At 44.6% G+C, this 144,179-nt stretch overlaps 1 protein-coding gene across 4 annotated transcripts; it reads left to right on the top strand.

The window, feature by feature from the left end:
* The first annotated feature begins 78,328 nt into the window (after window positions 1–78,328).
* Window positions 78,329–119,479, top strand: LOC124039482. Of its 4 annotated transcripts, none has more exons than XM_046355493.1 (5): window positions 78,329–78,408; window positions 116,957–117,023; window positions 117,125–117,202; window positions 117,305–117,424; window positions 117,658–119,435. In XM_046355493.1, the coding sequence occupies exons 2-5, from the start codon at window positions 116,967–116,969 to the stop codon at window positions 117,943–117,945; spliced, it is 543 nt and encodes a 180-aa protein (XP_046211449.1). In that variant the 5' UTR covers window positions 78,329–78,408; window positions 116,957–116,966; the 3' UTR covers window positions 117,946–119,435. The 4 variants fall into 4 exon arrangements, 3 of the variants coding, with proteins under 3 accessions (XP_046211449.1, XP_046211448.1, XP_046211447.1); XM_046355492.1 differs by having other exon boundaries at window positions 78,347–78,408; window positions 116,895–117,023; XR_006839578.1 differs by lacking the exon at window positions 78,329–78,408 and having other exon boundaries at window positions 116,469–117,023; window positions 117,658–118,002; window positions 118,186–119,479.
* The last annotated feature ends 24,700 nt before the right edge of the window (window positions 119,480–144,179 follow it).

Here is a 144,179-nt window from a genome sequence, read left to right as displayed (position 1 = left end):
AACGAGCGAGCAGCGCAAGTGACTTTAACAAGGAAGTGAGTCCTAAAAATCTGATAATATGCATTTTAGGAATAGTTTTCACATGCTTTATAAACTTTATATGCTGGAACTCAGACTCAAATTGGGCTTCCCAAAAGTAATATGGTGAATGTGATTTCACATTTATTTTCATAGCAGAGTCCCATTTTATACAGCTGTAGCAGGCTCGCTCCCTCTCCCACATCGAGCCTGGGGACAAGGTTACTATCCAGGGGACTGAATCTCTAGCTGGTCGCTATCCACCCGCGAACAGGATCATGTTTGTCAGGCCGCGCTCTAAAGCGGACAGCGGACCATGTCTGATAATCATCCGCCCGCAGCTCCCTCCGGTTGGATATGCACGGCAAACAGCGGACCATGTCTGATAATCATCCGCCCGCAGCTCCCCCCGGTTGGATATGCACGGCAAACAGCGGACCATGTCTTATAATCATCCACCCGCAGCTCCCTCCGGTTGGATATGCACGGCAAACAGCGGACCATGTCTGATAATCATCCGCCCGCAGCTCCCTCCGGTTGGATATGCACGGCAAACAGCGGTTTTGACAGTTCGTCAGGAAGCGTGACAAGAGTCATATAACGGAGCCATTACAGTTTTTCTCAATTGCTAAAACACCATTTCTGAAACCTTGCTCCATATCCTGAAAACATTCAACACAAAACCTCATCTTGAAGCACTATTTACATAACCTCTGACTCCTCTCGCAAAATGAAACATTCGCCTCAAAACAGTTTTACCTGTGTTCAAAATCAAACACTGCTCTCAAATCATAAACAAAGTGATCAAAATCATATACACTCTCAAGCACTCAGTAAACAATACACCAAAAAAATAGAAAACACATTGTTCAAAACATACAATTCTCAGGGAGAAGTACATTTTTAATCTAAAAAAATATTCATATTTTTCAGTCATTGTCTTTTGATGAACGAGAACATGTTCTATCATAGTAGCTCAAAATTGATCAGAAATTACTACTCTGCTTTGCTCTTTGCAATTTTGTTTTCTGTTCTTCCTCCTCCTTGTACCCCTATTTTTACAGTACTGTACCCTGCATCTCACAAACTTGTCCTTTGACTCTGTAATTCTTGTTCTTTGTTGATATGAACCTGCAACCAGTCAAAATCTATTGAGCAGTCAGTACTGTTAATAAATGGAAAGCACAATGTTCAGAGCCATACAATTCATCCATTGTACAGTATACATCCTACAATGCACTGTACTACAGTATCCATTCTCAGACTTTCTCCTTCCCACCTTCAACAACCTGTTTGCTCTCTGAACTGGCTTATATTGGTTGTGTCGCATCATTTGAAACAGTTTAAATCAATTTTGAGTGGTTGTGTTCAATCAATGACATATGTTCTCTATTTGTATTTGATTGTTGATACTTGTGTTTACCAGTATGGATGACATGTGCATTAGAGTGCAGAATGTGTTTTGAGAATGAGAATGTGTTTAGAGTTTTGCTGAAAAGTCTAAGTGAGATCTGCAAATTGTGTTTTATCATGTGAAATGGTTCAAGGTATTGACAACAGACTGTATAATTAGCTAAATGAGTCCAGGCAACTGAGAACTTTGTACAGCCAATGGGTTTTAGTCTTTTAGCAATTGAGAAAAACTGTAACAGACATGAGAGGGGTGAACGAACATGACCCGATATATCGGACCTCTCTTACAAGCTAATCCATTTAGAAAAGATCAGCAGGAGAGATAGAAACAGACAAGAGGGAGATCCCAGCTCTGGACAGGACTAATAACCTGTGTGTGTGTGTGTGTGTGTGTGTGTGTGTGTGTGTGTGTGTGTGTGTGTGTGTGTGTGTGTGTGTGTGTGTGTGTGTGTGTGTGTGTGTGTGTGTGTGTGTGTGTGTGTGTGTGTGTGTGTGTGTGTGTGTGTGTGTGATCCAGACACTGGCGTGATGGAAGCTGACAGGTCATCTGATGCTCAGAGTGACAACAGCCAGAAGAGACGAGAGAGAAGAGGCAAGAAAAACAGGGGGAAAGAGAAACAGGGGGAAAGAGAAACAGGGGGAAAGAGAAACAGGGGGAAAGAAAGGGGGAGAAAGAGAAAAACAGGGGAAAGAGAAACAGGGGGAAAGAGAAACAGGGGAAAGAGAAACAGGGGGAAAGAGAAACAGGGGAAAGAGAAACAGGGGGAAAGAGAAACAGGGGGAAAGAGAAACAGGGGGAAAGAGAAAAAGGGGAAAGAGAAACAGGGGGAAAGAGAAACAGGGGGAAAGAGAAACAGGGGGGAAAGAGAAACAGGGGGAAAGAGAAACAGGGGGAAAGAGAAACAGGGGGAAAGAGAAAAGGGGGAAAGAGAAACAGGGGGAAAGAGAAACAGGGGGAAAGAGAAACAGGGGGAAAGAGAAACGGGGAAAAAGGGGGAAAGAAACAGGGGGAAAGAGAAACAGGGGGAAAGAGAAACAGGGGGAAAGAGAAAAGGGGGAAAGAAAAGGGGAAAAGAAAACAGGGGGAAAGAGAAACAGGGGGAAAGAGAAAAGGGGGAAAGAGAAAAGGGGGAAAGAGAAACAGGGGGAAAGAGAAAAGGGGGAAAGAGAAACAGGGGGAAAGAGAAAAGGGGGAAGAGAAAAGGGGGAAAGAGAAACAGGGGGAAAGAGAAACAGGGGGAAAGAGAAAAGGGGGAAAGAGAAAAGGGGGAAAAAGAGAAAAGGGGGAAAGAGAAACAGGGGGAAAGAGAAAAGGGGGAAAGAGAAACAGGGGGAAAGAGAAAAGGGGGAAAGAGAAAAGGGGGAAAGAGAAAAGGGGGAAAGAGAAAAGGGGGAAAGAGAAACAGGGGGAAAGAGAAAAGGGGGAAAGAGAAACAGGGGAAAGAGAAAAGGGGGAAAGAGAAACAGGGGAAAAGAGAAAAGGGGGAAAGAGAAACAGGGGGAAGAGAAACGGGGGGAAAGAGAAACGAGGGGAAAGAGAAACAGGGTGAAAGAGAAAAGGGGAAAGGAACAAGGAAGAGAAACAGGGGGAAGTGGCAGATAGAAAGAGAGAAAAGGAGGAAAAGAAACAGGGGGAAAGAGAAACAGGGGGTAAAGAGTTCTGTTGTTAATCAAAGGGGGAAAGAGAAACCCCAAAAACGAGAACACATCCATATTAAACAAAGAGAACAGGGGGAAAGAGAAACAGGGGGAAAGACAAACAGGGGGAAAGAGAAACAGGGGGAAAGAGAAACAGGGGGAAAGAAACAGGGGGAAGAGAAAAGGGGGAAAGAAACAGGGGGCAAGAGAAACAGGGGGAAAGAGAAACAGGGGGAAAGAGAAACAGGGGGAAAGAGAAACAGCAAAGAGAACACAGGGGGAAAGAGAAACAGGGGGAAAGAGAAACAGGGGGAAAGAGAAACAGGGGGAAAGACAACACAGGGGGAAAGAGAAACACTGCAAAGAGAAACAGGGGGAAAGAGAAACAGGGGGAAAGAGAACAGGGGGAAGACAAACAGGGGGAAAGAGACAACACTGCAAAGAGAAACAGCACCGCAGAGAAACAGGGGGGGAAAGCAGGGGGAAACAGAAACAGCACCGCAGCACAGCAAAAGGGGGACAGAGAAAGGGGGCAAGAGCACCGCCACAAGAAGCACCGGGAAAACAAAGCAAAGACAAACAGCACAGACAACACAGCACAGCCACAACACAGTTCTCTAGACAACACAACACTAGAGACACTGTGTCTCACTCAACTCAGCTTTGTTCTCTACCACAACACAACACTAGAGACACTGTGTCTCACTCAGCTCAAAGCTTTGTTCTCTACCACAACACTAGAGAAACTGTGGGAAAGAGAAGCTTTGTTCTCTAAACAACACAACACTAGAGACACTGTGTCTCACTCAGCTCAGGGGGTTCTCTAAACAACACAACACTAGAGACAGTGTCTCGCTCAGCTCAACTTTGTTCTCTACCACAACACAACACTAGAGACACTGTGTCTCACTCAGCTCAGCTTTGTTCTCTACCACAACACTAGAGAAACTGTGTCTCGCTCAGCTTTGTTCTCTACCACAACACAACACTAGAGACACTGTGTCTCACTCAGCTCAGCTATGTTCTCTACCACAACACAACACTAGAGACACCGTGTCTCACTCAGCTCAGCTTTGTTCTCTACCACAACACTAGAGAAACTGTGTCTCGCTCAGCTTTGTTCTCTACCACAACACTACAGACACTGTGTCTCGCAAAGATTTGTTCAGCTACCACAACACAACACCCACAGTACCCAATCTCTCTACACAACACTCCACAGTACTGTATATACTGAATTAGCCAGCCCAGTGCTGCAAACACAGACTTTTATTCCAGAGGACTCTACTGTACTGCATGTTGGTGCACAGAGCAGAAACAGCAAGACAACACTGCATTACAATCTGCACATGGATTCCCTTCACATGATGTGATTAATGGATAAAACCTGCAAGCAGTGTGTGTGTGTGTGTGTGTGTGTGTGGGGAAAGACCCACACAGGTCGGCATAATGAATGGATTATATGTTGTCATACAGCATGAAGTGAAGCTGCTATCCCCACACACATGATTCCAAGGAGCTATCTCCAGCCTAGAGAAGACATATCTTAACACAAGATAGAACAGGGGATAATCTGCTGTAGTTTGTAGAGTTATTTAGCATGGCAACACACACAGCGACAGTGTTTCCGCTCAGCAGCTTGGTTTAATCTCACAACACTGTGATGCTGTTTGTCCACTCTGAAGGGAATCCCACTGGCACCATTTCATCACTGGAATTTTCTCTCTTTATCTTTTTATCGCAAGATGACTAACCATAACAAATACTTTTTTTAAAAATCTATCATATTTTTGTTCTGAGTCACTCTGGAGATGAATGTCTCTGACTTTTTCAACATGAATGAGCTGCTTCTAGGCCTGGTTGTTTCTGGTCATCTGTAACTACTAGAGACACCGTGTCTACATTCAATACCTCATCACCCACAGAACACATTCCACAAAAGCGGGGAGAGGGAACACTATCTATCTATCTATCTATCTATCTATCTATCTATCTATCTATCTATCTATCTATCTATCTATCTATCTATCTATCTATCTATCTATCTATCTATCTATCTATCTATCTGAAACAACAGTACTGTATACATGATGAGACAGCCTATGGAAGGAGGTTCAGAGGACCTGGCAGTGAGGTGCCAGGCAACAGACCTCTCCCAAATGTGAGCAAGACAAAGGAGCTGATCTGGACTATAGGAAAAGGAAGGCTGATTACAGGACCCAAAACATCAACGGGGCTGAAGTGGAGCGTGTGTGTGTTTCAAGTTCCTTGGTGTCCTCCTGAATGGATTATCATGGCCTAAACAGCACCAGAGTTGAAGAATGCATCCCAAAACCTTTTCCCCCTCAGGAGACTGAACAGATTTGGCATGGGTCCCACAAGATCCTCCAAAATCCTACAGCTGCACCATCGTAGAGCATCCTAACTGGTTGCAAAACCAGCCTGGTATGGCAACTGCTTAATCTCATCTGACCGTTTGGCGCTACAGAAGGTAGTGCATATGGCACATTTCATCACTAGGGCCAATTTTCTGACATCCAGGACCTATATTAGGCAGTGTCAGATGAAACCCAAACAAATACTTTTAAAAAAAGTCACCCAAGTCATCAGATTTTCTTTCTACCACATGGCAGATGAACCGTCTGACTTCAAGTCTATGAAAAAGGAGCTTTGTTTTTACACTGCTGCTCCTCGCTGTTCATCTCTATGCTAGTCACTTTCAAATGACCTTGATTAATCTCATCACCCCAGAACACATTGACATGGTACCCCCTGAGGGAACATATCTTTTCTATCTATCTATCTATCTATCTATCTATCTATCTATCTATCTATCTTTCTCTCTCCCTTTCCCCCTTCCTCTATCTATCTATCTTTCTCTCTCCCTTTCCCCCTTCCTCTATCTATCTATCTTTCTCTCTCCCTTTCCCCCTTCCTCTATCTATCTATCTTTCTCTCTCCTTTCCCCCTTCCTCTATCTATCTATCTTTCTCTCTCCCTTTCCCCCTTCCTCTATCCCTTTCCCCCTTCCTCTATCTCTCCCTTTCCCCCTTCCTCTATCTCTCCCTTTCCCCCTTCCTCTATCTCTCCCTTTCCCCCTTCCTCTATCTCTCCCTTTCCCCTTCCTCTATCTCTCCCTTTCCCCCTTCCTCTATCTCTCCCTTTCCCCCTTCCTCTATCTCTCCCTCCCTCTCTCTCTCTCTCTCTCTCTCTCTCTCTCTCTCTCTCTCTCTCTCTCTCTCTCTCTCTCTCTCTCTCTCTCTCTCTCTCTCTCTCTCTCTCTCTCTCTCTCTCTCTCTCTCTCTCTCTCTGAGTGTGTGTGTGTGTGTGTGTGTGTGTGTGTGTGTGTGTGTGTGTGTGTGTGTGTGTGTGTGTGTGTGTGTGTGTGTGTGTGTGTGTGTGTGTGTGTGTGTGTGTGTGTGTGTGTGTGTGTGTGTGTGTGTGTGTGTGTGTGTGTGTGTGTGTGTGTGTGAGATATGTTTAGTAGTAATTGCACTGTAATGGCTAAATCACCCCGGTAACAATGAAGCTTTATTTTCCTTTCAGAAGCAGACTGAAGCCTGTTTCTATCAGAGTAGAAAATGGTTTATTCTCCCTATCCGAAACCATAATCCTGCCTTTTAATAAGATGTACAAACGCTTACAGAAATGGAAGATAACGCATCCAATTAACTCAATGACTGGTGCATTAGCATCAGATTATAAATGCTAATCACTATACAATGATGCTTTCAGAAAGAAGCAGCATCAAATGTACTCTCTAGGGTTGTGTTTTGTCACAGCTACGCAAACAACCATGACTCCTTAAAAAAGCATCTAGACTGAATCACCCCTCTTTCCACTCCTCTCTTTCCACTCTGTCACCCTTTCCTTGGAACCTGATCAGTCGTCATCCCATGACTATAGATCAGAAGCCTGCGTGTTCGATCACAGTGGTGGACACAGTTTTTTAAAAGTTTTTTGTTATTAATTAAACCTTTATTTAACCTGGTAGGCTAGTTGAGAACAAGTTCTCATGTATAATTATAACCTGGCCAAGATAAAGCAAAGCAGTTCGACACACATGGAATAAACAAACATACAAACATACAGAAAAAGTCTATATACAGTGTGTGCAAATGAGGTAGGATAAGGGAGGTAAGGCAATAAACAGGCCATGGTGGCGAAGTAATTACAATATAGCAATTAAACACTGGAATGGTAGGATGTGCAGAAGATGAATGTGCAAGTAGAGATACTGGGGTGCAAAGGAGCAAGATAAATAAATAAATACAGTATGGGGATGAGGTAGTTGGATGGGCTATTTACAGATAGGCTATGTACAGGTGCAGTAATCTGTGAGCTGCTCTGACAGCTGGTGCTTAAAGCTAGTGAGGGAGGTAAGAGTCTCCAGCTTCAGTCATTTTTGCAGTTCGTTCCAGTCATGGGCAGCAGACAACTGTTTTAACTATATTCAAAACCTTAACCATTCAGAATGAGTGTCTAAACTTAATGTTTTAAACCTAAAAAAACCCATTCAAATTCAAAAAACTTAAAAACTTAACAATCAGAATGAGTGTCTGAACTTAATGTTTTAAACCTAATTCAAAAACTTAACCATTCAGAATGAGTGTCTGAACTTAACCTGTAACTTCGAAATGTGACTTTTGGAGAAATGGAACGATACAGAGCAGTAGGAGCAACCCAGGGTGGATAAACGTTGAATTCTGCAATGAGACTGTGAGAGAAATGGAACGATACAGAGCAGTAGGAGCAACCCAGGGTGGATAAACGTTGAATTCTGCAATGAGACTGTGAGAGCTTGTTGCTCGCTCACCTTACTGGGGCCTCGGTGAGTACTTAACCTCCTGCCCTGACTCTGCGCCTCACCAGTGTGTGTGTGTGTGTGTGTGTGTGTGTGTGTGTGTGTGTGTGTGTGTGTGTGTGTGTGTGTGTGTGTGTGTGTGTGTGTGTGTGTGTGTGTGTGTGTGTGTGTGTGTGTGTGTGTGTGTGTGTGTGTGTGTGTGTGTGTGTGTGTGTGGATGCCTTTAATTGTTGCCCCACAAGACAGACTCCAGGAAAGATCATCTCACTAAGAGTAAGCAAAGGATTACATCATCATATATAAGGTTGGTATGCTTTGCCCGTTCCATCGACTGTCAAAAACCAATACAGGCCGAGTCGCTCTCTCATATATTCACAGTGTTCTGTGGTAGACAGCCTCTCATATATTCACAGTGTTCTGTGGTAGACAGCCTCTCATATATTCACAGTGTTCTGTGGTAGACAGCCTCTCACATATTCACAGTGTTCTGTGGTAGACAGCCTCTCACATATTCACAGTGTTCTGTGGTAGACAGCCTCTCACATATTCACAGTGTTCTGTGGTAGACATCCTCTCATATATTCACAGTGTTCTGTGGTAGACAACCTCTCATATATTCACAGTGTTCTGTGGTAGACAGTCCTCTCATATATTCACAGTGTTCTGTGGTAGACATCCTCTCACATATTCACAGTGTTCTGTGGTAGACATCCTCTCATATATTCACAGTGTTCTGTGGTAGACAGCCTCTCATATATTCACAGTGTTCTGTGGTAGACAGCCTCTCATATATTCACAGTGTTCTGTGGTAGACAGCCTCTCACATATTCACAGTGTTCTGTGGTAGACAGCCTCCTCTCATATATTCACAGTGTTCTGTGGTAGACAGCCTCTCATATATTCACAGTGTTCTGTGGTAGACATCCTCTCATATATTCACAGTGTTCTGTGGTAGACAGCCTCTCATATATTCACAGTGTTCTGTGGTAGACAGCCTCTCATATATTCACAGTGTTCTGTGGTAGACAGCCTCTCATATATTCACAGTGTTCTGTGGTAGACATCCTCTCACATATTCACAGTGTTCTGTGGTAGACAGCCTCTCATATATTCACAGTGTTCTGTGGTAGACAGCCTCTCATATATTCACAGTGTTCTGTGGTAGACAGCCTCTCATATATTCACAGTGTTCTGTGGTAGACAGCCTCTCATATATTCACAGTGTTCTGTGGTAGACAGCCTCTCATATATTCACAGTGTTCTGTGGTAGACAGCCTCTCATATATTCACAGTGTTCTGTGGTAGACAGCCTCTCATATATTCACAGTGTTCTGTGGTAGACAGCCTCTCATATATTCACAGTGTTCTGTGGTAGACAGCCTCTCATATATTCACAGTGTTCTGTGGTAGACAGCCTCTCATATATTCACAGTGTTCTGTGGTAGACAGCCTCTCATATATTCACAGTGTTCTGTGGTAGACAGCCTCTCATATATTCACAGTGTTCTGTGGTAGACAGCCTCTCATATATTCACAGTGTTCTGTGGTAGACAGCCTCTCATATATTCACAGTGTTCTGTGGTAGACAGCCTCTCATATATTCACAGTGTTCTGTGGTAGACAGCCTCTCATATATTCACAGTGTTCTGTGGTAGACAGCCTCTCATATATTCACAGTGTTCTGTGGTAGACAACCTCTCATATATTCACAGTGTTCTGTGGTAGACAGCCTCATATATTCACAGTGTTCTGTATTGGTAGACATCCTCTCATATATTCAAACCATATACAGTGTTCTGCCTTGATGGTAAACATGACAGACCTCTCACATATTCACAGTGTTCTGTGGTAGACATCACCACTCACATATTCACAGTGTTCTGGGTTTGAGGCTAAGGGGGCATCCTCTCATATATTCACAGTGTTCTGTGGTCCTGACAATGGATGAAGCCTCTCATATATTCATCACTGTGTTCTGTGTTTGTCTGTGTTGAGACAGCCTCTCATATATTCACAGTGTTCTGTGGTAGACAGCCTCTCATATATTCACAGTGTTCTGTTATAGACAGCCTCTCAAAGACTATTCACAGTGTTCTGTGGTAGACATCCTCTCATATTCACAGTGTTCTGTGGTAGACAACCAAACTAGTGATCAAAAGGCTTTTTTCAGATATTGGGTTAAATAGGCGTACATGTATTGGAGCTTGAGTTGCCAACCATTCCAGCCACCATTGAAATATCAAACCATTCATACAAAGCTTGCTGAGTTCTATACTTCTATGCCTTGATGGTAATTCCACATGATGTTCAGACCTGCCAGGTTGCCATGGTTTCTGGATGACTGGTCCTTATACTGGTGCCCTGGATGTGGGTGTTCCAGCCATTATTCCCCAGCCAGTGGAACCACCACCCAGCCATTATACTGATTCCAGCCATTATACTCCATTCCAGCCATTCACTATTCCAGCTTATACCCATTCCAGCTGGGTTTGAGGCTATACTCCATTCCAGCCAGGAGAGCCATTCACCTTGGAGCCATTATCTCCATTCAGTCTACAGTCTCCTGTTGGGGTCCTGAATCCTGTAATGGATGAAGCCTGTTGCATTCAAAAAGCCCTATTTCAGTATACAAACTGTATTCCAGCCAGTATCTCACTGTGTGTGTCTGACTGTTTGTCTGTTTGCCAGTCTCCATTCCAGCCATGACTCTATCTTAACCTCCCATTCTTCCATTCCTAGATATCAAATTATAATTCCAGTTACTGTAGTCAAGCCAGTTAGGTTATCCATTTATGCAGAGGATTACGATTAGCCATTAATACACTACGGACTTATGGCAATACACACACTCACTACAAAGACTACTGCTTCAGCGTTGTTCTGGGGGTACCATTCCAGATATACACTGACATATTCATATCAGTGGAAGCTGCTGAGAGGAGGACGGCTCATAATCCAGCCATTATAATGGAGTAAATGGATTGGTATCCATTCACTCCATTCCAGCCATTATACTCCATTCCAGCCATTCCATTCACTCCATTCCAGCCATTATACTCCATTCCAGCCATTATACTCCATTCCAGCCATTATACTCCATTCCAGCCATTCACTCCATTCCAGCCATTATACTCCATTCCAGCCATTATACTCCATTCCAGCCATTATACTCCATTCCAGCCATTATACTCCATTCCAGCCATTATACTCCATTCCAGCCATTCACTCCATTTCAGCCATTATACATTCCAGCCATTATACTCCATTCCAGCCATTATACTCCATTCCAGCCATTCACTCCATTCCAGCAATTCATTCCAGCCATTATACTCCATTCCAGCCATTATACTCCATTCCAGCCATTCACTCCATTCCAGCCATTATACTCCATTCCAGCCATTATACTCCATTCCAGCCATTATACTCCATTCCAGCCATTATACTCCATTCCAGCCATTATACTTCCATTCCAGCCATTATACTCCATTCCAGCCATTATACTCCATTCCAGCCATTATACTCCATTCCAGCCATTATACTCCATTCCAGCCATTATACTCCATTCCAGCCATTATACTCCATTCCAGCCATTATACTCCATTCCAGCCATTATACTCCATTCCAGCCATTATACTCCATTCCAGCCATTATACTCCATTCCAGCCATTATACTCCATTCCAGCCATTATACTCCATTCCAGCCATTATAGTCCATTCCAGCCATTATACCAGCCATTATACTCATTCCAGCCATTATACTCCATTCCAGCCATTATACTCCATTCCAGCCATTATACTCCATTCCAGCCATTATACTCCATTCCAGCCATTATACTCCATTCCAGCCATTATATCCATTCCAGCATTCCACTCCATTCCAGCAATTCACTCCATTCCAGCCATTATACTCCATTCCCATTATACTCCATTCCAGCCATACTCCATTCCAGCCATTATACTCCATTCCAGCCATTACTCCATTCCAGCCATTATACTCCATTCCAGCCATTATACTCCATTCCAGCCATTATACTCCATTCCAGCCATTATACTCCATTCCAGCCATTCCAGCCATTCACTTCCAGCCATTATACTCCATTCCAGCCATTATACATTCCAGCCATTATACTCCATTCCAGCCATTATACTCCATTCCAGCCATTATACTCCATTCCAGCCATTCACTCCATTTCAGCCATTACTCCATTCCAGCCATTATACTCCATTCCAGCCATTATACTCCATTCCAGCCATTATACTCCATTCCAGCCATTATACTCCATTCCAGCCATTATACTCCATTCCAGCCATTATACTCCATTCCAGCCATTATACTCCATTCCAGCCATTATACTCCATTCCAGCCATTATACTCCATTCCAGCCATTCCTCCATTCCAGCCATTATTCCAGCCATTATACTCATTCCAGCCATTATACTCCATTCCAGCCATTATACTCCATTCCAGCCATTATACTCCATTCCAGCCATTATACTCCATTCCAGCCATTATACATTCCAGCCATTATACTCCATTCCAGCCATTATACTCCATTCCAGCCATTATCCATTCCAGCCATTATACCATTCCAGCCATATACTTCCATTCTCCATTCCAGCCATTATACTCCATTCCAGCCATTATTCCACCATTATACCATTCCAGCCAGTATACTCCATTCCAGCCATTATACTTCCATTCCAGCCATTATACTCCATTCCAGCCATTATACTCCATTCCATCCATTCAGCCATCCATTCCAGCCATTATACTCCATTCCAGCCATTATACTCCATTCCAGCCAGTATACTCCATTCCAGCCATTATACTCCATTCCAGCCATTATACTCCATTCCAGCCATTATACATTCCAGCCATCCATTCCAGCCATTATACTCCATTCCAGCCATTATACTCCATTCCAGCCAGTATACTCCATTCCAGCCATTATACTCCATTCCAGCCATTATACTCCATTCCAGCCATTATACTCCCATTCCAGCCATTATACTCCATTCCAGCCATTATACCATTTTATACAGCCATTATACTCCATTCCAGCCATTCACTCCATTCCAGCCATTATACTCCATTCCAGCCATTATACTCCATTCCAGCCATTATACTCCATTCCAGCCATTATACTCCATTCCAGCCATTATACTCCATTCCAGCCATTATACTCCATTCCAGCCATTCACTCCATTTCAGCCATTATACTCCATTCCAGCCATTATACTCCATTCCATCCATTATACTCCATTCCAGCCATTATACTCCATTCCAAGTCATCTGGATACTCCATTCCAGCCATTATACTCCATTCCAGTCTGCCAGTAAATTCCAGCCATTAAATGTAAATGCCATTAAATGTAAATTCCAGTAAATTCCAGCCATTAAATTCCAGCCATTATACTCCAATGTAATTCCAGCCATTCACTCCATTTCAGCCAATCACTCCATTCCAGCCATTATACTCCATTCCAGCCATTATACTCCATTCCATCCATTATACTCCATTCCCATTATACCATTCACTCCATTCCAGCCATTATGACTTAATTAAATGTAAATGTAGCCATTATCCATTCTCCATTCCAGCCATTAGCCATACTCCATTATACTCCATTCCAGCCATTCATTCCAGCCATTATCCATTCCAGCCATTATACTCCATTCCAGCCATTATATTCCAGCCATTATACATTCCAGCCATTATACTCCATTCCAGCCAATATTATGAGCCGTCCTCCCCTCAGCAGCTTTCACTGGTTAACACATTACCCTTCAGTTTGCTTCCATCCAAATTATTGAAAATATCACACGACATACCCCAAGGGTTTTTAGGCTGAGCAGAACTGTCTGTCCATTCCAAAGCCATTATTCCATTCCAAATATCACCACGACATGTCTGTCTGTCTGTCTGTCTGTCTGTCTGTCTGTCTGTCTGTCTGTCTGTCTGTCTGTCTGTCTGTCTGTCTGTCTGTCTGTCTGTCTGTCTGTCTGTCTGTCTGTCTGTCTGTCTGTCTGTCTGTCTGTCTGTCTGTCTGTCTGTCTGTCTGTCTGTCTGTAAAGTCAGATGAAATGTGGGGGCGAGAGTCCGAGTTTCGAGCAGATCCAGTCCCTTCAGAAAGTATTCACACACCTTGACGTTTTACCCATTTTGTTGTTACAAAGTTTGATTAAAACGGATTAAATTGTCATTTTTTGTCAAAGATCTAAAAAAATAAAACAATCCAACATTTGTAAAACAATGTATTAAAAATACAACTAATATATATACATATAGTACCAGTCAAAAGTTTAGACAACTACTCATTCAAGGGTTTGTCATCATTTTAACTATTTTCTAAATTGTAAAATAACAGTGAAAACATCAAAACTATGAAATAACACATATGGAATAATGTAGTAACCAAAAAAGTGTTCAAAAAATCCAAATATATTTAATATTTGTGATTCTTCAAATTAGCCACCCTTTGCCTTGATGACAGCTTTGCAGAGGGATTGAATACTTATTCACTCAAGACATTATAGCTTTTCAATTTTCAATAATATGGGATTATATGGGATATTGTGTGTAGGCCAGTGACCAAAAATGTCAATTCAAATCATTTTAAATTCAGGTTGTAACACAATAAAAGTCCAGGGTTGTGAATACTTTCTGAAAGGTCTGTATAATCAATTGTATCTGTCTGAGTATTAAAATGCTTTGGACTCATCTCTCTCCAGACTAAAGTGTGTGTAGATGTGTGTGTGTGTGTGTGTGTTGTGTGTGTGTTGTGTGTGTGTTGTGTGTGTGTGTGATCTGTTACAGCTCTGAGTATTAAAATGCTTTGGACTCATCTCTCTCCAGACTAAAGTGTTTGTAGATGTGTTGTAGATGTGTGTGTTGTGTGTGTGTGATCTGTTACAGCTCTGAGTATTACAATGTTTCTGGTCTCATCTCCTTTCTGCCCATAGTTTTTAGGGTTGTGATAAATGGACAATTGTGCTTAACGTTTAAACGGTTTTCCGTAGTGTAGCCTACCCTAACAAACAAACATACCGTAGCGATGTCTAGGGGCCACATTCCATTATATCTGAAAAAGGTCATCGATACAGGCTACCAGAAGCCTACTGTCATTTCATATTATGAGACAAAAACAACCCAACCCACTCAGCAACGAAGAGCAACCCGTGATCGTAAGACTGGCCCGAAGATAGACCTACCTCTGTATCCAGGCAACATCGGTCCTAAGAATAAACTACGACAGGCAACAGACTGACGACTGAGCACACACTGGCATCATTAGCCAAAAGACAGAGCAGACAGGCCAACGTGAGAGAGAGAGGAGGAGCAGACAGGCCAACGTGAGAGAGAGAGGAGGAGCAGACAGGCCAGCGTGAGGGAGTGAGAGGAGGAGCAGGCATGCCAGCGTGAGGGAGAGAGAGGAGGAGCAGGCATGCCAGCGTGAGGGAGAGAGAGGAGGAGCAGGTATGCCAGCGTGAGGGAGAGAGAGGAGGAGCAGACAGGCCAGCGTGAGAGAGAGAAAGGAGGAGCAGGCATGCCAGCGTGAGGGAGAGAGAAGAGGAGCAGACAGGCCAGCGTGAGAGAGAGAGGAGGAGCAGGCAGGCCAGCGTGAGGGAGAGAGAGGAGGAGCAGACAGGCCAGCGTGAGAGAGAGAGGAGGAGCAGACAGGCCAGCGAGAGAGAGAGGAGGAGCAGACAGGCCAGCGTGAGAGAGAGAGGAGGAGCAGACAGGCCAGCGTGAGAGAGAGAGGAGGAGCATGCAGGCCAGTGTGAGAGAGAGAGGAGGAGCAGACAGACCAGCGTGAGAGAGTGAGAGCAGAGCAGGCAGGCCAGCGTGAGAGAGAGGCCAGCGTGAGAGGAGCAGACAGGCCAGCGTGAGAGAGAGGAGGAGCAGGCAGGCCAGCGTGAGTGGGAGAGAGAAGAGTAAGGCAGGCCAGCGTGAGGGAGAGAGAAGGGGCAGGCAGGCCAGGGTGAGGGAGAGAGAAGGGGCAGGCAGGCCAGCGTGAGGGAGAGAGAAGGGTTAGGCAGGCCAGCGTGAGGGAGATAGAAGGGGCAGGCAGGCCAGCGTGAGGGAGATAGAAGGGGCAGGCAGGCCAGCGTGAGGGAGATAGAAGGGGCAGGCAGGCCAGCGTGAGGGAGAGAGAGGAGGGGCAGGCAGGCCAGCTTGAGGGAGAGAGAAGGGGCAGGCAGGCCAGCGTGAGGGAGAGAGGCAGGGTTAGGCAGGCCAGCATGAGGGAGAGAGAAGGGGCAGGCAGGCCCGCATGAGGGAGAGAGAAGGGTTAGGCAGGCCAGCGTGAGGGAGAGAGAGGGGCAGGCAGGCCCGCGTGAGGGAGAGAAAGGCAGGGTTAGGCAGGCCAGCGTGAGGGAGAGAAGAGGGGCCAGAAGGGTTGAGGCAGGCCAGCATGAGGGAGAGAGAAGGGGCAGGCAGGCCAGCGTGAGGGAGAGAGAAGGGGCAGACAGGCCCGCATGAGGGAGAGAGAAGGGTTAGGCAGGCCAGCGTGAGGGAGAGAGAAGGGGGCAGGCCAGGCCAGGCCAGCGTGAGGGAGAGAAAAGGGTTAGGCATGCCAGCGTGAGGGAGAGAGAAACTTTCCCCAGGGTTAGGCAGGCCAGCGTGAGGGGGAGAGAGAAGGGGCAGGCAGGCCAGCGTGAGGGAGAGAGAAGGGTTAGAGATAAGGCCAGTGGTGAGGGAGAGAGACAGGGGCAGGCAGGCCAGCGTGAGGGAGAGAGAAGGGGCAGGCAGGCCTGACGTTGAGGGATACAGGGCTGTAGAAAACAGGGGCAGGCAGGCCAGCATGAGGTTGGAGAGATACAGGGCTGTAACTATATACTGGGCAGGCAGGCCAGCAGGTGAGGAGAGAGAGACAGGGGCAGGCAGGCCAGCGTGAGGGAGACAGAGAGATAGGGTTAGGCAGGCCAGCGTGCCTCTCAAATTCACCACAGTAGCCTAAAGTTCACCTGTTGCTATGGTTTTATTTACAGAGAATGTAGCAGAGATACAACTTTCCCCAGGCCTTCATCTATCATCTAGTTAGGCTATAACACAGAAAACAATGTGTTTTGTGATCAAGGCAATGTGATTTTAATTGTGGGGAAACATCTTGTGGGGAAACATCACATTTTGGTTAGGGATTTTTTCTAAACTGACAGGTTGGACAGAGATACAGGGCTGTAGCTACTATATACTGACAGGTTGGACAGAGATACAGGGCTGTAGCTACTATATACTGACAGGTTGGACAGAGATACAGGGCTGTAGCTACTATATACTTGCTGGTTGGACAGAGATAGCTACTATATATACTGACAGGTTGGACAGAGATACAGGGCTGTAGCTACTATATACTGACAGGTTGGACAGAGATACAGGGCTGTAGCCACTATATACTGACAGGTTGGACAGAGATACAGGGCTGTAGCCACTATATACTGACACGTTGGACAGAGATACAGGGCTGTAGCCACTATATACTGACAGGTTGGACAGAGATACAGGGCTGTAGCCACTATATACTGACACATTGACAGAGTTGGACAGAGATACAGGGCTGTAGCTATACAGGGCTGTAGCCACTATATACTGACAGGTTGGACAGAGATACAGGGCTGTAGCCACTATATACTGACAGGTTGGACAGAGATACAGGGCTGGGCTGTAGCCACTATATACTGACAGGTTGGACAGAGATACAGGGCTGTAGCTACTATATACTGACAGGTTGGACAGAGATACAGGGCTGTAGCTACTATATACTGACAGGTTGGACAGAGATACAGGGCTGTAGCTACTATATACTGACAGGTTGGACAGAGATACAGGGCTGTAGCTACTATATACTGACAGGTTGCACAGAGAATCAGCACACACTAGGCCTAATAAACATCAGTGAGGAATTCCCCACAAAGCAGAGGTCTGCAACACAGCCTAGTAGAGAGAGGAGAGGAGAGTGCTTCCAATCAATGAGATGGCTGCTGATTGACAGGCAGGGTTCGGGAGTAACGGATAACTTGTATCTTTCAAAAAACAAACTATTATCCATTACTTTACCAGTAAAAAATTATGTAATCAGATTTCAGATGTAATTTGTTGTAAAGACGATTACTTCCAGGATTACTTTTCAATTCTGAAATAATTTTTGCAACAAAAATATTTATGACAACTTTCTGTTATCTCAATTACATTTTAAGTTCAAGTTAGTTCCATCTGAGCGAGTCCAACCACAAGTCAGAGACCACTATGATGACACACCAAATATGTGTTTGATGCATTGTGGGAAAAGAGCAGGAATAGGCTTTTGTGGGCTACATTCCAAGCTGTGTCTTCCAATGGTGTGACTGCTGTCGGCATCCAAAGATTATCCAACTTGAATAAACACTTAAGGATGACAGCAGTGGTGGAGTCTCTCTCTCTTAATTAACTATTTTCACATTACGGATTGTGGTTGTTGTGGATGGCTGTGCACAGTTGAAGTCGGAAGTTAACATACACATTAAGAAAAATACAGTCTTGGCCAAAAGTTTTGAGAATTACAAAAATATGAATTTTCACAAAGTCTGCTGTCTCAGTTTGATGGCAATTTGCATATACTCAAGAATGTTATGAAGAGTGATCAGATGAATTGCAAAGTCCCTATTTGCCATACAAATGAACTGAATCCCCCAAAAACATTTCCACTGCATTTCAGCCCTGCCACAAAAGGACCAGCTGACATCATGTCAGTAGTTAACACAGGTGTGAGTGTTGACAAGGACAAGGCTGGAGCCCACTCTGTCATGCTGATTGAGTTCGAATAGCAGACTGGAAGCTTCAATAGGGGGATGGTGCTTGGAATCATTGTTCTTCCTCTGTCAGCCATGCATTACCTGCAAGGAAACACGTGCTGTCATCATTGCTTTGCACAAAATGGGCTTCACATGCAAGGATATTGCTGCCGGGAAGATTGCACCAAAATCTACCATTTATCGGATCATCAAGAACTTCAAGGAGAGCGGTTCAATTGTTGTAAAGAAGGCTTCAGGGCGCTCAAGAAAGTCCAGCAAGCCCCAGGACCGTGTCCTAAAGTTGATTCAGTTGCGGGATCGGGGCACCAACAGTACAGAGCTTGCTCAGGAATGGCAGCAGGCAGGTGTGAGTGCATCTGGCCTGGTGTCAAGAAGCGCAGCAAAGAAGCCACTTCTCTCCAGGAAAAACATCAGGGACAGACTGATATTCTGCAAAGGGTACAGGGATTGGACTGCTGAGGACTGGGGTAAAGTCATTTTCTGTGATGAATCCACTTTCCAGATTGTTTGGGGCATCCGGAAAAAAGCTTGTCCGGAGAAGACAAGGTGAGCACTACCATCAGTCCTGTGTCATGCCAACAGTAAAGCATCCTGAGACCATTCATGTGTGGGGTTTCACCATTCCTGACATTTAATCAGAGTAAAAAAATCCTGTCTTAGGTCCGTTAGGATCCCCACTTTATTTTAAGAATAATAGTAGAGAGAATGATTTACTTCAGCTTTAATTTCTTTCATCTCATTCCCAGTGGATCAGAAGTTTACATACCCTCAATTGGTATTTCGTAGCATAGCCTTTAAATTGTTTAACTTGGGTCAAATGTTTAGCCTTCCACAAGCTTCCCACAATAAGTTGGGTGAATTCTGGCCCATTCCTCCTGACAGAGCTGGTGTAACTGAGTCAGGTTTGTAGGCCTCCTTGCTCACACACACTTTTTCAGTTCTGCCAACAAAGTTTCTAAAGGATTGATGTCAGAGCTTTGTGATGGCCACTCCAATACCTTGACTTTTGTTGTCCTTAAGCCATTTTGTCACTACTTTGGAAGTATGCTTGGGGTCATTGTCCATTTGGAAGACCTATTTACGACCAAGCTTTAACTTCCTGACTGATGTCTTTAGATGTTGCGTCAATATATCCACATAATTTTCCTTTCTCATGATGTCATCTATTTTTTGAAGAGCACCAGTCCCTCCTGCAGCAAAGCACCCCCACAACATGATGCTCCCATCCCCCTGCTTCACGGTTGGGATGGTGTTCTTCGGCTTGCAAGCCTGCCCCTTTTTTCCTCCAAACGTAACAATAGTCATTATGGCCAAACAATTCCATTTTTGTTTCATCAGACCAGAGGACATTTCTCCGAAAAGTACAATCTTTTGTCCCCATGTGCAGTTGCAAACCGTAGTCTGGCTTTTTTTAATGGCGGTTTTGGAGCAGTGTGTAACGGTTTTCTTGAGTTGAAGGAGAGGCGGACCAAAATGCAGCGTGGTTACTTGTATACATCTTTAATAAAGATGAAAACACAAACAGTATACAAACACAATAAACGTGAAAAAACCTAAACAGCCTATCTGGTGCAAACACAGAGACAGGAATAATCACCCACAAAACCCAACACCAAACAGGCTACCTAAATATGGTTCCCCAATCAGAGACAATGACTAACACCTGCCTCTGATTTGAGAACCATATCAGGAAAAACATAGAAATAGACAAACTAGACATGTAACATAGAATGCCCACTCAGATCACACCCTGACCAAACAAAACATAGAAACATACAAAGCAAACTATGGTCAGGGTGTGACACAGAGGCTTCTTCCTTACTGAGTGGCCTTTCAGGTTATGTCGATATAGGACTCGTTTTACTGTGGATATAGATACTTTTGGACCTGTTTCCTCCAGCATCTTCACAAGGTCCTTTGCTGTTGTTCTGGGATTGATTTGCACTTTTCGCACCAAAGTACATTCATCTCTCGGAGGCAGAACGCGTCTCCTTCCTGAGCGGTATGACGGCTGCGTGGTTCCATGGTGTTTACACTTGCGTACTATTGTTTGTACAGATGAACATGGTACCTACAGGTGTTTGGAAATTGCTCCCAAGGATGAACCAGACTTGTGGAGGTCTACAATTGTTGGGGGGAGGTCTTGGCTGATTTCTTTTGATTTTCCCATGATGTCAAGCAAAGAGGCACTGAGTTTGAAGGTAGGCCTTGAAATACATCCACAGCTACACCTCCAATTGACTCAAATAATGTCAATTAGCCTATCAGAAACTTCTAAAACCATGACATAATTTTCTGGAATTTTCCAAGCTGTTTAAAGGCACAATCAACTTAGTGTATGTAAACTTCTGACCCTCTGGAATTGTGAAAGAGTGAAAAAGCCAAGAAGAAAAATACATTACAAGGATATATCTTACTTTATAAGGACTGAATGCTAAGTTAAGGCTACCAAGCTTGCTAGGACAGAACAGATACAACTTCAATTACCACTGAGGTGTGAAGTGAGAGGTGTCAAAGCCTTTGAGCCGAACAATGGCAGGAGAGTCTCAGCCTACCTCACCCAAATTCAGAGGCCATTGAATCCACCCCCCGCTGTTCGGAGACCATCCCCTGGCATTTTCTACAAGGGATCTGCCTCCAGAAAAAAAGTTTCTCCCAAGTGGGTGTGACACCTAGTTCTGTTACCTGCTGCACTGCTACTTGGATTCCACCTAGTGATCTTTTCACCGTCTGTCTTGGCCTGTCTCCCATGTCTGGTACAGGTAACCCCACCACACTGCCCCCTCTCTGTTCACCGTCTGTCCTGGCCTGTCTCTTCCTGTCTGGTACAGGTACCCCCACCACACCCCACACCCTCATTCTCCTCCAGCACACGTGCACTGTTGGAGAGAGTGACTCTGAACTTACAATGGCTAGCCCCAAGTCAATATATTGTTTTCTTGTGCTTTATACTATTTGCCTCATGACTCCTGTATGCTTTGTTGACTATGAACATGCTTGTTCACCCAACCGTGGGACAGACTATGTTTGTTCCCACACTCGGGACTCTGACTCTCTGGGAGTCTCGTGAGTGAAAACATCCGAAGCTCATCAAAGGTAAACAATTTAATTTGATTGCTCTTCTGATTTTCGTGACCAAGCTTCCTGCTGCTTGCTGGACATAATGCTATGCTAGGCTATCGACAAACTTACAAAAACGCTTGTCTTGCTTTGTCTGTAAAGCATCATTTCAACATCTGAGATGACAGGGTGATTAACAAAAGGCTAAGCTGTGTTTCACTATATTTCACTTGTGATTTCATGAATATTAATATTTTCTAGTAATATTTTTTGACCGTTGTGCTATGCTAATTAGTGTAGTTGATGACAATTCTCCCGGATCAGGGATGGGTAGTTCTAAGATTAAGGAAGAGTGTTTTGAACACTGATGTTAACCTTTCTGGTAATAACCTTTTTCGGCAAGACAGATCTTCCAAAGGTGGTGGAGTGGCAATCTTTACCAAGGAAAACCTTCAGTGCTCGGTTATCTCCACAAAGTCTGTCCCCAAACATTTGGATTATCTGGTTTTAAGCATTCAAGAGCTTTCAAATAGCTCTTTGTTTACTGTTTCTGGGTGTTATCGTCCTTCACCTACCTGCCCTAAGCTCTCTCCTGGTCCCTTACACTAAGTCTGAATTTGTCCTGCTAGGTGACCTAAATAGGAACATGCTTAAACCACCTGACCAAGTCCATAAAGCAATGGGACTCCCTAAATCTTTCTCAGATTATTACCAATCCCACAAGGTATGACTCCAAACACCCAGAAAAGGCTACTCTTCTTGATGTTATCATCACACATAATCCTGATAAGTATCAGTCTGGTTTTGTCTGTAATGACCTTAGTGATCACTGTTTTACAGCCTGTGTTCAGAATGGCTGCTCAGTGAAATGACCAGTCCTGATTTGTCCTAGATGCTTGCTAAAAAACTTTCATGAGCAAGCCTTCCTTCATGACCTGGCCTCTGTAAAATGGTATAGAATCAGCTTGATCCCCTCAGTTGAAGATGCTTGAACCTTCTTTTTTGATATTTTCTGCGGTATTGTTATCAAACACACCCCCATAAAGAAAATGAGAATTAAAAAGAGCTTCAGCTCCTGGTTTGACCATGATCTTGCAGTTACTCCACCTCAAGTATTGCATTTGGTGCAAGGCTCGGCACATGCACACTCAGGCTGACTGACTCTCGTCAAAGTTAGTTACATTAAGGAGAATAAACCCTCCTCCTCACAGCTGCCAATGTCCCTTAATGTTGATGATGTGGTTGTTACTGACCAGGAGCACATGGCTGAGCTCTTTAATCACCACTTCATTAAGTCCGGATTCCTATTTTGACTCAGCCATGCCTCCTTGCCCGTCCAACATTTCCAACATCTCCCACTCCTTCTAATGCGACTCGCCCCAATGATCCTCCCTCCTTTTCCCCTGCTACAAAGTTTCTCCCTGCATGCGATCGCCTGAGTCCGAGGTGCTAAAGGAGCTCTTTAAACTTTCCCCCTCAAAAAACATCTGGGTCAGATGGTTTAGACCCTTTCTTCTTTAAAGTTGCTGCCCCTGTCATCACCAAGCCCATCTCTGACCTTTTCAACCTGTCTCTCCTTTCTGGTGAGGTTCCCAGTGCTTGAAATGCAGCCACAGTGCACCCTTTAATTTAAAGGGAGAGATCAAGCTGATCCTAATGGTTATATGCCAATTCATATTTTTCCGTGTTTATCAAAAGTGTTGGAAAAACATGCCAATAATCAACTTTCTTGATGTCTATAGTATTCTCTCTGGTATGCAATCTGGTTTCTGCTCAGGTTATGGATGTGTCACTGCAACCTTAAAGGACTTCAATGATGTCACCATTGCCCTTGATTCTAACACAATATTGTGCTGCTGTTTTTATTGACTTTGCCAAAGCTTTTAATACGGTAGACCATTCCATTCTTGTGGGCCGACTAAGAAGTATTGGTGTCTTTGGCCTGGTTTGCTAACTAAATCAAATCAAATCAAATGTATTTATATAGCCCTTCGTACATCAGCTGATATCTCAACGTGCTGTACAGAAACCCAGCCTAAAACCCCAAACAGCAAACAATGCAGGTGTAAAAGCACTACCTCTCTCAAAGAGTGCAGTGTATGAAGTCAGAACATCTGCTCCTGTCAGCAAGGGAGTACCCCAAGGCTCCTAGGCCCCACACTCTTACCAACTTATATCAACAACATAGCTCAGGCAGTAGGAAGCTCTCTCACCCATTTATATGCAGATGATACAGTCCTATACTCAACTGGGCCCTCCCCGAAGTTTGTGTTAAATGCTCTATGACAAAGATTTCTTAGTATCCAACAAGCTCTGTCCTTAACCTTGTTCTGAACACCTCCAAAACATAGATCATGTGGTTTGGTAAGATGAATGCCCCTCTCCACACAGGTGTGATTACTACCTCTGGGGGTTTAGAGGCTTGAGATAGTCACCTCATACAAGTACTTGGGAGTATGGTTAGACAGTACACTGTCCTTCTCTCAGCACATATCCAAGCTGCAGGCTAAATCTAGATGTTGTTTCCTCTATCGTAATCGCTCCTCTTTCACCCCAGCTGCCAAACTAACCCTGATTCAGATGACCATCTTACCCATGCTAGATTACAGACACGTCATTTATAGTTTGGCAGGTAAGGGTGCTCTCGAGCTGCTAGATGTTCTTTACCATTCGGCTATCAGATGTTACACCAATGCTCCTTATAGAACACATCACTGCACTCTATACTTCTCTGTAAACTGGACATCTCTGTATACCTGTCGCAAGACCCACTGGTTGATGCTTATTTATAAAACTCTCTTAGACCTCACTCCCCCCTATCTGAGATACCTACTGCAGCCCTCATCCTCTACATACAACACCCGGTCTGCCAGTCACATTCTGTTAAAGGTCCCCAAAGCACACACATCCCTGGGTCGCTCCTCTTTTCAATTTGCTGCAGCTAGCGAATGGAATGAGCTGCAGCAAACACTCAAACTGGACAGTTTTATCTCCATCTCTTCATTCAAAGACTCAATCACGGACAATCTTACTGACAGTTGTGGCTGCTTCGCGTGATGCATTGTTATCTCTTCGTTCTTGCCCTTTCAAATCAAATGTAACTTTATTTGTCACACACGCCGAATACAACAAGTGTAGACCTTACCGTGAAATGCTTACTTACAAACCCTTAACCAACAGGTCAGTTCAAGAAGAGTTAAGAAAATATCTACCAAATAGACCAAGTAAAGTTAAAATAATAAAAAAAGAAGAAGGAGGCTATATACAGTGGGTACTGGTACAGAGTCAGTGTGCTGGTGAGTCAGTGTGGAGGTTATTGGGTGACAGAGTCAGTGTGGAGGCTCATTTGTACATGTAGGTAGGGGTACTGAAGTGACTAGAGGTTATTTGAGGGGTCATAGATAATAAACAGTGAGTCGCAGAAGTGTACAAAAGGGAGGGGGGGTCAATGTGGCGATTTTATTAATTGTTCAGCAGTCTTATGGCTAGGGGGTAGAAGCTGTTGAGGAGACTTTAGGTACTAGACTTGGCGCTCCGGTAGCGCTTGCCGTACGGTAGCAGAGAAAACACTCTATGAATTGGTTGACTGGAGTCTCTGACAATTTTATGGGCTTTCCTCTGACACCGCCTAGTATATAGGTCCTGGATGGCAGGAAGCTTGGCCCCAGTGATGTACTGGGCTGTACGCGCTACCCTCTGTAGCGCCTTACGTTCAGATGCCGAGCAGTTGCCATACCAGGCGGTGAGGCAAATGGTCCGGATGCTCTCGATGGTGCAGCTGTAGAACCTTTTGAGGATCTGGGGACCCATGCCAAATCTTTTCAGTCTCCTGAGGGGGAAAAAGTTTTGTTGTGCCCTCTTCACGGTTGTCTTGATATGTTTGGACCATGATAGTTTGTTGGTGATGTGGACACCAAGAAACATGAAACTCTCGACCCGCTCCACTACAACCCCCTTGAGGTTAATGGGGGCCTGTTCAGCCCGCCTTTTCCTTTAGTCCAAGATCAGCTCTGTGTAGCTCACATTCAGAGAGAGGTTGTTGTCCTAACACCACACTGCCAGTTCTCTGACCTCCTCCCTATAGGCCGTCTCATCATTCTTGGTGATCAGGCCTAGCACTGTTGTGTCGTCAGCAAACTTAATCATGGTGTTGGAGTCATGTTTGGCCACGCAGCCGTGGGTGAGCAGGGAGTACAGGAGGGGACTAAGTATCCACCCCTGAGTGGCCCCAGTGTTAAGGATCAGCGTGGGAGACGTGTTGTTGCCTACTCTTATGACCTGGGGGGCAGCTCGTCAGGAAGTCCAGGATCCAGTTGTAGAGGGAGGTGTTTAGTCCCAGAGTTCTTAGCTTAGTGATGAGCTTTGTGGGCACTACGCTGAGCTGTAGTCAATGAACAGCATTCTCACATAGGTGTTCCTATTTTCCAGGTGCGAAAGGGCAGTGTGGAGTGCAATTGAGATTGCGTCATCTGTGGATCTGTTGGTGTGGGATGTGAATTGGCGTGGGTCTAGGGTGTCCGGGGATGCTGTTGAACAGAAATTTCAAAGCACTTCATCGCTACCAACTTGAGTGCTACAGGGCGGTAATAATTTACGTAGGTTACCTTCGCTTCCGGGCACTATGGTGGTCTGCTTGAAACATGTTGGTATTACAGACTCAGTCAGGGAGAGGTTGAAGATGTCAGTGAAGACACTAGCCAGTTGGTCCGGTCATGCTTTGAGTACATGTCCTGGTAATCCGTCTGGCCCAGCGGCTTTGTGAATGTTGACCTGTTTAAAGGTTTTGTTCACATCAGCTACTGAGAGCGTTATCACACAGTCATCCAGAACAGCTGGTGCTCTCGTGCATACTTCAGTGTTGCTTGCCTCGAAGTGAGCATAAAAGGAATTTAGCTCGTTTGGTAGGCTCGCGTCACTCAGCAGTTCGAGTCTGGGTCCCCCTTTGTAGTCTGTAAAGTTTTCAAGCCACATCCGACGAGCGTCAGAGCCGGTGTAGTAGGATTCAATATTAATCCTATATTGACAATTTGCTTGTTTGATGGTTTGTCTGAGGGCATAGCGGGATTTCTTATAAGTGTCCGGATTAGTCTCTGGCTCCATGAAAGCGGCAGCTCTAGAATTTAGCTCAATGCGGATGTTGCCTGTAATCCATGGCTTCTGGTGGGGATATGTACGTACGGTCACTGTGGGGACAACATGGTCGATGCACTTATTGATGAAGCCGATGACTTGAGATGGTGTACTCTTCAATGCCATTGGATGAATCCCAGAACATATTCCAGTCTGTTCTAGCAAAACAGTCCTGTAGTGTAGCATCCGCATCTGACCACTTTCATGTTGAGCGAGTCACTGGTATTTCCTGCTTGAGTTTTACTTGTAAACCGGAATCAGGAGGATAGAATTATGGTCACATTTGCCAAATGGAGGGTGCGGGAGAGCTTTGTATTGATCTCTATGTGTGGAGTATTTTTTTTTTCTCTAGTTGCACATGTGACATGCTGGTAAAAATTTGGTAAAACTCATTTAAGTTTGCCTGCATTAAAGTCCCTGGCCACTAGGAGCGCCGGTTGTACCATGTTTTGTGCTGCTGCTATGTTGTGTTGCTACCATGCTGTGTTGTCATGTGTTGCTGCTATGCTATGTTGTTATCTTAGGTCTCTCTTTATGTAGTGTTGTGGTGTCTCTCTTGTCATGATGTGTGTTTTGTCCTATATTTTTATTTACATTTTTAATCCCAGGCCCCGTCCCCGCAGGAGGCCTTTTGCCTTTTGGTAGGCCATCACTGTAAATACGAATTTGTTCTTTAACTGACTTGCCTAATTAAATAAAGGTTTTAAAAAAAAAAAATTTTTTAAATTACAACAAAATGTCCAACGGTGTAGGGTAATTAATCCTTTGTTTTTGGGTTGTGCTGAGGTAAAACAATTTGGATCATCTATCTTTCCAAGTCCTATTCTTGAAGATCAAATCAATTGGAATGACTGGAAATCTGACAAAGTTTGGTTTTTAATGAAGATACATAGCCTAATCGTATTATTAGTATTGAAGTAAAAAGCAAAGCGTTAGAAGAAGCATACATAACCTGTAAAGTAACATGCAACATCCCTCTATGGCCAGCTCTGTAAATTCTTCATCCTGCAATCCTTCTGTTCAATTGGTAATATTCATTTTAATCTTCTTCTAACACTGTTTAAGGAGGAAGTAATATAAAAGTAACTAAAAGTAATCAGATTACGTTACTGAGTTTGGGTAATTCAAAATGACTGGAGGAAGATAACTAGGAACTAAACGATTACATTTAGAAAGTAACCTTCCCAACCCTGTTGACAGGTAGTAGCCAGCGAGGCAGAGACGATATAGAGATGATACAGAGATTACACAAATATGAGTGCTACTGATACAGCAGATAAAACCACTGATGTGAAGGGCCTGATAACTGATGACTCGCTAGCCATTATACTGGCTCACAGACACGTGATTGGTCAGAAATATCTTCATATAGGCTTTATAGAGTAACTACCAGTGAAATAGGCTATCAACACAATCCCATCACCTGGACTGAAGAGAGGAAATTATTTATAAACCTGAGACAGAAAGAAAAACGTATTCTCACAGGTGCAGATCACAGGGGAAGATCATAGGTGCAGATGCATATCACAGATGCCACACAGACATTGAAAATGAAGACAGAAACGCATCTTCCCACAAGTGCATTTATACCGTTTCTCCCACATAATTTCCCACTTGACCAGTCAAAAGGAAAGTACAATGGTACAGCTTCTCAAACACACAACCATAAACACACACACCTCTCCACTTCTGAAGACATATTATGTGTAATGTCATTTTCCGCCATCTCTCGATCTCTCTCTGTCTCTCGCTCTCTCCACAGGAGAATCATATATATATTTTTTTATTTATTTTATTTTTTATTTCACCTTTATTTAACCAGGTAGGCCAGTTGAGAACAAGTTCTCATTTACAACTGCGACCTGGTCAAGATAAAGCAAAGCGTGCGACACAAACAACAACACAGAGTTACACATGGAATAAACAAAACATACAGTCAATAATACAATAGAAAAATATACAGTGTGTGCAAATTAGGTAAGATAAGGGAGGTAAGGCAATAAATAGGCAATAGTGGCAAAATAATTAGAATTTAGTAATTAAACACTGGAGTGATAGAGACTGCAGTGATAGAGACTGGAGTGATAGAGACTGGAGTGATAGAGACTGGAGTGATGATGACTGGAGTGATAGAGACTGGAGTGATAGATGTGCAGAAGATGAATGTGCAAGTAAAGATACTGGGGGTGCAAAAGAGCAAAAAAAACGTATAGGGATAAGGTAGTTGGATGAGCTATTTACAGATGGGCTATGAACAGTGATCTGAGCTGCTCTGACAGCTGGTGCTAAAAGTTAGTGAGGGAGATTTGAGTCTCCAGTTTCAGTGATTTTTGCAATTCGTTCCAGTCATTGGCAGCAGAGAACTGGAAGGAGAGGTGGCCAAAGGAGAAATTGGCTTTGGGGGTGACCAGTGAAATATACCTGCTGGAGCGTGTGCTACAGGTGGGTGCTGCTATGGTGACCAGTGAGCTGATATAAGGCGGGGCTTTACCTAGCAAAGACTTATAGATGACCTGGAGCCAGTGGGTTTGGCGACGAATATGAAGTGAGGGCCAGCCAACGAGAGCATACAGGTCGCAGTGGTGTGTAGTATATGGGGCTTTGGCGACAAAAAGGATGGCACTGTGATAGACTGCATCAAATTTGCTTAGTAGAGTGTTGGAGGCTATTTTGTAAATGACATCGCCGAAGTCAAGGACCAGTAGGATGGTCCGTTTTACGAGGGTATGTTTGGCAGCATGAGTGAAAGATTCTTTGTTGAGAAATAGGAAGCAGATTCTGGGATTTAATTTTTAATTGGAGATGCTTAATGTGAGTCTGCAAGGAGAGTTTACAGACTAACCACCAGGTCTACAACATCAAACCTTCTGGACCACCAGGTCTACAACACCACCAGGTCTACAACACCACACCTCCTGAACCACCAGGTCTACAACACCACCAGGTCTACAACACCACACTTCCTGGACCACCAGGTCTACAACACCTCCAGTCTAGTTAGCTCCAGTCTACTAGCTCCAGTCTACTAGCTCCAGTCCGGTTACCTCCAGTCTAGCTAGCTCCAGTTTAGCTAGCTCCAGTATATCTAGCTCCAGTCTGGTTACCTCCAGTCTAGCTAGCTTCAGTCTACTAGCTCCAGTCTAGCTAGCTCCAGTCTAGTTACCCCCAGTCTAGCTAGCTCCAGTCTGATTACCTCCAGTCTACTAGCTCCAGTCTAGCTAGCTCCAGTCTAGTTAGCTCCAGTCTACTAGCTCCAGTCTAGTTACCCCCAGTCTAGCTAGCTCCAGTCTGATTACCTCCAGTCTACTAGCTCCAGTCTAGCTAGCTCCAGTCTAGTTAGCTCCAGTCTACTAGCTCCAGTCTAGTTAGTTCCAGTCTAGCTAGCTCCAGTCTACTAGCTCCAGTCTAGCTAGCTCCAGTCTAGCTAGCTCCAGTCTAGCTAGCTCCTGTCTACTATCTCCAGTCTACTAGCTCCAGTCTACTAGCTCCAGTCTAGTTACCTCCAATCTAGCTACCTCCAGTCTGGTTACCTCCAGTCTACTAGCTCCAGTCTACTAGCTCCAGTCTAGCTATCTCCAGTCTAATTTGCTCCAGTCTAGCTAGCTCCAGTCTAGTTACCCCAGTCTAGCTAGCTCCAGTCTGATTAGCTCCAGTCTACTAGCTCCAGTCTAGCTATCTCCAGTCTAATTTGCTCCAGTCTAGCTAGCTCCAGTCTAGTTACCCCCAGTCTAGCTAGCTCCAGTCTGATTACCTCCAGTCTACTAGCTCCAGTCTACTAGCTCCAGTCTAGCTAGCTCCAGTCTACTAGCTCCAGTATACTAGCTCCAGTCTAGTTACATCCAGTCTACTAGCTCCAGTCTAGTTAGCTCCAGTCTAGTTAGCTCCAGTCTAGCTAGCTCCAGTCTACTAGCTCCAGTCTACTAGCTCCAGTCGACTAGCTCCAGTCTACTAGCTCCAGTCTAGTTACCCCCAGTCTAGTTAGCTCCAGTCTAGTTAGCTCCAGTCTAGTTAGCTCCAGTCTACTAGCTCCAGTCTACTAGCTCCAGTCTAGCTAGCTCCAGTCGACTAGCTCCAGTCTACTAGCTCCAGTCTAAATAGCTACATGGACATGTATATTTAAACAGCTGTGATGCACACACAGAATACATTGTGTTCCGTGGCCGGACACTTACAATACATCAATGTTGTGTGTGTAGACACCTTACAACCCCTGGGTAATATGATGGTATAGAGGGGAAAATGCAGACCATATCATTTTAGTGCAGAGTCAGAAAAACCAACTCCCAGCAAGACAAAGCTAGAAATGTGTGTCCAACATGAGATAACAGCTATTGTCAACCTCTACTACCCACCTCTCACTCACACACACACACTCTCAAACACGCATCCCTCCCACCTCCTCACCCCACGTTAGGGGTAACTCTGGGATAGATTATTCACGCCTGGGGAAATCATGATGATCTTCACTCAACAGGCAAGGCTTCTCTTTGATGCTCAATTAGCCTTGGGAGCCCTGGCTAGCCCAACCAATTACCAATCTGCTGCGTCGGGGAGAGCGACAGGCAGGCAGGCAAAAAAACACTGTGCACATGGTGCGGCCACCACAGACGTATCACTTTCACCAGGCCCTAGTCTGTATGCTAATGCCTCCCTCCATTTGGATAAAAAGCCACCATTGGAATATATGATGATAATTATAGCACTGCACATCATGTTGTGATTTCTCTGCCATTCTCTCTCTTTCATTCTCTCACCATTTTACTCTGCCTCTCTGTGTCTCTCGCTCTCTCTCTCTCAGTCTCTGTTTATGTCTCTCTGCCTCCCTCTACCCCTCTCTCTTTCTCCCGAATGGAGGGATGTATGAGGGAGGAGGAAGTGAGGGAAACCAATCTGCAGAGTGGCTCATTAGGAGGGGAAAGAGATGCTGTCCTCTAGAGAGACAGACAACAGCAAACTTCTCCCAACTCTCCTTTCTTTGTACCTGCTCCTTGTTTCAGTTCCTTGGTCGTTACAGGCTGACATATATTGTTGTTTTGGATGAGACCACACTCACCACAGCCACAGGTCTACAACACCTCCAGGTCTACAACACCTCCAAGTCTACAACACCACACCTTCTGGACCACCAGGACTACAACACCACCAGGTCTACAACACCACACCTCCTGGACCACCAGGTCTACAACACCACCAGGTCTACAACACCTCCAGGTCTACAACACCTCCAGGTCTACAACACCACCAGGTCTACAACACCACCAGGTCTACAACACCACACCTCCTGGACCACCAGGTCTACAACACCACCAGTTCTACAACACCACACCTCCTGGACCACCAGGTCTACAACACCACCAGGTCTACAACACCACCAGGTCTACAACACCACACCTCCTGGACCTCCAGGTCTACAACACCACCAGGTCTACAACACCTCCAGTTCTACAACACCTCCAGGTCTACAACACCTCCAGGTCTACAACACCACCAGGTCTACAACACCACCAGGTCTACAACATCACCAGGTCTACAACACCACCAGGTCTACAACACCACACCTCCTGGCCCACCAGGTCTACAACACCACCAGGTCTACAACACCACCAGGTCTACAACATCACCAGGTCTACAACACCACCAGGACTACAACACCACCAGGTCTACAACACCACCAGGTCTACAACACCACCAGGTCTACAACACCACACCTCCTGGACCACCAGGTCTACAACACCACCAGGTCTACAACACCACACCTCCTGGACCTCCAGGTCTACAACACCACCAGGTCTACAACACCTCCAGTTCTACAACACCTCCAGGTCTACAACACCTCCAGGTCTACAACACCACCAGGTCTACAACACCACCAGGTCTACAACATCACCAGGTCTACAACACCACCAGGTCTACAACACCACACCTCCTGGCCCACCAGGTCTACAACACCACCAGGTCTACAACACCACCAGGTCTACAACATCACCAGGTCTACAACACCACCAGGTCTACAACACCACACCTCCTGGCCCACCAGGTCTACAACACCACCAGGTCTACAACATCACCAGGTCTACAACACCACCAGGTCTACAACACCACCAGGTCTACAACACCACCAGGTCTACAACACCTCCAGGTCTACAACACCACCAGGTCTACAACACCACACCTCCTGGCCCACCAGGTCTACAACACCACCAGGTCTACACCACCACCAGGTCTACAACATCACCAGGTCTACAACACCACACCTCCTGGACCACCAGGTCTACAACACCACCAGGTCTACAACACCACACCTCCTGGACCTCCAGGTCTACAACACCACCAGGTCTACAACATCACCAGGTCTACAACACCACCAGGTCTACAACACCACCAGGTCTACAACACCACCAGGTCTACAACACCTCCAGGTCTACAACACCACCAGGTCTACAACACCACACCTCCTGGACCACCAGGTCTACAACACCACCAGGTTTACAACACCACCAGGTCTACAACACCACCAGGACTACAACACCACCAGGTCTACAACACCACCAGGTCTACAACACCACCAGGTCTACAACACCACACCTCCTGGACCACCAGGTCTACAACACCACCAGGTCTACAACACCACACCTCCTGGCCCTCCAGGTCTACAACACCACCAGGTCTACAACACCTCCAGTTCTACAACACCTCCAGGTCTACAACACCTCCAGGTCTACAACACCACCAGGTCTACAACACCACCAGGTCTACAACATCACCAGGTCTACAACACCACCAGGTCTACAACACCACACCTCCTGGCCCACCAGGTCTACAACACCACCAGGTCTACAACACCACCAGGTCTACAACACCACCAGGTCTACAACACCACCAGGTCTACAACACCACACCTCCTGGCCCACCAGGTCTACAACACCACCAGGTCTACACCACCACCAGGTCTACAACATCACCAGGTCTACAACACCACACCTCCTGGACCACCAGGTCTACAACACCACCAGGTCTACAACACCACACCTCCTGGACCTCCAGGTCTACAACACCACCAGGTCTACAACATCACCAGGTCTACAACACCACCAGGTCTACAACACCACCAGGTCTACAACACCACCAGGTCTACAACACCTCCAGGTCTACAACACCACCAGGTCTACAACACCACACCTCCTGGCCCACCAGGTCTACAACACCACCAGGTCTACACCACCACCAGGTCTACAACATCACCAGGTCTACAACACCACACCTCCTGGACCACCAGGTCTACAACACCACCAGGTCTACAACACCACACCTCCTGGACCTCCAGGTCTACAACACCACCAGGTCTACAACACCACCAGGTCTACAACATCACCAGGTCTACAACACCACCAGGTCTACAACACCACCAGGTCTACAACACCTCCAGGTCTACAACACCACCAGGTCTACAACACCACACCTCCTGGACCACCAGGTCTACAACACCACCAGGTTTACAACACCACCAGGTCTACAACACCACCAGGACTACAACACCACCAGGTCTACAACACCACCAGGTCTACAACACCACCAGGTCTACAACACCACACCTCCTGGACCTCCAGGTCTACAACACCACCAGGTCTACAACACCTCCAGTTCTACAAGTAAGTAATCCCTCTCACCCCACCCCCCTAAGTTTTAGATGCACTATTGTTAAGTGACTGTCCCACTGGATGTCATAAGGTGAATGCACCAATTTGTAAGTCGCTCTGGATAAGAGCGTCTGCTAAATGACTTAAATGTAAATGTAAATGTACAACACCTCCAGGTCTACAACACCTCCAGGTCTACAACACCACCAGGTCTACAACACCACACCTCCTGGACCACCAGGTCTACAACACCACAAGGTCTACAACATCAAACCTCACTCCCAATTGAACAGTTATGGAAGATTCTGAAGCAGTGCATGAGACAGCATTTTTTACCACCATCAACACAAAAAGACGAATTATGGAATTATATATGTATATCTATATATATATACACACACACACACTAACTCCCAGGTAAACGTCTAGAACAGTGTGAACTTTCTGTCGTGTGCTACCGGTCCGGCAGATGAACAGATTTGTTGCCTTCTTCAATACAAAACACTTTCCCTCCCCTTGGAGAGAGAGAGAGAGAGAGAGAGAGAGAGAGAGAGAGAGAGAGAGAGAGAGAGAGAGAGAGAGAGAGAGAGAGAGAGAGAGAGAGAGAGAGAGAGAGAGAGAGAGAGAGAGAGAGAGAGAGAGAGAGAGAGAGAGAGAGAGAGAGAGAGAGAGAGAGAGAGAGAGAGAGAGAGAGAGAGAGAGAGAGAGAGAGAGAGAGAGAGATATTCACCTCACTGAGCATACAGCTGCTCACATAATGAAGGACAAAGCACTTCACACCCATTAATGACTTATACAGCACAAAGAGGGTGATCTTTTGGAAAATAAGAGGTTGGATAGAGAAAGAAAGAAAGTGAGAATGAGAACACCAATGTGACGAATTCGCTACATTTTTTTCCATTTTATTTTCTGTTCGATTTGGCTTTGGAATGTAATGTTTGTACTGGCGTTTGAGGTTTTCCTTAGCCCAATGTTTATCGTTAAGCTTTTATCTGCCCCACCACGCACCTGTCTGGTACAGGTACTCCCTTCACACTCCTCCCTGTCTCCACCTGTCTGGTACAGGTACTCCCTTCACACTCCTCCCTGTCTCCACCTGTCTGGTACAAGTACTCCCATCACACTCCACCCTGTCTCCCTCTCTCCCGAGCTTTCATCTCCTACTCAGCCTCCCGCTCTGGCCTGTCTCCCCCTGTCTGGTACAGGTACTCCCTTCACACTCCTCCCTGTCTCCCCCTGTCTGGTACAGGTACTCCCTTCACACTCCTCCCTGTCTCCACCTGTCTGGTACAGGTACTCCCTCCCCCTGTCTGGTACAGGTACTCCCTTCACACTCCTCCCTGTCTCCACCTGTCTGGTACAGGTACTCTCAACATACTCCTCCCTGTCTCCACCTGTCTGGTACAGGTACTCTCAACATACTCCTCCCTGTCTCCACCTGTCTGGTACAGGTACTCTCATCACACTCCTCCCTGTCTGGTACAGGTACTCTCATCACACTCCTCCCTGTCTGGTACAGGTACTCTCATCACACTCCTCCCTGTCTGGTACAGGTACTCTCATCACACTCCTCCCTGTCTGGTACAGGTACTCTCATCACACTCCTACCTGTCTCCCCCTGTCTGGTACAGGTACTCTCATCACACTCCTCCCTGTCTCCACCTGTCTGGTACAGGTACTCTCATCTCACTCCTCCCTGTCTGGTACAGGTACTCTCATCTCACTCCTCCCTGTCTCCCCCTGTCTGGTACAGGTACTCTCATCTCACTCCTCCCTGTCTGGTACAGGTACTCTCATCTCACTCCTCCCTGTCTCCCCCTGTCTGGTACAGGTACTCTCATCACACTCCTCCCTGTCTCCCCCTGTCTGGTACAGGTACTCTCATCACACTCCTCCCTGTCTCCACCTGTCTGGTACAGGTACTCTCATCTCACTCCTCCCTGTCTGGTACAGGTACTCTCATCTCACTCCTCCCTGTCTGGTACAGGTACTCTCATCACACTCCTCCCTGTCTGGTACAGGTACTCTCATCACACTCCTCCCTGTCTGGTACAGGTACTCTCATCACACTCCTCCCTGTCTGGTACAGGTACTCTCATCACACTCCTCCCTGTCTGGTACAGGTACTCTCATCACACTCCTACCTGTCTCCCCCTGTCTGGTACAGGTACTCTCATCACACTCCTCCCTGTCTCCACCTGTCTGGTACAGGTACTCTCATCTCACTCCTCCCTGTCTGGTACAGGTACTCTCATCTCACTCCTCCCTGTCTCCCCCTGTCTGGTACAGGTACTCTCATCTCACTCCTCCCTGTCTGGTACAGGTACTCTCATCTCACTCCTCCCTGTCTCCCCCTGTCTGGTACAGGTACTCTCATCACACTCCTCCCTGTCTCTCCCTGTCTGGTACAGGTACTCTCATCACACTCCTCCCTGTCTCCACCTGTCTGGTACAGGTACTCTCATCTCACTCCTCCCTGTCTGGTACAGGTACTCTCATCTCACTCCTCCCTGTCTGGTACAGGTACTCTCATCACACTCCTCCCTGTCTCCACCTGTCTGGTACAGGTACTCTCATCACACTCCTCCCTGTCTCCCCCTGTCTGGTACAGGTACTCTCATCACACTCCTCCCTGTCTCCACCTGTCTGGTACAGGTACTCTCATCTCACTCCTCCCTGTCTGGTACAGGTACTCTCATCTCACTCCTCCCTGTCTGGTACAGGTACTCTCATCACACTCCTCCCTGTCTCCACCTGTCTGGTACAGGTACTCTCATCTCACTCCTCCCTGTCTGGTACAGGTACTCTCATCACACTCCTCCCTGTCTCCACCTGTCTGGTACAGGTACTCTCATCTCACTCCTCCCTGTCTGGTACAGGTACTCTCATCACACTCCTCCCTGTCTCCACCTGTCTGGTACAGGTACTCTCATCTCACTCCTCCCTGTCTGGTACAGGTACTCTCATCACACTCCTCCCTGTCTCCCCCTGTCTGGTACAGGTACTCTCATCTCACTCCTCCCTGTCTCCCCCTGTCTGGTACAGGTACTCTCATCTCACTCCTCCCTGTCTGGTACAGGTACTCTCATCTCACTCCTCCCTGTCTGGTACAGGTACTCTCATCACACTCCTCCCTGTCTCCACCTGTCTGGTACAGCAGGTACTCTCATCACACTCCTCCCTGTCTCCACCTGTCTGGTACAGGTACTCTCATCACACTCCTCCCTGTCTCCCCCTGTCTGGTACAGGTACTCTCATCACACTCCTCCCTGTCTCCACCTGTCTGGTACAGGTACTCTCATCACACTCCTCCCTGTCTCCACCTGTCTGGTACAGGTACTCTCATCTCACTCCTCCCTGTCTGGTACAGGTACTCTCATCACACTCCTCCCTGTCTGGTACAGGTACTCTCATCTCACTCCTCCCTGTCTGGTACAGGTACTCTCATCTCACTCCTCCCTGTCTGGTACAGGTACTCTCATCACACTCCTCCCTGTCTGGTACAGGTACTCTCATCACACTCCTCCCTGTCTGGTACAGGTACTCTCATCACACTCCTCCCTGTCTGGTACAGGTACTCTCATCACACTCCTACCTGTCTGGTACAGGTACTCTCATCACACTCCTCCCTGTCTGGTACAGGTACTCTCATCACACTCCTACCTGTCTGGTACAGGTACTCTCATCACACTCCTACCTGTCTGGTACAGGTACTCTCATCACACTCCTCCTGTCTGGTACAGGTACTCTCCACTCCTACCTGTCTGGTACAGGTACTCTCATCACACTCCTACCTGTCTGGTACAGGTACTCTCATCACACTCCTACCTGTCTGGTACAGGTACTCTCATCACACTCCTACCTGTCTGGTACAGGTACTCTCATCACACTCCTCCCTGTCTGGTACAGGTACTCTCATCACACTCCTCCCTGTCTCCACCTGTCTGGTACAGGTACTCTCATCACACTCCTCCCTGTCTCCACCTGTCTGGTACAGGTACTCTCATCTCACTCCTCCCTGTCTGGTACAGGTACTCTCATCTCACTCCTCCCTGTCTGGTACAGGTACTCTCATCACACTCCTCCCTGTCTGGTACAGGTACTCTCATCACACTCCTCCTCCCCCCTGTCTGGTACAGGTACTCTCATCACACTCCTCCCTGTCTCCACCTGTCTGGTACAGGTACTCTCATCACACTCCTCCCTGTCTCCACCTGTCTGGTACAGGTACTCTCATCTCACTCCTCCCTGTCTGGTACAGGTACTCTCATCTCACTCCTCCCTGTCTGGTACAGGTACTCTCATCACACTCCTCCCTGTCTGGTACAGGTACTCTCATCTCACTCCTCCCTGTCTGGTACAGGTACTCTCATCACACTCCTCCCTGTCTGGTACAGGTACTCTCATCACACTCCTCCCTGTCTCCACCTGTCTGGTACAGGTACTCTCATCACACTCCTCCCTGTCTCCACCTGTCTGGTACAGGTACTCTCATCTCACTCCTCCCTGTCTGGTACAGGTACTCTCATCTCACTCCTCCCTGTCTGGTACAGGTACTCTCATCACACTCCTCCCTGGTACAGGTACTCTCATCTCACCTCCCTGTCTGGTACAGGTACTCTCATCACACTCCTCCTGTCTCCACCTGTCTGGTACAGGTACTCTCATCACACTCCTCCTGTCTGGTACAGGTACTCTCATCACACTCCTCCCTGTCTCCACCTGTCTGGTACAGGTACTCTCATCTCACTCCTCCTCCAGGTACTGTCATCCACTCCTCCCTGTCTGGTACAGGTACTCTCATCACACTCCTCCCTGTCTGGTACAGGTACTCTCATCTCACTCCTCCCTGTCTGGTACAGGTACTCTCATCACACTCCTCCCTGTCTGGTACAGGTACTCTCATCACACTCCTCCCTGTCTCCACCTGTCTGGTACAGGTACTCTCATCACACTCCTCCCTGTCTCCACCTGTCTGGTACAGGTACTCTCATCACACTCCTCCCTGTCTCCACCTGTCTGGTACAGGTACTCTCATCACACTCCTCCCTGTCTGGTACAGGTACTCTCATCACACTCCTCCCTGTCTCCACCTGTCTGGTACAGGTACTCTCATCACACTCCTCCCTGTCTCCACCTGTCTGGTACAGGTACTCTCATCACACTCCTCCCTCTCTCCACCTGTCTGGTACAGGTACTCTCATCACACTCCTCCCTGTCTCCACCTGTCTGGTACAGGTACTCTCATCACACTCCTCCCTGTCTCCACCTGTCTGGTACAGGTACTCTCATCACACTCCTCCCTGTCTCCACCTGTCTGGTACAGCAGGTACTCTCATCACACTCCTCCCTGTCTCCACCTGTCTGGTACAGGTACTCTCATCACACTCCTCCCTGTCTCCACCTGTCTGGTACAGCAGGTACTCTCATCACACTCCTCCCTGTCTCCACCTGTCTGGTACAGCAGGTACTCTCATCACACTCCTCCCTGTCTCCACCTGTCTGGTACAGCAGGTACTCTCATCACACTCCTCCCTGTCTGGTACAGGTACTCCCGTCACACTCCTCCCTGTCTGGTACAGGTACTCTCATCTCACTCCTCCCTGTCTGGTACAGGTACTCTCATCACACTCCTCCCTGTCTGGTACAGGTACTCTCATCACACTCCTCCCTGTCTCCACCTGTCTGGTACAGGTACTTTCATCACACTCCTCCCTGTCTCCCCCTGTCTGGTACAGCAGGTACTCTCATCACACTCCTCCCTGTCTCCACCTGTCTGGTACAGCAGGTACTCTCATCACACTCCTCCCTGTCTCCCCCTGTCTGGTACAGCAGGTACTCTCATCACACTCCTCCCTGTCTCCACCTGTCTGGTACAGGTACTCTCATCACACTCCTCCCTGTCTCCACCTGTCTGGTACAGGTACTCTCATCACACTCCTCCCTGTCTCCCCCTGTCTGGTACAGCAGGTACTCTCATCACACTCCTCCCTGTCTGGTACAGGTACTCTCATCTCACTCCTCCCTGTCTGGTACAGGTACTCTCATCTCACTCCTCCCTGTCTGGTACAGGTACTCTCATCTCACTCCTCCCTGTCTGGTACAGGTACTCTCATCTCACTCCTCCCTGTCTGGTACAGGTACTCTCATCACACTCCTCCCTGTCTGGTACAGGTACTCTCATCACACTCCTACCTGTCTGGTACAGGTACTCTCATCACACTCCTCCCTGTCTGGTACAGGTACTCTCATCACACTCCTCCCTGTCTGGTACAGCAGGTACTCTCATCACACTCCTCCCTGTCTCCACCTGTCTGGTACAGGTACTCTCATCACACTCCTCCCTGTCTGGTACAGGTACTCTCATCACACTCCTCCCTGTCTGGTACAGCAGGTACTCTCATCACACTCCTCCCTGTCTCCACCTGTCTGGTACAGGTACTCTCATCACACTCCTCCCTGTCTGGTACAGGTACTCTCATCACACTCCTCCCTGTCTGGTACAGCAGGTACTCTCATCACACTCCTCCCTGTCTCCACCTGTCTGGTACAGGTACTCTCATCACACTCCTCCCTGTCTGGTACAGGTACTCTCATCACACTCCTCCCTGTCTGGTACAGGTACTTTCACTCACCTCCAGCACACACATACATGCACACACCGCAGACATTGGACTGATTCAAATTTTATGTAGGCTAATTAACTTGTGACTCTTATGTGAGCTTTATTCAGAAACACTTAAATGAACTAGCATAGGCCTACTATCTATGTATTTTCTCAGTCTTTTATAGCCTACTGGATGTTATTTCGTTGCCATTGTATTTCTTGCGCTTTGTGCTTTTTGCTGCATGACTACTGCGCTCTTTTTACATTTTTTAGGGGGTAGATCAGCTTTCATTTTGTGGATAGATTGTAGCTTCCGTCGTTGTAATTGTCTGCATCATTTCCAATCCCTCATATATTTTTAGGGTAAATACATAGACTTCCGTTTCACTTAGAAATGTCCTTGTTTTTGAAAGAAAAGCACATTTTTCGAGGTAAGTGAATATTTCTATTTCTGACTTCTGTTGACCTCAACATGGCGGATATCTGTTTGGGTTGTGTTTGTCTCTGAGCGCCGTACTCAAGATTATTGCATGGTTTGCTTTTTCTGTAAAAAATAATAATAATCTGACGCAGCGGTTGCATTAAGGAGAAGCATATCTTTAATTCTGTGAATGACACTTGTATCTTTTATCAATGTTTGTTCTGATTATTTCTGTAAAATGATGTGGCTCTGTGCAAATTCACGGGATGTTTTGGAGGCAAAGCCAAATGTAAACAGAGGATTTTGGATATAAATATGAACTTTATCGAACAAAACATACATGTATTGTGTAATATGTTGTCCCGGGGGTGTCATCTGATGAAGAATATCAAAGGTTAGTGATTCATTTTATCTCTATTTCTGCTTTTTGTGACTCCTCTCTTTGGTTGGAAAATCACTGTATGCTTTCTGTGACTGGTTGTTGATCTAACATAATGATATGTTCTGCTTTCGCCAAAAAACTTTTTTGAAATCGGACACTGTGGTCGGATTAACGAGAATTTATCTTTAAAATGGTGTTTAATACTTGTATGTTTGAGAAATTTGAATTATGAGATTTCTGTTGATTGAATTTGGCGCCCTGCAATTTCATTGGCTGTTGGCGAGGGGTTCCGCTAGTTCCTAGACAGGTTAAATAGTACCCGCAAAACACCAGTCTCAACGTCAACAGTGAAGAGGTGACTCTGTGCTGCTGGCCTTCTAGGCAGAGATACAAAGGAAAAGCCATATCTCAGACTGGCCAATAAAGAGAAAAGATTGAGATGGGCAAAAGAACACAGACACAGGACAGAGGAAGATTGGAAAAAAAAGTGTTATGGACAGACAAATCTACGTTTGAGGTTTTCGGATCACAAAGAAGAACATTTGTGAGATGCAGAGAAAATGAAAAGATGCTGGAGGAGTGTTGACACCATCTGTCAAGCAGGGTGGAGGCAATGTGATGGTCTGGGGTGCTTTGGTGGTGGTAAAGTGGGAGATTTGTACAGGGTAAAAGGGATCTTGAAGAAGGAAGGCTATCAGTCCATTTTGCAACGCCATGCCATACCCTGTGGATGGCGCTTAATTGGAGCCAATTTCCTCCTGCAACAGGACAATGACTCAAAGCACAGCTCCAAACTATGCAAGAACGATTGAGGGAAGAAGCAGTCAGGTGGTATTCTATCTATAATGGAGTGGCCAGCACAGTCACCGGATCTCAACCCTATTGAGCTGTTGTGGGATCAGCTTGACCGTATGGTACTTAAGAAGTGCCAATCAAGCCAATCCAACTTGTGGGAAGTGCTTCAGGAAGCATGGGGTGAAATCTCTTCAGATTACCTCAACAAATTGACAACTAGAATGCCAAAGGTCTGCAAGGCTGGAATTGCAAGATTCTTTGTCGAAAGCAAAGTTTGAAGGACACAATTATTATTTTAATTAAAAATCATTATTCATAACCTTGTCAACGTCTTGACTGTATTTCCTATTCATTTTGCAACTCATTTCATGTATGTTTTCATGGAAAACAAGAACATTTCTAAGTGACCTGACCTTTTGAACGGTAGTGTAGACATATCTTTAAAAAAGATATGTTCCTTGTTTATTTCCCACAAACCCCACCATTCTGAACCTTTACATCCTGCACTCTTTGTTGACTATGAACTTGCTCGGTTGCCCGACCATGTGACAGGCAATGTTTGTTCCCACAATCGTGACTCTGACTTTCTATCGGTTACACGGATTATTGGCCTCCCATCCTATTCTAATCCCCTCTTGCCGGTTAGGTATACATGTTACCCGGTCAAATCGCTGTACACTATGATTTTGTTGCCATCTGATGCACAGTCAAATGTCATAAAACATCAACACGGCAGAGCTCTCGCTGTCCTCTGCCGTGTCCTGATTGTATTGCTGCTGATGAGATCTGGAAATTTGTAAGCACCAATTCTGACTTGTGCTCTGATATCTGCGTCACTGATTTCCTCTCGTAAAAGCCTGGGTTTTCAGCACATTAACACTAGAAGCTTATTACCTAAAATTGATCAATTGAAAGTGTGGGTTCACAACTCCAATCCAGATGTGTTGGTCATTACTGAGACACGGTTCAGAAAGAGTGTTCTGAAAACGGATGTTAACCTTTCTGGTTATAACCTTTTTCGGTAAGACTTACCAAGGAACAACTTCAGTACTCAGTTGTCTCCAACAAGTCTGTCCACAAACAATTTGATTTGCTGGTTTTAAGCATTAAGCTTTCAAATGACTCTTTGTTGACTGTTGCTGGATGTTATCGTCTACCATCAGCACCGACCTGTACCCTACCTGCTCTCTCCTGGTGTTTTCTGTAATGAACTTAGTTATCACAGTTTTACAGCCTGTGTTCATAATGGCTGCTCAGTTAAACAACCTGTCTTGATTTGTCATAGACGTTTCCGAAGAACTTTAATGAGCAAGCCTTCCTTCATGACCTGGCCTTTGTAAATTGGTATACAATCAGCTTGATCTGCTCTGACTTAATAAAGATATTTAAAAACAGCTTCAGCTCCTGGTTCGACCGTAATCTGGCAGAGTTACTAAACCTCGGGAACAACGTTTGGCAAAAAGCTTGGCACACAAGTACTCAGGCTGACTGGCTGTCGTTCAGGCAAATGAAGAAAAAAAAGTGCACTCAGGGTATCCGGAAGGAAAAGGTTAGTTACTTTAAGGAGCAGTTCTCTTTCTGTGGGTCGAACTCCAAGAAGTTCTGGAAATTGGTGAAAGACCTGGAGAATAAACCCTCCTCCTCACAGTTGCCCATGTCCCTTAATGTTGATGTGGTTGTTACTGACAAGGAGCCCATGTCCCTTAATGTTGATGTGGTTGTTACTGACAAGGAGCACATGTCCCTTAATGTTGATGTGGTTGTTACTGACAAGGAGCACATGTCCCTTAATGTTGATGTGGTTGTTACTGACAAGGAGCACATGTCCCTTAATGTTGATGTGGTTGTTACTGACAAGGAGCACATGTCCCTTAATGTTGATGTGGTTGTTACTGACAAGGAGCACATGTCCCTTAATGTTGATGTGGTTGTTACTGACAAGGAGCACATGTCCCTTAATGTTGATGTGGTTGTTACTGACAAGGAGCACATGTCCCTTAATGTTGATGTGGTTGTTACTGACAAGGAGCACATGTCCCTTAATGTTGATGTGGTTGTTACTGACAAGGAGCACATGTCCCTTAATGTTGATGTGGTTGTTACTGACAAGGAGCACATGTCCCTTAATGTTGATGTGGTTGTTACTGACAAGGAGCACATGTCCCTTAATGTTGATGTGGTTGTTACTGACAAGGAGCACATGTCCCTTAATGTTGATGTGGTTGTTACTGACAAGGAGCACATGTCCCTTAATGTTGATGTGGTTGTTACTGACAAGGAGCACATGTCCCTTAATGTTGATGTGGTTGTTACTGACAAGGAGCACATGTCCCTTAATGTTGATGTGGTTGTTACTGACAAGGAGCACATGGTTGAGCTCTTTACTCACCACTTCATTTAGTCAGAATTCCTATTTTCCTCCTTGCCCGTCCAACACTTCCTCATTTCCCGGCCATTCTAATACAACTAGTTCCTCCCATTTCCCCATGCCCCACTACACAGCTTCTATCTGCAGGCACTCACTGAGTCTGAGGTGCTAAAGGAGTACGTTAAACTTGACCCCCCCCAAAAAATCTGGGTCAGATAGGGCTGTTATGATGACCATATTACTTCCACACCAGCAGTCACGAGTCAAGAAGGCAGTCGAATTCCACATGGCTTCTCCAAGCTCTGATGCTGTTGATGGTCATTAGTAACCTACCAAACTTGCTAACTGCCTGGTACTCAGCACTCTATTGTCCCTCTAATCACTCTGACATAAATGCAAATGTGATCAGAAATCTAATCAAGCACTTCATGAGAGCCCACGAGCTCATGTTGTGCAACATTTCTATAGTTTATGCAATTTCAGGAGAAAAAGAGGAGGATCCCATCAGCTTTCTATAGGCTAGACCTACTATATTTATTTCTCAACTGTCCTAATATTAAGCACATTGATTCTCTTTACAACAGGAGTATCGCCTACCTGCAAGAATAGTGTGATAGGTGACAATGTTAGCCTATCACCTGTGAAGTATATATTATCACTTGTGAATGATGCCTAACTTTAAACATCAGCTAACCGATCGCTGCAGCTGTACATAGCCCATCTGTAAATAGCCCAACCAATCTACCTACCTCATCCCCATATTGTTTTTATTTTCTTTTTGCTCTTTTGCACACCAGTATTCCTACTTGCACATAATTATCTGCTATTTATCACTCCAGTGTTAACTTGCTAAACTGTAATTACTTTGCTACTATGGCCTATTTATTGCCTTACCTCCTCACACCATTTGCACACACTGTATATAGACTCTTTTTTTTCTATTGTGTTATTGACTGTACGTTTGTTTATCCCATGTGTAACTCTGTGTTGTTTGTGTTGCACTGCTTTGCTTTATCTTGGCCAGGTCACAGTTGTAAATGAGAACTTGTTCTCAACTAGCTTACCTGGTTAAATAAAGGTGAAATACATTTTTTTAAACGAAAAATGCCCAGCGTAAGGCAAGAACCAATGCCTTTTTTTGGCGACTTTTTCTAATTATAGTCGCACACCTCATGTAGCCTAGCCCATAGGCCTATATGTTTTGCTATGGTTTGCATCACAACTTAAGTGGCCTAATAACTTCTTACAATTAAACACATTAATCTGCTTTACAACCCATAGGAAACCCACAGGACGGTAGATCTCCAGGAAGAGGGTTGGACTGAAAACCCACAGGACAGTATATCTCCAGGAAGAGGGTTAGACTGAAAACCCACAGGATGGTAGATCTCCAGGAAGAGGGTTGGACTGAAAACCCATAGGACGGTAGATCTCCAGGAAGAGGGTTGGACTGAAAACCCATAGGACGGTAGATCTCCAGGAAGAGGGTTGGACTGAAAACCCACAGGACGGTAGATCTCCAGGAAGAGGGTTGGACTGAAAACCCACAGGACGGTAGATCTCCAGGAAGAGGGTTGGACTGAAAACCCACAGGACGGTAGATCTCCAGGAAGAGGGTTGGACTGAAAACCCACAGGACGGTAGAGCTCCAGGAAGAGGGTTGGACTGAAAACCCACAGGACGGTAGATCTCCAGGAAGAGGGTTAGACTGAAAACCCATAGGACAGTAGATCTCCAGGAAGAGGGTTGGGCAGCCCTGGTGTAGACTCTTTCCTTTTTAAGGTTGCAGCTCCTATTATCGCTGAGCCTGCCTCTGCTCTCTGGGGAGTTTCCCAGTGCTTGGAAGGCAGCCACGGCGCATCCTTTATTTCAAGTGGGAGTTCAAGCTGATCCTAACTGTTGTAGGTCAATTTCTATCTTGCCCTGTTATAAACATGTTGGAAAACACTGACAATAATCAACTGACTGGCTTTCTTGATGTCTATAGTATTCTCTCTGGTATGCAATCTGGTTTCTGCTCAGGTTATGGATGTGTCTATGCAACCTTAAAGGTCCAAAATTATGTCACCATTACACTTTATTCTAAGCAATGTTGTGCTGCTATTTTTATTGACTTGGCCAAAGCCTTGGATACGGTAGACCATGGCATTCCCGTGGGTCTGCTAAGGATTCTTGGTGTCTCTGAATGATTTTTGGGCAAGGTTTGCTAACTACCTCATTCAAAGAGTGCAATGTGTAAATTCAGAACATCTGCTGTCTAAGCCACTGCCTGTCACCAAGTGAGTACCCCAAGGCTCGATTCTAGGCCCCACAATTTTCTCAATTTACATCAACGACATAGCTCAGGCAGTAGAAAGCAATCACCCATTCATATGCAGATAATAGTCTTATACATAGCTGGCCCCTCCCCAGATTTTGTGTTAAACGCAAAGCTTTCTTAGTGCCCAGCAAGCTTTTATCTGCCCCTTAACCTTGGTCTGAACACCTCCAAAACAAAGGTAACGTGATTTGGTAAGAAGAATTGCCCCCACCGGTGTGATTACTACCTCTGAGGGTTTAGAGCTTGAGGTAGTCACCTCATACAAGTTTTTGGGAGTATGGGTACACTGTCTTACTCTCAGCACAAACAGTGCATTTGGGAAGTATTCAGACTCCTTGACTTTTTCCACATTTTGTTACGTTACAGCCTTATTCTAAAATTGATCAAATATATTTTTGTCTTCATCAATCTACACACAATACCCCATAATGACAAATCAAAAGGTGTTTTTAGACATTTTTGCATTTGTTTTTTTTACAAAAAAAAACTGAAATTTACATAAGAATTCAGACCCTTTTCTAAGATACTCGAAATTGAGCTCAGGTGCATCCTGTTTCCATTGATCATCCTTGAGATGGTTCTACAACTTGATTGGAGTCCACCTGTGGTAAATTAAATTGATTGGACATGATTTGGAATGGCAAACACCTGTCTATACAGTGGGGCAAAAAAGTATTTAGTCAGCCACCAATTATGCAAGTTCTCCCACTTAAAAAGATGAGAGAGGCCTGTAATTTTCATCATAGGTACACTAACTATGACAGACAAAATTAGAAAAAAATCCATAAAATCACATTGTAGGATTTTTAATGAATTTATTTGCAAATTATGGTGCAAAATAAGTATTTGGTCACCTACAAACAAGCAAGATTTCTGGCTCTCACAGACCTTCTTTAAGAGGCTCCTCTGTCCTGCACTCATTACCTGTATTAACGGCGCCTGTTTGAACTTGTTATCAGTATAAAAGACACCTGTCCACAACCTCAAACAGTCACACTCCAAACTCCACTATGGCCAAGACCAAAGAGCTGTCAAAGGACACCAGAAACAAAATTGTAGACCTGCACCAGGCTGGGAAGACTGAATCCGCAATAGGTAAGCAGCTTGGTTTGAAGAAATCAACTGTGGGAGCAATTATTAGGAAATGGAAGACATACAAGACCATGGATAATCTCCCTCAATCTGGGGCTCCACGCAAGATCTCACCCCGTGGGGTCAAAATGATCACAAGAACGGTGAGCAGAAATCCCAGAACCACACGTGGGGACCTAGTGAATGATCTGCAGAGAGCTGGGACCAAAGTAAAAAAGCCTATCATCAGCAAGGGCATTGAAGATGAAACGTGGCTGGGTCTTTCAGCATGACAATGATCCCAAACACACCGCCCGGGCAACGAAGGCGGTCCTTCAAGGTCCTGGAGTAGCCTAGCCAGTCTCCAGATCTCAACCCCATAGAAAATCTTTGGAGGGAGTTGAAAGTCCATGTTGCCCAGCAACAGCCCCAAAACATCACTGCTCTAGAGCAGATCTGCATGGAGGAATGGGCAAAAATACCATCAACAGTGTGTGAAAACCTTGTGAAGACTTACAGAAAACGTTTGACCTCTGTCATTGCCAACAAAGGGTATATAACAAAGTATTGAGATAGACTTTTGTTATTGACCAAATACTTATTTTCCACCATAATTTGCAAATAAATTCATAAAAAATCCTACAATGTGATTTTCTGGATTTTTTTTTCTCATTTTGTCTGTCATAGTTTAAGTGCACCTATGATGAAAATTACACTTGCACAATTGGTGGCTGACTAAATACTGTTTTTGCCCCACTGTATAAAGTCAGTTGACAGTGGATGCCAGAGCAAAAACCAAGCCATGAGGTCAAAGGAACTGTCCGCAGAAATCCAAGACAGGATTGTGTCAAGGCACAGATCTGGGGAAGGGTACTAAAACAATTCTGAAGCATTGAAGGTTCCTAAGAACAGGGTGGCCTCCATCAATCTCACATGGAAGAAGTTTAGAACAATCAAGACTCTTCCTAGAGCTGAGCAATCAGAGGAGAAGGGCCTTGGTCAGGTGGGTGACCAAGAACCCCATGGTCAGTCTGACAGAGCCCCAGACTTCCTCTGTAGAGATGGGAGAACCTTCCAGAAGGACAACCATCTCTGCAGCACTCCACCAATCAAGCCTTTATGGTTGAGTGGCCAGACGGAAGCCACTCCTCAGTAAAAGGCACATGACAGCCCACTTGGAGTTTGCCAAAAGGCACCTAAACAACTCTTAGAACATGAGAAACAAGATTCTCTGGTCTGATGAAACCAAGATTGAACACTTTGGCCTGAATGCCAAGCGTCACGTCTGGAGGAAACCTGGCACCATCCCTAAGGTGAAGCATGGTAAATGTAGCATCATGCTGTGAGGATGTTTTTCAGCGGCAGGGACTGGGAGACTCGTCAGGATTGAGGGAAAGATGAACGGAGCAAAGTACAGAGAAATCCTTATTGAAAATCAACAGGATAACAACCATAAGCACACAGCCAAGACAGCGCAGGAGTGGCCTCGGGTTCAAGTCTCCCCATCCAACCTGACAGAGCTTGAGACAATCTACAGAGAAGAATGGGAGAATCTCCCTAAATACAGGTGTGCCAGGCTTATAGCGTTATGCCCAATAAAACTCAAGGCTGTAATCACTGCCAAAGGTTCTCCAACAAAGTACTGAGTAAATGGTCTGAATACTTATGGAAATGTGATATCAGTTTTTTGTAATTAATACATTATCAAAAACGTCTAAAATCTGTTTTCCCGAAAGCACTGTATCCAAGCTGCAGGTTAACGTTGTCTCTACACTTGGTTTCCTCAATCATAATCACTCCTCTCTCACCCCAGCTGCCAAACTAACCCTGATTCAGATGACCATCCTACCCATGCTAGATGTCATTTATAGATTGGCAGGTAAGGGTGTTCTCGAGCGGCTAGATGTTCTTTACCATTCGACCACCATGTTCTTTACCATTCGACCATGCACTCTATACTCCTCTGTAAACTGGACATCTCTGTATACCTGTCACAAGACCCACTGGTTGATGCTTATTTATAAAACCCTCTTAGGCCTCACTCCCCCCTATCTGAGATATCTACTGCAGTCCTCATCCTCCACATACAACACCTGTTCTGCCAGTCACATTAAAGGTCCCCAAAGCATACACATCCCTGGGTCGCTCCTCTTTTCAGTTCACTGCGGCTAGCGACTGGAATGAGCTTCAAAAAACACTCAAACTGGACAGTTTTATCTCCATCTCTTCATTCAAGACTCAATCATGGACACTCTTACTGACAGTTGTGGCTGCTTCACGTGATGTATTGCTGCCTCTACCTTTTTGTCCTTTGTGCTGTTGTCTGGGCCAACAATGGTTGTTGGTATGTTGTGATGCTACCATGCTCTGTTGTCATGTTGTGCTGCTACCATGCTGTGTTGTCATGTTGTGCTGCTACCATGCTGTGTTGTCATGTTGTGCTGCTACCATGCTGTGTTGCTACCATGCTGTGTTGTCATGTTGTGCTGCTACCATGCTGTGTTGCTACCATGCTGTGTTGCTACCATGCTGTGTTGTCATGTTGTGTTGCTACCATGCTGTGTTGTCATGTTGTGTTGCTACCATGCTGTGTTGTCATGTTGTGTTGCTACCATGCTGTGTTGTCATGTTGTGTTGCTACCATGCTGTGTTGTCATGTTGTGTTGCTACCATGCTGTTTTGTCATGTTGTGTTGTCATGTTGTGTTGCTACCATGCTGTGTTGTCATGTTGTGTTGTCATGTTGTGTTGCTACCATGCTGTGTTGTCATGTTGTGTTGCTACCATGCTGTGTTGTCATGTTGTGTTGTCATGTTGTGTTGCTACCATGCTGTGTTGTCATGTTGTGTTGTCATGTTGTGTTGCTACCATGCTGTGTTGTCATGTTGTGTTGCTACCATGCTGTGTTGTCATGTTGTGTTGCTACCATGCTGTGTTGTCATGTTGTGTTGCTACCATGCTGTGTTGTCATGTTGTGTTGTCATGTTGTGTTGCTACCATGCTGTGTTGTCATGTTGTGTTGCTACCATGCTGTGTTGTCATGTTGTGTTGTCATGTTGTGTTGCTACCATGCTGTGTTGTCATGTTGTGTTGCTACCATGCTGTGTTGTCATGTTGTGTTGCTACCATGCTGTGTTGTCATGTTGTGTTGCTACCATGCTGTGTTGTCATGTTGTGTGATGCTTCCGGTTCCGGTTGGAGCGAGTGGTCGCATCTGCACGTCGCTCCAACGGGTAGTATAACTTTTATAACTTTTTCATTATATTTCATTATATCACAACGGTTTGATTTGTCTTATCTTAGCAATTTCTTCTCAGCTAGCTACATAGCCGTCTTTGTATCAAAGATAATTGCGTAATTATCGTATTTCGCCGTCCTAACGTAGTCTTCACTAGCCAGCTAGCTAACGTCCACTGATTAGCTGCACTGGAGAAACTGTTCACTCAACTGAACGACTTGATCAGTGTAGTGTTAGCTAGCTACATAGCTGTCTTTGCTGTCTTCGTATCATCGTATCATCGTATCCAAGATAATTGTGTTGTTTAGGTTTAGAGTGTGTAGTCTTAGAGTGATTATCTTAATTTACCGAGGTTAGCTAGCCAGCTATTTGTCGTCCTTAACGTAGGTGACTCTGCTAGCTAGCCAACAGCTAGCCAACGCTAGCCAACGTCTTCTGTATAGAACTCAACTACCCGGTCGCATTCACAGGTTGTATCACATTTTCACTTCATTTTCATTACAGTACAACGGTTTGATTTGTTTGATCGTAGCTAGCTACTTAGCTAGCTACATAGCCGTCTTTGTATCAAAGATAATTGTGTAGTCTAGAGCGATTTTCTAGGTTCGCTAGCCATCTATTGTCGTTCTTTTAACGCAACGTAACGTAAACAACACTGCTAGCTAGCCTGCTAGCCCCCGAATAGCAACACTGCAGAAACCATTACACTCAACGGAACGACTTGATTAGTGTAGTGTCAACAACGCACCCACTGCCAGCTGGCCTACTTCAGCAGTACTGTATCATTTTAATCATTTTAGTCAATAAGATTCTTGCTACGTAGCTTAACTTTCTGAACATTCGAGACGTGTAGTCCACTTGTCATTCCAATCTCCTTTGCATTAGCGTAGCCTCTTCTGTAGCCTGTCAACTATGTGTCGGTTTATCCCTGTTCTCTCCTCTCTGCACAGACCATACAAACGCTCCTCACCGCGTGGCCGCGGCCACCCTACTCTGGTGGTCCCAGCGCGCACGACCCACGTGGAGTTCCAGGTCTCCGGTAGCCTCTGGAACTGCCAATCTGCGGTCAACAAGGCAGAGTTCATCTCAGCCCATGCCTCCCTCCAGTCCCTCGACTTCTTGGCCCTGACGGAAACATGGATCACCACAGACAACACTGCTACTCCTACTGCTCTCTCTTCGTCCGCCCACGTGTTCTCGCACACCCCGAGAGCGTCTGGTCAGCGGGGTGGTGGCACCGGGATCCTCATCTCTCCCAAGTGGTCATTCTCTCTTTCTCCCCTTACCCACCTGTCTATCGCCTCCTTTGAATTCCATGCTGTCACAGTTACTAGCCCTTTCAAGCTTAACATCCTTATCATTTATCGCCCTCCAGGTTCCCTCGGAGAGTTCATCAATGAGCTTGATGCCTTGATAAGCTCCTTTCCTGAGGACGGCTCACCTCTCACAGTTCTGGGCGACTTTAACCTCCCCACGTCTACCTTTGACTCTTTCCTCTCTGCCTCCTTCTTTCCACTCCTCTCCTCTTTTGACCTCACCCTCTCACCTTCCCCCCTACTCACAAGGCAGGCAATACGCTCGACCTCATCTTTACTAGATGCTGTTCTTCCACTAACCTCATTGCAACTCCCCTCCAAGTCTCCGACCACTGCCTTGTATCCTTTTCCCTCTCGCTCTCATCCAACACCTCCCACACTGCCCCTACTCGGATGGTATCGCGCCGTCCCAACCTTCGCTCTCTCTCCCCGCTACTCTCTCCTCTTCCATCCTATCATCTCTTCCCTCCGCACAAACCTTCTCCCACCTATCTCCTGATTCTGCCTCCTCAACCCTCCTCTCCTCCCTCTCTGCATCCCTTGACTCTCTATGTCCCCTATCCTCCAGGCCGGCTCGGTCCTCCCCTCCCGCTCCGTGGCTCGATGACTCATTGCGAGCTCACAGAACAGGGCTCCGGGCAGCCGAGCGGAAATGGAGGAAAACTTCGCCTCCCTGCGGACCTGGCATCCTTTCACTCCCTCCTCTCTACATTTTCCTCCTCTGTCTCTGCTGCTAAAGCCACTTTCTACCACGCTAAATTCCAAGCTTCTGCTTCCAACCCTAGGAAGCTCTTTGCCACCTTCTCCTCCCTCCTGAATCCTCCGCCCCCTCCCCCCTCCTCCCTCTCTGCAGATGACTTCGTCAACCATTTTGAAAAGAAGGTCGACGACATCCGATCCTCGTTTGCTAAGTCAAACGACACCGCTGGTTCTGCTCACACTGCCCTACCCTGTGCTCTGACCTCTTTCTCCCTCTCTCTCCAGATGAAATCTCGCGTCTTGTGACGGCCGGCCGCCCAACAACCTGCCCGCTCGACCCTATCCCCTCCTCTCTTCTCCAGACCATTTCCGGAGACCTTCTCCCTTACCTCACCTCGCTCATCAACTCATCCCTGACCGTTGGCTACGTCCCTTCCGTCTTCAAGAGAGCGAGAGTTGCACCCCTTCTGAAAAAACCTACACTCGATCCCTCCGATGTCAACAATTACAGACCAGTATCCCTTCTTTCTTTTCTCTCCAAAACTCTTGAACGTGCCGTCCTTGGCCAGCTCTCCCGCTATCTCTCTCTGAATGACCTTCTTGATCCAAATCAGTCAGGTTTCAAGACTAGTCACTCAACTGAGACTGCTCTCCTCTGTATCACGGAGGCGCTCCGCACTGCTAAAGCTAACTCTCTCTCCTCTGCTCTCATCCTTCTAGATCTATCGGCTGCCTTCGATACTGTGAACCATCAGATCCTCCTCTCCACCCTCTCCGAGTTGGGCATCTCCGGCGCGGCCCACGCTTGGATTGCGTCCTACCTGACAGGTCGCTCCTACCAGGTGGCGTGGCGAGAATCTGTCTCCTCACCACGCGCTCTCACCACTGGTGTCCCCCAGGGCTCTGTTCTTGGCCCTCTCCTATTCTCGCTATACACCAAGTCACTTGGCTCTGTCATAACCTCACATGGTCTCTCTTATCATTGCTATGCAGACGACACACAATTAATCTTCTCCTTTCCTCCTTCTGATGACCAGGTGGCGAATCGCATCTCTGCATGTCTGGCAGACATATCAGTGTGGATGACGGATCACCACCTCAAGCTGAACCTCGGCAAGACGGAGCTGCTCTTCCTCCCGGGAAGGACTGCCCGTTCCATGATCTCGCCATCACGGTTGACAACTCCATTGTGTCCTCCTCCCAGAGCGCCAAGAACCTTGGCGTGATCCTGGACAACACCCTGTCGTTCTCAACTAACATCAAGGCGGTGGCCCGTTCCTGTAGGTTCATGCTCTACAACATCCGCAGAGTACGACCCTGCCTCACACAGGAAGCGGCGCAGGTCCTAATCCAGGCACTTGTCATCTCCCGTCTGGATTACTGCAACTCGCTGTTGGCTGGGCTCCCTGCCTGTGCCATTAAACCCCTTCAACTCATCCAGAACGCCGCAGCCCGTCTGGTGTTCAACCTTCCCAAGTTCTCTCACGTCACCCCGCTCCTCCGTTCTCTCCACTGGCTTCCAGTTGAAGCTCGCATCCGCTACAAGACCATGGTGCTTGCCTACGGAGCTGTGAGGGGAACGGCACCTCAGTACCTCCAGGCTCTGATCAGGCCCTACACCCAAACAAGGGCACTGCGTTCATCCACCTCTGGCCTGCTCGCCTCCCTACCACTGAGGAAGTACAGCTCCCGCTCAGCCCAGTCAAAACTGTTCGCTGCCCTGGCCCCCCAATGGTGGAACAAACTCCCTCACGACGCCAGGACAGCGGAGTCAATCACCACCTTCCGGAGACACCTGAAACCCCACCTCTTTAAGGAATACCTAGGATAGGTTAAGTAATCCCTCTCACCCCACCCCCCCTAAGTTTTAGATGCACTATTGTAAGTGACTGTCCCACTGGATGTCATAAGGTGATTGCACCAATTTGTAAGTCGCTCTGGATAAGAGCGTCTGCTAAATGACTTAAATGTAATGTAAATGTGTTGCTACCATGCTGTGTTGTCATGTTGTGTTGCTACCATGCTGTGTTGTCATGTTGTGTTGTCATGTTGTGTTGCTACCATGCTGTGTTGTCATGTTGTGTTGCTACCATGCTGTGTTGTCATGTTGTGTTGCTACCATGCTGTGTTGTCATGTTGTGTTGTCATGTTGTGTTGCTACCATGCTGTGTTGTCATGTTGTGTTGCTACCATGCTGTGTTGTCATGTTGTGTTGCTACCATGCTGTGTTGTCATGTTGTGCTGCTACCATGCTGTGTTGTCATGTTGTGCTGCTACCATGCTGTGTTGTCATGTTGTGTTGTCATGTTGTGTTGTCATGTTGTGCTGCTACCATGCTGTGTTGTCATGTTGTGCTGCTACCATGCTGTGTTGTCATGTTGTGCTGCTACCATGCTGTGTTGTCATGTTGTGTTGCTACCATGCTGTGTTGTCATGTTGTGTTGCTACCATGCTGTGTTGTCATGTTGTGCTGCTACCAAGTTGGGTTGTCATGTTGTTTGTTGCTACCATGTTGTGTTGTCATGTTGTGTTGTCAGATTGTGTTGCTACCATGTTGTGTTGTTGTCTTAGAGCTCTCTTTCCGTAATGTTCTGGTGTCTCCTAATGTCTCCTACTTTATTTAGTTTTATCCCAGCCCCCATTCCCGCAGGCGATCTTTTGCCTCTTGGTAGGCCAACATTGTAAATACGAATTTGCTCTTGATTTACCTAGTTAAATAAAGGTTATATCAAAATCGAAATAAAATCAAAAGAGGAGCGATTCAGCTCAGTACCCTAGTGTGTGTGTGTGTGTGTGTGTGTGTGTGTGTGTGTGTGTGTGTGTGTGTGTGTGTGTGTGTGTGTGTGTGTGTGTGTGTGTGTGTGTGTGTGTGTGTGTGTGTGTGTGTGTGTGTGTGTGTGTGTGTGTGTGTGTGTGTGTGAGAAACTGGACTTTGAGTTAATGGACACTTTTGAGGTTCGACAAAGAGCTCTTTGTCGGTGTTGCCAAATGTGTTCTTGCTGTTGGTACTTAAATAATACACTAAGAATATTATTTGAAATTGGTTAACCAGAGGTATCTTAACAAAACAAATGCTCCTGGGTACACATCTATGCACAGATGGAAATTCCGAACATTACCCCCACCCTCTTCCTCTTCTCCATTCCAAAGTCAAAATACTGCCCATACAAACCCCTCCCTTACGCCCGCCACAGCTATCGATTAAACCAAGACAGGAGTGTGAGAAACGGAGAATGGGAGAATTCACATTTCTCCCTGGTTTTATCACCACCCCAAACACCATCCATCTCTTTCCTTCTGTTTCCACGCCTGTATTTGCAGATGCATTGTTTTGTTTTAGATTTTGATTAATCTCCAACGTATGTTAGGCTACTTAAAAAAACAGTATTCATTGTAGAACAATATCAAACGGGTATACTGCTATGTGTGAATCTGCTATTGTTTACATTTGGTCTCTCTCTCTATATATGCCTCACGCGCCGTTAACGGTAAACTAAATGTGGGTCAGTCGGTATACTGAACTCGAGCCAAATCCACACGCGCAAAATAGTCTAGGGTGAGCGAGCTCAGCACCGTCGGAATTTAACGGCTTCCCCCATGACCACGGTTCCTAATGTAATCTACATGACTGTCTATAAACCTATTTTTTATTTTACCTTTATTAAACTAGGTAAGTCAGTTAAGAAGAAATTCTTATTTACAATTTATTCTATTATCAACTTAGCGTTTATAACGAGTCTCTTTCATCTTTAAACTACTCCATATAGCCGCTTCAACTGCGTAAAAATAGGATTCATGCACGATCTGCAACTGCATAACGGTACGCATTGAAAACACCCTGGCTCATATTGGTCCTCTGCCAGGCTAGAGCATCTCATCTCCCGCTCCTCACTGTGTGACAAGATGGAAGAGGATGAGGGAGGGAAACTAAAACACGGTAAAGCGGGATGACTTTGCACTTACCAAAATACAATCACCGGTAACGTCAACAACGGCACTTATATCCACGTCTTCCTTTGGCAGCTTTCAGCAGTCCGCAGTGTACTCAGAACGGAGCTTCTCTTTCACCGTTCCCTGCAGGTGGTCAGGGGGTGGACTGACCATTCGCTGGATGCTGACCGGGAGAGGGAGAGGCATAGGCGGGGAGAGGAGGAAGCGGCGAAGCGGTGTTAGACTACAAAGCAATAGACTGGAGCGATGCACAGCAACGGGAGGCAAGAGCGCTGGAGAGGCAGGCTAGGCAGCTCGCCCGGTCTGTAGCTAATACACACGCACGCACACTCGCGCGCGCACACACACACACACGCAAACGCACACACACAGGCATCCAGGTTGAGAGGCTCACGTGTATAAAGAGCGCCATCTTCAGGCTTTGAGAGAAGCATCGCTTCCAGAACTACAAACAACTGATAGAAATAGGAAAATGATTATTGTGTAAAAATGCAGAGAGTTAAAGATATTAAAGAGGACTTGCCTAGTTAATAAATTGAGACAATGCTGAAACATGAATCCATTGCTAAGTCAGTGCAACTTTTTCATTGGTGCCGAAATCAAAATAAAGGAAAGGTTATCTGGCAAATTCATTAATGTGTGAAAAATACTTTTAGAAGTGCCATCTTTATTGTAGTACTTTGGCGAAGTTGCCAAATGCACGAGCACATTTCTTCCCCACTCCTATCAGTAAAATAATTGTATTAAGTCATACAAACGTAAAATGTGCGTGAAGTTTGAAATGCATTGTCATTACAAAATGTGTAACGTGATTTTTGAACACATAAAAACATTTGTTTAATAAAATATTTAATCAGTTGCCTTCCTGAAATGGATTGGATGATGAAGCAATCTTTCCTAGAGGAATCCGGTTTTATTGGTCCACAACTCGTGGCTCAGATAGTTCATTCCGAATTCAAATGTGCTTCGCCCTGAGATAGTCTTCTCTTCTTCTCTGGAGCAGATCTGAAGGATTCGTTGACATATAAATGTACCTGGCTACAAAGGTGAGTCACATTCATGGTACCAGTTATCTCGAGTTGAACTCAAGAGTTGACCAAAGTTATCTCGCTAACTCCTCAAACGACATTTGTAGTATGGGTCTGTGGTCGCAGACAAGGCTGCAGTAGCGGTGCCTGGGTCAAATCACTGGGGAAGCCAGGCCAGGGGGAAAAAAAGCCATATTACAACCTATCTGTTGTGATAATTGCCTTGTTTTCTCTATAACCTGTTAGTTCATGTGCCTTGCGACTGTGGTATATAGGCCTAAAGGCTGAGACAGTAAGAAGACACAGTGGCAGAATAAATTCAACCACAGTTTTGTTTCATCACAAAACCGGAGAGCAACATCTGTCTGGTGAAGTCCACAGAGCATATTGCATGTAACAAACAGTTACATAACCTACAGCACGGCCAGGAAGTTAATGTTTCCCACATTTTCGGACCACTAAACTGTTTTTTTTAGAACCACAGAGAGTTACCGCAAGTCGCAAGAAAACAGGAGCTGCCTTCACTATTCGAGCACCATTTCAACTTCAACATCATCAAATCAACTATGCTTAGTCTAATACAGTGACAACTAAAAGATACCAAGAACAAGTTTAGTCTAATCCACGTAAGCTAAATATGGTGACTGTCCAGGGTCCTGATTTCTCTGTGTGTGTGTGTGTGTGTGTGTGTGTGTGTGTGTGTGTGTGTGTGTGTGTGTGTGTGTGTGTGTGTGTGTGTGTGTGTGTGTGTGTGTGTGTGTGTGTGTGTGTGTGTGTGTGTGTGTGTGTGTGTGTGTGTGTGTGTGTGTGTGCGTGTGTAGAAAAGACATATTGACTCACCCTTCTTGTAGAGAAACACCAATGCCATCCTCCTCTCTCATGTTGACAAAATGGTCTATGACTCTGTCATACAGTCCCAGGCTACCTGGCTAAAATGATTGCTCGCTAGCCTAACTTCCTTTCATAGTCAAGGTTAGCTAGAGTTAGGTTCTAATTCTCAGAGTTAAAATCTCACCGGACATGATCTGACATCAGCTGATATCTCAAAGTGCTGTACAGAAACCCAGCCTAAAGCCCCAAACAGCAAAGTGCTGTACAGAAACCCAGCCTAAAGCCCCAAACAGCAAAGTGCTGTACAGAACCCCAGCCTAAAGCCCCAAACAGCAAGCAATGCAGGTGTAGAAGTACGGTGGTTAGGAAAAACTCACCAGAAAGGCCAGAACCTAGGAAGAAACCTAGAGAGGAACCAGGCTATGAGGGGTGGCCAGTCCTCTTCTGGCTGTGCCGGGTGGAGATTATAAGAGAACATGGCCAAGATGTTCAAATGTTCATAGATGAACTGCAGGGTCAGATAATAATAATCACAGTGGTTGTAGAGGGTGCAACAGGTCAGCACCTCAGGAGTAAATGTCAGTTGGCTTTTCATAGCCGATCATTCAGAGTATCTCTACCGCACCTGCTGTCTCTAGAAAGTTTTAAAAAGCAGGTCTGGGACAAGGTAGCACGTCCGGTGAACAGGCAATGGTTCCATAGCCGCAGGCAGAACAGTTGAAACTGGAGCAACAGCACAACCAGGTAGACTGTGGACAGCAAGGAGTCATCAGGCGAGGTAGTTCTGAGGCATGGTCGCCTCAGGTCCTCCGAGAGAAAGAGAGAGAAAGAGAAACAGAGAGAAAAAGACAGAGAGAATTAGAGAGAGCAGACTTAAATTCACACAGGACACCGGATAAGACAGGAGAAATACTCCAAATATAAGACTGACCCTATCTCCCCGACACATAAACGATTGCGGAGGCTAAAACAGGAGGGGTCAGGAGACACTGTGGCCCCATCCGAGGACACCCCCGGACAGGGCCAAACAGGAAGGATATAACCCCACCCACTTTGCCAAATCACAGCCCCCACACCACTAGAGGGATCTCTTCAACCACCAACTTACTCTTCTGAGTCAAGGCCGAGTATAGCTCACAAAGATCTCCCCCACGGCACGAACCCAAGGAGGGGCGCCAACCCAGACAGGAAGATCCCGTCAGTGACTCAACCCACTCAAGTGACGTACCCCTCCTAGGGACAGCATGGGAGAGGACCAGTAAAACAGTGACTCAGCCCCTGTAATAGGGTTAGAGGCAGAGAATCCCAGTGGAGAGAGGGGAACCGGCCAGGCGGAGACAGCAAGGGCGGTTCGTTGCTCCAGAGCCTTTCCGTTCACCTTCCCACTCCTGGGCCAGACTACACTCAATCATAGGACCTACAAAAGAGATAAGTCTTCAATCAAGACTTAGAGGTGGATAGGCAGACCATTACATAAGGTCACATGGATAGGCAGACCATTACATAAGGTCTCATGGATAGGCAGACCATTCCATAAAAATGGAGCTCTATAGGAGAAAGTCCTGCCTCCAGCTGTTTGCTGAGAACTTGTAGGGACAGTAAGGAGGCCCGCATCTTGTAACTGTAGCGTACGTGTAGGTATGTACGGCAGGACCAAATCGGAAAGATAGCTAGGAGCAAGCCCATACATTTTTCTGCATCATTTTTGGATAGAAAGTTTCTGATTTTTGCAATGTTACGTAGATGGAAAAAAGCTGTCGTTGAAACAGTCTTAATATGTTCGTTAAAAGAGAGATCAGGGTCCAGAGTAACGCAGAGGTCCTTCACAAGTTTTTTTTTGATACGACTGTACGGCCATTAAGATTAATTGTCAGATTCAACAGAAGATCTATTTGTTTCTTGGGACCAAGAACAAGCATCTCTGTTTTGTCTGAGTTTAAAAGTAGAACATTTGCCACCATCCACTTCCTTATGTCTTAAACACAGGCTTCCAGGGAGGGCTTCACCATGTTTCATCGAAATGTACAGCTGTGTATTGTTTCCAATCTCTCCAAAAGATTGTGGTGATCGATGGTATCAAAAGCAGCACTAAGGTCTAGGAGCACGAGGACAGATGCAGAGCCTCGGTCTGACGCCATTAAAAGGTCATATACCACCTTCACAAGTGCAGGCTCAGTGCTATGATGGGGTCTAAAACCAGACTGAAGCATTTCGTATACATTATTTGTCTTCAGGAAGGCAGTGAGGAACATTTTCTACCATTTTTGAGAGGAATGGAAGACACGATAATACGTTTTTATATTTTCTGGGTTAAGGTTTGTCTTTTTCAAGAGAGGCTTTATTACTGCCACATTTAGTGAGTTTGGTACACATCCGGTGGATAGAGAGCCCTTTATTATGTTCAACATAGGAGGGCCAAGCACAGGAAGCAGCTCTCAGTAGTTTAGTTGGAATAGGGTCCAGTATGCAGCTTGAAGGTTTTGAGGCCATGACTATTTTCATTAATGTGTCAAGAGATATAGTATTAAAAAACTTGAGTGTCTCCCTTGATCCTAGGTCCTGGCAGTGTTCTGCAGACTCAGGACAACTGAGCTTTGGAGAAATATGCAGATTTAAAGAGGAGTCCGTAATTTACTTTCTAATGAACATGATCTTTTCGTCAAAGAAGTTCATGAATGTATCACTGCTGAAGTGAGAGTCATCCTCTCTTTAGGAATGCTGCTGCTTTATGACAGTATCAAAAATACATTTTTGATTGTTCTTTTTCTCCTTAATTAAGTTAGAAAAATAGGATGATGGAGCAGCAGTAAGGGCTCTTCGATATTGCACGGTACCGTCTTTCCAAGCTAGTCGGAAGAGTTCCAATTTAGTGTAGCTCCATTTCCGTTCCAATTTTCTGGAAGTTTGCATCAGGGCTCGGGTATTTTCTGTATACCAGGGACCTAGTTTCTTATGACAAATGTTTTTCGCTTTTAGGGGTTCGACTGCATCTAGGGTATTACGCAAGGTTACATTGAGTTCCTCAGTCGGTGGTTTACTGATTTTTGTACTCTGATGTCCTTGGGTAGGCAGAGGGAGTCTGGAAGGTCATCTAGGAATCTTTGGGTTGTCTGAGAATTTATAGCACAGCTTTTGATTATCCTTGGTTGGGGTCTGAGTGGAATATTTGTTGTGATTGCAAACGTAATAAAATGGTGGTCCAGGATGATGAGGAAAAACATTAAGATCCACAACATTTATTCAATGGGACAAAACTAAGTCCAGAATATGACGGTCAGTGAGTAGCTTCGGAGACATGTTGGACAAAATCCACTGAGTCGATGATGGCTCTGAAAGCCTTTTGGAGTGGGTCTGTGGACTTTTAAATGTGAATATTACAGTCACCAAAATGTTGAACATTATCTGCTATGACTACAAGGTCCAATAGGAATTCAGGGAACTCAGTGAGGAACTCTGTATGTGGCCCAGGAGGCCTGTAAACAGTAGCTATAAAAAGTGATTGAGTAGACTGCATAGATTTCATGACTAGAAGCTCAAAAGACGAAAACTCAACCGTTTTTTGTGTAAATTGAAATTTGCTATTGTAAATGTTAACAACACTTCCGCCTTGCCAGGATGCACTAGTGTAACCGGGAGGATAGGCATCATATAACACAGTAAATTCATCAGGCTTAAGCCATGTTTCAGTCAGGCCAATCACATCAAGATTATGATCAGTAATTAGCTCATTGACTATAACTGCCTTGGAAGTGAGGGATCTAACATTAAGTAGCCCTATTTTGAGATGTGAGATATCACAATCTCTTTCAATAATGACAGGAATGGAGGTGGTCTTTATTCCAGTGAGATTGCTAAGGCGAACACCGCCATGTTTAGTTTTTCCCAACCTAGATCGAGGCACAGACAATGGGGATAGCTGAGCTGACTACACTGACTGTGCTAGTGACAGACTCCACTAAGCTGGCATGCTGGCATGCTTCCCTGCACTCAACACATTCCAAGCTTACTAAAATCAAATCAAATCAAATGTATTTGTCACATACACATGGTTAGCAGATGTTAATGCGAGTGTAGCGAAATGCTTGTGCTTGTGCTTCTAGTTCCGACAATGCAGTAATAACCAACGAGTAATCTAACCTAACAATTCCAAAACTACTACTTTATACACACAAGTGTAAAGGGATAAAGAATATGTACATAAAGATAAGATATATACTATATACCTTCCTCCTACAGATGCAACAATTCAAGTTGTTTCTGTCATTTACATATTTATCTCGATGCAATATGATAGGAGCGAAGCCAAATCCAAACTGGCTTCCCTTTACACTTTTTTTTGGTGCACCAGGACCAATCACAGTTGAGCTCACTCAGTTTAGCTCACTCGCTGATTGGCTATTATTTTATACTTGTTTTTATCAAAGGAAGCCAAATGCTCGCTGGCTTCCCTTGCATTCAATTCTACAGGTGGCAAAAAATGTCATACTCTTTTTGACCAGACTGCATGAACTAGATGGCCTACACATACAGAGAAAGGGGAGCGCTGTTTCGCTCACTCAGATGCTTTCTCCGGTGAGATAAATTCAGCCTTTTGTGAAATGAAGAAAAATTATGAAAACACAGAGTGACTAAATACATTTTATATGTTTTGTGGGGGTTGGGGGGTGGACTGGACTAAAGCTTAGATTCATTGATACTGTGTAATGTGCGATTTAAACCTCTGCATAGACAATTAATGGTCCATTTGTTTTAGTGTTTATCAATATTAACTCACTACGCCTCAGGAGGAAACAGAGAGGTGGCACTACACCTCAGGAGGAAACAGAGAGATGGCACTACACCTCAGGAGGAAACAGAGAGATGGTACTGCACCTCAGGAGGAAACAGAGAGATGGCACTACACCTCAGGAGGAAACAGAGAGATGGTACTACACCTCAGGAGGAAACAGAGAGGTGGCACTACACCTCAGGAGGAAACAGAGAGATGGTACTACACCTCAGGAGGAAACAGAGAGATGGTACTACACCTCAGGAGGAAACAGAGAGATGGTACTACACCTCAGGAGGAAACAGAGAGATGGTACTACAACTCAGGAGGAAACAGAGAGATGGTACTACACCTCAGGAGGAAACAGAGAGATGGCACTACACCTCAGGAGGAAACAGAGAGGTGGCACTACACCTCAGGAGGAAACAGAGGTGGAAGTTACCTCCGTAGCCTACATTTATTCAGAAAGCCGGTGGCAAGTATTTGTTGTCGTTGTTTAGCTGTCTAACAAACATTTGATACCCACGGTTAGCTCCTGGTTCTGATCCGCTCTGCCAAGCGGAATCCTTGTCCAGAGGTGCGCAGTTACTGGTGTGACTTCATTGGAAGACTGGAGCCTGGTTTTACAAATGCATCTTAAGGCTAAATTCATCGTTAGAACCATTGAGCCTTAAGATGCTTTTGGGGAACTGGGTCCAGAGCCGTAGAGAGTTTTCCATCCTTTCTGCCAGAGCATTCTATGAACACTGTATTTAACTACGATTACATTATGATTGTTATTGTGTCTCTGTATTGATTTATATCAATACTGAAGGTCAATAATAATACATTTAACTTGTTTAGCGCTTTTCATTACAGAAAATAATCTCAAAGTGCATAGAAAGCACAGTAAATGTTTAAATGGAGATGGTAAAGATATATATATATATATTTTACTTTGGATGAAAGGCTCAGTGTTGATGCAGTTTTGGATTGGAAATATACTGTACAACTGGAAATACGATCAATCCGTGTACAGAATCAAATACGTTATTATGTATTCATTTTTTTTATATCATTGAGATACTTTCCTGTTATGAGGTTTAAGAAAATATAGCCGTTATTGTATTTCAGCAGGCTGTGGAAGCGACAGGCTATAGGCCTAATGCACATACTTCTTTGGGCTGTGACATACCACCTTGGCATTTGTATGTAGCTGTGTAATTGTCTTGAAAAGTTTATTCAGCTAAGATCTGTAAGCAAGTCAATTTCCTGTTGGGATTTTAAGCCTACGTGTCATTTTTTGTCTTTCGTCATCCTTTCACTGTACTTGTAAATAAACTATTCTGCACTTGAAGACCATTTTGCAAGCCAGCCTTCCTGTCTCCTCCCTGTAAGGGTCAGCTATTTTAAACACACACACACTGTAGGAATTCACACTTTGAGAAATAACATCAGGTCAGTTAGTGACATCCTCATATAGTTTTTAATTGAAAGGAGAACACCCAGCTAGCACATAACGTTCTGAGAACCATATGGTGGGAATTTCAGTCCTTCAGCATAACGTTTCCTACAGGTTTCCTCGTGGTTCTATTTAAAGTAATGTTCTCAAATTGTTCCTAGAAAGTTAAGAAAAAACATTCTTCTGTGGGAATTTCAGTACTTCAGCATAACGTTTCCTACAAGTTTCCTCATGGTTCTATTAAAATAACGGATGTTATTTAAAAACGTATACAGTCCGTTCTCAGCATCAACAAAACTCTCTATCCTCCACTTTGTTAAGTGTGTTCAGGTATGTTGGCAGCACCCACTGTTTGGATCTTAATAAGTGCCTGTTTCCTTTGAAATGGGGTCTGTTTGAACAGACTAAAATGAACAGCGTTGCATGAGTTACAAAAATCTCACTGCGCAAAGAAATTGTGCTTGCATGATTAATACTTAAGCAAATTCATTTCCATGTGTCCTATCTGTGCTTAGAGTTCAAAGCAGTTAACCCAAATTAAGCTAGCAGTGTTTATTAAGTCATACCTTTGAATAAACTATCATTTCCATTCTCCTTCACTGCAGCCGACGTGAGGAAAACATTGAAAACATTGAAACATTGAAACGTGTCAACCCTCGCAAGGCTGCAGGCCCAGACGGCATCCCCAGCCGCGCCCTCAGAGCATGCGCAGACCAGCTGGCTGGTGTGTTTACGGACATATTCAATCAATCCCTATTCCAGTCTGTTGTTCCCACATGCTTCAAGAGGGCCACCATTGTTCCTGTTCCTAAGAAAGCTAAGGTAACTGAGCTAACTGACTACCGCCCCGCAGCACTCAACACTGGGGCCCCACAAGGGTGCGTTCTGAGCCCTCTCCTGTACTCCCTGTTCACCCACGACTGCGTGGCCACGCACGCCTCCAACTCAATCATAAAGTTTGCGGACGACACAACAGTGGTAGGCTGATTACCAACAACGACGAGACTGCCTACAGGGAGGAGGTGAGGGCCCTCGGAGTGTGGTGTCAGGAAAATAACCTCACACTCAACGTCAACAAAACTAAGGAGATGATTGTGGACTTCAGGAAACAGCAGAGGGAACACCCCCCTATCCACATCGATGGAACAGTAGTGGAGAGGGTAGTAAGTTTTAAGTTCCTCGGCGTACACATCACAGACAAACTGAATTGGTCCTCCCACACAGACAGCATCGTGATGAAGGCGCAGCAGCGCCTCTTCAACCTCAGGAGGCTGAAGAAATTCAGCTTGTCACCAAAAGCACTCACAAACTTCTACAGATGCACAATCGAGAGCATCCTGTCGGGCTGTATCACCGCCTGGTACGGCAACTGCTCCGCCCACAACCGTAAGGCTCTCCAGAGGGTAGTGAGTCTGCACAACGCATCACCGGGGGCAAACTACCTGCCCTCCAGGACACCTACACCACCCGATGTCACAGGAAGGCCATAAAGATCATCAAGGACAACAACCACCGAGCCACTGCCTGTTCACCCCGCTATCATCCAGAAGGTGAGGTCAGTACAGGTGCATCAAAGCTGGGACCGAGAGACTGAAAAACAGCTTCTATCTCAAGGCCATCAGACTGTTAAACAGCCACCACTAACATTGAGTGGCTGCTGCCAACACACTGACTCAACTCCAGCCACTTTAATAATGGGAATTGATGGGAAATGATGTAAAATATATCACTAGCCACTTTAAACAATGCTACCTAATATAATGTTTACATACCCTATATTATTCATCTCATATGTATACGTATATACTGTACTCTATATCATCTACTGCATCCTTATGTAATACATGTATCACTAGCCACTTTAACTATGCCACTGTGATTACATACTCATCTCATATGTATATACTGCACTCAATACCATCTACTGTATCTTGCCTATGCCGCTCTGTACCATCACTCATTCATATATCTTATGTACATATTCTTTATCCCCTTACACTTGTGTCTATAAGGTAGTAGTTTTGGAATTGTTAGCTAGATTACTTGTTGGTTATTACTGCATTGTCGGAACTAGAAGCACAAGCATTTCGCTACACTCGCACTAACATCTGCTAACCATGTGTATGTGACAAATACAATTTGATTTGGGATTTAATAAAACCTTCCAGGAAATCTTTCAGGGAACCATAGTAAAATGTTCTCAGAACCCTCCTGGAACCATAGTAAAACGTTCTCAGAACCTCCCTGCGATTAAAAACATTTACGTTCCCAGAACAAGTAAAATTTTCAGAATTTTTACATTTTTTTTTCAATCTTACCTGAAAGGAAACTACTGGCTTCATTCCCAGAATCAATGTGAAACCAAAAACCTATAATCCCACAACTTCCAAGGAACCAAATATACTAGCTGGGCATTGCTATAATCACAGGTACATGACAGCGGTGCCACTGACACCAATCAACCCAGTAAAACAAACTCCAATATCAAATAGCAGCGTTATGTGGCTCTGGCTAAAAGTGGTGCACTGTATGGGGAATAGGGTGCCAGATAGTGAGATGGCTGGAGACTCAACAGACGTGATGAATGGATATGCTAGTTGACATGGTCTTGACCCCAACCTTTCACAGGGGGGGCATTAAGCTTCACAGCACTGCTGATGGACATCTCAATGAGGCGAGGCTATGAGATAGCATGTCTGTACATTCACACTGCTTCTTCTCATGGGAACACTGTAACCTAATCTCTCTGGGGTCAACTGTCACTATAAATCTCTGTTATGGAACACACACACACACAGAGAGAGAGAGAGACAGAGACAGAGACAGAGACAGAGAGAGAGAGAGCAGAGAGAGAGAGCAGAGAGAGCAGAGAGAGCAGAGAGAGAGAGCAGAGAGAGAGAGCAGAGAGAGCAGAGAGAGCAGAGAGAGAGAGCAGAGAGAGCAGAGAGAGCAGAGAGAGAGAGCAGAGAGAGAGAACAGAGAGAGAGAGAGCAGAGAGAGAGAGCAGAGAGAGAGCACAGAGAGAGCAGAGAGAGAGAGCAGAGAGAGAGCAGAGAGAGAGAGCAGAGAGAGAGCAGAGAAAGAGCAGAGAGAGAGCAGAGAGACCAGAGAGAGAGCAGAGAAAGCAAAGAGAGAGCAGAGAGAGAGAGAGCAGAGAGAGAGAGAGAGCAGAGAGAGAGAGCAGAGAGAGAGAGAGAGAGAGAGAGAGTGTATATATATATATATATACATAGATATATACGTATATATATAGATATATACGTATATATATATATACACTGCTCAAAAAAATAAAGGGAACACTTAAACAACACAATGTAACTCCAAGTCAATCACACTTCTGTGAAATCAAACTGTCCACTTAGGAAGCAACCCTGATTGACAATAAATTTCACATGCTGCTGTGCAAATGGAATAGACAACAGGTGGAAATTATAGACAATTAGCAAGACACCCCCAATAAAGGAGTGGTTCTGCAGGTGGTGACCACAGACCACTTCTCAGTTCCTATGCTTCCTGGCTGATGTTTTGGTCACTTTTGAATGCTGGCGGTGCTTTCACTCTAGTGGTAGTATGAGACGGAGTCTACAACCCACACAAGTGGCTCAGGTAGTGCAACTCATCCCGGATGGAACATCAATGCGTGCTGTGGCAAGACGGTTTGCTGTGTCTGTCAGCGTAGTGTCCAGAGCATGGAGGCGCTACCAGGAGACAGGCCAGTACATCATGAGACGTGGAGGAGGCCGTAGGAAGGCAACAACCCAGCATCAGGACCGCTACCTCCGCCTTTGTGCAGGAGGAGCAGGAGCAACACTGCCAGAGCCCTGCAAAAAGGCCACAAATGTGCATGTGTCTGCTCAAATGGTCAGAAACAGACTCCATGAGGGTGGTATGAGGGCCCGACGTCCACAGATGGGGGTTGTGCTTACAGCCCAACACCGTGCAGGATGTTTGGCATTTGCCAGAGAACACCAAGATTGGCAAATTCGCCACTGGCGCCCTGTGCTCTTCACAGATGAAAGCAGGTTCACACTGAGCACATGTGACAGACGTGACAGAGTCTGGAGACGCCGTGGAGAACGTTCTGCTCCCTCCAGCATGACCGGTTTGGCGGTGGGTCAGTCATGGTGTGGGGTGGAATTTCTTTGGGGGGCCGCACAGCCCTCCATGTGCTCGCCAGAGGTAGCCTGACTGCCATTAGGTACCGATATGAGATCCTCAGACCCCTTGTGATACCATATGCTGGTGCGGTTGGCCCTGGGTTCCTCCTAATGCAAGACAATGCTAGACCTCATGTGGCTGGAGTGTGTCAGCAGTTCATGTAAGAGGAAGGCATTGATGCTATGGACTGGCCCGAATCCAATTGAGCACATCTGGGAAATCATGTCTCACTCCATCCACCAACGCCACATTGCACCACAGACTGTCCAGGAGTTGGCGGATGCTTTAGTCCAGGTCTGGGAGGAGATCCCTCAGGAGACCATCCGCCACCTCATTAGGAGCATGCCCAGGCGTTGTAGGTTGGTCATACAGGCACGTGGAAGCCACACACTATTGAGCCTCATTTTGACTTGTTTTCAGGACATTACATCAAAGGACATTACATTTCATCACTTTAATTTTGAGTGTGACTCCAAATCCAGACCTCCATGGGTTGATAAATTTGATTTCCATTGATCATTTTTGTGTAATTTTGTTGTCAGCACATTCAACTATGTAAAGAAAAAAAATTTAATAAGAATATTTCAGTCATTGAGATCTAGGATGTGTTATTTTAGTGTTCCCTTTATTTTTTTGAGCAGTATATATATATAATGGCCAATAGGTGGTGCTTTTGAACCTGAAAATTCACTGCATCGGTAAAATACTTTCAAATCCTTGAGCTGCCCTCGACTTACTTTGCTCAGAACGATGAAACCATTGGAATAAACGTGAAAGTAGTTTACATATTTGACCCCGTTCACCTTACCCAGGTCTAGTGTAAATATCAAATTGAATAGGACAAGTGGCACAAAGTCTTAATCGCCATCACACTGCACATTACCCACCTGGACAAAAGTAATGCATAGGTGAGGATGCTGTTAATCGTCTACAGCTCGGCCTTCAATAACATAGTGCCCTATAAGAACTTCACAAAGCTCACAGCCCTGCGTTTGAACTCCTCCCTATGCAACTGGGTCCTGGACTTCCTGACAGGCCGCCACCAGGTGGTGAAGGTAGACAACATTACCGCCTCGACACTGATCCTCAACACGGTCCACAAGGGTGTGTCCTCAGTCCCCTCCTGTACTCCCTGTATACCCACGACTGCGTGGCCTCATACAGTTTCAGCTGCATCATCAAGTTCGCTGACAACACGACAGTAGTAGGACTGATTGCCAACAACGATGAGACAGCCTACGGGGAGGAGGTAGGGACAGCGTGGTGCCAGGTAAACAACCTCTCCCTCAACGTTAGCAAAACAAGCTGACTGTCGACTTCAGGAGGAACCAGGCTGGACACGCCCCCTTCCTCATCAACAAGGCTGTGGTATACACATCTCAGAGAAGCTGAAATGTTCTAACCACATGGACACCGTTGCGAAGAACCCACGACAGCAGCTCTTCAACCTCAGGATGCTGAATTAATGTGTCCTGTCCCCAGTGTTCGAGCACCATCGAGAGCATACTGTCGGGCTGCATCACATGTTATGGGAACTCCACTGCTTTGATATATCAGCTGGTGTAAGAAAGGCTATATAAATAAAGTTGACTTTAGAAGTTTCTGATAGGCTAATTGACATCATTTGAGTCAATTGGAGGTGTACCTGTGGATGTATTTCAAGGCCTACCTTCAAACTCAGTGCCTCTTTGCTTGACATCATGGGAAAATATAAAGAAATCAGCCAAGACCTCAGAAAAAAAATTTGTAGACCTCCACAAGTCTGGTTCATCCTTGGGAGCAATTTCCAAATGCCTGAAGGTACCACGTTCATCTGTACAAACAATAGTGCGCAGGTGTAAACACCATGGGACCACACAGCCGTCATACCGCTCAGGAAGGAGACGCATTCTGTCTCCTGGAGATGAACGCAATTTGGTGCGAAAAGTGCAAATAAATCCCAGAACAACAGCAAAGGACCTTGTGAAGATGCTGTAGGAAACAGGTACAAAGGTATCTTTATCCACAGTAAAACGTCCTAACAGACCTGACATCCTAACTGACCTAAGACATAGAATATTTACTCGGATTAAATGTCAGGAATTGTGAAAAACTGAATTGAAATGTATTTGGCTAAGGTGTAAGTAAACCTCCGCCTTCAACTGTATATAGTTATATTTATATTGTTGTTGTTGTTGTTTTTCACTTAGTCCTGCATGTTAGAGCTGAAAGCCTAAGATTTTCACTGTACCCTGCAATTACACCTGCAACCCTGTACATGTGACTATTAAACACTGTGCCCTGCAATTACACCTGCAACCCTGTACATGTGACTATTAAACACGGTACCCTGCAATTACACCTGCAACCCTGTACATGTGACTATTAAACACGGTACCCTGCAATCACACCTGCAACCCTGTACATGTGACTATTAAACACGGTACCCTGCAATCACACCTGCAACCCTGTACATGTGACTATTAAACACGGTACCCTGCAATCACACCTGCAACCCTGTACATGTGACTGTTAAACACTGTGCCCTGCAATCACACCTGCAACCCTGTACATGTGACTGTTAAACACTGTGCCCTGCAATCACACCTGCAACCCTGTACATGTGACTATTAAACACGGTACCCTGCAATCACACCTGCAACCCTGTACATGTGACTATTAAACACGGTACCCTGCAATTACACCTGCAACCCTGTACATGTGACTATTAAACACAGTACCCTGCAATCACGCCTGCAACCCTGTACATGTGACTATTAAACACAGTACCCTGCAATTACACCTGCAACCCTGTACATGTGACTGTTAAACACTCTGAATCTCTGAATCTGAAATCTATGGAAATTCCATCTATCCAGGTTACAGTACGCTTTCCAGATATGTTTTGCACTTTGATGCATGTATGTGGTACATTTTCACAACTCTTAGTACAAAACTTGGTAGCACTTTATTTGGATAGTCCACCCATGTAGAAGCTCTACAGACAATCAGTAACATTTCAACTAACTAGCTCCTAACCCTAGCCCTAACCTGCTACTAACCCTAACCTAACATGCAGTACTAAAACTGCATTGACCAATGCAGTAACGTAAAACCAAATATTTTTTCCCAATAGATTAACTGCTAGCTATTACAATAGCTAAATTGAGAAGATTTCATCATGTTGTGTTTTGGTGATTAAACCAATGTTCTCATTATATTTCACAGGCCATGTATATTTTGGATGAAATGGTTGTGTGGTGGACTGATGTCTACAAACAAACCAAATGAATGCACAATAAAAGGTTTTGAATGTAAGACCAGCTGCGTTACAGGTTTGGAGTTTCGAAATGTCATCACATACTTGTGAAAATAGTACCAATGTGATGAAAAAAGCCCCTCCACTACACACCAGAAATTACATGGTAAACAGGTAGTTGACATGGTAAACAGGTAACTGTGTGTGTGTGTGTGTGTGTGTGTGTGTGTGTGTGTGTGTGTGTGTGTGTGTGTGTGTGTGTGTGTGTGTGTGTGTGTGTGTGTGTGTGTGTGTGTGTGTGTGTGTGTGTGTGTGTGTGTGTGTGTGTGTGTAACTGTGAGAATGTGTGAGTGTGTGTACAGTGACGGTTCTAGCTTGCACCCCCACTCGTAGATATCAAAAATAACTAACAAAGGGCCTCCCGGGTGGCGCAGTGGTCTAGGACACTGCATCGCAGCTCTAGCTGTGCCACCAGAGACTGGGTTCGCGCCCAGGCTCTGTCGCAGCTGGCCGCGACCGGGAGGTTCGTGGGGCGACGCACAATTGGCCTTGCGTCGTTAGGTAGGGTTTGGCCGGTAGGGATATCCTTGTCTCGTCATGCACCAGTGACTCCTGTGGCGGGCCGGGTGTAGTGCACGCTAACCAAGTGTTTCCTCCGACACGGCTGGCTTCCGGGTTGGATGCGCGCTGTGTTAAGAAGCAGTGCGGCTTAGTTGGGTTGTGTTTTGGAGGACGCATGGCTTTCGACCTTCGTCTCTCCCGAGCCCATACGGCAGTTGTAGGGATGAGACAAGATAGTAATTACTAACAATTGGATAACACGAAATTGGGGAGAAAAGGGGGTAAAATTAAAATAAGCAAAAAAAGTAGTATATAAATACAAATAAAAAGAGGATCAAACTATAACACTATTACTCTACTGCTAACAAAAAACACACAAATAAAACTAAATTGCACAACTCGTATATCACACAAATAGAAAAACACACTTATAAAGAAGAGACCCTGATTATTACACTATTGCATTTCAAACAAGAAACACACAAACTAAATTGCATAGCTATTTGCTAGGCTTCCCCTACCACGGGCTTCCAGAGGGGAGACCTGAGGTCAACTTCCCCCTCCTCCCCCTACCACGGGCTTCCAGAGGTGAGACCTGAGGTCAACTTCCCCCTCCTCCCCCTACCACGGGCTTCCAGAGGTGAGACCTGAGGTCAACTTCCCCCTCCTCCCCCTACCACGGGCTTCCAGAGGTGAGACCTGAGGTCAACTTCCCCCTCCTCCCCCTACCACGGGCTTCCAGAGGGGAGACTTGAGGTCAACTTCCCCTCCTCCCCCTACCACGGGCTTCCAGAGGGGAGACCTGAGGTCAACTTCCCCCTCCTCCCCCTACCACGGGCTTCCAGAGGTGAGACCTGAGGTCAACTTCCCCCTCCTCCCCCTACCACGGGCTTCCAGAGGTGAGACCTGAGGTCAACTTCCCCCTCCTCCCCTACCACGGGCTTCCAGAGGTGAGACCTGAGGTCAACTTTCCCCCCCCCCGTCTCGTACTTCTGACTGGGAGACCTGAGGTCAACTTCCCCCTCCTCCCCGTCTCGTACTTATGACTGGGAGACCTGAGGTCAACTTTCCCCCCCTCCCCGTCTCGTACTTCTGACTGGGAGACCTGAGGTCAACTTTCCCCCCCTCCCCGTCTCGTACTTCTGACTGGGAGGCCTGAGGTCAACTTTCCCCCCCTCCCGTCTCGTACTTCTGACTGGGAGACCTGAGGTCAACTTCCCCCTCCTCCCCGTCTCGTACTTCTGACTGGGAGACCTGAGGTCAACTTTCCCCCCTCCCCGTCTCGTACTTCTGACTGGGAGACCTGAGGTCAACTTTCCCCCTCCCCGTCTCGTACTTCTGACTGGGAGACCTGAGGTCAACTTTCCCCCTCCCCGTCTCGTACTTCTGAGTGGGAGACCTGAGGTCAACTTTCCCCCCTCCCCGTCTCGTACTTCTGACTGGGAGACCTGAGGTCAACTTTCCCCCCCCACCCCCTCCTCATCTTGTACTTCTGACTGGGAGACCTTCCCAGGCAGTAGCCCGTCTAGCTCACAAACTAGAATCAGGGCCACCACACCGACAAGGTTAATTGACCCACAGTCCCACACGGTGACATGATATCATTGACGTGACGTACAATAGAAAACCGATCGCGCAAATGTCACCATTCCGAATGTATTTTTCTATTATTATCATTATAATTGTTTAATGCGGGCACCCTGTGCCGTCCTCGGCAAGATGCCGCCCTGGGTGGCTGCCCTCGGCAAGATGCCGCCCTGGGTGGCTGCCCTCGGCAAGATGCCGCCCTGGGTGGCTGCCCTCGGCAAGATGCCGCCCTGGGTGGCTGCCCTCGGCAAGATGCCGCCCTGGGTGGCTGCCCTCGGCAAGATGCCGCCCTGGGTGGCTCCCCTCGGCAAGATGCCGCCCTGGGTGGCTGCCCTCGGCAAGATGCCGCCCTGGGTGGCTGCCCTCGGCAAGATGCCGCCTTGGGTGGCTGCCCTCGGCAAGATGCCGCCCTGGGTGGCTGCCCTCGGCAAGATGCCGCCCTGGGTGGCTGCCCTCGGCAAGATGCCGCCCTGGGTGGCTGCCCTCGGCAAGATGCCGCCCTGGGTGGCTGCCCTCGGCAAGATGCCGCCCTGGGTGGCTGCCCTCGGCAAGATGCCGCCCTGGGTGGCTGCCCTCGGCAAGATGCCGCCCTGGGTGGCTGCCCTCGGCAAGATGCCGCCTTGGGTGGCTGCCCTCGGCAAGATGCCGCCCTGGGTGGCTGCCCTCGGCAAGATGCCGCCTTGGGTGGCTGCCCTCGGCAAGATGCCGCCCTGGGTGGCTGCCCTCGGCAAGATGCCGCCCTGGGTGGCTGCCCTCGGCAAGATGCCGCCCTGGGTGGCTGCCCTCGGCAAGATGCCGCCCTGGGTGGCTGCCCTCGGCAAGATGCCGCCCTGGGTGGCTGCCCTCGGCAAGATGCCGCCCTGGGTGGCTGCCCTCGGCAAGATGCCGCCCTGGGTGGCTGCCCTCGGCAAGATGCCGCCCTGGGTGGCTGCCCTCGGCAAGATGCCGCCCTGGGTGGCTGCCCATGTGGCCTTTACCTAAATCCGTCACTGCGCTTGTGTTAATATGTTGGCATGTTTCAAACGAAGGGAGGGAACTGTTTACTTTAGCTCTAGACTTCCTGGAGCTGCGGAGGGCTGATGAAGTATGAGGAAATCTCATCACACACACATTTTAAACACACCTCTCACATTTCCAACTGATTAGAAACATGCTTTTGACTCAACACCATCAACATCCTCACCTCATCCCCCTCTACTCTGTAGGACTAAGATGCTTATCGTGTGTGAAGCACCTTACTCACAAGAGTGGTATATCTGTCAATGACTAAATGTATCGTTGTGTTGCAATGCACATACTGGTAGCTCTGGCAAGGGTTCCCTCAATCTGACTTCTGTCTCAGAAATGATCCAACTTGTCGGCTGTATTTGAGGCGTAGTGCACCACACCCACATCCTCTCAAAGGCAACAGTTGTTTCAAATCCCTTTTAATTTACACACCGACTTGTCACATCAGGGAAAGTGGATCGATGTCTGATTACTCTCAAACAATTGCCTTCCTTCACTTTCGAGTATGACCACTGACATGAGAATATGGTAGCAGGGGGGACCAATTAATTATTTGTAAACCAATTCAGGGAGTGAAAAGTGTTTCTGTTCGCAAGAGATGCACATTTTTGTTCCAGCCCAGCACGAACACGTTCAACTAATCAATTGATTATCAAGCCCTCTGTTTATCAAGCCCTCTGACTGAATTGACCCCAATCCTGTTTGAGGGAGTTGAAGGCAGTTCATTCAGGAAGTGATGATGAAATAATGACATTCTGACATAAATAGCTTCTCGTTTTCAGCTGATTGAGAACATATTCATTTTTAAATTAAAGTCCTGAATTGACTACCTTCAATTCAAATTGACCATGACCCTGACCCCAAGTCAGTTTTCCATCATGTTGCTTTCACCTACTGAAAAAGGGCAGTGATTTGGACTGAACAGGGTGATAGATAAACTCACAGACGATGAAAGGCTGTAACGTGCTAGTTCCCAGAGAAAGGTCCTTTAACTTGTTATTATTGGCTCAGGGAATGGAGCGAGGCTACATGACTCACCCCTAAGATTCAAAATACCGCACACATAAATAAGGAAACGGGTGCATTGCATGAAATTAGATCTGCCTTGCCAATGTCAACTCCTACAAATGAGGACAAGAGTTATCATGCTGGAACCTCAGCCTGGAACGTGAAGAATGTTGTCATCAGTGCTTGACTTGGACTGAAATACATGTTTGTACTCATTTTGGGTGGTGGAACAGTTCATATTTAGGTGCTATCTCATTGATAGAAATTTGAATGCATTACCAGCGCATTGAAAAGTTGATGTGATACTTTCCTGTGAATATATTGTCTACTGCCAAAAGGACCAACAGCATGAACAACTGGTAAAGTACAGCAAAATGTCATTTTATTCAACCTTCTGGCTTGTAGCGAGGTTGTGCGAGGAAACTTTCCTTATTCAAACTAATCTCTGCCTGATGTAGAATTCTGTGCAATTCAATGTCGGGTTTCCAGGCAAAGCCCTGGTGAGCTCCTGCCCAAGTCAAGCAATGGTTGTCATGGTTACCCGGTTGACGTTCTGTTTTCCAGGATGCACCAGTTCCCAGCCATCAAACTCTGATAGATGATGAATTCATGAATTCATTAATTAGGCCATTCCACTGTCACAGACCTGCATGCCCCCTCTCTCACACAGCCTCTAACACTCTCTCTCATACACACACTTACAAAATGGCCTGAAACTCATGACAAAACCTCATGTTCCTTCCAAGGGACAACATCATTGACATGTCTAATCATGTCAAGGTTTAGCCAACATATAGTGATACAAAATTGTACTACTTTAAATGATTGGCCATTAGGCTCAGGAGAGTATAAGGAAAAAATGGAAATAGCGAGATATTTGACTAACTTTTCATGCAAATATGCTGGTTTCTTCACTCCAGCTGGTTTCTGATTGGAGAAGTTGCAGGTGTTGCAATCGACTCCCCTTACATTGCCCCAGTCTCCCCCCAGTGTGGGACGTCCCGATGGGCGGATTTCAGGAGGGTTTGACAAGTAAAACTCCCAGTGTCGATTCTCTCGTCAAGTGTTGTCGCGCGTGTTTATCACTTGGCTGGAGTATGAGCGGACCGAAGCTACAGGTAGGTCGACTGCATTGGTGTTTCCGGTGATATCATGCGCAGTGTCAGCGACGCACTCACAGCGCGTTTGGGGCTTGATACGCGTGGATGGGGAGACCGGAGTAGGAATAGTTGTAATGCGCGCGCCTTGTAAACATTTTATACGTTCCCATCGGTTTTTAATTGGACATTGAAGCGAAAACGTTTAATTTGATGATATAGTCTACTCCAGTATTTTGGATTTGAGAGCAAATGTGTTTTATAGGAAGCTATAGTATAGTACAGAATGTCACATTTTATTCGAAGTTATCTGTTTTACCGTTTAGAAATGAAAGCACTGTATCTAGTTCCCCATTTGAAGGTGTCATATCATACGCATTTGGACAAGTTCACTTAGTGTTTTAAAGTGATCAAAAGTTTAATATTTGGTCCCAAATAGAGCCCCGCAGCGGTAAAGCTGCAATAGCTTACCACAGTATGAGTCATAATACCCATAAAACATAGCCGTCAAACAGTGAAATGTTTCCAATCGTTTTTCCACCTTTCATTTTTTTCCACGGGGGATTTTAGAAACACTTAAAATAAGGGCTGTGTGACTTACACAATTTCTCCCTGGTCCCTAAAAGAAAGACACATTTAAAAGTGTTAACTAGATGTGTTAACTAGAATTGGTGTTAACTTGAACCACTAATGGGGTGGCAGGTAGCCTAGTGAAAGAGAAAGAGAAAGGTTGGTAGATCAAATCCCTGAGCTGACAAGGTAAACATCTGAACAAGGCAGTTCCCAGGTAGGCCGTCATTGTAAAATAGGAATTTGTTCTTAACTGACTTGCGAAGTAAAATAATGCATTCATTCTATCACCCCTTTTCTGGTGATCACTCCATTATTTAGTCTTCTGGGGCAACAAGTTATGACAGAAGAGAGGCTGCGTATATCTAACTATAGTTGACAAACAATGGCCTCCCAAATGTCACAAATTATAAGCAGAAAGTTGTCTAAATTTGGGGTGAAAATAGCAAGTAGGCTTTAAGGTCCAGTACGGTGTATCCACTAAATAAATGATTGTGGAATTATTATGGTGGATCAAACAGCTAGAGTTAGTTTCTACTTTTTGAAGTGATTTGTTTGACAGTCAGATGAAAACATGATCACACAACACCCATGATACGAGAAACTGAGCCTGTGCAGACCGTAAAAACAACAGTGAACGGGATAAGATAGTTGCATGCCAATGTATCCCGTCTAAGATCAGTATATAGCATGCATCTTATCTGGGTTTCTCATAACCGGGTTACAAGCTTTTTGGGGTTATTGTAAATGGGATATGATGTTTATATGTGCCGACTCAAAAACAAAATAGTTGAGTATACCGAATAATAAAAGGATATTGGCATGTATGTAAACATGGTCTTTGACATTCTGATTGAATCTATTCCGTTTGTGTTGGAAAGAGTTGATACTGTGGAGGAAAAAAAGATCCAATCTTTTTCTTTTGTGGTCTCTGGAGAAAGACATCTAGCAAGCTAGGGACATTTCCATCTAAAAGGACCCGTGAGCAACAACATGTAAAGTTCATAGAAGCGTGGTAAATTGGGTGTCAAATCAAAGCTATTAGTCTATAAAAACTATGTTTTAAATGAAGACATATACAAAATTAGGTGGAAGCCCCTACAAAAAGGGTGGCTACTTTGAAGAATCCCAGATACAGCAGGGCAGAAAGGTATTTAGTCAGCCACTAATTGTGCAAGTTCTCCCACTTAAAATGATGAGAGAGGCCTGTAATATTTATCATAGGTACACTTCAACTATGACAGACAAAATGAGGGGAAAAAATCCAGAAAATCACATTGTAGGATTTTTTATGAATTTATTTGCAAATTATGGTGGAAAATAAGTATTTGGTCAATAACAAAAGTCTATCTCAATACTTTGTTATATACCCTTTGTTGGCAATGACAGAGGTCAAACGTTTTCTGTAAGTCTTCACAAGGTTTTCACACACTGTTGATGGTATTTTGGCCCATTCCTCCATGCAGATCTACTCTAGAGCAGTGACGTTTTGGGGCTGTTGCTGGGCAACATGGACTTTCACCTCCCTCCAAAGATTTTCTATGGGGGTGAGATCTGGAGACTGGCTAGGCCACTCCAGGACCTTGAAATGCTTCTTACGAAGCCACTCCTTCATTGCCTGGGCGGTGTGTTTGGGATCATTGTCATGCTGAAAGACCCAGCTACGTTTCATCTTCAATGCCCTTGCTGATGGAAGGAGGTTTTCACTCAAAATCTCACGACACATGGCCCCATTCATTCTTTCCTTTACACGGATCAGTCGTCCTGGTCCCTTTGCAGAAAAACAGCCCCAATGCATGATGTTTCCACCCCCATGCTTCACAGTAGGTATGGTGTTCTTTGGATGCAACTCAGCATTCTTTGTCCTCCAAAACCGACGAGTTGAGTTTTTACCAAAAAGTTATATTTTGGTTTCGTCTGATCATATGACATTCTCCCAATCTTCTTCTGGATTATCCAAATGCTCTCTAGCAAACTTCAGACGGGCCTGGACACGTACTGGCTTAAGCAGAGGGACACGTCTGGCACTGCAGGATTTGAGTCCCCGGCGGCGTAGTGTGTTACTGATTGTAAGCTTTGTTACTTTGGTCCCAGCTCTCTGCAGGTCATTCACTAGGTCCCCCCGTGTGGTTCTGGGATTTTTGCTCACCGTTCTTGTGATCATTTTGACACCACGGGGTGAGATCTTGCGTGGAGCCCCAGATCGAGTGATTTTATAAGTGATCTTTTATGTCTTCCATTTCCTAATAATTGCTCCCACAGTTGATTTCTTCAAACCAAGCTGCTTACCTATTGCAGATTCAGTCTTCCCAGCCTGGTGCAGGTCTACAATTTTGTTTCTGGTGTCCTTTGACAACTATTTGGTCTTGGCCATATTGGAGTTTGGAGTGTGACTGTTTGAGGTTGTGGACAGGTGTCTTTTATACTGATAACAAGTTCAAACAGGTGCCATTAATACAGGTAACGAGTGGAGGACAGAGGAGCCTCTTAAAGAAGAAGTTACAGGTCTGTGAGAGCCAGAAATCTTGTGTCATGCAGGTGAAAGAGGACCCAAAAGCGACTTGGCGAAAACAGAGTCTTTAATCCAGTAAAGTAAATACAATCAAAAAAACACAACTTTCACTCGAAATGACGAGGACAAACTGGAGACTCGATCTTGAACAGCAGGTGAACAGCAGGTTGCCTCGGGAAGGCACTTGAACCAGACAGACTCAGACACCTGCTCACCACGCAGCATCTGAGGAAAACACGACACGACAGGGCGATACACAATCACAGCACGGTGAATTCTAAACAAGGAACCGACAGGACAGGAACGGAACACAAAGGAAGAAATAGGGACTCTAATCAGGGGAAAGGATCGGGAACAGGTGTGGGAAGACTAAATGATTGATTAGGGGAATAGGAACAGCTGGGAGCAGGAACGGAACGATAGAGAGAAGAGAGAGCGAGAGAGTGAGAGAGGGAGGGGGAGAGAGAGGGATAGAAAAAAAGGAAAGAACCTAATAAGACCAGCAGAGGGAAACGAATAGAATGGGAAGCACAGGGACAAGACAAGATAATAAATGACAAAACATGACAGTACCCCCCACTCACCGAGCGCCTCCTGGCGCACTCGAGGAGGAATCCTGGCGGCAACGGAGGAAATCATCAATGAGTGAACGGTCCAGCACGTCCCGAGACGGAACCCAACTCCTCTCCTCAGGACCGTAACCCTCCCAATCCACTAAGTATTGGTGACCCCGTCCCCGAGAACGCATGTCCATGATCTTATGTACCTTGTAAATAGGTGCGCTCTCGACAAGGACGGGAGGGGGGAGGGAAGACGAACGGGAGTGCGAAGAAAGGGCTTGACACAGGAGACATGGAAGACAGGATGGACGCGACGAAGATGTCGCGGAAGAAGCAGTCGCACAGCGACAGGATTGACGACCTGGGAGACACGGAACGGACCAATGAACCGCGGAGTCAACTTACGAGAAGCTGTCGTAAGAGGAAGGTTGCGAGTGGAAAGCCACACTCTCTGGCCGCAACAATACCTTGGACTCTTAATCCTGCGTTTATTGGCGGCTCTCACAGTCTGTGCCCTGTAACGGCAAAGTGCAGACCTCACCCTCCTCCAGGTGCGCTCACAACGTTGGACAAACGCTTGAGCGGAGGGAACGCTGGACTCGGCAAGCTGGGATGAGAACAGAGGAGGCTGGTAACCCAGACTACTCTGAAACGGAGATAACCCGGTAGCAGACGAAGGAAGCGAATTGTGAGCGTATTCTGCCCAGGGGAGCTGTTCTGCCCAAGACGCAGGGTTTCTGAAAGAAAGGCTGCGTAGTATGCGACCAATCGTCTGATTGGCCCTCTCTGCTTGACCGTTAGACTGGGGATGAAACCCGGAAGAGAGACTGACGGACGCACCAATCAAACGACAGAACTCCCTCCAAAACTGTGACGTGAATTGCGGGCCTCTGTCTGAAACGGCGTCTAACGGAAGGCCATGAATTCTGAATACATTCTCGATAATGATTTGTGCCGTCTCCTTAGCGGAAGGAAGTTTAGCGAGGGGAATGAAATGTGCCGCCTTAGAGAACCTATCGACAACCGTAAGAATCACAGTCTTCCCCGCAGACAAAGGCAGACCGGTAATGAAGTCTAGGGCGATGTGAGACCATGGTCGAGAAGGAATGGGGAGCGGTCTGAGACGACCGGCAGGAGGAGAGTACCCGACTTAGTCTGCGCGCAGTCCGAACAAGCAGCCACGAAACGGCGCGTGTCACGCTCCTGAGTCGGCCACCAAAAGCGCTGGCGAATAGACGCAAGAGTGCCTCGAACACCGGGATGACCAGCTAACTTGGCAGAGTGAGCCCACTGAAGAACAGCCAGACGAGTGGAAACAGGAACGAAAAGGAGGTTACTAGGACAAGCGCGCGGTGACGCAGTGTGCGTGAGTGCTTGCTTAACCTGTCTTTCAATTCCCCAGACTGTTAACCCGACAACACGCCCATAAGGAAGAATCCCTCGGGATCAGTAGAAGCCACAGAAGAACTAAACAGACGGGATAAGGCATCAGGCTTGGTGTTCTTGCTACCCGGACGGTAAGAAATCACAAACTCGAAACGAGCGAAAACAACGCCCAACGAGCTTGACGGGCATTAAGTCGTTTGGCAGAACGGATGTACTCAAGGTTCTTATGGTCTGTCCAAACGACAAAAGGAACGGTCGCCCCCTCCAACCACTGTCGCCATTCGCCTAGGGCTAAGCGGATGGCGAGCAGTTCACGGTTACCCACATCATAGTTGCGCTCAGATGGCGACAGGCGATGAGAAAAATAAGCGCAAGGATGAACCTTATCGTCAGACTGGAAGCGCTGGGATAGAATGGCTCCCACGCCTACCTCTGAAGCGTCAACCTCGACAATGAATTGTCTAGTGACGTCAGGAGTAACGAGGATAGGAGCGGACGTAAAACGTTCTTTTAGAAGATCAAAAGCTCCCTGGGCGGAACCGGACCACTTAAAACACGTCTTGACAGAAGTAAGAGCTGTGAGAGGGGCAGCAACTTGACCGAAATTACGAATGAAACGCCGATAGAAATTAGCGAAACCTAAAAAGCGCTGCAACTCGACACGTGACCTTGGAACGGGCCAATCACTGACAGCTTGGACCTTAGCGGAATCCATCTGAATGCCTTCAGCGGAAATAACGGAACCGAGAAAAGTAACGGAGGAGACATGAAAAGAGCACTTCTCAGCCTTTACGTAGAGACAATTCTCTAAAAGGCGCTGTAGGACACGTCGAACGTGCTGAACATGAATCTCGAGTGACGGAGAAAAAATCAGGATATCGTCAAGATAGACAAAAACAAAGATGTTCAGCATGTCTCTCAGAACATCATTAACTAATGCCTGAAAAACAGCTGGCGCATTGGCGAGACCGAACGGCAGAACCCGGTACTCAAAATGCCCTAACGGAGTGTTAAACGCCGTTTTCCACTCGTCCCCCTCTCTGATGCGCACGAGATGGTAAGCGTTACGAAGGTCCAACTTAGTAAAGCACCTGGCTCCCTGCAGAATCTCGAAGGCTGATGACATAAGGGGAAGCGGATAACGATTCTTAACCGTTATGTCATTCAGCCCTCGATAATCCACGCAGGGGCGCAGAGTACCGTCCTTCTTCTTAACAAAGAACCCGCCCCGGCCGGAGAGGAAGAAGGCACTATGGTACCGGCGTCAAGAGACACAGACAAATAATCCTCGAGAGCCTACGTTCGGGAGCCGACAGAGAGTATAGTCTACCCCGAGGAGGAGTGGTCCCCGGAAGGAGATCAATACTACAATCATACGACCGGTGAGGAGGAAGGGAGTTGGCTCGGGACCGACTGAAGACCGTGCGCAGATCATGATATTCCTCCGGCACTCCTGTCAAATCGCCAGGTTCCTCCTGAGAAGTAGGGACAGAAGAAACGGGAGGGATGGCAGACATTAAACACTTCACATGACAAGAAACGTTCCAGGATAGGATAGAATTACTAGACCAATTAATAGAAGGATTATGACATACTAGCCAGGGATGACCCAAAACAACAGGTGTAAACGGTGAACGGAAAATCAAAAAAGAAATAGTCTCACTGTGGTTACCAGATACTGTGAGGGTTAAGGTAGTGTCTCAAATCTGATACTGGGAAGATGACTACCATCTAAGGCGAACATGGGCGTAGGCTTCTCTAACTCTCTGAAAGGAATGTCATGTTTCCGAACCCATGCTTCGTCCATGAAACAACCCTCAGCCCCAGAGTCTATCAAGGCACTACATGTAGCACCAAACCGGTCCAGCGTAGATGGACCGACAAAGTAGTACAGGATTTTGATGGAGAGACTTGAGTAGTTGCGCTCACCTGTAGCCCTCCGCTTACAGATGAGCTCTGGCTTTTACTGGACATGAATTAACAAAATGTCCAGCAACTCCGCAATAGAGGCACAGGCGGTTGGTGATCCTCCGTTCCCTCTCCTTAGTCGAGATGCGAATCCCTCCCAGCTGCATGGGCTCAGTCTCTGAGCCAGAGGAGGGAGATGGGTGCGATGCGGAGCAGGGAAACACCGTTGATGCGAGCTCTCTTCCACGAGCCCGGTGACGAAGATCTACCCGTCGTTCTATGCGGATGGCGAGAGCAATCAAAGAGTCCACATCTGAAGGAACCTCCCGGGAGAGAATCTCATCCTTAACCACTGCGTGGAGTCCCTCCAGAAAACGAGCGAGCAGCGCCGGCTCGTTCCACTCACTAGAGGCAGCAAGAGTGCGAAACTCAATAGAATAATCCGTTATGGACCGTTCACCTTGGCATAAGGAAGCCAGGGCCCTAGAAGCCTCCCTACCAAAAACTGAACGGTCAAAAACCCGAATCATCTCCTCTTTAAAGTTCTGGAACTTGTTAGAGCAATCAGCCCTTGCCTCCCAGATAGCTGTGCCCCATTCTCGAGCCCGGCCAGTAAGGAGTGAAATGACGTAAGCAACCCGAGCTCTCTCTCTAGAGTATGTGTTGGGTTGGAGAGAGAACACAATCTCACACTGCGTGAGAAAGGAGCGGCACTCAGTGGGCTGCCCGGAGTAGCAAGGTGGGTTATTAACCCTAGGTTCTGGAGGCTCGGCAGGCCAGGAAGTAACAGGTGGCACGAGACGTAGACTCTGGAACTGTCCAGAGAGGTCGGAAACCTGAGCGGCCAGGTTCTCCACGGCATGGCGAGCAGCAGACAATTCCTGCTCGTGTCTGCCGAGCATGGCTCCTTGGATCTCGACGGCAGTGTAACGAGCGTCTGAAGTCGCTGGGTCCATTCCTTGGTCGGTTCCTTCTGTCATGCAGGTGAAAGAGGACCCAAAAGCGACTTGGCGAAAACAGAGTCTTTAATCCAGTAAAGTAAATACAATCAAAAAAACACAACTTTCACTCGAAATGACGAGGACAAACTGGAGACTCGATCTTGAACAGCAGGTGAACAGCAGGTTGCCTCGGGAAGGCACTTGAACCAGACAGACTCAGACACCTGCTCACCACGCAGCATCTGAGGAAAACACGACACGACAGGGCGATACACAATCACAGCACGGTGAATTCTAAACAAGGAACCGACAGGACAGGAACGGAACACAAAGGAAGAAATAGGGACTCTAATCAGGGGAAAGGATCGGGAACAGGTGTGGGAAGACTAAATGATTGATTAGGGGAATAGGAACAGCTGGGAGCAGGAACGGAACGATAGAGAGAAGAGAGAGCGAGAGAGTGAGAGAGGGAGGGGGAGAGAGAGGGATAGAAAAAGGGAAAGAACCTAATAAGACCAGCAGAGGGAAACGAATAGAATGGGAAGCACAGGGACAAGACAAGATAATAAATGACAAAACATGACATCTTGCTTGTTTGTAGGTGACCAAATACTTATTATCCACCATAATTTGCAAGTAAGTTAATTAAAAATCCTACAATGTGAATTTCTGCATTTTCTTTTCTCATTTTGTCTGTCATAGTTGAATTGTACCTATGATAAATTACAGGCCTCTCATATTTTTAAGTGGGAGAACTTGCACAATTGGTGGCTGACTAAATACTTTTTTGCCCCGCTGTATATACAGTCGAAGTCGGAAGTTTACATACACTTAGGTTGGAGTTCTTGTTAACAAACTATAGTTTTGGCACATCTATTTTGTGCATGACACAAGTACTTTTTCCAACAATTGTTTACAGACAGATTATTTAACTTATAATTCACTGTATCACAATTCCAGTGGGTCAGAAGTAGACATACACTAAGATAACTGTGCCTTTAAACAGCTTGGAAAATTCCAGGAAAATATGTCATGGCTTTAGTAGCTTCTGATAGGCTAATTGAGGGCATTTGAGTCATTTGGAGGTATACCTGTGGATGTATTTCAAGGCCTACCTTCAACCTCAGTGCCTCTTTGCTTGACATCATGGGAAATCAAAAGAAATCAGCTAAGACCTCAGGACAAAATTGTAAACCCCCACAAGTCTGGTTCATCCTTGGGAAAAATGTCCAAATGCCTGAAGGTACCACGTTCATCAGTACAAATAATTGTACGCAAGAATAAACACCATGGGACCACACAGCCATCATACCACTCAGGAAGGAAACACATTCTGTCTCCTAGAGATGAACGTACTTTGGTGCGAGAAGTGCAAATCAATCCCAGAACAGCAGCAAATGACCTTGTGAAGATGCTTGAGGAAACAGGTACAAAAGTATCTTTATCCACAGTAAAATGAGTCCTAGTTTGACATAACCTGAAAGACTGCTCAGCAAGACTACTGCTCCAAAACCGCCATAAGAAAGCCAGACTTCGGTTTGCAACTGCACATGGGGACAAAGATCATACTTTTGGAAGAAATGTACTCTGGTCTGATGAAATAAAAATAAAACTGTTTGGCCATAATGACCATCGTTATGTTTGGAGGGAAAAGGGGGAGGCTTGCAAGCCGAAGAACACCATCCCAACCGTGAAGCGCCGGGGTGACAACATCATGTTGTGGGGGTGCTTTGCTGCAGGAGGGACTGGTGCACTTCACAAAGTAGATGGCATCATGAGGGAGGAAAACTGTGTGGATATATTAAAGCAACATCTCCAGACATCAGTCAGGATGTTAAAGCTTGGGTCTTCCAAATGGACAATGACCCAAGCATACTTCCAAAGTTGTGGCAAAATGGCTTGAGGACAACAAAGTAAAGGTATTGGAGTGGCCATCACAAAGCCCTTGACCTCAGTCCCATAGAAAATGTGTGGGCAGAACTGAAGACGCCTGTGTGAGCAAGGAGGCCTACAAACCTGACTCAGTTACACCAGCTCTGTCAGGAGGAATGGTCCACAATTCACCCAACTTATTGTGGGAAGCTTGTGGAAGGCTACCTGAAAAATTTGATCAAAGTTAAACAATTTAAAGGCAATGCTACCAAATACTAACTGAGTGTATGTAAACGTCTGACCCACTGGGAATGTGATGAAATAAATGAAAGCTGAAATAAATCATTCTCTACTATTATTCTGACATTTCACATTCTTAAAATAAAGTGGTGATCTTAACTGGCATAAAACAGGGAATTTTTCCTAGGATTAAAGGAGTTGTGAAAAATTTAGTTTAAATGCATTTGCCTAAGGTGAATGTAAACTTCCGACTTCAACTGTATATGTATATATATATTTATATCTATATCACATCGTGGCCAAAAGTTTTGAGAATGACACAAATATTAATTTCCACAAAGTTTGCTGCTTCAGTGTCTTTAGATATTTTTGGAATTCGAAAAGTATAATAACAAATATTTCGTAAGTGTCAAAGGCTTTTATTGACAATTATACATGAAGTTGATGCAAAGAGTCAATATTTGCAGTGTTGACCCTTCTTTTTCAAGACCTCTGCAATTCGCCCTGGCATGCTGTCAATTAACTTCTGGGCCACATCCTGACTGATGGCAGCCCTTTCTTGCATAATCAATGCTTGGAGTTTGTCAGAATTTGCGGGGTTTTGTTTGTCCACCTGCCTCTTGAGGATTGACTACAAGTTCTCAATGGGATTAAGGTCTAGGGAGATTCCTGGCCATGGACCCACAATATCGATGTTTTGTTCCCCGAGGCATTTAGTTATCACTTTTGCCTTATGGCAAGGTGCTCCATCATGCTGGAAAAGGCATTGTTCTTCACCAAACTGTTCCTGGATGGTTGGGAGAAGTTGCTCTCAAGGATGTGTTGGTACCATTTGTTATTCATGGCTGTGTTCTTTGGCAAAATTGTGAGTGAGCCCACTCCCTTGGCTGAGAAGCAACCCCACACATGAATGGTCTCAGGATGCTTTACTGTTGACATGACACAGGACTGATGGTAGGGCTCACCTTGTCTTCTCCGGACAAGCTTTTTTCAGGATGCCCCAAACAATCAGAAAGGGGATTCATCAGAGAAAATGACTTTACCTCAGTCCTCAGCAGTCCAATCCCTGTACCTTTTGCAGAATATCAGTCTGTCCCTGATGTTTTTCCTGGAGAGAAGTGGCTTCTTTACTGCCCTTCTTGACACCAGGCCACCCTCCAAAAGTCTTTGCCTTACTGAGCGTGCAGATGCACTCACACCTGCCTGCTGCCATTCCTTAGCAAGCTCTGTACTGTTGGTGCCCCGATCCCACAACTGAATCAACTTTAGGAGACGGTCCTGGCTCTTGCTGGACTTTCTTGATCGCCCTCACAACATTTGAACCGCTCTCCTTGAAGTTCTTGATGATCCGATAAATGGTCGATTTAGGTGCAATCTTACTGGCAGCAATATCCTTGCCTGTGAAGCCCTTTTTATGCAAAGCAATGATGACGGCACGTGTTTCCTTGCAGGTAACAATGGTTGACAGAGGAAGAACAATGATTCCAAGCACCACCCTCCTTTTGAAGCTTCCAGTCTGTTATTCGAACTCAATCAGCATGACTGAGTGATCTCCAGCCTTGTCTACTTCAACACTCACACCTGTGTTAACGAGAGAATCACTGGCATGATGTCAGCTGGTCCTTTTGTGGCAGGGCTGGAATGCAGTGGAAATGTGTTTTGGGGGATTCAGTTCATTTGCATAGCAAAGAGGGACTTTGCAATGAATTGCAATTCATCTGATCACTCTTCATAACATTCTGGAGTATATGCAAATTGTCGTCATACAGACTGAGGCAGCAGACTTTGTGAAAAGTCATATTTGTGCCATTCTCAAAAACTTTTGGCCACGACTGTATATATATATTGAACAAAAATATAAACACAACATGTAAAGTGCTGGTCCCATGGAAAAAGCTGAAAAAAACGATCCCAGAAGTTTTCCATATGCTGAAAATTCTTATTTCTCTTGAATTTTGTGCACAAATTTGTTTACATCCCCGTTAGTACACATTTCTCCTTTGCCAAAATAATTAATTAAATTAATTAAAGTTAATCTTAAGTGAATCATTGTTTATTGTCAGCGCGCTGGAGAGGTTCCAACCCACTAATCCCGGAGCAGACCCAGCAGTTGTCTTATATACGGCTATATATATATATATATATATATATATATATATATATATATATATATATATATATATATATATATATATATATATATTAATGAATCATTACCATTTTGTTTCATTCATGTGACCAACCAATACTGTTTCATAACATGTGACAGACCAACACCGTGAGGCTTCTCCTCTCTAAGTTGAGATCTTGAAACTGAGATATCTTTTGTTTGTTCTCAAAACAAGGTCTGTGCGTACTGCCAAATTGCATCTACTGAAAAGAGGAGGATTTATTCAGTCAACCACTTGCATGAACACAGAAATTGGTTTATAGAACAACACATGAAAAGAACACAGAAATTAGTTATAAGAAATGCACAAACATGAAAATTCCCATTACAATAGGCTATCTGTTTTACCGTTTAGAAATTAATGCACTTTATGTAAATCTTTGTGGGGCAAACAAAAGCAGAAATGTGGGATGCATACCATCAAAGCCACTACAAAACACAACACTAATCAATACAATAATTGCACTAATGGTGAAAAAGTGTGCCCACAAACTGTTAGGGCCTACATGAAGCTGTCCCAACAGCAGAGTCCCAACAGCAGTCCCAACACTTTACCACAGCTATACCTGGCTATCAGCGGAGCCTTGTCTGGCAGCTAAACAGTTCATTCAGCCTCAGTTACTGCCTTTTAAAAAATATAGTTGATATGGCTGACTTGCTTAAACAAATGGGGTTTCTACTGGAAATTGAGTCGTTCCCTTATGCCATAGTTTGTACGACAAGCGGATAAGAGGCAATCCGTAATTTCAATTAAGACATTCATGAGCGAGCTAGGACGGACATAGTCAGTATAACTATTTGGTCAGCACTTTTGAAATGTACGGTGACAGAATTCAGAACATGGGCCATTCTTATAGCTTTCTCCCTGTATACCAAGTCAGAACCGTAGGATAAATAAAGGGAGCATATAAGCAGACAATGAAAGCTCTTACAATATTTGATGATTACATTTCTCTAAAACAGGTTTATAGGCTACACATACACCACAAAGTCAGAACAGAAGGCAAAATTAGGAGGAGAAAATAGACCAAATTATTAGCGTGAGGCACACGGGCTACTAACAGCTTAATACACAACATACAGTACCAACATACAGTACCAGTCTAAAGTTTGGACACACTTACTCATTCAATGGTTGTTATGGTTGTTGTCTTTAATGTTATTGTTATTGTCTTTATTTTTACTATAATAGTGAAGACATCAAAACTATGAAATAACACATATGAAATCATGTAGTAACCAAAAAAGTGTTAAACAAATCAAAATATATTTTAGATTTTAGATACTTCAAAGTAGCCATCCTTTGTTTTGATGACAGCTTTGTACACTCTTGGCATTCTCTCAACCAGCTTCATGAGGCAGTCACTTGGAATGCATTTCAATTAACAGGTGTGCCTTGTTAAAAGTTAATTTGTGGAAGTTATTTCCTTCTTAATAGGTGGTAGGTGTGTCCTTGAATTGGTACTGTACACATAGTTTTACTTTCTTAGCTACAATATATCTTTGCCTTGCATATTACATCATTTATGCAGCAGCATACAAGACCATCTTTGGACTCACCTTGTCGTGCTCTACTCACTTGAACAGGAGAATGGTGCGGCGGTCCTTTGTGGGCAAATTTAGTCATCAAAGTCTGACATTCTTTGGATTTATGGTGCTTTCAAGACAACTGGGAGCTCGGAAAAGAACAAGGTCGAATCATGATGACATCAGTGATCTTCAGGTCATAGCTCTAGAAAGACGTCCGAGTTCCAGATGTACAATTCTGAGTTGGATGACCGTTCAAAACATATTTTCCCCAGTTCCCAGTTGTCTTGAACTTAATGAAGTCAGATTTCGCAGTTCCGAGTTAACAGTTATTTTGAGCGTGGTACTAATCAGCATAACCAATGTTGAACGTTTATCATTATGATTATGCTTGGAAAAAAGACCCTTAATCCCAGACTTGGGATCACACAGCCACTCCACGGAATAGCAGGCTAGGGGACTGCTTTGCAATGCTTGTAGTTAGCCAAATATTCCTTCAAATCCACTCATTGTTGAATTTGCGATTTCCAACTTGTTGCGTAATGTTTATGTCCAATGGCCGATGACCCCAGATACGTTTTATCTAAAATTTCTCTTCATTATTTTTGTCTTCATATGACAAGGATTAAAAAGGATTTGCTAGTAGATTGTCAACTTGATTCATGATGATGACTGCTAGCTAAGAATTTGAAAGTAGTCCAATCAAAGCTACAGTAGATGTGATTTGACATAATTTTATCTGTGGCCAATGACCTTGAGTCTTCTTGGATGGGCACTTCTAATGTAACTTTATGGCAGCACGCAATGGGATTGAATTTTCGAGCTATACCCTTAAACTTGGAGGCGACGTAGTGTCCCCATAAATGACAAAACACTGAGCCAATCACGGCGCAGCTAGGAGAACATTACCAATCCCTCCGTATTTTCCGCTTGCTGACCCATCACCACAGAAAGCACTGAGCCAGGCTGGAACACCGGCATTTTGGAGCTTATTTACTCCAGAAAGAGACCATGTGTGTATGCGGTTTTATTAATTCCATTTTTTGTAACATTGTTACATTGCAAACTGATATGTGATGCGTATTAATGTCGAAATAAAGTGCAAAACAGGCAAGCCAAAAGTACTTTGTATTTTTCTCCGCTCATACAGGAGTAATATAGACCTAGTACACTAATTTGGTGGGGATTTGTTATTTATTTATTTCAGAGCAACACCTCAGCACCCCTACTTCCTGTTGCTATGCTTATCTGACAGGGGGGTGCTAGCGGATGGAAACTGTGTGCCTCCCAAAACTATCTCCTTTAGCCTGACGTGTAGGGCTAACCTTGTGCACTAGCCTACTTCCCACAAATCGAGAAGCATTGGTGCATCGGAGGCATGAGATAGTGGGAGTTTCCACCATATTTCTTATACCAGTCATTTCCTTTTAAATCAGAGAAGTGAAGGGAACAAGTGCACACATTGGGAGGATGGAGATAATTGGGACATAACCCCTAGTTAGCGAGTCCACAAGGCTACTGCAGCGCTTTCCGTAATCCACAGGATGGAGAGTGAAAGCTATTGGAGTCAGTTAAAGGTCCAATGCAGCTGTTTTTATCTCAATATCAAATTATTTCTGGATAACAAGAATGTACCTTACTGTAATTGTAAAATGGTCAAAAGTTAACAAAAATAGCAACTTAGCTCAGAGCAATTTCTCAAGATAGAAGTGGGAAACTGAAAACCATTGCTGTTATTGGCAGAGCGGTTTGGAACTAGGGCTGGGCGATATCTAAATAATTAAATTAATATTTTAGCACGATGTTCCAAATGCCTTTATCGTAAAAATATATTTTTTTAATTAGCGTTTTTTGTTGTTCTTCGTCTTGTCTCTTTTGCTCCTTCTGTACTGTGTGCACCTTCCCACTCCACAGACACCAAGCCCCTCCCCCTTCTGTACTGTGTGCACCTTCCCACTCCAGACACCAAGCCCCTCCCCCTTCTGTACTGTGTAGACTGTGCACCTTCCCACTCCAGACACCAAGCCCCTCCCCTTCTGTACTGTGTGGACTATGCACCTTCCCACTCCAGACACCAAGCCCCTCCTTCTGTACTGTGTGCACCTTCCCACTCCACAGACACCAAGCCCCTCCCCCTTCTGTACTGTGTGCACCTTCCCACTCCAGACACCAAGCCCCTCCCCCTTCTGTACTGTGTAGACTGTGCACCTTCCCACTCCAGACACCAAGCCCCTCCCCCTTCTGTACTGTGTGGACTATGCACCTTCCCACTCCAGACACCAAGCCCCTCCTTCTGTACTGTGTGCACCTTCCCACTCCACAGACACCAAGCCCCTCCTCCTTCTGTACTGTGTGCACCTTCCCACTCCACAGACACCAAGCCCCTCCTCCTTCTGTATTGTGTGCACCTTCCCACTCCAGACACCAAGCCCCTCCCCCTTCTGTGCTGTGTGCACTGTGCACCTTCCCACTCCACAGACACCAAGCCCCTCCCCATTCTGTGCTGTGTGCACTGTGCACCTTCCCACTCCACAGACACCAAGCCCCTCCTCCTTCTGTACTGTGTGCACCTTCCCACTCCACAGACACCAAGCCCCTCCTCCTTCTGTACTGTGTGCACCTTCCCACTTCACAGACACCAAGCCCCTCCCCCTTCTGTGCTGTGTGCACTGTGCACCTTCCCACTCCAGACACCAAGCCCCTCCCCCTTCTGTGCTGTGTGCACTGTGCACCTTCCCACTCCACAGACACCAAGCCCCTCCTCCTTCTGTACTGTGTGCACCTTCCCACTCCACAGACACCAAGCCCCTCCTCCTTCTGTACTGTGTGCACCTTCCCACTCCACAGACATCAAGCCCCTCCTCCTTCTGTACTGTGTGCACCTTCCCACTCCACAGACACCAAGCCCCTCCTCCTTCTGTACTGTGTGCACCTTCCCACTCCACAGACACCAAGCCCCTCCTCCTTCTGTGCTGTGTGCACCTTCCCACTCCACAGACACCAAGCCCCTCCTTCTGTACTGTGTGCACCTTCCCACTCCAGACACCAAGCCCCTCCTCCTTCTGTACTGTGTGCACCTTCCCACTCCACAGACACCAAGCACCTCCTCCTTCTGTACTGTGTGCACCTTCCCACTCCACAGACACCAAGCACCTCCTCCTTCTGTACTGTGTGCACCTTCCCACTCCACAGACACCAAGCCCCTCCTCCTTCTGTACTGTGTGCACCTTCCCACTCCACAGACACCAAGCCCCTCCTCCTTCTGTGCTGTGTGCACTGTGCACCTTCCCACTCCACAGACACCAAGCCCCTCCTCCTTCTGTACTCTGTGCACCTTCCCACTCCACAGACACCAAGCCCCTCCCCCTTCTGTGCTGTGTGCACTGTGCACCTTCCCACTCCACAGACACCAATCCCCTCCTCATTTACATACATTTACATTTACATTTAAGTCATTTAGCAGACGCTCTTATCCAGAGCGACTTACAAATTGGTGCATTCACCTTATGACATCCAGTGGGACAGTCACTTAACAATAGTGCATCTAAAACTTAGGGGGGGTGGGGTGAGAGGGATTACTTATCCTATCCTAGGTATTCCTTAAAGAGGTGGGGTTTCAGGTGTCTCCGGAAGGTGGTGATTGACTCCGCTGTCCTGGCGTCGTGAGGGAGTTTGTTCCACCATTGGGGGGCCAGGGCAGCGAACAGTTTTGACTGGGCTGAGCGGGAGCTGTACTTCCTCAGTGGTAGGGAGGCGAGCAGGCCAGAGGTGGATGAACGCAGTGCCCTTGTTTGGGTGTAGGGCCTGATCAGAGCCTGGAGGTACTGAGGTGCCGTTCCCCTCACAGCTCCATAGGCAAGCACCATGGTCTTGTAGCGGATGCGAGCTTCAACTGGAAGCCAGTGGAGAGAACGGAGGAGCGGGGTGACGTGAGAGAACTTGGGAAGGTTGAACACCAGACGGGCTGCGGCGTTCTGGATGAGTTGAAGGGGTTTAATGGCACAGGCAGGGAGCCCAGCCAACAGCGAGTTGCAGTAATCCAGACGGGAGATGACAAGTGCCTGGATTAGGACCTGCGCCGCTTCCTGTGTAAGGCAGGGTCGTACTCTGCGGATGTTGTAGAGCATGAACCTACAGGAACGGGCCACCGCCTTGATGTTGGTTGAGAACGACAGGGTGTTGTCCAGGATCACGCCAAGGTTCTTGGCGCTCTGGGAGGAGGACACAATGGAGTTGTCAACCGTGATGGCGAGATCATGGAACGGGCAGTCCTTCCCCGGGAGGAAGAGCAGCTCCGTCTTGCCGAGGTTCAGCTTGAGGTGGTGATCCGTCATCCACACTGATATGTCTGCCAGACATGCAGAGATGCGATTCGCCACCTGGTCATCAGAAGGGGGAAAGGAGAAGATTAATTGTGTGTCGTCTGCATAGCAATGATAAGAGAGACCATGTGAGGTTATGACAGAGCCAAGTGACTTGGTGTATAGCGAGAATAGGAGAGGGCCAAGAACAGAGCCCTGGGGGACACCAGTGGTGAGAGCGCGTGGTGAGGAGACAGATTCTCGCCACGCCACCTGGTAGGAGCGACCTGTCAGGTAGGACGCAATCCAAGCGTGGGCCGCGCCGGAGATGCCCAACTCGGAGAGGGTGGAGAGGAGGATCTGATGGTTCACAGTATCGAAGGCAGCCGATAGATCTAGAAGGATGAGAGCAGAGGAGAGAGAGTTAGCTTTAGCAGTGCGGAGCGCCTCCGTGATACAGAGGAGAGCAGTCTCAGTTGAATGACTAGTCTTGAAACCTGACTGATTTGGATCAAGAAGGTCATTCAGAGAGAGATAGCGGGAGAGCTGGCCAAGGACGGCACGTTCAAGAGTTTTGGAGAGAAAAGAAAGAAGGGATACTGGTCTGTAATTGTTGACATCGGAGGGATCGAGTGTAGGTTTTTTCAGAAGGGGTGCAACTCTCGCTCTCTTGAAGACGGAAGGGACGTAGCCAGCGGTCAGGGATGAGTTGATGAGCGAGGTGAGGTAAGGGAGAAGGTCTCCGGAAATGGTCTGGAGAAGAGAGGAGGGGATAGGGTCAAGCGGGCAGGTTGTTGGGCAGCCGGCCGTCACAAGACGCGAGATTTCATCTGGAGAGAGAGGGGAGAAAGAGGTCAGAGCACAGGGTAGGGCAGTGTGAGCAGAACCAGCGGTGTCGTTTGACTTAGCAAACGAGGATCGGATGTCGTCGACCTTCTTTTCAAAATGGTTGACGAAGTCATCTGCAGAGAGGGAGGAGGGGGAGGGGGCGGAGGATTCAGGAGGGAGGAGAAGGTGGCAAAGAGCTTCCTAGGGTTAGAGGCAGATGCTTGGAAATTAGCGTGGTAGAAAGTGGCTTTAGCAGCAGAGACAGAGGAGGAAAATGTAGAGAGGAGGGAGTGAAAGGATGCCAGGTCCGCAGGGAGGCGAGTTTTCCTCCATTTCCGCTCGGCTGCCCGGAGCCCTGTTCTGTGAGCTCGCAATGAGTCATCGAGCCACGGAGCGGGAGGGGAGGACCGAGCCGGCCTGGAGGATAGGGGACATAGAGAGTCAAGGGATGCAGAGAGGGAGGAGAGGAGGGTTGAGGAGGCAGAATCAGGAGATAGGTGGGAGAAGGTTTGAGCGGAGGGAAGAGATGATAGGATGGAAGAGGAGAGAGTAGCGGGGGAGAGAGAGCGAAGGTTGGGATAGCGCGATACCATCCGAGTAGGGGCAGTGTGGGAGGTGTTGGATGAGAGCGAGAGGGAAAAGGATACAAGGCAGTGGTCGGAGACTTGGAGGGGAGTTGCAATGAGGTTAGTGGAAGAACAGCATCTAGTAAAGATGAGGTCGAGCGTATTGCCTGCCTTGTGAGTAGGGGGAAGGTGAGAGGGTGAGGTCAAAAGAGGAGAGGAGTGGAAAGAAGGAGGCAGAGAGGAAAGAGTCAAAGGTAGACGTGGGGAGGTTAAAGTCGCCCAGAACTGTGAGAGGTGAGCCGTCCTCAGGAAAGGAGCTTATCAAGGCATCAAGCTCATTGATGAACTCTCCGAGGGAACCTGGAGGGCGATAAATGATAAGGATGTTAAGCTTGAAAGGGCTAGTAACTGTGACAGCATGGAATTCAAAGGAGGCGATAGACAGATGGGTAAGGGGAGAAAGAGAGAATGACCACTTGGGAGAGATGAGGATCCCGGTGCCACCACCCCGCTGACCAGACGCTCTCGGGATGTGCGAGAACACGTGGGCGGACGAAGAGAGAGCAGTAGGAGTAGCAGTGTTGTCTGTGGTGATCCATGTTTCCGTCAGTGCCAAGAAGTCGAGGGACTGGAGGGAGGCATAGGCTGAGATGAACTCTGCCTTGTTGACTGCAGATTGGCAGTTCCAGAGGCTACCGGAGACCTGGAACTCCACGTGGGTCGTGCGCGCTGGGACCACCAGAGTAGGGTGGCCGCGGCCACGCGGTGAGGAGCGTTTGTATGGTCTGTGCAGAGAGGAGAGAACAGGGATAAACAGACACATAGTTGACAGGCTACAGAAGAGGCTACGCTTCTGTACTGTGTGGACTGTGCACCTTCCCACTCCAGACACCAAGCCCCTCCCCCTTCTGTGCTGTGTGCACTGTGCACCTTCCCACTCCACAGACACCAATCCCCTCCTTCTGTACTGTGTGGACTGTGCACCTTCCCACACACACACAAAGCCCCTCCCCCTGCCAGTCACAACAACAGCGAAAGATAGCTTCTTCCTCTCTGACAGACAACAAGCAGTTGGAACTCGCCATTTGCATTTAAGGTTTGGTCCTACAGAATCAGTCATATGGTAGGTGTGACAATATTCAGACAATATTTTACTGTAATAGATGAGAGCACAAACTTTCTAGAAATACCCTTTTTATATATCTCAACTCCCAAAATGTAGAACAGAGCAGACCCTACACAAACAAGAGTATCAATGAACATGATTGTGGAAGATTAAGGCTCAGTTTCTGTCGCACGCGGCACTGCGCTACCGCTAGCAGCATTTTCGCCACAGACTGTCATGTGCCAGATGTCTAGTCTGTGATTTAGAAATGTGCAATGAGCATACAAAGACTCATTTATGTCAGGAATTGGCAACTTGTTCTCATTCTGTGAAATAAGCATCTTGATGATCATTACTCAGGTGCACCTTGGGAAAATTAAAGGCCACTCTAAAATGTGCAGTTTTGTTACACAACACAATGCCACAGATTCAAGTTTCGAGGGAGCGTACAACTGGCATGCTGACTGCAGGAATGTCCACCAGACATGTTGCCAGAGAATTTAATGTTCATTTCTCTACAATAAACCACGTCCAAAGTCACTTCAGAGAATTTGGCAGTATGTCCAATCGGCCACATAACCGTAGACCATGTGAATGGCTTCGTGTGGGTGAGTGGTTTGCTGATGTCAACGCTGTGAAAACAGTGCCCCATGGTGGCAGTGGGGTTATGGTATGGGCAGGCATAAGCTACAGACAAACACAATTGCATTTTATCGATGGCAATTTAAACGGACAGAGAAACCTTGACGAGATCCTGAGGCCTATTGGCGCACCATTCATCTGCCACTATCACCTCATGTTTCAGCACGATAATGCACGGCCCCATGTCACAAATATCTGTACACAGTTCCTGGAAGCTGAAAACTTCTTCCATGGCCTGCATACTCACCAGACATGTCACCCATTGAGCATGTTTGGGATGCTCTGGATCAACGTGTACAACAGCGTGTTCCAGTTCCAGCCATTATCCAGCAAATTCGCCACAATCAACAGCCTGATCAACTCTATGTAAAGGAGATGTGTTGCTCTACAATTGGAAATGGGTGGTCACACCAGATACGGAATGTTTTTCTGATCCATGCACCCTACCTTTTTTTCTAAGGTATCTGTGACCAACAGATGCATATCTGTATTCCCTGTCATGTGAAATTCATAGAATCAGGCCTAATGAATTTATTTAAATTGACTGATTTCCTTATATGAAATGTAACTCAGTAAAATCTTTTAAATTGTTGCATGTTGCATTTTTATATTTTTATTCAGAATAGATCCAAGTAGTCTTTATATTTAAAGATAAGCTGGCTACTCACTAGCACATTGGCTTGAGAGATTGTTTGAGAGCTGTGTTCATTGTCTAACGCCTGCTAGAAGAAGTTGGTCAATGTCTATAACGCCTGCTACAAGAAGTTGGTCATTGTCTATAACGCCTGCTACAAGAAGTTGGTCATTATCTATAATGCCTGCTACAAGAAGTTGGTCATTGTCTATAATGCCTGCTACAAGAAGTTGGTCATTGTCTATAATGCCTGCTACAAGAAGTTGGTCATTATCTATAATGCCTGCTACAAGAAGTTGGTCATTATCTATAATGCCTGCTACAAGAAGTTGGTCATTGTCTATAATGCCTGCTACAAGAAGTTGGTCATTGTCTATAATGCCTGCTACAAGAAGTTGGTCATTGTCTATAATGCCTGCTACAAGAAGTTGGTCATTATCTATAATGCCTGCTACAAGAAGTTGGTCATTGTCTATAATGCCTGCTACAAGAAGTTGGTCATTGTCTATAATGCCTGCTACAAGAAGTTGGTCATTGTCTAACGCCTGCTACAAGAAGTTGGTCATTATCTATAATGCCTGCTACAAGAAGTTGGTCATTGTCTAACGCCTGCTACAAGAAGTTGGTCATTATCTATAATGCCTGCTACAAGAAGTTGGTCATTGTCTAACGCCTGCTACAAGAAGTTGGTCATTATCTATAATGCCTGCTACAAGAAGTTGGTCATTGTCTAACGCCTGCTACAAGAAGTTGGTCATTGTCTATAACGCCTGCGACAAGAAGTTGGTCATTGTTGTCACATTCTGTCCATCGTTCGTATGTGTTTTCCTTGTTTTAGTGTTGGTCAGGACGTGAGCTGGGTGGGCATTCTATGTTGTGTGTCTGGTTTGTCTATTTCTATGTTTGGCCTGATATGGTTCTCAATCAGAGGCAGGTGTTAGTCATTGTCTCTGATTGGGAACCATATTTAGGTAGCCTGTTTTGTGTTGGGTTTTGTGGGTGATTGTTCCTGTCTCTGTGTTTTGCACCAGATAGGGCTGTTTTTGGTTTTCCACGTTCATTGTTTTGTAGTGTTCATGTTTATCCGTTTTTTGATTAAACATGAGTCTATATAACCACGCTGCGTTTTGGTCCTCCTCTACTTCACCACAGGAAAACCCTGACAGAATCATCCACCAACCAAGGACCAAGCGGCGTGGTAACGGGCAACGGTAAAAGCAGCAGCAGGAGAAGGAACAGAGGCAGCAGCAACAGGAGCAACAGGAGCAGCAGCAGCAGCAGCAGCAGCAGCAGCAGTGGGAGATGCTGCACTATTTGGATAAATGGACTTGGGAGGAGATCCTTGATGGAGAAGGACCCTGGACAGAGCCATGGATGGAATTGGAGCTGTCGGTGAAGCAGAGTGCTGAGTCTGAGAGTGTGGAGGATGTATTGGACAGAGTAGAAAGAAACCTGTTGGTTTGGCATAGTATGCACGGCATACCAGTGCCAGCACCACGCATCAGGCCTACAGTGCGTCCCGCCTGTCCAGCGCTGCCGGAGCCTTCCTCCTCTCCAGCGCAGCCAGAGTCTCCCGCCTGTCCGGCGCTGTCAGATGCCACCGCCCCCCTCATGCCAGAGGCGCCAGAGCCCCTCATTCCAGAGGCACCAGTGCTCCTCAGTCCAGCGCTACCAGAGCCTTTTTCTCCTGTCTGCCCAGCGCCGCCAGTGCCGCCAGTCTGCCCAGCGCCGTCTGAGCTACCCGTCTGCCCTGCGCCGGCTGAGCTACCAGTCTGCCCAGCGCCGCCAGTGCCGCCAGTGCCGCCAGTCTGCCCAGCGCCATCTGAGCTACCCGTCTGCCCAGCGCCGTCTGAGCTACCCGTCTGCCCAGCGCCGCCAGGGCCGCCAGTCTGTCCAGCGCCGCCAGGGCCGCCAGTCTGCCCAGCGCCGTCTGAGCTACCAGTCTGCCCAGCGCCGTCTGAGCTACCAGTCTGCCCAGCGCCGCCAATGCCGCCAGTCTGCCCAGCGCCATCTGAGCTACCCGTCTGCCCAGCGCCATCTGAGCTACCCGTCTGCCCAGCGCCGTCTGAGCTACCCGTCTGCCCAGCGCCGCCAGTCTGCCCAGCGCCGCAAGTGCCGCCAGTCTGCCCACCGCCGCCAGTGCCGCCAGTCTGCCAGGATCCGCCAGTCTGCCAGGATCCGCCAGTCTGTCAGGATCCGCCAGTCTGCCATGATCCGCCAGTCTGTCAGGATCCGCCAGTCTGCCAGTCTGCCAGGATCCGCCAGTCAGCCAGGATCCGCCAGTCAGCCAGGATCCGCCAGTCAGCCAGGATCTGCCAGTCAGCCAGGATCTGCCAGGATCCGCCAGTCTGCCAGGATCCGCCAGTCTGCCAGGATCCGCCAGTCTGCCAGTCAGCCAGGATCTGCCAGTCAGCCAGGATCTGCCAGTCAGCCAGGATCCGCCAGTCGGCCAGGATCTGCCAGATCTGCCAGTCGGCCAGGATCTGCCAGTCAGCCAGGATCTGCCAGTCAGCCAGGATCCGCCAGTCTGCCAGGATCAGTTAGATCCGCCATTCAGCCAGGATCCGCCAGTGTGCCAGGATCCGCCAGTGTGCCAGGATCCGCCAGTGTGCCAGGATCCGCCAGTGTGCCAGGATCCGCCAGTGTGCCAGGGTCCGCCAGTCAGCCAGGGTCCGCCAGTCAGCCAGGGTCCGCCAGTCAGCCAGGGTCCGCCAGTCTGCCAGGGTCCGCCAGTCTGCCAGGGTCCGCCAGTCTGCCAGGGTCCGCCAGTCTGCCAGGATCCGCCAGTCAGCCAGGATCTGCCAGAACTACCAGTCAGCCAGGATCCGCCAGTCAGCCAGGATCTGCCAGAACTACCAGTCAGCCAGGATCCGCCAGAACTGCCAGTCTGCCAGGATCCACCAGTCTGCCAGGATCCGCCAGTCTGCCAGGATCCGCCAGTCTGCCAGGATCCGCCAGAACTGCCAGGATCAGCCAGGATCCGCCAGTCAGCCAGGATCCGCCAGAACTGCCAGTCGGCCAGGATCTGCCAGTCAGCCAGGATCTGCCAGTCAGCCAGGATCTGCCAGTTGGCCAGGATCCTCCAGTCAGCCAGGATCCGCCAGAACTGCCAGTCGGCCAGGATCTGCCAGGATCTGCCAGTCAGCCAGGATCTGCCAGTCGGCCAGGATCTGCCAGTCAGGCAGGATCAGTTAGATCCGCCAGTCTGCCAGGATCCACCAGTCTGCCAGGATCCGCCAGTCTGCCAGGATCAGATAGATCCGCCATTCAGCCAGGATCCGCCAGTGTGCCAGTTTCCGCCAGTGTGCCAGTTTCCGCCAGTCTGCCAGGATCCGCCAGTCTGCCAGGGTCCGCCAGTCTGCCAGGGTCCGCCAGTCGGCCAGGATCCGCCAGATCTGCCAGTCGGCCAGGATCTGCCAGTCAGCCAGGATCCGCCAGTCTGCCAGGATCAGTTAGATCCGCCATTCAGCCAGGATCCGCCAGTGTGCCAGGATCCGCCAGTGTGCCAGGGTCCGCCAGTCAGCCAGGGTCCGCCAGTCAGCCAGGGTCCGCCAGTCAGCCAGGATCCGCCAGAACTGCCAGTCAGCCAGGATCCGCCAGAACTGCCAGTCTGCCAGGATCCGCCAGTCTGCCAGGATCCGCCAGTCTGCCAGGGTCCGCCAGTCTGCCAGGGTCCGCCAGTCAGCCAGGATCCGCCAGTCAGCCAGGATCTGCCAGAACTACCAGTCAGCCAGGATCCGCCAGTCAGCCAGGATCCGCCAGTCAGCCAGGAACTGCCAGAACTACCAGTCAGCCAGGATCCGCCAGAACTGCCAGTCTGCCAGGATCCGCCAGTCTGCCAGGATCCGCCAGTCTGCCAGGATCCGCCAGAACTGCCAGGATCTGCCAGGATCCGCCAGTCAGCCAGGATCCGCCAGTCAGCCAGGATCCGCCAGGATCCGCCAGTCGGCCAGGATCTGCCAGTCAGCCAGGATCTGCCAGTCGGCCAGGATCCGCCAGTCAGCCAGGATCCGCCAGAACTGCCAGTCGGCCAGGATCTGCCAGTCGGCCAGGATCTGCCAGTCAGCCAGGATCAGTTAGATCCGCCAGTCTGCCAGGATCCGCCAGTCTGCCAGGATCCGCCAGTCTGCCAGGATCAGTTAGATCCGCCATTCAGCCAGGATCCGCCAGTGTGCCAGGATCCGCCAGTGTGCCAGGATCCGCCAGTGTGCCAGGATCCGCCAGTCTGCCAGGGTCCGCCAGTCTGCCAGGGTCCGCCAGTCTGCCAGGATCCGCCAGTCAGCCAGGATCTGCCAGAACTACCAGTCAGCCAGGATCCGCCAGTCGGCTAGGATCAGTTAGATCCGCCATTCAGCCGGATCATTCAGGATCCGCCAGGGATCCGCCAGTCAGCCAGGATCCGCCAGTCGGCCAGGATCAGCCATTCAGCCAGGATCCGCCATTCAGCCAGGATCTGCCAGTGTGCCAGGATCCGCCAGTGTGCCAGGATCCGCCAGTCAGCCAGGATCTGCCAGTCAGCCAGGATCCGCCAGAACTGCCAGTCGGCCAGGATCTGCCAGTCGGCCAGGATCTGCCAGTCAGCCAGGATCAGTTAGATCCGCCAGTCTGCCAGGATCCACCAGTCTGCCAGGATCCGCCAGTCTGCCAGGATCAGTTAGATCCGCCATTCAGCCAGGATCCGCCATTCAGCCAGGATCCGCCAGTGTGCCAGGATCCGCCAGTGTGCCAGTTTCCGCCAGTGTGCCAGGATCCGCCAGTCTGCCAGGGTCCGCCAGTCTGCCAGGATCCGCCAGTCAGCCAGGATCTGCCAGAACTACCAGTCAGCCAGGATCCGCCAGTCAGCTAGGATCAGTTAGATCCGCCATTCAGCCAGGATCCGCCAGTCGGCCAGGATCCGCCAGTCGGCCAGGATCCGCCAGTCGGCCAGGATCCGCCAGTCGGCCAGGATCAGTTAGATCCGCCATTCAGCCAGGATCCGCCATTCAGCCAGGATCCGCCAGTGTGCCAGGATCCGCCAGTGTGCCAGGATCTGCCAGTCAGCCAGGATCCGCCAGAACTGCCAGTCGGCCAGGATCCGCCAGTCTGCCAGGATTGGCCAGGATCCGCCAGTCGGCCAGGATCAGTTAGATCCGCCATTCAGCCAGGATCCGCCAGTCTGCCAGGATCCACCAGTCAGCCAGGATCCGCCAGAAGTGCCAGTTGGCCAGGATCCGCCAGTCGGCCAGGATCCGCCAGTTGGCCAGGATCAGTTAGATCCGCCATTCAGCCAGGATCCACCAGTCTGCCAGGATCCACCAGTCAGCCAGGATCTGCCGGAACCACCAGCCAGCCAGGATCTGGTAGATCCATCAACCTGCCTGAGCTTCCTCTCACTCCCGAGCTTCCCCTCGGTCCCGAGCTTCCCCTCGGTCCCGAGCTTCCCCTCGGTCCCGAGCTTCCCCTCGGTCCCGAGCTTCACCTCGGTCCCGAGCTTCCCCTCGGTCCCGAGCTTCACCTCGGTCCCGAGCTTCACCTCGGTCCAGTGGGGCCCATTGTTAGGTTTCCTAGGCCAAGGTTAGCGGCGAGGGTCGCCACTCAAGGGACACTAAGAAGGTGGACTAAGACAATTATGGAGTGGGGTCAACGTCCAGCGCCAGAGCCGCCACCGTGGAGAGATGCCCACCCAGACCCTCCCCTATAGGTATAGGTTGAGCATTCGGAGTCTTCACCTTGGGGTGGGGGGTTCTGTCACGTTCTGTCCATCGTTCGTATGTGTTTTCCTTGTTTTAGTGTTGGTCAGGACGTGAGCTGGGTGGGCATTCTATGTTGTGTGTCTGGTTTGTCTATTTCTATGTTTGGCCTGATATGGTTCTCAATCAGAGGCAGGTGTTAGTCATTGTCTCTGATTGGGAACTATACTTAGGTAGCCTGTTTTGTGTTGGGTTTTGTGGGTGATTGTTCCTGTCTCTGTATTTTGCACCAGATAGGGCTGTTTTTGGTTTTCCACGTTCATTGTTTTGTAGTGTTCATGTTTATCCGTTTTTTGATTAAACATGAGTCAATATAACCACGCTGTGTTTTGGTCCTCGTCTACTTCACCGCAGGAAAACCGTGACAATTGTCTATAATAATATATATATGCCATTTAGCGGACGCTTTTATCCAAAGCGACTTACAGTCATGTGTGCATACATTCTACGTATGGGTGGTCCCGGGAATCGAACCCACTACCCTGGCGTTACAAGCGCCATGCTCTACTTGTCATTGTCTATAATGCCTGCTACAAGAAGTTGGTCATTGTCTATAATGCCTGCTACAAGAAGTTGGTCATTGTCTATAATGCCTGCTACAAGAAGTTGGTAATTGTCTATAACGCCTGCTACAAGAAGTTGGTCATTGTCTATAACGCCTGCTACAAGAAGTTGGTCATTGTCTATAATGCCTGCTACAAGAAGTTGGTCATTGTCTATAACGCCTGCTACAAGAAGTTGGTCATTGTCTATAACGCCTGCTACAAGAAATTGGTCATTGTTTTGAGCCGATGTGCATTGTGCATCGTTCTGGTTAAATTGTTGTCAAACATTGCATTTTCATAGACAGTTTTGAAAGCCAGATCAGTGATTAATTTTAAAAAGCAGGTTAAAACTATTTTGATAATTTAATTGTTTTACCTTATGGTGGTGGAAGGCTTATAGTCAGGTTAGGTATAATTTAATTGTTTTACCTTATGGTGGTGGAAGGCTTATAGCCAGGTTAGGTATAATTTAATTGTTTTACCTTATGGTGGTGGAAGGCTTATAATTAGGTTAGGTATAATTTAATTGTTTTACCTTATGGTGGTGGAAGGCTTATAGTTAGGTTAGGTATAATTTAATTGTTTTACCTTATGGTGGTGGAAGGCTTATAGTTAGGTATAATTTAATTGTTTTACCTTATGGTGGTGGAAGGCTTATAGCCAGGTTAGGTATAATTTAATTGTTTTACCTTATGGTGGTGGAAGGCTTATAGTCAGGTTAGGTATAATTTAATTGTTTTACCTTATGGTGGTGGAAGGCATATAGTCAGGTTAGGTATAATTTAATTGTTTTACCTTATGGTGGTGGAAGGCTTATAGTTAGGTATAATTTAATTGTTTTACCTTACGGTGGTGGAAGGCTTATAGTTAGGTTAGGTATAATTTAATTGTTTTACCTTATGGTGGTGGAAGGCATATAGTCAGGTTAGGTATAATTTAATTGTTTTACCTTATGGTGGTGGAAGGCTTATAGTCAGGTTAGGTATAATTTAATTGTTTTACCTTATGGTGGTGGAAGGCTTATAGTTAGGTTAGGTATAATTTAATTGTTTTACCTTATGGTGGTGGAAGGCTTATAGTCAGGTTAGGTATAATTTAATTGTTTTACCTTATGGTGGTGGAAGGCTTATAGTCAGGTTAGGTATAATTTAATTGTTTTACCTTATGGTGGTGGAAGGCTTATAGTCAGGTTAGGTATAATTTAATTGTTTTACCTTATGGTGGTGGAAGGCTTATAGTTAGGTATAATTTAATTGTTTTACCTTATGGTGGTGGAAGGCATATAGTCAGATTAGGTATAATTTAATTGTTTTACCTTATGGTGGTGGAAGGCTTATAGTTAGGTATAATTTAATTGTTTTACCTTATGGTGGTGGAAGGCATATAGTCAGATTAGGTATAATTTAATTGTTTTACCTTATGGTGGTGGAAGGCTTATAGCCAGGTTAGGTATAATTTAATTGTTTTACCTTATGGTGGTGGAAGGCTTATAGTCAGGTTAGGTATAATTTAATTGTTTTACCTTATGGTGGTGGAAGGCTTATAGCCAGGTTAGGTATAATTTAATTGTTTTACCTTATGGTGGTGGAAGGCTTATAGTTAGGTATAATTTAATTGTTTTACCTTATGGTGGTGGAAGGCTTATAGTCAGGTTAGGTATAATTTAAGTGTTTTACCTTATGGTGGTGGAAGGCTTATAGTTAGGTATAATTTAATTGTTTTACCTTATGGTGGTGGAAGGCATATAGTTAGGTATAATTTAATTGTTTTACCTTACGGTGGTGGAAGGCTTATAGTCAGGTTAGGTATAATTTAATTGTTTTACCTTATGGTGGTGGAAGGCTTATAGTTAGGTTAGGTATAATTTAATTGTTTTACCTTACGGTGGTGGAAGGCTTATAGTCAGGTTAGGTATAATTTAATTGTTTTACCTTATGGTGGTGGAAGGCTTATAGTGAGGTTAGGTATAATTGAATTGTTTTACCTTATGGTGGTGGAAGGCTTATAGTTAGGTTAGGTATAATTTAATTGTTTTACCTTATGGTGGTGGAAGGCATATAGTCAGGTTAGGTATAATTTAATTGTTTTACCTTATGGTGGTGGAAGGCATATAGTCAGGTTAGGTATAATTTAATTGTTTTACCTTATGGTGGTGGAAGGCATATAGTTAGGTTAGGTATAATTTAATTGTTTTACCTTATGGTGGTGGAAGGCTTATAGTCAGGTTAGGTATAATTTAATTGTTTTACCTTATGGTGGTGGAAGGCTTATATAGTTAGGTTAATTTAATTGTTTTACCTTATGGTGGTGGATAATTAGGGTATAATTTAATTGTTTTACCTTATGGTGGTGGAAGGCTTATAGTTAGGTATAATTTAATTGTTTTACCTTATGGTGGTGGAAGGTTATAGTTTAGGTATAATTTAATTGTTTTACCTTATGGTGGTGGAAGGCTTATAGTTAGGTTAGGTATAATTTAATTGTTTTACCTTATGGTGGTGGAAGGCTTATAGTCAGGTTAGGTATAATTTAATTGTTTTACCTTATGGTGGTGGAAGGCTTATAGTTAGGTATAATTTAATTGTTTTACCTTATGGTGGTGGAAGGCTTATAGTTAGGTATAATTTAATTGTTTTACCTTATGGTGGTGGAAGGCTTATAGTTAGGTATAATTTAATTGTTTTACCTTATGGTGGTGGAAGGCTTATAGTGAGGTATAATTTAATTGTTTTACCTTATGGTGGTGGAAGGCTTATAGTTAGGTATAATTTAATTGTTTTACCTTATGGTGGTGGAAGGCTTATAGTTAGGTATAATTTAATTGTTTTACCTTATGGTGGTGGAAGGCTTATAGTTAGGTATAATTTAATTGTTTTACCTTATGGTGGTGGAAGGCTTATAGTTAGGTTAGGTATAATTTAATTGTTTTACCTTATGGTGGTGGAAGGCTTATAGTCAGGTTAGGTATAATTTAATTGTTTTACCTTATGGTGGTGGAAGGCTTATAGTTAGGTATAATTTAATTGTTTTACCTTATAAGTTAGGTATAATTTAATTGTTTTACCTTATGGTGGTGGAAGGCTTATAGTTAGGTGGTGGAAGGCTTATAATTAATTTAATTGTTTTACCTTATGGTGGTGGAAGGCTTATAGTTAGGTATAATTTAATTGTTTTACCTTATGGTGGTGGAAGGCTTATAGTTAGGTTTTTAATTGTTTTACCTTATGGTGGTGGAAGGCTTATAGTTAGGTTAGGTATAATTTAATTGTTTTACCTTATGGTGGTGGAAGGCTTATAGTTAGGTTAGGTATAATTTAATTGTTTTACCTTATGGTGGTGGAAGGCTTATAGTCAGGTTAGGTATAATTTAATTGTTTTACCTTATGGTGGTGGAAGGCTTATAGTCAGGTATAATTTAATTGTTTTACCTTATGGTGGTGGAAGGCATATAGTCAGGTTAGGTATAATTTAATTGTTTTACCTTATGGTGGTGGAAGGCTTATAGTCAGGTTAGGTATAATTTAATTGTTTTACCTTATGGTGGTGGAAGGCTTATAGTTAGGTATAATTTAATTGTTTTACCTTATGGTGGTGGAAGGCTTATAGTCAGGTATAATTTAATTGTTTTACCTTATGGTGGTGGAAGGCATATAGTCAGGTTAGGTATAATTTAATTGTTTTACCTTATGGTGGTGGAAGGCTTAATTTAATTGTTTTACAGGTTAGGTATAATTTAATTGTTTTACCTTATGGTGGTGGAAGGCATATAGTCAGGTTAGGTATAATTTAATTGTTTTACCTTATGGTGGTGGAAGGCTTATAGTCAGGTTAGGTATAATTTAATTGTTTTACCTTATGGTGGTGGAAGGCATATAGTCAGGTTAGGTATAATTTAATTGTTTTACCTTATGGTGGTGGAAGGCATATAGTCAGGTTAGGTATAATTTAATTGTTTTACCTTATGGTGGTGGAAGGCATATAGTCAGGTTAGGTATAATTTAATTGTTTTACCTTATGGTGGTGGAAGGCTTATAGTCAGGTTAGGTATAATTTAATTGTTTTACCTTATGGTGGTGGAAGGCTTATAGTCAGGTTAGGTATAATTTAATTGTTTTACCTTATGGTGGTGGAAGGCATATAGTCAGGTTAGGTATAATTTAATTGTTTTACCTTATGGTGGTGGAAGGCTTATAGTCAGGTTAGGTATAATTTAATTGTTTTACCTTATGGTGGTGGAAGGCTTATAGTCAGGTTAGGTATAATTTAATTGTTTTACCTTATGGTGGTGGAAGGCTTATAGTCAGGTTAGGTATAATTTAATTGTTTTACCTTATGGTGGTGGAAGGCATATAGTCAGGTTAGGTATAATTTAATTGTTTTACCTTATGGTGGTGGATAGGGTTAGGTATAATTTAATTGTTTTACTTATAGTCAGGTTAGGTATAATTTAATTGTTTTACCTTATGGTGGTGGAAGGCTTATAGTCAGGTTAGGTATAATTTAATTGTTTTACCTTATGGTGGTGGAAGGCTTATAGTTAGGTTAGGTATAATTTAATTGTTTTACCTTATGGTGGTGGAAGGCTTATAGTCAGGTTAGGTATAATTTAATTGTTTTACCTTATGGTGGTGGAAGGCTTATAGTTAGGTTAGGTATAATTTAATTGTTTTACCTTATGGTGGTGGAAGGCTTATAGTTAGGTTAGGTATAATTTAATTGTTTTACCTTATGGTGGTGGAAGGCTTATAGTTAGGTTAGGTATAATTTAATTGTTTTACCTTATGGTGGTGGAAGGCTTATAGTTAGGTTAGGTATAATTTAATTGTTTTACCTTATGGTGGTGGAAGGCTTATAGTCAGGTTAGGTATAATTTAATTGTTTTACCTTATGGTGGTGGAAGGCTTATAGTCAGGTTAGGTATAATTTAATTGTTTTACCTTATGGTGGTGGAAGGCTTATAGTTAGGTTAGGTATAATTTAATTGTTTTACCTTATGGTGGTGGAAGGCTTATAGTTAGGTATAATTTAATTGTTTTACCTTATGGTGGTGGAAGGCTTATAGTCAGGTATAATTTAATTGTTTTACCTTATGGTGGTGGAAGGCTTATAGTCAGGTTAGGTATAATTTAATTGTTTTACCTTATGGTGGTGGAAGGCTTATAGTCAGGTTAGGTATAATTTAATTGTTTTACCTTATGGTGGTGGAAGGCTTATAGTTAGGTTAGGTATAATTTAATTGTTTTACCTTATGGTGGTGGAAGGCTTATAGTTAGGTTAGGTATAATTTAATTGTTTTACCTTATGGTGGTGGAAGGCATATAGTTAGGTATAATTTAATTGTTTTACCTTATGGTGGTGGAAGGCTTATAGCTAGGTATAATTTAATTGTTTTACCTTATGGTGGTGGAAGGCATATAGTCAGATTAGGTATAATTTAATTGTTTTACTTTACGGTGGTGGAAGGCTTATAGTGAGGTTAGGTATAATTTAATTGTTTTACCTTATGGTGGTGGAAGGCTTATAGTTAGGTATAATTTAATTGTTTTACTTTACGGTGGTGGAAGGCATATAGTCAGGTTAGGTATAATTTACATGCAGTGTATTGACATTTTTAATCATGCAACAAAGCTTTCTTAGAGAAAAAGTTAAAACAACATCTATATATTGTGAATCGCCCGTGTAAAAATGTTTGATGATTGTCAGGCCATATCGCCCAGCCCTATTTGGAACTCTTTCTTATTGGTCTATTAAGTAATTGATCACCTGGTGATGTCACCAGGTAGGCCAAAACTCCATCCCACAAAACAGGCTGAAATTTCAGGTCTTTTCAAGCAGTTCTTACACTAAAAGGGCATTATCATAATTTTCACAATGTCACATTATTATTCTAGCCTCATCATGTGGACACTGTGGACACACTGCTCAAAAATGGAAGGGAACACTTAAACAACACAATGTAACTCCAAGTCAATCACACTTCTGTGAAATCAAACTGTCCACTTAGGAACCAACACTGATTGACACAATTTCACATGCTGTTGTGCAAATGGAATAGACAACAGGTGTAAATTATAGGCAATTAGCAAGACACCCCCAATAAAGGAGTGGTTCTGCAGGTGGTGACTACAGACCATTTCTCAGTTCCTATGCTTCCTGGCTGATGTTTTGGTCACTTTTGAATGCTGGCGGTGCTTTCACTTTAGTGGTAGCATTAGACGGAGTCTACAACCCACACAAGTGGCTCAGGTAGTGCAGCTCATCCAGGATGGCACATCAATTCGAGCTGTGGCAAGGTTTGCTGTGTCTGTCAGCGTAGTGTCCAGGGCATGGAGGAGCTACCAGGAGACAGGACAGTACATCAGGAGATGTGGAGGAGACTGTAGGAGGGCAACAACCCAGCAGCAGGACCGCTACCTCCAACTTTGTGCAAGGAGGAGCAGGAGGAGCACTGCCAGAGCCCTGCAAAATTACCTCCAGCAAGCCACAATTGTGCATGTGTCTGCTCAAACGGTCAGAAACAGACTCCATGAGGGTGGTATGAGAGCCCGAAGTCCACAGGTGGGGGTTGTGCTTACAGCCCAACACCGTGCAGGACGTTTGGTATTTGCCAGAGAACACCAAGATTGGCAAATTCGCCACTGGCGCCCTGTGCTCTTCACAGATGAAAGCAGGTTCACACTGAGCACATGTGACAGATGTGACAGAGTCTCGAGACGCCGTGGAGAACGCTCTGCTGCCTGCAACATCCTCCAGCATGACCGGTTTGGCAGTGGGTCAGTCATGGTGGGGTGGCCGCACAGCCCTCCATGTGCTCTCCAGAGGTAGCCTGACTGCCATTAGGTACCGATATGAGATCCTCAGACCCCTTGTGAGACCATATGCTGGTGCGGTTGGCCCTGGGTTCCTCCTAATGCAAGACAATGCTAGACCTCATGTGGCTGGAGTGTGTCAGCAGTTCCTGCAAGAGGAAGGCATTGATGCTATGGACTGGCCCGCCCGTTCCCCAGACTTGAATCCAATTGAGCACATCTGGGACATCATGTCCCGCTCCATCCACCAACACCACGTTGCACCACAGACTGTCCAGGAGTTGGCGGATGCTTTAGTCCAGGTCTGGGAGGAGATCCCTCAGGAGACCATCCGCCACCTCATCAGGAGCATGCCCAGGCGGTGTAGGGAGGTCATACAGGCACGTGGAGGCCACACACACTACTGAGCCTCATTTTGACTTGTTTTAAGGACATTACATCAAAGTTGGATCAGCCTGTAGTGTGGTTTTCCACTTTAATTTTGAGTGTGACTCCAAATCCAGACCTCCATGGGTTGATAAATTTGATTTCCATTGATAATTTTTGTGTGGTTTTGTTGTCAGCACATTCAACTATGTAAAGAAAAAGGTATGTTTAATAATATTTCATTCATTCAGATCTAGGATGTGTTATTTTAGTGTTCCCTTTATTTTTTTGAGCAGTGTATATAGCACCCAGAGTCTCTGGTGGCACAGCTAGAGCTGCGATGCAGTGTCCTAGACCACTGCGCCACCAGGGAGGCCCTTTGTTATTTCTTTTTGATATTTACGAGTGGGGGTGCAAGCTAGAACCGTCACTGTACACACACACACACACACACACACACACACACACACACACACACACACACACACGTGTGTGTGTAACTGTGTGAGTGTGTGTACTGTGACGGTTCTAGCTTGCACCCCCACTATATAACACAGGATATTACCTTTTTTGACTGCACTGGGCCTTTAAAGGTCATAAATTGCTGTCCGCCAGTCGTGCAGGGAGATTGATAGAGAAACCAGGCTGGAGAATTTTAGGCTTGTAGCTAAGAATGTACAGAAGGGGTTTCAGTGAGAAACACTACAACTTATGACAACTGTTGTAAATGTGGTGGGAGTGGCATCTTTTTGGGAATATGAACCAAGTAGCCTACATACAAATGGTAGGGTTTGAAACAATAGACGACTGCATATCTAGCCAAAGTTCAGTTATGACGTACAGAATTATAAACACCATAATATAATCAATGCTGATTGGCTGACATTCGTAGTATATCAGCGTGTATACCACGGGTATGACAAAACATTTATTTTTACTGCTCTAATTACAGTGGTTACCACTTTATAATAGCAATAAGGTACCTCGGGGGTTTATGATATATGGCCAATATAACACGGCTCTGCGCTACGTCGTGCATAAGACCAGCCCTTGGCCTTGGCATATTGGCCATATGGATAAGAGCTTCTGCTAAATGACTAAAATGTAAATGATTTACATATTTTCAGTAAAAACTTTATTTTGATTAATTTATTCATACTATTTAATCCTTCCACAAGATATAGTCCTGACCCAAATCTAGGGTTACTGCCCAAGCTGGCTCGTTGTTCGTTCTATTGGTCCGGTTGCCAGAGACGTGAGTTGTTGCCAGTTGTTGTCAATTTAATCTGTATCTATGGACACAATCCAATTGTTCATTCTAAATGCTCTATTGCCAGACTGGCTGGCAACGTTCTTATCCTTTGCTGCCTAGCTAGCCAACTATGGCTAACTTACAGTCATGGCTAACAGTGCAGCCAGAATAACAACAGTTGCTGCATTTGCGTTTGTTTGAGCTGTTTTCTAGTTTTGATACATCCATAACAAAGGGTTAATGATGTGAGATTTCACCTGGCATAGAAAATGTGCTCTCTTGTCAGGACAGTGTTGTTCAGAGGAGCTAACCAACAACACAGCTAACACAATAACTTCAAACTGAAGCTAGAAACAAAGGTGTTGTCATGAGGTTGGCCTGGGGGTAGGTTTATGACAGTCATAAATACCTCTTCCCCACTTTTTCCTCTCTCTACCCTACTGATGTTACATTTGCAAAACCCTTGGTTAACACACAGATTCTGGGAACATCAGAAGGTGGGGGGAAATGAACTATATTCTGGTAGTCTGACCAATTGAAAATATGCTGTGGTACTTAATGAATATGATGTCAGTTCAGTTGTCATCTGAGACATTCTCATCAATGATAAGATGACATAAACTCTACAGTGGAAAGTCTACACATCAGAGTTAACAGATTCACATGGAATTGTTGTTCAATTTAAATGTTTGAATATGAGATTATCCGTGATGGGATGAAATGTGATTTTAGCTTCTAAAATGTGAGATTTGGGTTTTCATAAGGTTAGGGCTCTGCTCAATCAGTGGCCCGCCCCTGTGAAGGGACATGGGCTATAAAACTTTTCAAACACGCCCTCCTCTCCCTTCCTATATAAAGCCTTGACGACAATGTAATATCCTGTTCCGGGGACGTGAGGACGACGGTCCGATGTCAGAATGGTTCAGATAATAACTACAGAACAAAGCCAACATCAGCGTGAGCTTTGGTTGTGAATGGTATGAACTTTGAACTCTTATTCACAACAGAAGTGATACCTCCTAGCCGTTGAGTTGGCAACAGCAGATGCAAACGCAGGTTTGGAAGGAACAGACAGAGTATCCCGTCTATCACACAATGACGTTACTACAACGTATCCAATTGACAACAAGAGACATTCTTCAAAGGACTCGGTTGGGCACCACGGCCTTCCATCTACCACTAACCTACCGAAGCGCAGCTCAGAGTAAATATTTATTGCATTTTCCTTTTCCAAATGGGCGGTAATTTAGAATGCATAAGATACTGTATTTACGATAGCACAGCTTCACCCTTTGTTCTTCAGTCTTCCCGCTCTTTCACTCAAACCCAGCCCCTTTTATTTTGTGTAACCAGCTGTCATATCCGTTCCGCCCGCCAGGGACGTTTTCCTTTATGACGGAATTTGTAATCAAGTTGATTAATTATCTGTACGTGTAATTCTGTGTGATTAGTTTGGTATTTAGTTTGTATTGCTGATTCAACTTGTTAGCCAGGGTTCTTTCTTGCAGATAACCAAGAATTTACAACTTTCAGATGAGACTGAATTAAGATGATTAATATTGACTGCTATTGATGTAAAATATTACTAAGTCTTTAACAGTTTATTCGGAAGATAACAGCTCTATAAATATTATTTTGTGGCGCCCTGACTCTCGAGTTAATTACATTTACATGATTAGCTCAATCAGGTAACATTAATTACGGAGAAATTATTTTATAGAATAGCATGTCATTTTTTTTATAATTCAGAAAACATGAATTCATAAAACATGTGACCATCCGTCTGTAGTTCCACAGTAGGCTAGGCTACTGCCAGACCAGAGATCCCTTGTAAAAAAAATAACTCAATGGCACTCACCTGGATCGGTAAAGTATGAATAGGTCAAGACAAAAACGTCTTATTTTAACTGGTGTGAATAATGCTTCAAGACTGATTTTTGTACACCTTTCTGTCTCTCTCTCTCTGTATGTCTCTCTCTCTCTCTGTCTGTATGTCTCTCTCTCACACCCACACACACACACACACACACACACACACACACAGCATCTCCTTGGCACCTCTGTCTTTTCTCTCATGCTGCTACCTCTGGTGTTGTCTTGTGACAGCAACCGGACCATGAGAGAGATCGCTGAGGACTACGAGTCTGTCATCTCCCTGCTCCTTCAGAAGCTTGTAAGTAACATGATGGACAATGAGTTTTCATTTTGCCATTGAGATAAATAGTTTATGGATTTTAAACTGTGTTAAACTGAGATCTCTTCTCTCACTCCTAGGAGAACAACCTCACTGAATCATTAAAAGTGTCTCATAAAAGCTGCACAGGTGAAATGCCTGAATGTGAGAAGGATAACGTGAGTATGTACAATATTCTGAACAATCCACCGATTCTTCCAAAAATCTACTCTTGACTTCCTTCCATCTAAATCATTGCTCTGGTCACATTGTTTTTGTAGGAAAGACAGTTTATTTACAACATGATGTGTAGCCATACCAGACTCATTAGGCTCTTTAAGCTAGAGAGGCTCAAGAGAGAAATCCTGTGCTCACTGGGCCACTACTGTCCTAGAAAACAGGTGAGATCCATTCATTAGTAGAACTAACGTTACCAACGATTAAACCAAATACACTTACAACTATAAAACACACTACACTTACAACTATTAAACCAACTACACTTACAGAATGTCTTTCTGATGCATGTTCAGATTCTCTCCTTTACATCTAATCACTGTATTATTCCTGACCATAGATATTGATTGACCATATTATTTTTGTGTTGTCAATGGTCTGGTTTTTCAACGTCCAGAGGAGTTCACAAGGACAGCACACAACCCATCGGCATCAGAGGAGAAAGAGGAAGAAGCCAGGAGGGGAAACGGTGGAGGAGAAAGAGAGAACGGAGGAGAACAGAGGGACCACGGAGGGAGGGGAGAGGTTGAACAGTTGGAAACAGCAGGGACGAGAGAGAAAGGAGAGACGCAGGAGCACAGAGGCCATGAAAAGGAGGCGTAGACAGTGTGGACTGAAGGTGTTTGTGGTCAGCCTGAAGGAGTGCTACATGTCTCTGGCTGAAAGACATGGAGACCTGAAGTGAGAGGAGAGATGCGGCCGAGCTAACCCCACCAAGCATTTATTTACCACTTTCTTGCAGGTATACCCCTTTATACATATCAGTGGGTAACTGGCAAAATCCGAGGGGTGGAGAGTGTTTTTAAACCATGGGGGCTGTTTGAATTTCAAATTAGGGAGGAGTTAAACAATTAAGTGTTAATTCATTTACCTGCAAAAAAAGCAAAGAGAAACATTCACACAGATTCCTGTCTTTTGTTTACAGGCTCTGTGAAAATGCAGGAACCATGACTACGTGTTTAGGTGTTTTTTATTTTCCATGCTTTCTACACCTTTCATAAGCTAGGTTTCCATTCAACTGGAGACAGACGTGAATAGTCTAAAATGCACGTAACAAAATATGCACATTTTCCCACCTGACATGTTTCCATCAAATTGACTTGTCTACTGCTGATAAAAGGCTGTGTGTTAGGATGGAAGGCACATAAAAATTACTTTTGTAGTTAAATTACCACGTACAGAATAAAACATACAAGTTAAATGGGTTTCGATTGCATTTTCAACTCTGATGGTTTTGTCACTAAACATGTTGAGTTATATAACGAATGTACCCACTCAGGTATTGATGTACCCACTCAGGTATTGATGTACCCACTCAGGTATTGATGTACCCACTCAGGTATTGATGTACCCACTCAGGTATTGATGTACCCACTCAGGTATTGATGTACCCACTCAGGTATTGATGTACCCACTCAGGTATTAATGTACCCACTCAGGTATTAATGTACCCACTCAGGTATTAATGTACCCACTCAGGTATTAATGTACCCACTCAGGTATTGATGTACCCACTCAGATATTGATGTACCCACTCAGGTATTGATGTACCCACTCAGGTATTGGCATGTACCCACTCAGGTATTAATGTACCCACTCAGGTATTGATGTACCCACTCAGGTATTGATGTACCCACTCAGATATTGATGTACCCACTCAGGTATTAATGTACCCACTCAGGTATTGATGTACCCACTCAGATATTGATGTACCCACTCAGGTATTGATGTACCCACTCAGGTATTGGCATGTACCCACTCAGGTATTAATGTACCCACTCAGGTATTGATGTACCCACTCAGATATTGATGTACCCACTCAGGTATTGATGTACCCACTCAGGTATTGGCATGTACCCACTCAGGTATTAATGTACCCACTCAGGTATTGATGTACCCACTCAGGTATTGATGTACCCACTCAGATATTGATGTACCCACTCAGGTATTAATGTACCCACTCAGGTATTGATGTACCCACTCAGATATTGATGTACCCACTCAGGTATTGATGTACCCACTCAGGTATTGGCATGTACCCACTCAGGTATTAATGTACCCACTCAGGTATTGATGTACCCACTCAGGTATTGATGTACCCACTCAGATATTGATGTACCCACTCAGGTATTGATGTACCCACTCAGGTATTGGCATGTACCCACTCAGGTATTAATGTACCCACTCAGGTATTGGCATGTACCCACTCAGGTATTGATGTACCCACTCAGGTATTGGCATGTACCCACTCAGGTATTGATGTACCCACTCAGGTATTGATGTACCCACTCAGGTATTGATGTACCCACTCAGGTATTGATGTACCCACTCAGGTATTAATGTACCCACTCAGGTATTAATGTACCCACTCAGGTATTGATGTACCCACTCAGGTATTGATGTACCCACTCAGGTATTGATGTACCCACTCAGGTATTGATGTACCCACTCAGGTATTGATGTACCCACTCAGGTATTAATGTACCCACTCAGGTATTAATGTACCCACTCAGGTATTAATGTACCCACTCAGGTATTGATGTACCCACTCAGGTATTGATGTACCCACTCAGATATTGATGTACCCACTCAGGTATTGGCATGTACCCACTCAGGTATTAATGTACCCACTCAGGTATTGATGTACCCACTCAGGTATTGATGTACCCACTCAGATATTGATGTACCCACTCAGGTATTGATGTACCCACTCAGGTATTGATGTACCCACTCAGGTATTGATGTACCCACTCAGGTATTGATGTACCCACTCAGGTATTAATGTACCCACTCAGGTATTAATGTACCCACTCAGGTATTAATGTACCCACTCAGGTATTGATGTACCCACTCAGATATTGATGTACCCACTCAGGTATTGATGTACCCACTCAGGTATTGGCATGTACCCACTCAGGTATTAATGTACCCACTCAGGTATTGATGTACCCACTCAGGTATTGATGTACCCACTCAGATATTGATGTACCCACTCAGGTATTAATGTACCCACTCAGGTATTAATGTACCCACTCAGGTATTGATGTACCCACTCAGGTATTGGCATGTACCCACTCAGGTATTAATGTACCCACTCAGGTATTGGCATGTACCCACTCAGGTATTGATGTACCCACTCAGGTATTGGCATGTACCCACTCAGGTATTCATGTACCCACTCAGGTATTGATGTACCCACTCAGGTATTGATGTACCCACTCAGGTATTGATGTACCCACTCAGGTATTGATGTACCCACTCAGGTATTGATGTACCCACTCAGGTATTGATGTACCCACTCAGGTATTGATGTACCCACTCAGGTATTAATGTACCCACTCAGGTATTGGCATGTACCCACTCAGGTATTGGCATGTACCCACTCAGGTATTGGCATGTACCCACTCAGGTATTAATGTACCCACTCAGGTATTAATGTACCCACTCAGGTATTAATGTACCCACTCAGGTATTGATGTACCCACTCGGGTATTGGCATGTACCCACTCAGGTATTAATGTACCCACTCAGGTATTGGCATGTACCCACTCAGGTATTGGCATGTACCCACTCAGGTATTGATGTACCCACTCAGGTATTGATGTACCCACTCAGGTATTGGCATGTACCCACTCAGGTATTGATGTACCCACTCAGGTATTGGCATGTACCCACTCAGGTATTGGCATGTACGCTCTGTCGCAGATACAGTGTCTACATGATGAGATTCTTATTGACAAAAGAGCATTTTTGTTTGTCAAACGGCATCCAATAATTGATCATCATGTCACCAGAATAAGACCTTCGATATTTATTGGAAAAGAGCACCACCTTCCACTTTCACCACCCTGTAAAGTTCATCATAACTTATTTCATCTGTAGCCTAATAAACAACATGCTTTTCTGAGTCGTAGGAGGAGGACCAAACTCCATGTCATCACGTGACTCCAAGTTTACTTCCTTATGATGGTTATTATATCAATATTTGCACATAAGAGTTTCCACTGCCATTTCTCACATAATTAATTTGACAAACAACGATCCCATCTTGTCTAGAGTATTTTGTTTTGTCGACATTTGGAAAGTTTACCGACAAATTGGCTGTTTCCATCAAGCCTGTCTTGACATTTTTTATCCGACATGTACTTTACTTGCATAAAAATGTTACCTGGTTAGAAAAACTAAAAGCTGGTATAAGAATGCAGGCATGGTAAATTAGTGGGATTTTGGTATGTGTATGAAAGGGATATTACTGTAAAATGTATACAGTTACTGTAAAAAGAAAGTGTATAGTAAACGTCCTGTAAGGTAGTATAGTCTGTATACAGTTACTGTAAAAAGAAAGTGTATAGTAAACGTCCTGTAAGGTAGTATAGTCTGTATACAGTTACTGTAAAAATAAAGTGTATAGTAAACGTCCTGTAAGGTAGTATAGTCTGTATACAGTTACTGTAAAAAGAAAGTGTATAGTAAACGTCCTGTAAGGTAGTATAGTCTGTATACAGTTACTGTAAAAAATAAAGTGTATAGTAAACGTCCTGTAAGGTAGTATAGTCTGTATACAGTTACTGTAAAAAGAAAGTGTATAGTAAACGTCCTGTAAGGTAGTATAGTCTGTATACAGTTACTGTAAAAAGAAAGTGTATAGTAAACGTCCTGTAAGGTAGTGTAGTCTGTATACAGTTACTGTAAAAAGAAAGTGTATAGTAAACGTCCTGTAAGGTAGTATAGTCTGTATACAGTTACTGTAAAAAGAAAGTGTATAGTAAACGTCCTGTAAGGTAGTGTAGTCTGTATACAGTTACTGTAAAAAGAAAGTGTATAGTAAACGTCCTGTAAGGTAGTATAGTCTGTATACAGTTACTGTAAAAAGAAAGTGTATAGTAAACGTCCTGTAAGGTAGTGTAGTCTGTATACAGTTACTGTAAAAAGAAAGTGTATAGTAAACGTCCTGTAAGGTAGTGTAGTCTGTATACAGTTACTGTAAAAAGAAAGTGTATAGTAAACATCCTGTAAGGTAGTATAGTCTGTATACAGTTACTGTAAAAATAAAGTGTATAGTAAACGTCCTGTAAGGTAGTGTAGTCTGTATACAGTTACTGTAAAAATAAAGTGTATAGTAAACGTCCTGTAAGGTAGTATAGTCTGTATACAGTTACTGTAAAAATAAAGTGTATAGTAAACGTCCTGTAAGGTAGTATAGTCTGTATACAGTTACTGTAAAAAGAAAGTGTATAGTAAACGTCCTGTAAGGTAGTGTAGTCTGTATACAGTTACTGTAAAAAGAAAGTGTATAGTAAACATCCTGTAAGGTAGTATAGTCTGTATACAGTTACTGTAAAAAGAAAGTGTATAGTAAACGTCCTGTAAGGTAGTATAGTCTGTATACAGTTACTGTAAAAAGAAAGTGTATAGTAAACGTCCTGTAAGGTAGTATAGTCTGTATACAGTTACTGTAAAAAGAAAGTGTATAGTAAACGTCCTGTAAGGTAGTGTAGTCTGTATACAGTTACTGTAAAAATAAAGTGTATAGTAAACGTCCTGTAAGGTAGTATAGTCTGTATACAGTTACTGTAAAAATAAAGTGTATAGTAAACGTCCTGTAAGGTAGTATAGTCTGTATACAGTTACTGTAAAAAATAAAGTGTATAGTAAACGTCCTGTAAGGTAGTATAGTCTGTATACAGTTACTGTAAAAATAAAGTGTATAGTAAATGTCCTGTAAGGTAGTATAGTCTGTATACAGTTACTGTAAAAAGAAAGTGTATAGTAAACGTCCTGTAAGGTAGTGTAGTCTGTATACAGTTACTGTAAAAAGAAAGTGTATAGTAAACGTCCTGTAAGGTAGTGTAGTCTGTATACAGTTACTGTAAAAAGAAAGTGTATAGTAAACGTCCTGTAAGGTAGTGTAGTCTGTATACAGTTACTGTAAAAAGAAAGTGTATAGTAAACGTCCTGAAAGGTAGTATAGTCTGTATACAGTTACTGTAAAAATAAAGTGTATAGTAAACGTCCTGTAAGGTAGTATAGTCTGTATACAGTTACTGTAAAAAGAAAGTGTATAGTAAACGTCATGTAAGGTAGTATAGTCTGTATACAGTTACTGTAAATATAAAGTATTTAGTAAACGTCCTGTAAGGTAGTGTAGTCTGTATACAGTTACTGTAAAAAGAAAGTGTATAGTAAACGTCCTGTAAGGTAGTATAGTCTGTATACAGTTACTGTAAAAAGAAAGTGTATAGTAAACGTCCTGTAAGGTAGTATAGTCTGTATACAGTTACTGTAAAAAGAAAGTGTATAGTAAACGTCCTGTAAGGTAGTGTAGTCTGTATACAGTTACTGTAAAAATAAAGTGTATAGTAAACGTCCTGTAAGGTAGTATAGTCTGTATACAGTTACTGTAAAAATAAAGTGTATAGTAAACGTCCTGTAAGGTAGTGTAGTCTGTATACAGTTACTGTAAAAAGAAAGTGTATAGTAAACGTCCTGTAAGGTAGTATAGTCTGTATACAGTTACTGTAAAAATAAAGTGTATAGTAAACGTCCTGTAAGGTAGTATAGTCTGTATACAGTTACTGTAAAAATAAAGTGTATAGTAAACGTCCTGTAAGGTAGTATAGTCTGTATACAGTTACTGTAAAAAGAAAGTGTATAGTAAACGTCCTGTAAGGTAGTGTAGTCTGTATACAGTTACTGTAAAAATAAAGTGTATAGTAAACGTCCTGTAAGGTAGTATAGTCTGTATACAGTTACTGTAAAAATAAAGTGTATAGTAAACGTCCTGTAAGGTAGTGTAGTCTGTATACAGTTACTGTAAAAAGAAAGTGTATAGTAAACGTCCTGTAAGGTAGTATAGTCTGTATACAGTTACTGTAAAAAGAAAGTGTATAGTAAACGTCCTGTAAGGTAGTATAGTCTGTATACAGGGCTTTCAAAAAGTATTCAGACCCTTTGACTTTTTCCCACATTTTGTTAGTTTATGTAGTGGAATATTGACTCAAAATATTTCACAGATACCGGAACTCGTAAATTTAATTAGACTTCATTACAAAGTAACAGAGCGATGCAATTCCATGGAACAACCCCCCTTTCTCATCACAGAGCTCTGTCTAGTTTTCCTTCTTAACATAACACATATAGTCAGTCTCTTGTATGTATATAAATAAGTCCCCTTGGGCTTGCGCCACCATTATCTTGATACAAAAAAATCATACATTTATTGCATACATATGTCTCCAGTATTAGTTATTTTCCGATGATCCTAGATCAGTACAACCATGGTTTCTTTGTTACATTTTCTGCTGACATCCTGTTTCTACATGTTTGGTTATCAGCTTAATGTACCTTTCCTGCTGACATGCAATTTCTACATGTCTGGTGATGAATTCCATATGTCTTTTCCGCTGACAATATGTTTTTACTGTCGTCTAATGGTCAACTATGTTTATCTAGCTCTGTCCATTTATCTGAGCTCAGCAGATATTCTGCTCACATATGTCTTATTCGTTATATACTTTTTACTGTCTCAACGCTTCAAAGTGGTCAGTCTGAATACTGGAAATGTAATCATTGGCATGAGTTTCGCTCCTACAGTCACAGCCTTATTCTAAAATGTAATACATAGTTTCCCCCCCTCATCAATCTGCATACCCAATAATGACAAAGCAAAAACAAGTTTGTAGACATTTTTGCAAATGTAGAATAAAAAAAACGGAAATATCACATTTACATAAGTATTTAAACCCAATATTCAGTAGTTTGTTGTAGCAACATTGGCAGTGATTACAGGCTCGAGTCTTCTTGGCTATGACGCTACAAGCTTGGCACACCTGTATTTGGGGAGTTTCTCCCATTCTTCTCTGCGGATCCTCTCAAGCTTTGTCAGGTTGGATGGGGAGCGTCGCTGCACAGCTATTTTCAGGTCTCTTCAGAGATGTTCAATCAGGTTCAAGTCTGGGCTCTGGCTGGGCCACTCAAGGACATTCAGAGACGTTTCCCAAAGCCACTCCTGCAATGTCTTGGCTGTGTGCTCAGGGTCGTTGTCCTGTGGAAGGTGAACCTTCGCTCCAGTCTGAGTTCATGAGCGCTCTGGAGCAGGTTTTCATCAATGATCTCTCTGTATTTTGCACCATTCATCTTCACCTTGATCCTGGCTAGTCTCCCAGTCCCTGCCGCTGAAAAACATCCCCACAGCATGAGTCTGCCACCACCATGCTTCACCGTATGGATGGTGCCAGGTTTCCTTCACACGTGACACTTGGCAGTTAGGCCAAAGAGTTCAATCTTGGGTTCATCAGACCAGGGAATCTTGTTTCTCCTGGTCTGACAGTCTATAGGTGTCTTTTTGCAAACTCCAAGCGAGCTGTCATGTGCCTTTTACTGAGGACTGGCTTCCGTCTGGCCAGTCTACCTCAAAGGCCTGATTGGTGGAGTGCTGCAGAGATGGTTGTCCTTCTGGAAGGTTCTCTCATCTCCACAGAGGAACTCTGGAGCTCTGTTAGAGTAACCATCGGGTTCTTGGTTATCTCCCTGACCAAGACCCTTCTCCCCCGATTGCTCAGTTTGGCCGGGCGGCCAGCTCTAGGAAGAGTCTTGGTGGTTCCAAAATTTCTCCATTTAAGAATGATGAATGCCACAGTGTTCATGGGGACCTTCAATGCTACAGACATTTTTTGGTATGCTTCCTCAGATCTGTGCCTCAACACAATCCTGTCTCAGATCTCTACAGACAATTCCTTTGACCTCATGGCTTGGTTTTTGCTTTGACATGCACTGTCAACTGTGGGACCTCATATAGATACAGTGCCTTGCAAAAGTATTCATCCCCTTTGGCATTTTTCCTATTTTTCATAGGTTGCTTTACAACCTGTAATTAAAACAGATTTTTATTTGGATTTCATGTAATGGACATACACAAAATAGTCCAAATTGGTGAAGTGAAATGAAAATAATTACTTGTTTAAAAATATTCCAAAAATAAATAAACGGAAAAGAGGTGCATGCAAATGTATTCACCCCCTTTGCTATGAAGCCCCTCCCCTTTGCTATGAAGCCCCTCCCCTTTGCTATGAAGCCCCTAAATAAGATCTGGTGCAACCAACTACCTTCAGAAGTCACATAGTTAGTTAGATTGCACACAGGTGGACTTTATTTAAGTGTCACATGAACTCAGTATATATACGCTGGTTCTGAAAGGCCTCTGAGACTTCAATACCACGTCAGGCACCACCAAACAAGTGGTGAACCACGGAGCACCATTAAATCCATTTTAACATCCCACGGAGCACCATTAAATCCATTTTAACATCCCACGGAGCACCATTAAATCCATTATTTGAAATGGAAAGAATATAATATATGCCATTTAGCAGACGCTTTTATCCAAAGCGACTTACAGTCATGTGTGCATACATTCTACGTATGGGTGGTCCCGGGGATCGAACCCACTACCCTGGCGTTACAAGCGCCATGCTCTACCAACTGAGCTACAGAAGGACCACAACAAATCTGCCAAGATAAGGCCGCCCACCAAAACTCAGGGACCAGGCAAGGAGGGCATTAATCAGCGAGGCAACAAAGAGACCAAAGATCAAATCAAAATCAAATCAAATCAAATTTATTTATATAGCCCTTCGTACATCAGCTGATATCTCAAAGTGCTGTACAGAAACCCAGCCTAAAACCCCAAACAGCAAACAATGCAGGTGTAAAAGCACGGTGGCTAGGAAAAACTCCCTAGAAAGGCCAAAACCTAGGAAGAAACCTAGAGAGGAACTGGGCTATGTGGGGTGGCCAGTCCTCTTCTGGCTGTGCCGGGTAGAGATTATAACAGAACATGACCAAGATGTTCAAATGTTCATAAATGACCAGCATGGTCAAATAATAATAAGGCAGAACAGTTGAAACTGGAGCAGCAGCATGGCCAGGTGGACTGGGGACAGCAAGGAGTCATCATGTCAGGTAGTCCTGGGGCATGGTCCTAGGGCTCAGGTCCTCCGAGAGAGAGAAAGAAAGAGAGAAGGAGAGAATTAGAGAACGCACACTTAGATTCACACAGGACACCTGAATAGGACAGGAGAAGTACTCCAGATAAACAAACTGACCCCAGCCCCCGACATATAAACTACTGCAGCATAAATACTGGAGGCTGAGACAGGAGGGGTCAGGAGACACTGTGGCCCCATCCGAGGACACCCCCGGACAGGGCCAAACAGGAAGGATATAACCCCACCCACTTTGCCAAAGCACAGCCCCCACACCACTAGAGGGAAATCTTCAACCACCAACTTACCATCCTGAGACAAGGCCGAGTATAGCCCACAAAGATCTCCGACACGGTACAACCCAAGGGGGGAGAACCCAGACAGGCCGACCACAACAGTGAATCAACTCACCCAGGTGACGCACCCCCCCCCCCAGGGACGGCACGAGAGAGCCCCAGCAAGCCAGTGACTCAGCCCCGTAACAGGGTTAGAGGCAAAGAATCCCAGTGAAAAGAGGGGAACCGGCCAGGCAGAGACAGCAAGGGCGGTTCGTTGCTCCAGAGCCTTTCCGTTCACCTTCCCACTCCTGGGCCAGACTACACTCAATCATATGACCCACTGAAGAGATGAGTCTTCAGTAAAGACTTAAAGGTTGAGACCGAGTTTGCGTCTCTGACATGGGTAGGCAGACCGTTCCATAAAAATGGAGCTCTATAGGAGAAAGCCCTGCCTCCAGCTGTTTGCTTAGAAATTCTAGGGACAATTAGGAGGCCTGCGTCTTGTGACCGTAGCGTACATGTAGGTATGTACGGCAGGACCAAATCAGAGAGGTAGGTAGGAGCAAGCCCATGTAATGCTTTGTAGGTTAGCAGTAAAACCTTGAAATCAGCCCTTGCTTTGACAGGAAGCCAGTGTAGAGAGGCTAGCACTGGAGTAATATGATCAAATTTTTTGGTTCTAGTCAGGATTCTAGCAGCCGTATTTAGCACTAACTGAAGTTTATTTAGTGCTTTATCCGGGTAGCCGGAAAATAGAGCATTGCAGTAGTCTAACCTAGAAGTGACAAAAGCATGGATTAATTTTTCTGCATCATTTTTGGACAGAAAGTTTCTGATTTTTGCAATGTTACGTAGATGGAAAAAAGCTGTCCTCGAAATAGTCTTGATATGTTCTTCAAAAGAGAGATCAGGGTCCAGAGTAACGCCGAGGTCCTTCACAGTTTTATTTGAGACGACTGTACAACCATTAAGATTAATTGTCAGATTCAACAGAAGATCTCTTTGTTTCTTGGGACCTAGAACAAGCATCTCTGTTTTGTCCGAGTTTAATAGTAGAAAGTTTGCAGCCATCCACTTCCTTATGTCTGAAACACATGCTTCTAGCGAGGGCAATTTTGGGGCTTCACCATGTTTCATTGAAATGTACAGCTGTGTGTCATCCGCATAGCAGTGAAAGTTTACATTATGTTTTCGAATAACATCCCCAAGAGGTAAAATATATAGTGAAAACAATAGTGGTCCTAAAACAGAACCTTGAGGAACACCGAAATGTACAGTTGATTTGTCAGAGGACAAACCATTCACAGAGACAAACTGATATCTTTCCGACAGATAAGACCTAAACCAGGCCAGAACATGTCCGTGTAGACCAATTTGGGTTTCCAATCTCTCCAAAAGAATGTGGTGATCGATGGTATCAAAAGCAGCACTAAGGTCTAGGAGCACGAGGACAGATGCAGAGCCTCGGTCCGATGCCATCAAAATGTCATTTACCACCTTCACAAGTGCCGTCTCAGTGCTATGATGGGGTCTAAAACCAGACTGAAGCATTTCGTATACATTGTTTGTCTTCAGGAAGGCAGTGAGTTGCTGCGCAACAGCCTTCTCTAAAATCTTTGAGAGGAATGGAAGATTCGATATAGGCCAAAGATAACCCTGAAGGAGCTGCAAAGCTCCACAGCGGCAATTGGAGTATTTGTCCATAAGACCACTTTAAGCCGTACACTCCACAGAGTGGGGATTTATGGAAGAATAGCCAGCAAAAAGCCATTGCTGAAAGAAAATAATAAACAAACACGTATGGTGTTCGCCAAAAGGCATGTGGGAGACTCCCAAAACATATGGAAGAAGGTACTGTCAGATAAGACTAAAATTGAGCTTTTTGACCATCAAGGAAACCCAACACCTCTCATCACCCTGAGAACACCATCCCCACAGTGAAGCATGGTGGTGGCAGCATCATGCTGTGGGGATGTGTTTTATCGGCAGGGACTGGGAAACTGGTCAGAATTTAAGGAATGATGGATGGCTAAATACAGGGAACTTCTTGAGGGAAATCTGTTTCAGTCTTCCAGAGATATGAGACTGGGACGGAGGTTCATCTTCCAGAAGGAAAATGAACATAAGCATACTGCTAAAGCAACACTCGAGTGGTTTAATGGGAAACATTTAAATGTCTTGGAATGGCCTTGTCAAAGACCAGACCTCAATCCAGTCGAGAATCTGTGGTATGACTTAAAGATGTCTGTACACCAGCGGAACCCATCCAACTTAAGGAGCTGGAGCAGTTTTGCCTTGAAGAATGGGCAAAAATCCCAGTGGCGAAATGTGCCAAGCTTATAGAGACATACCCCAAGAGACTTGCAGCTGTAATTGATGCAAAAGGTGGCTCTACAAAGTATTGACTTTGGGGGGTGAATAGTTATGCACGCTCAAGTTAACTGTTTTTTTGTGTTTTATTTCTTGTTTGTTTCACAATAAAAAATATTTAGCATCTTCAAAGTGGTAGGCACGTTGTGTAAATCAAATGATTTACAACCCCCCCCCCAAAAAATCATTTGAATTCCAGGTTGTAAGGCAACAAAATAGGAAAAATGTCAAGGGGGTGAACACTTTCACAAGCCACTGTTTCTTTCCAAATCATGTCCAATCAATTGAATTTACCAAAGGTGGACTCCAATCAAGTTGTAGATCCATCTCAAGGACTATCAATGGAAACAGGATGCACCTTAGCTCAATTTCGAGTCTCAGACCAAAGGGTATGAATTCTTATGTAAATGAGGTATCTGTTTTTATTTTTTATGAATTTCCAAACATGTCTAAAAACCTGTTTTCGATTTGTCATTATGGGGTTTTGTGTGTAGTTTGCTGAGGATAATGATATATTTAAGTCAAGGGATCTGAAAACTTTCCAAGGGGACTGCATAGGTCATAGTCCTGGAAGGTAGTGTAGTCCTGGAAGGTAGTGTTGTCCTGTAAGGTAGTATAGTCTATATATAGTCCTGTAAGGTAGTATAGTCTATATATAGTCCTGTAAGGTAGTATAGTCTATATATAGTCCTGGAAGGTAGTGTTGTCCTGTAAGGTAGTATAGTCTATATATAGTCCTGTAAGGTAGTATAGTCTATATATAGTCCTGTAAGGTAGTATAGTCTATATATAGTCCTGGAAGGTAGTGTTGTCCTGTAAGGTAGTATAGTCTATATATAGTCCTGTAAGGTAGTATAGTCTATATATAGTCCTGTAAGGTAGTATAGTCTATATATAGTCCTGGAAGGTAGTGTTGTCCTGTAAGGTAGTATAGTCTATATATAGTCTTGTAAGGTAGTATAGTCTATATATAGTCCTATAAGGTAGCATAGTCTACATATAGTGTATAGTTCATAGTCCTGGAAGGTAGTGTTGTCCTGTAAGGTAGTATAGTCTATATATAGTCCTGTCAGATAGTATAGTCCTGTAAGGTAGTATAGTCTATATATAGTCCTGTAAGGTAGTATAGTCTATACATAGTCTATATTCCTGAAAGGTAGTATAGTCTATATATAGGTCATAGTCCTGGAAGGCAGTGTAGTCCTGCAGGATAGTATAGTCTATATATAGTCCTATAAGGTAGCATAGTCTATATATAGTCCTATAAGGTAGCATAGTCTATATATAGTCCTGTAAGGTAGTATAGTCTATATATAGTCCTGTAAGGTAGCATAGTCTACATATAGTGTATAGTTCATAGTCCTGGAAGGTAGTGTTGTCCTGTAAGGTAGTATAGTCTATATATAGTCTATATTCCTGAAAGGTAGTATAGTCTATATATAGTCCTATAAGGTAGCATAGTCTATATATAATGTATAGTCCTAGAAGGTAGTATTGTCTATGTATAGTCCTGTAAGGTAGTATAGTCCTGTAAGGTAGTATAGTCTATATATAGTCCTGTAAGGTAGTATAGTCTATATATAGTCCTGTAAGGTAGTATAGTCTATATATAGTCCTGTAAGATAGTATAGTCTATATATAGTACTGTAAGATAGTATAGTCTATATATAGTACAGTAAGATAGTATAGTCTATATATAGTACTGTAAGATAGTATAGTCTATATATAGTACTGTAAGATAGTATAGTCTATATATAGTACTGTAAGATAGTATAGTCTATATATAGTACTGTAAGATAGTATAGTCTATATATAGTACTGTAAGATAGTATAGTCTATATATAGTACTGTAAGATAGTATAGTCTATATATAGTACTGTAAGATAGTATAGTCTATATATAGTACTGTAAGATAGTATAGTCTATATACAGTACTGTAAGAGTATAGTCTATATATAGTACTGTAAGATAGTATAGTCTATATATAGTACTGTAAGATAGTATAGTCTATATATAGTACTGTAAGATAGTATAGTCTATATATAGTACTGTAAGATAGTATAGTCTATATATAGTACTGTAAGATAGTATAGTCTATATATAGTCCTGTAAGATAGTATAGTCTATATATAGTACTGTAAGATAGTATAGTCTATATATAGTACTGTAAGATAGTATAGTATATATATAGTACTGTAAGATAGTATAGTCTATATATAGTACTGTAAGATAGTATAGTCTATATATAGTACTGTAAGATAGTATAGTCTATATATAGTACTTTAAGATAGTATAGTCTATATATAGTACTGTAAGATAGTATAGTCTATATATAGTACTGTAAGATAGTATAGTCTATATATAGTACTGTAAGATAGTATAGTCTATATATAGTATATAGTCATGTAAGGTTGGATAGTCCTGTAAGATAGTATAGTCTATATATAGTACTGTAAGATAGTATAGTCTATATATAGTACTGTAAGATAGTATAGTCTATATATAGTACTGTAAGATAGTATAGTCTATATATAGTACTGTAAGATAGTATAGTCTATATATAGTACTGTAAGATAGTATAGTCTATATATAGTACTGTAAGATAGTATAGTCTATATATAGTACTGTAAGATAGTATAGTCTATATATAGTATATAGTCATGTAAGGTTGGATAGTCCTGTAAGATAGTATAGTCTATATATAGTACTGTAAGATAGTACAGTCTATATATAGTATATAGTCATGTAAGGTTGGATAGTCCTGTAAGATAGTATAGTCTATATATAGTACTGTAAGATAGTATAGTCTATATATAGTACTGTAAGATAGTATAGTCTATATATAGTACTGTAAGATAGTATAGTCTATATATAGTACTGTAAGATAGTATAGTCTATATATAGTATATAGTCATGTAAGGTTGGATAGTCCTGTAAGATAGTATAGTCTATATATAGTACTGTAAGATAGTATAGTCTATATATAGTATATAGTCATGTAAGGTTGGATAGTCCTGTAAGATAGTATAGTCTATATATAGTCCTGTAAGATAGTATAGTCTATATATAGTACTGTAAGATAGTATAGTCTATATATAGTACTGTAAGATAGTATAGTCTATATATAGTACTGTAAGATAGTATAGTCTATATATAGTACTGTAAGATAGTATAGTCTATATATAGTACTGTAAGATAGTATAGTCTATATATAGTACTGTAAGATAGTATAGTCTATATATAGTACTGTAAGATAGTATAGTCTATATATAGTACTGTAAGATAGTATAGTCTATATATAGTACTGTAAGATAGTATAGTCTATATATAGTACTGTAAGATAGTATAGTCTATATATAGTACTGTAAGATAGTATAGTCTATATATAGTACTGTAAGATAGTATAGTCTATATATAGTACTGTAAGATAGTATAGTCTATATATAGTACTGTAAGATAGTATAGTCTATATATAGTACTGTAAGATAGTATAGTCTATATATAGTACTGTAAGATAGTATAGTCTATATATAGTACTGTAAGATAGTATAGTCTATATATAGTACTGTAAGATAGTATAGTCTATATATAGTATGTAAGATGTAAGGTTGGATAGTCCTGTAAGATAGTATAGTGTATATATAGTACTGTAAGATAGTATAGTCTATATATAGTACTGTAAGATAGTATAGTCTATATATAGTACTGTAAGATAGTATAGTCTATATATAGTACTGTAAGATGGTATAGTCTATATATAGTACTGTAAGATAGTATAGTCTATATATAGTACTGTAAGATAGTATAGTCTATATATAGTACTGTAAGATAGTATAGTCTATATATAGTACTGTAAGATAGTATAGTCTATATATAGTACTGTAAGATAGTATAGTCTATATATAGTACTGTAAAATAGTATAGTCTATATATAGTACTGTAAGATAGTATAGTCTATATATAGTACTGTAAGATAGTATAGTCTATATATAGTACTGTAAGATAGTATAGTCTATATATAGTACTGTAAGATAGTATAGTCTATATATAGTCCTGTAAGATAGTATAGTCTATATATAGTACTGTAAGATAGTATAGTCTATATATAGTACTGTAAGATAGTATAGTCTATATATAGTACTGTAAGATAGTATAGTCTATATATAGTACTGTAAGATAGTATAGTCTATATATAGTACTGTAAGATAGTATAGTCTATATATAGTACTGTAAGATAGTATAGTCTATATATAGTACTGTAAGATAGTATAGTCTATATATAGTACTGTAAGATAGTATAGTCTATATATAGTACTGTAAGATAGTATAGTCTATATATAGTCCTGTAAGATAGTATAGTCTATATATAGTACTGTAAGATAGTATAGTCTATATATAGTACTGTAAGATAGTATAGTCTATATATAGTACTGTAAGATAGTATAGTCTATATATAGTACTGTAAGATAGTATAGTCTATATATAGTACTGTAAGATAGTATAGTCTATATATAGTCCTGTAAGATAGTATAGTCTATATATAGTCCTGTAAGATAGTATAGTCTATATATAGTACTGTAAGATAGTATAGTCTATATATAGTCCTGTAAGATAGTATAGTCTATATATAGTACTGTAAGCTGTATAGTCTGTTTGCCACACCGCCAGCTTTCTGGAGTCTGCCACTAACGTCGTCAGTGTAGTCAGCTCAGCTATCCCCATTGAGAACTCATCTGTGCCTCAGATTTTCTGTGCCATCTAGGTTGGGCAAACCTAAACATGGCGTTGTTTGCTTTAGCACTCTCACTGGAATAAAGACCTCCTCCATTCCTTTCATTCTTGAAAGAGATGATATCTCACTTCTTAAAATAGGGCTACTTAATGTTAGATCCCTCACTTCCAAGGCAGTTACTGTCAATAAACAAATCACTGGTCATAATCTTGATGTGATTGGCCAGACTGATACATGGTGTAAGCCTGATTTACTGTGTTAAATGAGGCATCTCCTCCTGGTTACACTAGTGACCATATCACCCGCGCATCCCGCAAAGGCGGTGTTACTAACATTTACAATAGCAAATTTCAATTTACACAAAAAAAGACTGCTTTTTCGTCTTTTGAGCTTCTAGTCATGCATTCTATACAGCCTACTCAATCACATTTTATAGCTACTGTTTACAGGCCTCCTGGGCCATATACAGCGTTCCTCACGGAGTTCCCTGAATTCCTATAGGACCTTGTAGTCATGGCAGATAATATTCAAAAATTTTGCTGACTGTAATATTCACATGGAAAAGTACACAGACCCACTCCAAAAGTGTTTCGGACCCATTATCAACTCAGTGAGTTTTGTCCAACATGTCTCCGGACCTACTCACTGCCACAGTCATACTGTGGACCTAGTTTTGTCCCGTGGCATAAATATTGTGGATCTTAATGTTTTTCCTCATAATCCTGGACTATCGGACCACCATTTTTATTACGTTTACAATCGCAACAAATAATATGCTCAGACCCCAACCAAGGATCATCAAAAGCCGTGGTGTAAATTTGCGGACAACCCAAAGATTCCTAGATGCCCTTCCAGACTCCCTCCACCTACCCAAGGACATCAGGTGGTTAACCGATTTTTGTACTCTAACTGAGGAACTCAATGTAACCTTGCGTAATACCCTAGATGCAGTCGCACCCCCTAAAAACACAAAACATTTGTCATACGAAACTAGCTCCCTGGTATACAGAAAATACCCAAGCCCTGAAGCAAGCTTCCAGAAAGTTGGAACGGAACTGGCGCAACACCAAACTGGAAGTCTTCCGACTAGCTTGGAAAGACAATACCGTGCAGTATCGAAGAGCTCTCACTGCTGCTCGATCATCCTATTTTTCCAACTTAATTGAGGAGAATAAGAACAATCCTAAATTAAATTTTTATACTGTCGCAAAGCTAACTAAAAAGCAGCATTCCCCAAGAGATGATGGCTTTCACTTCAGCAGTGATAAATTCACAAACGTCTTTGACGAAAAGAACATGATCATTAGAAAGCAAATTACGGACTCCTCTTAGATCTGTGTATTTCTCCAAAGCTCAGTTGTCCTGAGTCTGCACAACACTGCCAGGACCTAGGATCAAGGGAGACACTAAAGTTTTTTAATACTATATCTCTTGGCTCATTGATGAAATTAGTCTTGGCCTCTAAACAATCAAGCAGCATACTGGACCCTATTCCAACTAAACTACTGAAATGGCTGCTTCCTGTGCTTGGCCCTCCTGTGTTGAACATAATATAAGGCTCCCTATCCACCGGAACTCACTAAAAGTGGCAATAATAAAGCCTCGCTTGAAAAATCAAACCTTGACCCAGAAAATATATGCATATCGAATCTCTCATTCCTCTCAAAAATATTTGAAAAAGCTATTTGAAAAGTGCTGCTTTTGATACCATTTAACACCACATTCTTTTGGAGAGATTGGAAACCCAAATTGGTCTACATGGACAAGTTCTGGCCTGGCTTAGATCGTATCTGTTGGAAAGATATCAGTTTGTCTCGGTGAATGGTTTGTCTTCTGACAAATCAACTGTACATTTTGGTGTTCCTCAAGGTTCGATTTTAGGACGACTATTGTTTTCACTATATATTTTACCTCTTGGTGATGTCATTCGGAAACATAATGTTAACTTTCAATGCTATGTGGACGATACACAGCTGTACATTTTGATGAAACATGGTGAAGCCTCAAAATTTGCCCTCCCTGGAAGCCTGTGTTTCAGACATAAGGAAGTGGATGGCGGCAAATGTTTTACTTTTAAACTCGGACAAAACAGAGATGCTTGTTCTAGGTCCCAAGAAACAAAGAGATGTTCTGTTGGATCTGACAATTAATCTTGATGGTTGTACAGTCATCTCAAATAAAACTGTGAAGGATGAACTTTAGTTAGTGCTAAATACGGCTGCTAGAATCCTGACTAAAACCAAAAAAAATGTATTATATTTCTCCAGTGCTAGCCTCTCTACACTGGCTTCCTGTTAAGACTAGGGCTGATTCCAAGGTTTAACTGCCAACCTGCAAAGCATTGCATGGGGTTGTTCCTACTTATCTTTCCAATTGGGTCCCGCCGTACATACTTACACGTACGCTACGGTCACAAGACGCAGGCCTCCTTACTGCCTAGAATTTCTCAGCAAACAGCTGGAGGCAGGGCTTTCTCCTATAGAGCTCCATTTTTATGGAATGGTCTGCCTATCCATGTGAGAGACGCAGACTCGGTCTCAACCTTTAAGTCTTTATTGAAGACCCATCTCATCAGTAGGTCCTATGATTGAGGGTAATCTGGCCCATGGGTGTGAAGGTGAAAGGAAAGGCACTGGAGGGACGAACGGCCCTTGGTGTGAAGGTGAAAGGAAAGCCTCCAGTATTTGTGCTGCAATAGTTTATGTGTCAGTCTAATACCTGGAGTCTCTCTCTCTCTCACTCTCTCACTCACTCACTCACTCACTCGCTCACTCACTCACTCACTCACTCACTCACTCACTCACTCACTCACTCACTCACACATACATATACATATATACCTGCACTGGAGGGACAACTGAACTGGCCCTTGCTGTTTCTGTGCAGCCAGAAGAGGACTAGCCACCCCTCAGGTTCCCTCTCTCCACTGGGATTCTCTGCCTCTAACCCTGTAAGGTAGGATAGTTTATATATAGTCCTGTAAGGTAGAATAGTCCTGTGAGGTAATATAGTCTATATATAGTATATAGTCCTGTAAGGTAGTAAAAAAAATGGTGTTTGACCAGATGCATTGCTATTTCACAGTAAACTACAGAACAGAATTTCAGCACGCTTATAGGAAAGGACATTCAACAAGCACAGCACATTCACAAATGACTGATGATTAGTTGAGAGAAATTGATGATAAAATGATTGGGGACTGTCTTTTTAGACTTCAGTGCAGCTTTTGACATTATTGATCATAGTCTGCTGCTGGAAAAACCTATGTGTTATGGCTTTACACCACCTGCTATAATGTGGATAAAGAGTTACTTGTCAAACAGAACACAGACGGTGTTCTTTAATGGAAGCATTTTAAACATAATCCAGTTAGAATCAGGAATTCCCCAGGGTAGCTGTTTAGGCCCCTTGCTTTTTCAATTTTTACTAACGACATGCCACTGACTTTGAGTAAAGCCAGAGTGTCTATGTATGAGGATGACTCAACACTATACACATCAGGTACTACAGCAACTGAAATGACTGCAACACTTAACAAAGAGCTGCAGTTAGTTTCAGAGTGGGTGACAAGGCATAAGTTAGCCCTAAATATTTCTAAAACAAAAAGCATTGTATTTCGAACAAAACACTCACTAAACCTCAACTAAATATTGTAATAAATAATGTGGAAATTGAGCAAGTTGAGATGACTAAACTTCTTGGAATAAACCTAGATTGTAAACTGTCATGGTCAAAACATATTGATGCAGTAGTAGCTAAGATGGGGAGAAGTCTGTCCATAATAAAGCGATGATCTGCCTTCTTAACAACACTATCAACAAGGAAGGTCCTACAGGCCCGAGTTTTGTCGCACCTTGACTACTGTTCAGTTGTGTGGTCAGGTGCCACAAAAAAGGACTTAGGAAAATTGCAATTGGCTCAGAACAGGGCAGCACGGCTGGTCCTTGGATGTACAGAGATAGATGATGTTAAAAATATGCATGTGCAATATGCATGCTCTCCTGGCTCAAAGTGAAGGAGAGATTGACTTCACTACTTTTATTTATGAGTTTTTGACATGTTGAATGCACCAAGCTGTCTGTCTAAACTAGCGGCACACAGCTCGGAAACCCATGCATACCCCACAAGACATGTCACAAGAGGTCTCTTCCCAGTCCCCAAGTCCAGAACAGACTATGGGAGGCACACAGTACTACATAGAGCCATGACTACTTGGAACTCTATTCCACATCAAGTAAGCAAGCGGAAAAATTAGATTTAAAAACAGATTAAAAAGACACCTTATGGAACAGCAGGGACTGTGAACCAACACAAGCATTGGCACAGACACATGCATACATACACACACGCGATAACATATGCATTATGCATACACATTGATTCAGTACTGGGGGCACTGGGGGCACACAGTGTGTTGTGAAATTTGTGAATGTATTGTTAGGTTTTTAAAATGGTATAATCTGCCTTAATATTGCTGGACCCCAGGAAGAGTAGCTGCTGCTTTGGCAGCAGCAAATGGGGATCAATAATAAATACAAATATATAGTATATAGTCCTGTAAGGTATGTCGTGTCTTTGCTATGCCAGATTAAGTGATATGACATTCTATTTTATAAAATCATTTCTCTGTAATTAATATTACCTGATTAAACTAATCATGTAAATGTAATTAACTGGAAAGTCATGGCACCAGGAAATAATGTTTATAGAGCTGTTATCTTCCTAATAAACTCCTAAAGACCTGGCAATCTTTTAAATCAATAGCAGTCAATTACTAATTGTCACATTATTCAGTCTCATCTGAAAGTCGTAGAATTCTTGGTTATCTTCACGAACCTTGGCTAACAAGTTGAATCAGAAATACACAATTTGGTTTAATTATTTATTTACTAAATACCTAAATAATCACACAGAATTACATATACTTACATATAATTACATATAATTATATATACACAGGATGGATACACTGATTACTAATTATGTCATACACGAAAACGTCCCTTGCGGATGGAACAGATATGACTGCTGCTTACACAAAGAAATGGGGTTGGTTGAAATGAAGGTGCGGGAAGACTGAGGAACAAAAGGTTTGGGTCTCTATTAGACCCAATGCAGCTAGTATATCGTAAATACAGAATCTTATGCATTCTAAATAACAGCCTATTTGGAAAAGGAAAACGCAGGAAAAAATTACTCTGAGCTGCGCTTCAACAGGTTGGTCGTAGATGGAAGGCCGGGTTGCCCAGTAGGGATCTCTTGTCCTCTGAAGAATGTCTGGTGGTAGAGTGGATACGTTGTAGTACCGTCGTCATGTGGAGGAACAGATACTTTGTCCGTCCTTTCCTAGGCCACGTTCACAGCTGCTGCTGCTAACTCAACGGCTTGGAGGTATCACTTCTTTAGTGAATAAGTTCATACCAAGTTGCCATACTATAAGCTCATGCTATATTCTGGCTGGTATAGTCAAAATTCACACCTCCAGTGTGTTGATCGTCACCTCCCCGTTGAAATTCGCCCTTTTTAACGTATGGACAGCAGTCCTCACGTCCTCGGAACACGATGCTAATTTCGTTAGGTTTTTGTCTTAGTTCTGTAGTTGATATTAGCCCTTTTAACGTATGGACAGCAGTCCTCACGTCCTTGGGAACACAAATGTTACATTTTCGTAAAGGGGCTTATGTAGTAGGGAAGAGAAGGTCGTGTTTCATAGTTCACAACCAATGTCTGTTCACTTGGGCGACGCCACTGAGTGAACAGAGTTCACCTTATGGAAACATCTTATGGAAACCTTATGGAAACAATTCAATTCTCTCATTTAGAAGCTGAAATAACATGTAACCTTTTCAAAGATAGTTTCATATTTAAACATTTCAATTGCACAACAATTCCATGTGAATATTAAGTTCTGCTTTTCTGATGTATCAAATACTTATGTCATGCAATAAAATGCAAATTAATTACTTAAAAATCATACAATGTGATTTTCTGGATTTTTGTTTTAGATTCCGTCTCTCACAGTTGAAGTGTACCTATGATAAAAATTACAGACCTCTACATGCTTTGTAAGTAGGAAAACCTGCAGTGTATCAAATACTTGTTCTCCCCACTGTACATATGAGATGAGTAATGTAGGGTATGTAAACAAAGTGGCATAGTTTAAAGTGGCTAGTGATACATGTATTACAAAAAGATGCAGTAGATGATATAGAGTAGGAGTATACACGTACATATAGATATGAGATGAGTAATGTAGGGTATGTAAACGTTATATTAAGTAGCATTGTTTGAAGTGGCTAGAGATATATGTTACATCAATTTCCATTATTAAAGTGGCTGGAGTTGAGTCAGTGTGTTGGCAGCAGCCACTCAATGTTAGTGGTGGCTGTTTAACAGTCTGATGGCCTTGAGATAGAAGCTGTTTTTCAGTCTCTCGGGTCCCTGCTTTGATGCACCTGTACTGACCTCGCCTTCTGGATGATTGAGGGTGGTGAACATGCAGTGGCTCGGGTGGTTGATGTCCTTGATGATCTTTATGGCCTTCCTGTGACATCGGGTGGTGTAGGTGTCCTGAAGGGCAGGTTGTTTGCCCCCGGTGATGTGTTGTGCAGACCCACTACCCTTACGGTTGTGGCCGGAGCAGTTGTCATACCAGGCGGTGATACAGCCCGACAGGATGCCCTCGATTGTGCACCTGTAGAAGTTTGTGAGTGCTTGAATGTTCATTTCTCTACCATAAGTCACCTCCAACGTCATTTTAGAGAATTTGGCACTAGGTGCAACAGGCATCACAACCGCAGAGGTATCAGTCCGTGACTAACAGATCTGTATTTCCAGTCGTGAAATCCATAGATATAGATAGATCCATAGATCCATATATCCATAGGCTGAATTAATTCATTTCAATTGTCTGACTTCCTCATTTAAACTGTAATTTAGACAAATGTTTTAAACTGTTGCATTTTGCATTTATATTTTTGTTCAATATATAATATACAAAAGGGGAAAATATGTGTGTGGCAAAGAATATTAAAGACAATGTGGGAGTCGTTCTGTTACAATGGTAAGCCTGTGGCACAGGGCAATTAACCCAAAGCAAACCTACAAGGCTGAATACTTTCAACTCTGGTTTCTTAAATTACTAAAGCCTTCCAAAAAATGTTGAATCCAACTTAGATCTTGTGAAATTCAGTCATAGCCTTCATGCAGGTCTTCTCCCCTTATTTGATGAACGATGTTTATCTTGATTTCAAGCTTTGTAAGGTAGTGTGGGGGTAAAATGGTTTCGTTTGCCTAAAATGCTATGAAATGCTTGAGTTGAATAGTAATTTCCCCTGTAGTCCAGTAACCTCTTCATACACCCCAGAAAGGAGTGATTTGTTATTGTCTCGTTAGCAATCAGGCTAAATTCTTGTTCTGTTTGTTTAGACTCTAAAGATCTTATCACTCCCCTATCTTCGACACAAATGCTATGAGAACTGGTTAGAACCGGTTCTTGTTTGTGCTATTCTTCTAAGGAACCTCAGGATGTTATCCATTCTCCTTTGTAAGATGACCTCTTCCAGAAGTGAGTATAGCTCTTTTTGTAGATGAAGTACACTAAATGACCAAAAGTATGTGGACACCTGCTCTTCGAACATCTCATTCCAAAAATCATGGCCATTAATATGGAGTTAGTCCCCCCTTTGCTGCCACGACAGCCTACACTCTTCTGGGAAGGCTTTCCACTAGATGTTTAAGAATTGCTTCGGGGCCGGGCACTGATGTTGGGCGATTAGGCCTGGCTCATCGGTGTTCGATGGGGTTGAAGTCAGGGATCTGTGCAGGACAGTCAAGTTGTTCCACACCAATCTCGACAAACCATTTCTGTATGGACCTCACTTTTATGCCTTCCCCAAACTGTTGCCACAAAGTTGGAAGCACATAATCATCTAGAATGTCATTGTGTGCTGTAGTGTTAAGATTTCCTTTCACTGGAACTAAGGGGTCTGAATCATGAAAAACAGCCCCAGACCATTATTCCTCCTCCACCAAACCTTACAGTTGGCACTATGCAGTCAGGCAGATAGCGTTCTCCTGGCATCTGCCAAACCTAGATTTGGCCGCTGGACTGCCAGATGGTGAAGCGTGATTCCTCATTCCAGAGAACGCGTTTCCACTGCTCCAAAGTCCAATGGCAGCGAGCTTTAAACCACTCCAGCCGACACTTGAGATTGCGCATGGTGATCTTAGGCTTGTGTGAGGCTGCTCGGCCATGGAAACCCATTTCATGAAGCTCCCAACAAACTGTTATTGTGCTGACGTTGCTTCCAGAGACAGTTTGGAACTCAGTAGTGAGTGTTGCAACCGAGGACAGACGATTTTTACGCGCTATGCGCTTCAGCACTCGGCAGTCCCGTTCTGTGAGCTTGTGTGGCCTACCACTTCGCAGCTGAACTGTTGTTGCTCCTAGACGTTTCCACTTCACAATAACATCACTTACAGTTGACCGGAGCAGCTCTAGCAGGGCAGCAATTTGACGAACTGACGTATTGGAAAGGTGGCATCCTTTGATGGTGCGATGTTGAATGTCACTGAGTTCTTCAGTAAGCCCATTCTAGTGCTAGTGTTTGTTTGTGGAGATTGCATAGCTGTGTACTCGGTTTTATACACCTGTCAGCAACTGATGTGGCTGAAACAGCCGAATCCACTAATTTGAAGGGCTGTCCACATACTTTTGTGTGTGTATATACAGTATATAAAGACTAACATGTAAATAATCAAGTTCATCCCGGTATATCAAGAGAGTGGTTGGAAGTGATTGTAGTGAACATGTTCTTCATCCCTGGTCCTGGCTGGCTGTAGTGTGTGCAGGATATGAATTACGGTCCTTTCCCAGGTATGTGGAAATAGCAGGATATGAAATACGGTCCTTTCCCAGGTATGTGGAAATAGCAGGATATGAATTACGGTCCTTACCCTTGTACAGTTGAAGTCTGAAGTTTACATACACCTTAGTCAAATAAATTTTAACTCAGTTTTTCACAATTCATGACATTTAATCCTAGTAAAAAAATCCCTGTTTTAGGTCAGTTAGGATCAGCACTTTATTTTAAGAATGTGAAAGGTCAGAATAATAGTAGAGAATATGATTCATTTCAGCTTTTTTTTTCTTTCATCACATTCCCAGTAGGTCAGAAGTTCACATACACTCAATTAGTATTGTTTAACTTGGGTCAAACGTTTCCACAAGCTTCCCACAACAAGTTTGTAGGCCTCCTTGCGCTTTTTCAGTTCTGCCCACAAAATGTATATAGGGTTGAGGTCAGGGCTTTGTGATGGCCACTCCAATACCTGGACTTTGTTGTCCTTAAGCCATTTTGCCACAACTTTGGAAGTCTGCTTGGGGTCATCGTCCATTTGGAAGACCCATTTGCGACCAAGCTTTAACTTCCTGACTGATGTCTTGAGATGTTGCTTCAATCTATCCACAATTTTCCTCCTTCATGTTGCCATCTATTTTGTGAAGTGCACCAGTCCCTCCTGCAGCAAAGCACCCCCATAACATGATGCTGCC

The sequence above is a fragment of the Oncorhynchus gorbuscha genome, linkage group LG07, assembly GCF_021184085.1.
Source record: "Oncorhynchus gorbuscha isolate QuinsamMale2020 ecotype Even-year linkage group LG07, OgorEven_v1.0, whole genome shotgun sequence".
Taxonomy (NCBI): domain Eukaryota; kingdom Metazoa; phylum Chordata; class Actinopteri; order Salmoniformes; family Salmonidae; genus Oncorhynchus; species Oncorhynchus gorbuscha.
This window is presented reverse-complemented; position numbering and strand designations above follow the sequence as displayed.

What these genes read in the sequence shown, in the direction of transcription:
- LOC124039482 (XM_046355491.1), top strand. Translation starts at nt 116,724, where the DNA reads ATGAATAGGTCAAGACAAAAACGTCTTATTTTAACTGGTGTGAATAAT. An exon ending in CCCTGCTCCTTCAGAAGCTT is followed by an intron (nt 117,024 to 117,124) that starts GTAAGTAACATG and finishes TCTCACTCCTAG; the next exon opens with GAGAACAACCTCACTGAATC. An exon ending in CTGAATGTGAGAAGGATAAC is followed by an intron (nt 117,203 to 117,304) that starts GTGAGTATGTAC and finishes TTGTTTTTGTAG; the next exon opens with GAAAGACAGTTTATTTACAA.